General features: G+C 41.7%; 3 long non-coding RNA genes across 3 annotated transcripts; all 3 read right to left on the bottom strand.

Moving 5' to 3' along the window:
• On the bottom strand, positions 39,496-45,354 carry LOC110400595. The gene is made up of 2 exons (XR_002439953.1): positions 40,846-45,354; positions 39,496-39,687 (listed from the first exon to the last, which is right to left on the bottom strand). It is a non-coding gene; the product is annotated as an uncharacterized LOC110400595 (long non-coding RNA).
• LOC110400588 lies at positions 46,407-119,192 on the bottom strand. The gene is made up of 10 exons (XR_002439950.1): positions 118,918-119,192; positions 118,690-118,786; positions 101,892-101,973; positions 85,327-85,575; positions 84,330-84,486; positions 71,245-71,356; positions 67,992-68,108; positions 53,645-53,822; positions 52,512-52,674; positions 46,407-52,076 (listed from the first exon to the last, which is right to left on the bottom strand). It is a non-coding gene; the product is annotated as an uncharacterized LOC110400588 (long non-coding RNA).
• Positions 97,604-101,293, bottom strand: LOC110400593. The gene is made up of 3 exons (XR_002439952.1): positions 101,120-101,293; positions 99,189-99,279; positions 97,604-98,866 (listed from the first exon to the last, which is right to left on the bottom strand). It is a non-coding gene; the product is annotated as an uncharacterized LOC110400593 (long non-coding RNA).

The following is a 143,572-nucleotide window of genomic DNA, read 5'->3' as shown; positions in this document are numbered from 1 at the left end:
CGGCGCGCGGCGGAGCCCCTCCGCCTCGGCGCCCGCGGAACGCGGCTCCACACAGAGCCATGCAACCCGGGCAGCGCCACAACACTCCCCGGGATATAAGGCGGCCCGCCATTGGCCGGCGCGCTGAGGGACGGGCTCGGCAGCCATACAGCGCCGCCGTTACACCCGCGGCCCGCCGGGGAGCCGCCGGCGCACAGACACACACACACACACACACACACTCACACTCACACTCACGCACACACACTCACGCACACACACACACACACACACACACATACATACGCCCCGCACACACTCACACAAAGATCGCCGCGCGGGGCTTGGGGCGGCCGAGCGGGGCAGGTAGCGGGGCCTCCGTGCCCCCGCCATCAGGGCGACGCGGGGCGCTGCCGCTGTCCGCTGTCCGCTGTCCGCCGGCAGCGCGGGGATGGCTGTGAGAGGGAGCTACGCGTGCCCTGAGCAGAGCCGCGGGGCAACGGGGTGCGGGCACGGCCCGTTCCGGCCCCGCACGGCCGCCCTCGCCATCCCGGCGGGCCCCCGCGCCCCCGCCCGTAACTTCCTCTGTCAAGTTGGGAGCGGAGAAGTTGGGGCGGGCGTTGGTGCTCGGCACCGAGGCGCGGAGCCGGGGCCCGGGCGGCGCGGGGACGGGTGATGGTGCCCGGGTGCTGCGGGGCGCGGCTGGGCGCTGAGGGCCTCGCCCCGGCGGGCTGCGGGCTTCGAAACCTCCGAGTGCAGCAGGGGCTGCCGCTGCGGGCGCGGGCGGACGGCAGCAGCGTCAGAGGAACGCTGCGGGGTCCGGAGCGACCTGCGTGGAAAAGCTCCGTCCCCCGCACGAGGCACGCACCGCACGAGGTGCTCAGATGGGCGCGTGTGGGGATGCGTACAGCGTGAGACCTCGATGCTTCCAGCGTGGTGGTTGTTCACGCAGGTGGGAAGCAGCTTTTCCTCCAGGTGGGACTTGGGCTCTCGGGCAGCAACCGGCATAGAACGAAGGGTCAGAAATAACAATGTCAACGGAGACTGGAGTGTACCTGTTTGTTTTCACTACGAAGGAGCAAGATCTGTGCCTCATGCTTTTACGCATCCAACACCGAGGACGTTACAGAATTTTTCCATACATTATCTGTCGTGAGCTCTTTCTGTTGGACATGTTTGACCCCATCCCATTGTTTTGGACCCCCTTCAATTGTTTCCCTATTCTTTTTTATTCTTCCAGTTTTTCTGTGCAGCAGAACTATATTAAAAAACTGTGAAATAATATTTCTTATGTCTGAATAAAGTGGTGGCATAAAGCACAAAGCTGATGCCAGAAAATGAAATTGTGTTGGTGTTTCTGAGAAGTCATTCTAACTCAGCACGCACTTTTTTTTTCTTTTTTTTTCTTTTCTTTTTTTTTTTTTGTGAAGATGTGAGAAAAGTATTTTAAAATGTTGTAAGGAGACGTGGAATCATCAGCGCTTGAATAATACCGAACTAACAGGATAAGTGTATCCAGTGATGAATGCGTGCCACCCTGTTTTCTTCATGCCCAGCACTGGGACGGCAGAGCTGGAGTCAGGTGCACGTCATGTGTCCGGCTGTCGCTGGCAAGGCAAGGCCTACAGCATCCGCTGGTGACACAAGAAAAGGCTGGCCTGTTTTTTGAGCACATCTTCCACCTATCATTTGCAGGCTGTGAAGTGCTTTGCCGTTGCGGGTAAGCAGCACGTTTTCGGTAGGCACAAGCTGTTGCCAGGAAGAAGGAGAGGCCCAAGCAACCTAAGGACGCCTTGCATGCAACATAGTTAACAGCTATACGGAATGGATATATGTGCTGCTAACCAGAGCCATCACTGTGTGCAGTTAGTTACACGTGGCTTCAGGAGTTGCAGGGCAGACAGCCACCTACGGGGCCTGCAGCAGCAGAGTATTTTGTCACCCTGTACGAGAGATGAGTAAGCCAAGGCACCAGTGTGGTCAGAAAATAAAGGGCCTGAATTTCTGCTGCCTGCTATTTACTGTGTCTGCAGTGAGAGAGGGGACTTTATTTCCCTGGGCTGTCAATCAGGGCCTTCTGCACACACCGAGGTCATGATGGGGAGAAGGAGAGAATGGGAGAATAGTGAATATTTCTGGCTTCCCATTTCTCTATCCATGATTTTAGGCAAATTAGTCTCTTTGCATGCCCACTTGGAGGTATTTCTGGCACCAGTCATCCACCACTACCAAGAGTTGTAGGGTGCTAGCCAGAGCCTGTGAGGAATATTTCAGGAGACAGTCAGCATGTGCTGAAATTTTTCGAATTGTTTGCAGATTACTCATTGTTTTAAAACTTCACGAGTTTCACTTTTGGTCTTTTCAGCAGAAACTCACATCATTAAATGTCACTTTCCTGGCACTTCCATGGAATTGGAGTTAAAAGTGTGGTGCTTCCACCTTCTGCCCACATGCTCGCCTGTTTGGGGTCAGCACCCGGCTGCACAAGTGTCCTTCAGCAGAGGTGAAGCAGTCTGCTCAGCTGCACACACAGCAGGGTCTGTGACTCCAGCCCCCTGCATCTGGGACATCAGCTGGAGTTTCTTAGAGTTTGCCTCTCTTGCACTCAGATGACAGCGGAACTCCTCTTGCCACACAAACTCGTGTCCTCTCTTAATTAATCCGTGGCGCAACGAGCGGCCCATGGGTGGAAGATCTGTGCTCCCACAGCCTTTGTGGATGTGCTCAGCTCTGAGCAGGGAGCTTGGACTCAGCTGCAGCCTGGGTCTGCAGGCCCCAGTTCCTCCAAGCACTACGTGGCCAACTGCGAGCAGTGGTTCTCATGTGAGTGGGCAGGAAGGCCATAAGGCAACTCTGACAGAACGTGCTTCATCTGCACCAAGCTTTGGCACAGCCTGGGGAAGAAAGGCTGAGGCAGATGAGGCCTCGCCAAGCCGGTCCCACTGCTGCTCCTTTTTTTCCTGTGGCTCGTGCTCACCCATGGTCCAAAGAGCAGTGTGGCATCCTTCAGGTTAAAAAACAGTGGAGCAGGACAATGCATTAGTCGGCCTATTTTCCTCCCCAGTGCACTTGTATAACATGGTAACATTAATAGCAATTTATGTGCAAGTGCTGAAGGGAGGAGGCGTTTTATCTGGCCTAAAGCTGCAGGATATCCACCTCAGAGCAGGAGCAGAGGTGCAGGATCGGTGCAGAAGCACCATTCTTCAAGAACCACACTTTCAGGAAGTTGCCGTTCCCACCTCAGCCCCTTTTAGGAATGCTTTCAGTTTCTTGAGAACTCAACAGAAGTTTGTAGAAGTCAAAGAAGAGGCCAACTTCTGTTGGCTTATCCACAGGACACTGTATTTCTTTGCTCCTATCCCTTACTTCTGTTCTTTTAGAACATTAAAATTGTCGGGATGTTTTCTTCTGTGTAATTTCTAGAAGCTGGTCCTAAAAGTTCTCTAGCTGTGAACCTACTTCCCACTGCTTCCTATTAACTCTTTTTCTCATTTCTATGCCTCTTTTTACTAGCAGAGCAGCAATAACTGCAACCCTCTGACAAAGCCAGCTACCAAGAGGTTGGTTTTTGTGAACTATCTCCGGCCTAAGCTGCAAGCAGTTTATCTAACAAGTAAGATAAGAGGGCAGGAGGGGGAACGGGCAGGTGAATTGGATTGACAGGAATCTCACAGTATGGTAGCAGCGAAGTCAGGAGTGAAATCTGGGCTTCTAAGATTCAGCGCATTGCTTTGTAAATTTGTTTCTCTGGTGCTCTGAGATTTCTTTTTCATAGGGCTGCCCTTTTTCAGAAAAATATTGCTACACTTTCTTGAGCTACTTCTATTTTTTTTTCCTGCTTCAGAATTGAGCAATAGGTTAGCCAGAGCATCAAGGTCCATACTAGCCTATCACCTCAGTGAGGATTGCTTCTGATTCTGCAAGACGTTTAGGTGTACATTAAATGAACGTATGATAGCTACTTACAAGTGTAGGTGAAATATGCAACTGCTAGCACAACTCTAAACTCAATAGATTTCCTTTAAACAAGTTAAACAAGTACTCTGCACTACAGAAAATACATAAATCAGAACAGGCCTGCTCACCTGAGCTCGTGTAGCCCCTTGCGTTAGTCCAGTGTGGGCAAATCAGTTTCCGCAGCTGGCAACAAGAGAGCAGCCGAGTTCACTCTCCATAAAGTGTGATTCTCTCAGACTCACTGAAAAAGTCCCTGTGAAAAGCTGAGCCAGAGGACTGCAGCCTTCCCTCAGCTCTTTGCTTTTGATTCTTACAGTTACAACCTTAAGCCTCATGTAAAGTGCTGTGTTATTTAACTGTTTTAAGCACAGAATGTAATTAGAATGCTTTTTTCATTTCAGAGCTGTTGAGAAGCTTTCTCCTTCCTCTACCCAGTGGCCTCTTTTTCCTTGCTATGTTTCATGTGTTATTCAAACATTTGTTTGTTTGCTCATTTTCCCTTTTTTATAAATGTTCGTGGTGCTTTAAAGAAACTACAACTCCAGCCTCCAGGATACCAGCAGAGACTTCAGACTGCCTCAAAAAGATATATTTGCTTCTGTCTAGAGGAACAAGGACAACCAAGGAGCAAAACATTTTTAGGCTGATAAGCCCACTGCTTAACTGAAGAGGATGTCATTGAGCCTGTGTTCGGCCAGTGCCAAGTCCCTGCAGCTACTCAAATGAGAGAGCAGCACCTATTAGGTGTGAGCATGAATTCTTACAGCTTGGTGGGCCTGACAGATGCACGTCTCATTGCCCTACTGCCAGGCCTGCAGTTCCCCTGGGTCTGAGACCGCAGCACACTTCTTTGGCAGCACAGTGCTGCTACCATTTATAAAGTAAACATTGCAAGTGACCATTTGACCCTAAATAACAAGAGCATGCATCAGTCACTTAACCACTCAAAGACACGGTATTTGGCTCTTAACTTGTTATATATTGCAGATCTACTGTTAGTGATCTTGCTTGTTCATCTCTACAAGTGAGAGGCCTCAAGGAGGCAGGGATCAGCATCTTATTCCCACAGGTGGTGGCCATGAGGGATGCGGTGCAAGAGTCTTGGCTCGTATCCTGGCAGAGGGAAGAAGCATCCCATCCCTTAGAGTCAAGATAGGAGACCATACCTAGCTATCCCTTTTTGAGGAATTGCTTTTGCAATGAAAATTACTAGCTTTGAAGAATGGTATAGAGAGAGGAACAAACCTGGATGGATTTTGAGGCCTTCCAGGAGGTATGAAAAAAAAAGGGAGAGAGAAAAAAAAAAAAGGAAACAATTCATGCCTTCAACAAGTGTAGCCCACTATAAATATTCTTGCAGCAGCAAGGCTATTCACTGCTTTGGTGCATCCAGGTGAGACGCCTCACGAGAGGAAATTAAATCAGAACATGGTGTTTTTTCTGTCCCACTGGGTTAAAATGGGGAAGGTGAAACTTAAGAAGGGCACTTTGCTCTGCCCCTCTCTGCTCCAACACAAGGACCACTGGCAGTAAGAATGAGCCCTTTTGGAAATATATAGGGTGCCTTGCTGTATGCCTCTTAATGCAGCTTTTACTTGAAGTTGGCAGGTTGTCATAGGTTTTCCAAGTGACAGTGCTACAGCGAGGAAGATATTTTACTCTACGAAGCAGACAAATTCCATACTGTCTGCTAGCCCCACTTGTCTAAGCCCATTGGCGGTATATACCCTTACTGAGACTCTTTGCAGCTCTCGCTGAAGCATTTATTTGTCTGGAGCTGATCAATATTTTAAGTTTTGACTTTATCAGCAAAAAAATTCGGTCTGATAATGTTGGGCCATTCTTTTCAAATGGTGGGTTTTTCAGTGGCTGGTTTGAGGAATTGTGTTGGGGAATATTATTAGTACCTTTATCTGCATGAAAATCTGAATTGTTCAAAAGCTTTCAAAATTAGACTTTTTAAAATATTTCATCTTAAACTAAACAAACAGACAAAAAACCCAAAAACCCTTAAAAATACTTAAACCAGAAATGTAGTATTTTGTAGGGCACTTTCCTGGTTCTCAGTGTCAACTGTTTGCTTCAGTGTAGGTTTTGGAAAAATAATCAGTTTAGGTTAACACAAGTAGTTTTGTTGTCCTCCCGTTACCCCCTCTTTTTTTTCCCCCTGAACTTGCAGCAATTTGAAAAATTGGTGGTTTGCATAGTTTTGCCTGCGTTTTGCTTTTCAAATGGAAGTTGTGGGAAGGCATGCAGAAATCTTAGGTGAGATTTATGGTCTGTGATGGATGTTCATAAAGAAACCTGTGACTTTGTTGAAGTTCTGCTGAGATGAATTCAAGTTGTGCACGCTCCACTGAGCTCAGATTAAGTTAATAATTATTTTACCTTTATTCTTAAATTTCCAGGCTGACTTGTTGCTTCCACTCCACTTTTCCTGCCCATATAAAAACATTATTTTTGAAAGTACCTGAGCACCTTACTTTCAAACTTAGGTCCCAGTCAAAGGAAGTTTTATACACAAATCTATTGACTTGGAGGGAACTGTTCATGCTTGTAAGTTAAACCTTGGCATGATCTTGGCTATTCCAGAAGATCTATCCAGAAACAAGAGACTCTATGTCCCCGAAGGTTCCTCCTGCTCTGTCTTCCCTATGAAGCCTGAGCCTTGTGTCAGGCACATTCCTTGCTCCAAAACTTTGCAATTAGTGAGGGAAATCCCGACTGTGTGAACAGCAATGACAAGAGCTCTTTTGCACTACAATGGGGTGTTTTCCTGCTGTCACCAGTTTGTAAGTACTCATCAGAATCTCTTATTTTGGAATAGAGATGACAACAGCTAGACTGGAGACCCACTCTCAGATTTCTCAGTCAGCCAGGGCCACATCCTAAATTTTTGTTACTGGAAAGAATTGAAGGAATTTGTTGGTACAAACACATTTGCTCATATAGCTTTGAAGTTTATTTTTATTTCTTCATTTTCTTCATTGTGATTCTGAGTGGATGAGCAAAGTACTGAAAGCCAAACAAGAATTGCCCCTCGCTGACCCATCTGCATGAAAGCCTGTCTGCACATACTTCAGTAACTTCAGTAACAAGCAAATACCTCTGGTATTCATACTTTGGGGGTACAAAGCCATTTTTATCCAGGGTTGAAACATTGTGTACGATGTTTGCTGGTGTGGGTGGAGCTAATATTCCCTTTAGGGGAAAAACCACCCTATCAGCGCTGATGGAAAGCTCTAGGAGGCAGAGCACGAACAGTGGCCAAGCAGGAGAGCAGCAAGAGGAGGTCACACAGCACAATGGGCCTAGAGCTGGGCAACCAGCAGCGAGTCACTCACCCAGGTGCTTGTTGCAGTAAAAAGGGACTGTAGGAGCAGATGAGGAAGCAGACAAACTAATCAGGGTCCTCATCCCTTGCAGAATTTGGCCCGAAGTGCTTTGAGGTTCTGCCTCTGAGCTGCAGTCATTGTCTGTTCATCACAGCTCCAAGTGGTGAGAAAATAGGTATTATAATGTCTCTTTTACAAGAAAACTGAGGCACGGGAAAGAAAAATGACTTTCCAAGCTACATTAGGAGGTGGTGCTCCAACTGAACATTATATTCAGTTTTCTCCAATTCTAAGTTACAGACATAAACCCAAAAGCATCTCTGTCTTCTATGGATGCTCTGTGAACTGGCTCAGGGATTCCCCAGTGCCGGTCAGCATGGTGGAATGAGTTCAGTATTTCTAATATTCACCATGCTATCAGTTTTCTACTTATGTTGTTGCCATACACTTGCACCTGTTCACAAACTGGCATTCAGCCTTGCATGTTCACTCTCTTGGTTTGGTCCCGCACCAGTGCAACTCCTCATTCGGTTGGAAACAGCTTTCTAAAATGTGTATTTACAACACTGTGCATGCATTATTTCATGAAAAATTGTGAAAAAAGAAGTTAACTTGTCAAAAAAAAAAAAAAATTGAAGCACTCTCTGCCTTCCCTCACAAACTGATGTACATAGTTAACAGTGCTGTGTAAGGGTCCAGTATTGAAGTCTGTTGAAATTATTGGAAAGGATCACATAAGTGTCAGTCCACAGGAGGTAGCTGAAAAGCCTTTGCCATGTGAATGAGATTGGTATCATTTAGATCTCAATGTCTTTGCATCCAACACATGCAGGTGGCACAGGCGTGCATAGAGGAGTGGAGATGAAACTGTGGATGTGTACCCTCTCCTGTTTCCTTTTCTAACCGTATAGAGCATTAACTGATGTGGAAAGTGTTATTTCCTTAAGGACAAACCATCATAGTCCTTCACGTTATGGTTGACAGGAATCCCCTTACCTTCCAAATGCAAATGAATCAATTTCCTTAGGATTTTTTCATATTTCTTGGGCAACATAAGCAAGCAGAATGTCTGCCTTCACTGAACTGTTTGCAATTAGTATCAAAATAAAAAGTTTAATTGTAAATGACATTCTCCCATGGACATTCTCTGAAAAACAAACAAACAAGAACAATGAACAAACAAGGAAAAAGTGTCCGAGCAGCTTCCTGGCAAGAAGAAAATGGTAAGGGTAAAAATATCAGCTTTGCTTGATTCCACATGCAGCTCTCCTTTTCAGGAAAATAGCAGTGCTTTTTGTGGGGTCTCTAACCACACACAGGCAGAACCCAATTGTGTGTGGCCAGTTTGTGGAGCTGTAATATGTGTTGGCAAGCTCTTTCTCAGCAGTTACAATGAGCTAAGTAAATGCCCACCAGTGCAAGCAAGGTCTCCACAGTGCCACCTGCCTGTTAGGATACTTAGAGAATTAATACTGGGCTGAGCATCATTATATGCATGACACAAGTTTATAAGCAGAAACAGCTAAATAAATGGAGATGGGGTAAGCATGAAAGTCTGAATACAGGTTATTGCCAGAGTGTTACACAAGATGTACTTTCTCCAGTATGTTTGTGAGAGTCTTCCCGTGCACGCAGGGATGAATGCGCCCAAAATACAGCGGTTTTTCTGAGATTATCTTTCAGCATAAGAAGAAGCATAAGTGTTACAACATATATCCCTTATGAATTTGAACATTTAATTGGTGAGCTTGTTTCCAGAATGTTTTATCTTGTTTCCAAAATAGGACAGGAAAAACAATCAAACAAAAAATTAGAATGTGAAATATACTAACAAGAAATGTAGACTGAATTGCGATATGCATTGTGATTGCAAAAAGATACCGGAAGCCATGAGAAGAATCACTTTAGCTATCTGCTAGTTCAGTAACTCCAGATGTTTTACAATTATTAATTCTCCAAGGGAAACATTGTCAATCCAAACGAACTGGCAGCAGTGGCCTCAGAGTGGTATGAGATGGACCAGCCTTGTTTCACAGGTGGCTGGCTGAGCTGCTTTGAACATCAGTGCCTCTAAATCATTCAACAGTTGGACACAGCGTGTGCCTGGGAGGCTTCAAACCTGCACAGCTCCTAACAGCAGGGTGGCTGGAGAGCAAGCACCTCACCTTTCAAATTCAGGGTAGGGCCCATCTGTCCATAGTCCTGTAGGAGAATAACTTCTAGGAAAATGAGAGTGCAGGGATCCATACACTGAATATACACTGAAACTCTGCTACTGAGGTAGGTGGTTCTAAGCTAGTGATTTTTTTGTACTTCTTTTGTCACTGTAGCCTTTATATAAACTTGGTTTGATTTCTGATTATAAGCATTGTCCATGTGGGGGAAATAGTCTTGGTGACTATTTGTGTGTTTGATTTCTGGTGAGATGTTCCACCATCTTCTGAAAGGCTGGAGTACCCCTGGTCCTCCAAGGGTCATCCAAATAGGAATGTGAGGCACACTTTTATTTTTATCTCCACCATCTTTGCTTCTCTTTTTATCTTTTTTTTCTGTTTTTTTTTTTTTTTCCATTCTGTTTGCACTCTGATGGTTGCTGCCCCCATTTATTCTCCCATTAGATTATTTTATTGCTTTCCTCATTTCAGAATTTCTCCTTACGCTAAATGCAACCTCAGTAGCACTTTAATATGAAAGAAAAATGAATTCATTCACATCCCTAGTCCTTTATGGTTTAGAGCCAGTAATAGGTATAGATTCCTTCCTCAAAAGTAGATTTTCTAAAATAAACTTCAGTGGTTTAATGAAAGGACCCAAATACTTCTGGGCATTTTCTTGCTACTGTGAATAATAATGCACTTTCTCCAAGGATTGTGTTGCGGTTTTACTCTTCTGTGACACCAAGAAAATTGTGTCGTTGCTACCTTCCCTGTTAAGACCATTCAACATCTTCCCAAGACAAGACCCAGCTGGTGAAATCTTGGTGCTGTTTTTGTTAGCATACCAAACCTTATTTAAAATGCTTTGATCTCTTCTAATCTCCTGCTTTACTCAGAGCTTTTACAGTGACACTAAAGGAAGTACAAGGTGTGATTTTGTCAGACTGTCATCCCCATGCTGGGGTCTGTGGGGATCGTCTGATTTCGATCTCATGGCAGTAACTGAGTACATATGCTGCCACTGGAACTCACTGCCTTATTCTGCAGAACTTTTGTGCTATTGGAGAACTTTTGTAAGTTTTCATTCCGAGTAAATGTGTGTGTGTGTGGAATGAAGAGGAGAATAACAGCCTACAAAATTCAAGTGTTTCCATATCATGATGTCTCAGTATCAAGAGGTATACCAGCTGTCCTAGTCCACTTCCATATATATGGTGAAATCATATTTTAGCATAATAATCAGATAAACGTCAAATTCCTCAGGTGAGGAATTCCTCATTTTCACTGTCTGGGTGCTGAGATAACACAGCAAGGATCCTAACACTGTGTCAGCATTTACCCTTTCTCAGTGCATGGTGCTTGATACACACATCCTGTTGATCTTTGTCCTCTGCACTGAGCTCTGTGGAAGGCTGTTAGGAAATGGCTGTGGTGCTGGGGGATGCCGAAGCCCTATAATGCTGCTGTAACTTCAATTCAACCAAAGATTTTACAAAAATATTAGAGTTATTTCTCATGTCTGGCTAAATCCAAGGTCCTATTCCCCAGTACCATCTAACTAACACCTTTTGTTAGTATAATGCATACATGCCTTTAAAATATTTTGAAAACACTCGTCCATCACATGCTGTATTAGAAAACTAACCATTAAGAGGCAGACTTCCTTGCTCATTCTCCAAGGGTGGAATTCAATTATGCAGAGGAACAAAACAGGGTTTATGTACCTTCCAAGTCTCTCATAGTCCTATTTATACTGACTCTTTACACAGGGGTAAATTCTACCACAAAGGACCAATTTTGGGGTGATGCCTGAGTTCCACAATCAATTACATTTTGTCTGTAGGACCCCTGTCAGTATTGTATGTAGAAGATGGAAGAGATGCCAAGTGGAGTTTTATGCCCGGTGGGCCTGGCTCCTACCCAGCTGAAGTCAGTGGAACTTCTGCCACTCTTTCCAAAATCAACAGGATAGCTCCTCTGCTCGCTCTCTATTTCTCCTGCTAAACCACAGATTTCTGATATTTTCAGGCACCCGTGCTCATCAGCTTGGAATCCACACAAGGCTGGGTTTCATAACAACAAGCAGCCCAGATTCTTTCAAATTCGAGCAGACAGAAGAGAATAAGGTGAGTCATTTTTTTTTTTTTTTTTGCCTTGCTAATCTTGACTGAATGCTGCAGGTTTGCCAAAGATTACTTGAGTTTTCCCTAACTAAGGTGTGAGTGAAGACTGCAGCAGTTTGAACCAAATAGGGCTGTTGGTTTCATTGGTTTTATTCTTCAGTCACTAGAAAGGAAAACAAATATCTGTAGAAAACTATTTTTGTGACACCCCCTCACCTGTTTGCAACTATCAGTGTTATCTACTTGAAAATATCTTGTATTATCCTCAGTAACTGTCTCTCCTGGTCCAAAGCAATTTCTTGTTCCAGAAAGGTTCCCATCTCCTCGCAGAGAGCTCCCAGCACCTTGCAGGCCTGGTGTGGAGCCTTTGAACTGAATGGAAAGTCTCTTAATGGCCTCTGGGGCTTGGGTAGCAAGCCCCATGGAAGGCAGGAGACAGCTAGCACCATCAAAAGCATCCAGTAACCACTGACTGCCAGTGGGCTTCCAAATCATTCAGATGACTCTGAAAATATTTGTCCCAGGGCTGGCTATGAATTCTCAGCAGTACAGAGCACATGAATGGAAGTCAATAAATAATATAAAAATTCAAAGTACAAAAATCTCTGTGCTCAGGAAAGTGATAATTTTATGCTTTGCTATTTCTTTTGTGTCAATCTCTTTGTAAGCATCCCTTTGGCTATAGTGTTTGCTTATGGTACAAATGTGTACTGTGTGTCAAAATAGAATATTTATTGAATACATTTACTTTGTGCCTGTTTAGCTATGAGCTGATTGGAGATGCTGCTTACTGCACCTGTTGGGGCCATTTTATTTTCTCTGTTGGCTGGAGAAAAAGAAAACTCGATGCCTCACAGTTTTGAAAAAACAAATGGTGGAAAAGAATTTGAATTAAAATTTAATGCAAACATTGTCTTTTCCTGGCACTCTGGGACCAAACAAAGGACCGCTTAAATCTTCAGGATAGGAATAGTCGCCTCCACCGTCTGAGGTAGAGGAGTCTGAGCCTCCAAAGATGCAAGTGGGCTAAGACTAAACAGTACATGAGACATGACCAAGGGTGCTTGGAGTGAATTATAGCCTGCCTGATGTCTCAGAAGGGGAGAAAGCTCAGGAAAGCTCAGGACTTGTCTCTTTCTTGCAAGAATCTGAGAAAAAGTGTAAGCCAGCAGAGGACCGAGTCTACCACACCGCGGCCTGTGTCACCTGGACACCAAAATGGGTTTTGTAGATGACATTGACATTACTGAAGGAATGTGCCACTGTGATCTCTGAGAAGAAAAGAGAATGTACCTTTCCCTGCCTCCAGGGAGTCTGCAAGATAGCTAAGAAATTGAAGAGATTGCTGGCACTAGCAGAAGATCAAAAAACAGCCCTGGTCCTTCTTGTCAGAAAATTTAACTCCTAGCTGGAAGAGAAAGCAGTATTCATACGCTGAGCATGGCAGCTACTCAAACTCGGCTACCTGATGGGAAGTGATACTGTTGGTGACAGCTCATCAGGAAATAGGAGCGTGCCTCCTCAGGATGTTAATGCTCAGGTAAACATCACACAGGTGGAGATAAGCACTGGAAGCTCAGGCCTCAGCTTTGTGTTAAACTTCCCTGAGCTAGCAGGCACTGCTTTCCTGGCCCTTTTCTGTGGCTGCTTCACAAGGTGTCCTGCAGCCCTCATTCCTTTCTTTCTCCAATAAAAGAGGAGAGGCTGCCTATTCTGTTAGAAGGCATATTTGGCCTCTTGCAAGAGAAGAAGAACAAAGACAAAGACAGTGTTATCCAGCTATGTACTTTGATTCAGAGACAAAAACAAAATTTTGGACACATTTTTCAAGGAGAAGCTCATTGGACCTGTGCACAGGCTTGTAACCAAGGAGTTTGTGAATAGGGTGATTAAGTTCTGTTGTAGCTTTTTGCTAAGTGATTAGACCCTTTGAATGTAGATAAATAATAGATTATGAAATGTAGAACAAGTAAAATTAGGTGGGGATTCAGTGTAGACTAAGTTACTTTAGGTTCCTCCAGTGGCTGATGAAGAGACACACAGGCTCCTCTTGAACCTAGATGCAGTCTGGATTTCTCTTTGTGGTTGCACAGCTCCCCATCTGTAAGCAGCATCTGAAGAGGTTGTCTAATGGTAGAGGTACTTAGGTGCCTGAAGTAATGTGGTATGACAACTCCCCTTTGTTTTCCCACATGAGTATTTAGAACAACAAAGAACCCCAAAAGTGCTATCACTTGTTTTCCTCTCCATGAGATTTAATTTAAGCATCCAGGGATCCCACTCTCAAACAATCTCAAGTCTGTACACATTGAACATATTCTTCAATCCAGGCTAAAGACCAAATTCAACAACTATTTTATTTCTTCAACCCTATTAAAATCATTGCAACTATCAGACCGATGATATTATTTTTTCCCCAATGTGGGAAACCAATTATTTTTACCGATTAACTCTTGACCTCCACTAGGACATTGACTGCTAGGGAATGGAAAGAAAAGTATTGTCAAACCAAAGAGAAAAAATGCTGACCAATCCTTCAAATGATGATTCTAATTTCTTAAAGAGCACAAAAATCTCAACCCTTCTTTTATCTTTCATACAGAAAGAGGTCTTAACACTCCTTGGAAGCAACTCAGAGGGTTTCAAATGAGGCATGCATGAAGAGCTGCAGTCAACATGTAAGAAACCTTTCAAAAAATTCTGTAGCTGTGGCTAGATCCACTGGGATCAAATAAGGTAATGTTTTAAATTGTATGTCCACTTAAAAGCTCTGCACATGCAGAGTGTTTCTAGGGTTTGGCTACACCTTTAGAGCTGTTTGTGAAGGCAGCCCTTGCCCATGATGGAAATGAGATTTAGCCAAGTTGCAGGAGTTCGTGGTTGCCTATGTGATCACAACCAAAGATCTGATCTTGAAACTACTTAACATCTGTGCTTATTCTTCAGGCAGAGATCCGTCCTACTGAAGTAAATGCATCTCTGTGAAAAGTTAAGCATGTCCAGGTGCTTCTGCAAGATGGACAAGAGTTTGTGAATATTTATTGTGTAATACCTCCTTCGTTTACTTAAAAAAAATAAAACGTGATAAAGAAATTATTTGTACTTCTGTAGAGTTACATGGCTAGCTGTATTAAAAATAACATTTTCTTGCATTTTTTTCTGGTTGTTTTAGCAGATTTTGTTCTTTGATGGAAAATGTATTGATCTAATCCTGGGAAAGTGACTGTAGCGCTCAATAGAACAGTTTCTGCCATATAATTTTGATGTTCAGAAGGTTGTGTAATATTTCATATGAAAAGCCTCTGTCAACTTCCACTGACTGTTGAATCCTAAAGTGATTCATCCACACAAATATATTTTTCAGGAAATCTTCTGAAGCTGGAGGCGACCTCGTCACAAAATACAATTTAATTGAACATATGTTGATTTTAAAAGTATATATACATCTATATACATTTCTTTTTTCTGATTTATTTTTGTGACTCACATTGAAAACCAGCATTTAGAAATACATGAAAAAAGAAATTAATTAAATGCAATACACTTTGAAAAGTAAACTTGCAAAGTATCTGCTTCTATCTTGTAACGTTTGATGTTTATGTATAAGAAGTAATAAAAGTTAATTTGTGAAATAGTTAACAATTTTCAACATTTCTCAATTGTGAATTAAGTAAACTGTACTTCCAATAATCTCAGTCCAAGTTTGTATCTTCAGATTTTCATGTCATTATATTTGAATGTTTATGCCAGTTGGCTTCCCACGTCATTAATAGAAAATCTGATTTCTTTTCCTACCTTCTACAATTCCTCTTGCTCTTAATTCCACAGAAAGAGACATCCATTATAAACCAGGAGGGGAGTGACTGTTTCCACTGATAGCAAATTAAGTTTTTCCAGTTCATTGAAATCAGGTCTTTTAATCTCAAGACATAATGACACACTGAAATCAGCAGTTAGCCACTGCTTCAAAAGGGACACATTTCATCTCAAATGTTTCATTTCAGTAATTTTTAAAAATATTTGTGTGATTGGATGTATATAAACACAGACAGCAAAAAGATTCCTTTCATGATTAGAACGGGAAAAAACTAGGATCAGCTCAAAGTGCTCAAAGTTTTTTTAATTGATTTTTTTTGTTTTGTTTTGTTTTAAATACAGAAATAACTTGCAATGGTTGATTTCTTTTTTCTTTCTTTCTTTCTTTCTTTTTTTTTTCTTTTTTTTTTCTCTTACTGGGTTGGAAAGGATTTCTTTTCCATGAAAGAAAGAGGAGTTTTATCAGTTTGTCTCTGAGTGTATAGTCACAATCACTGTCTCAGTCATGTGTAATGTTATGTTTTCCCATAAACCACTACTGGGAGCGAAATGTGGAAACTTCAAATAATTTCTTGGTCCTACAGCAGTATTTAGCAAACCTATAGCCAAGTGTCATTGTCTTACAAAGATAAGTGTGTTGCATTAAGCCACAATTTCTCAAGCATAAATACATCACTATTTAAAAATCTCCCAACCTCTAACCTAAGCTTAAAATTTTGCGACCGGTTGCATGCTCATGTTACAGTATCCAGCTTGAAAGCTGAGCTGACTGGAGGTGAGTGCAATCTAAATGTGGCAATCCAAGTAGGACCAACTTGGAAAATTGCATCTAAGAAGTCAAAATGTTGGTATTTTTAATACCTGCACTCAAAGAATAAAAGAGGGCTCCACACAAGTATTGTTTGTCTTCATCATTTAACTTAACTCACTCAAAATGTGATTAAGTTGGATTTAACATGGTGTAAAGGTCTTGAGGTGATATGACTGACTCTACCTTTGTTGACACTGAGGACTGATCAATGGATCTTCGATGTGAAACACCATAAACCTCTGAAAACCACAAAGAATTGGGAATATTAACAGATGTCTTCCATGAAATGGCAGCAGATGGAGACATGAAAATCACCCAGATACCAGTCAATGCTTTATCAATATACAGTCCATATACCTTTGCAGTACTGGGTGAAAGCAATAACACTACCACAACCTTGGTCAACACCTGATATGGATTTTAAGCAATAATCACATAGAGAGAAGAAATATATCCCAATGTTTACCAAGCACTGTATAATTTTCATTGCCATTTAGAGCCTACAAGAAAGAATTTCACTTCGCAGATGCAGAACCCTTTCAAAAGAATGTTGCTAGAAATTAGAGACCTCAGAAGCACTGACCTAAATAGAAGCTACTCCTTACACAAATGTAACTTTTGAGGTTTCTTTTTGATTTAAGGCTATTTCTCCTTCTCCCCATTCTAGTCAGTGCCAAGGAAAAGTGCTGAGCTGCCCAAGAGAAGGCTGTAGGTTTTTGCTGAGTCCGGTTGTTCCATTGAAAGAGCAGTCCGTAGACATCTACTGTCCTGTTAAGTAGTTGTACATAGCCTCTGTAGAGTTTTTTTGTCCTTGATGTTGCTTTACTCTTTTATTTTAAATTGCTAAGTCACTTAAAAAAAGGAATGATATAATTCTATCCTAAGACGACTATTCCAAGTGAGCAATTGCTGTAGTTGCCATAGGGATACTGAATGAATGCAGATGAGGTGGGAGACATCCAGAGGGCTCTATGAGTATGAATTTCTCTTCAGCAGCTCAGCGTGACCAAAAAGGGGACATGTTGCCTAGCCCATGCTGAAATGGCAGCCTGGCTGCCTGGGAGCTGCTTTGGCTGGAGCCTCAGCCCCTTGCTCGCTGTTGAAAGTGGAACTTGGGCTCTTAGGTGATTTTGAAAATGTTACCACAAGTTCCCCAGGAGCAATACTTAGAAACAGCCACTTACTGTTTTTGTAATAAATGCACCAAGGAAAACTGTGGAAGTTACATATGAATGAGACCTAGTGTTGTACTGGGGGCTCTGTAGAGTCTAATTAAAAACAACTAATATTTGGAAGAGGAATAGCTTCTCCACAGAGGAAGGAGCAATCTGTTTTATTATATAGAAGGTTTATTACAATGACAGAGGCAAACAATCACTCCATAGATGAGGGTTGATAAGTGTTTTCTCTCAGCAATACTTCTGTTCTATTATTAAACTTTGGTTTAATTATTTAACTTATTGATGACATGGAGGTGAAAGTGGTCAGCTGCCCAGAGAATGACGGTCATTTTTAGTTTGTCTGTGCTCTTGCAACTTTTCCAAACATTTCTAATTTCAGCTTGTATTCATTACAGATATAACTGAAAATATAGTGACATAATTACCTTAATGTCCTCAGAAAACACAAACAAACTTAAATGATAACTTGGCAATTAACACCAGCACTCAAAATTCTGCCTTTGGAACACTGTTTGGTCCCAACTCACTCATGGAAAGAGCTAGATATTGTAGCCTAAAGGTCTTCAGATCTGTGTTTTCCACAAGAAGCTACAGAGAAACACTGATGACATTCATGATAGAAGGTATCAAATGTCCCCCCAAGTACTTGTTCACAGTTGTACAAAGGACTGGATTTTTTTTGTTTAAAGTACACAAATAAGTATGGGTTCAGACTGCTTTTCTTGACATTGACACATTTTTTAATTATGACAGGGTTAGAGCCTCAGCTGTTCTGGACTGATATATCTCAGTTATCTTCAGATAAATTGTAGTGATTTACACTGGATTTACTTTCAGCACCACTAGTGTAACCTCTTGCTACCTATGGAAAAATAGTCATGCTGGCTGGCGCAGGCTGTAAATCTAGTGCTCTTGTGAGAGGTGGTATGATCCTAAGCGCTCACTGTGTCTTGGGTGCATTAAGAATATAAGATACTCCTTAAAGAACTGACTTTGGAAGACATACCCAGGCTTGAGACAGTCTATCTAATTTGAAATAGTGAGAGATACGAATAGAAATTTATAAGAGCAGTTGTAAACATTCCCCAACTAACTGGAATGAATTAGAAGGCAAGAAGAAATTAGAAGATGCAAGGTTCACTGATAAATAAATACACAAATTCTAGCTTGTCTTGGTCAAAAATAGACTCAGCAGGTTCTCTGTTGCCACTCATAGAGCCCCTCCCTCCCATTTACACTGTCTTTTAACTTAAATCTTTTAAGACCTCCCCACTCCTTATTTTTTAGGATTATTGTAGTATTATTAACACTATGCATTATTACCATTCTAGGTTGTTTGATGGAAGTTAATTAATCCCTTTTAAGCCACTTGAGACTTAATTGAAATAAACAAACATTATCATATCCACCTTCTAGCTGAAAGAGATGAATCACAGAAAAGTTAAATTGCTTCTTAAGTCATAAAACAAGTCAGTAGGCAAATCAGGGATAGCACTAAGCAGCCTTGAACTTCTAGACTCCTTCCGTAATCATAACATTAGCCTGGCTTCCTAGAACCGGTATGTCTGAATGAGATAATTTTATTCAAAAGAGTTCTCAATTATGCTCACATTTAGGCTAATTCCATTATTACTGTAGCCAGTAGGAAAAAAGCAGCCAAAGATTTTGGTGCTAATATATCATTTTCGGTGAAAGGAAAGACAACTGCAAAAGAGTATGAATAAAATCATTTTGCTAATGGGGTATTTTTTTAACATGAGCAGGTGACAGTATTATAAACATGCAAGAAATGTCAGATGCTGTGTGTCGGTATGATCTCACCTTCCTTTGTAAATGAGCATTTAATAAGTCTCTAATTTCCTTGGTTAGGCACACCTCTTCTCACCTACTCTTCTGGACTATTCTACCTCACTATATCTACAGATGGCAGGACACAGGGACAATACCTCTGGCATAGTTTTCTCCCATCAGAAGGGTCACTTGGCCAGCCGTTGCCTTTCAGTGGGACCTGTTCCTCTGTTCTTCTGTATTTAATAACAGTGTACAAAGCTGGGAAGAAGGAGGGTATTGAGGAGGATGGAGATGCAGCCTGTGTGTGTGGACAGCTAGGCCCCTGAGACACAGTTGTTGTTGCAGGTGGGTCCTACCACTGGGAAGCAGGCAAGACCGTGGGTTCTTTGGGCACAGTGGCTTCTGCAGGACTCATGCAGAAGTACCTAGCCTTGAACTGAGTCTGTCTCACATGAGAGCTCCATAGGACACCAACATAAGAAGGGCAGCAGCTTTCTGAAGCAGTCCAGTACTCTCCAACACCCTGAGGAACAAAACTATATCGGGGAAGGTCTACCAGACCTTCCTCCTGCTCCCTGCCTGAGGCAATAGGATAGCCATCTGTATACCGCTCTGATAAGTCAGCACCAGACACCCGGACTGTACATTGCATGCTGTATCTGTCATTCTGTGTGCAGCCTACAGACACATGACAGTGGTAGCAGGACCTCAGTGATTTTCCTGATTTCTCCTTTTTATTCCTGATTTCCACTGGCACAAGAGAAGCAGATCATCACCAGGCAGCTTTTCACAGAGTAGCTGGACCAACAGTTTCAATTTCGGCTTGAAAATATCAGTGATGAAAAGGCCTTATGCTGCAGTGTTACAATTTTCACCTGGCTGAGAGTAGTTTATACCACACAATTGAACAATCCTTACTATTAAAGCATATTTAAAATATCTTAATCAATGCAATCATACACACAAAAATGTACGTGTAGTTGTAAACCTCATCAGCACCTGACAGTATGCTCAATTTCACATGCAATTACCTGGAGAGACCATGTAATTATGCCACATAATTACTCATGCATTTTTTGAATGAAGTTGCACGTCTGCAGCTTAAGATGATATATCCCTTTCCCATCAACCAAAGTCCTCTGGCACATTTTCCACCATGTGCACCTTCTCTTTTTTAAGAGAATGGGACAGAAATTGAAACAGGTTCTCTAGGAGCTCAGTTAAAATACAAACATCATGTTTTAGGCAGTGAATTTTGTTTTAGGGACTGAAGACCAGTTGATGACATTTATTGCTGTTAACCTGTTATTGCTGATACCTACTAAAACTCCGCTGATGGCTCTCCCTGAGGGCAAAAGATAACAAATAGGAAATTCCTATACAGGAAATAATGGCAGGCCGTGTTCTTCGCTGTACCTAAATCTATTCGCTGCAGCAAATAACAGGAATTAAAGTGATGGCAGTTATAATTCCCAGGTACTCTGCTATAATCTGTTTCGGCCTCAGCATAGACTTTATCCCAGTTTATGCTGAAGAATACTACCTCTAGTGGCCACCTATGTCACCTCTAGCTGCTGGGCTCCTGCTGAAACCATGTAGGAGGTGCACAGGTATGATGCTTACAGGCAAAAGGCTGATACGCCATTGCCTGGTACCTCACTTTGCCCTTTAATTGTATTTGTTCAAACAGAAGCGGGATGAAATGTCACAGTTTGATATCATTGGCCTGCAGGGCTGTGCAGGGAGCGCTAGAGGTCTTACAGCTGACCACTGCTGGGCTTCTTTGTCATTCAAACTATAAGATAAATATTAAAAAATGGAGAAAACTATAGTAAAAGTGTATGTCATATGAGCTCACTCAAAATGTTTTATTCTGGAATTGAGGGTTTCTTCCATTATGCCATCACTTCTTTAACATAAAGAAAGAATCTTACAACAAAAGAAACTGGTTAAAATAAGATAAGAATGTGTTTTCTACCAAAAAGTAATGCAGTCATTCAATAACTCATTGAAACAATGTCAAATTCACACTATCTTTTGCTTGTTCCAAATCTGCAGGTATGTGCCAAAATAAGTTTTGTTGATTAATATGCCAATCATTAGTGTCAGAACAGCTTTATTTCCAGTAATACAGCCACCACATTCCTGCAAAACAAGGCCCTATGTAGTGAGCGCAATCTGATCCCTAAGCACATGGGAAAAAAGGTAAGGTAAATGGCAAGGAAAGACAGATAAAGAGCAATAATCCCGAGCGCTAACACAGCCTTGGCAAAATCAGTCATTTTAATGGGTCCACTTTCTGTATATGAGGTGTGATTACCCCTGCTGCTCCTTTTGTGAGAGTACCTGACCGCTGGTGAGCAGATCCAGCTTGTGCTCTGACTAGGGAGAAAGTACGGGGAGAAGATAAGGAGAGAAAATGCATAAAGGAAATGCCCAGAGATAGAAATTGCAGTACGTCATCTATATAGCGTAGCACTTAATGTCAGGCCAGAAATCTTAGCATTTGGCTTTGCAGTCAGTTCCATTCTCTAGGCAGCCCACCATGCAAAAATGAAGTAAGTTGGATGGCCATCACGAGCTTTCTGATGGGCGCTACATCAGACCACTGTGTCAGCTGGAAATGAAGCTACCTTCATTCAGAGGACACCATGGCTCTTAACAACAGCGCTGCCCAGAAACATCCTCAAAGCTATTTGTTGCAACTTTGTCGCAATCTAAAAATCAAAACTGGGCTATTTTGATATTTCTGTTGAATATTTATTTACTCTTCAACTTGAGAATTCCAGAGCAATTCCACTCTAATTTAGATTACAGTTTCCTTACATTTTTTTTTTTAGATTGCTGAGGTGTACATTTGAAAAGGTGCATTAAGCATTTTCAAAAACATACACAAGGTCCTGCTGTCCATGTAGAAATAAGCATACATAGTATTGTACTGGATAAAGTTTACAGTAACTCCTGTTGTTGTATTTCTGGCAAAGTAATATTACCTGTTTCATACAGTAATTTAAATGTGTACATCTCAAAGCCCTTGAGAAAGGGGGTTGTAATCTTCAACAATAGCAATTGCTGCTGATGGGGAACCTCAGGAATGGGGAGATAATAGATTCAGTGAAGGTCATCCAGGATGCCAAGACCAGAACTGAATCCTGTTCTCCTTGGAGCTAGGCCAATTCTTTCCCCTCACCCACATCTTTTCCTCTCCTCCAATGTTTAATATGTTTGAGCTAGTTTTTTGTTTGTTTGTTTGTTTGTTTGTTTGTTTAGCAAGGATTTGCTGGAAGCAGAAATAGATGAAGGGAAAGTACTCTGAAGGTTGTAACAAACAAAAATCATTTGGGTTTCATAAATGTGTTCAGCATCTTGCTTTGTGTAAATATCTGTGTCCAACTCACTTCTTTTACAGGCCAACATGTCTTACAACCCCTTTTATAAATGTGTAGATTAAATATAGACAGATTTCCTTCCCCGCCTTCCTTCTGGAAGGTTGCTCCAGATCCTCTCTGATGCACCAGATGGAAATTGTCTGTAGTCAGCTTATTCATAGCTACTTTTTGGACCATCTATTTCCATACCAGCATTGTTCTCTAGGTTAAACCCTCCTATAAGTTTAACATATTTCTGAGCCTGTACCCCAAAAGCCTACACTTGCTATACTAAGTAAGCTAAGCTATAAAATACATTAGTCTAACGAACACAGTTGAAAAGTGAACTTCCTTTTACTTCTCTTATCTATATCTAAATAGTATTTAGATTGCCTAAGTGAGATTTAAACTATGTAATGACTCCTGGTCAAATTTAATTTCATTCAAATTTGTATCACATTTATAAAAAATACTCCTGGTTAGGACCATCTAAATGTAGGGTCTGGATTTTGAGTGATCCTCTGTGGAGCCAGGAGCTGGATTCAAAGATCCTTGTGTGTCTCTTCCAAACCAGGATATTTTATGATTTGTTGTATTACTGAGCTCTCTTCTTACCTTCATTGCAGGGTCTTCGGTCTCCATCATCAGCATAGTTTAGATTTTGTGAAATACAATATTGAGCTATGATGCATTTACGTCCATGAGTATACAAATTTTGCTCTAACACATATTGCTATATTAGGATGCATCTCTTTAAGTAAGAAATTCAGTATTCAGAAAAATGGAGAACCATAAGAAAACACGGATAGCCCCGTCCCCTTATTCTCAAAAGGCTAGGAATTATTAAAGAGCAATTGTATTTTAGAACAGAAAGCCAAAACTCCAGCACAAATTCCTTACACCTAATATAGTGCAAACAGACCAGCAGCTCTCTGACTTTATTGCAGTTCTTCACTCAACCCTTGGTTGAAGATGAAGATTTCCTTTTACCCTTTCTTTTCAGTGTATATTATCAGCAGCATTGCTAAAAAGAAGAAAGAAGAGGGTAATAAGGCAAAGCATATCTAAGAAGCAATTTCACAGAAAAAAGACAGTCACCTTCCTTTTAACACCGAATACTATTTGGGGATGAAGAAGAGTCTAGAATATCAATAAAGGCCAGCTTCAACAAAATCGTAGAATCGTAGAATTAGCTAGGTTGGAAAAGACCTACAAGATCATCCAGTCCAACCATCCACCTACCACCAATAACCCCACCGAACCACATCTCTCAACACAGCATCTAAACATTTCTTGAACACCTCCAGGGACGGTGACTCCACCACCTCCCTGGGCAGCCCATTCCAGCGCCTGACCACTCTTTCAGAAAAGTAGTATTTTCTAATGTCCATCCTGACTCTCCCCAACTTGAGGCCATTCCCCCTCTTCCTTTCACTAGTTACACGAGAGAAGAGGCCGACCCCCAGCTCACTTCAACCTCCCTTCAAGTAGTTACAGAGAGCGATAAGTTATAGAGAGGGATAAAATGAATGCCTTCACCAAATAGTAAGAGCTATGCTTCTGGAAAGCTAAGATGCTGTTACAGCAAGGCTTTCAGTCAAAGATAGGATTCATATGACATTATGTAGATATCTATGATGTAGGCATCTAGACTGCAGATACCCAGAGCAGAACAAGTCACTCCAGGCTTCAAGTCCATGGAAGGAAAAATAGACGCATCTAGGTTGTGATTCATTCCATCTAGAGTAGGTCTAAAATAGGTCATATGAATCACATCCTATAAGTGCTTGTTTTCCTCCACTGAAAGTAAGGAGAAATTTGTAGATAGATGTAGATACCTATGACTTGTAGGCCTCTGAAGTTATGAGAGATGAATCTCGCTTCAAACTGGCATTCTTTTTCTGGTACAAGAAATTTCAGACAGAAAATCTAGTGCGAAGAAAACCAACCAAATATAGGAAAGAGAAGTAGTAGGGCAGTTAACCAAAGACATTAGCAAGATGCTCAGAAATTAGTCTGAACAACAAAAAAGTAAGTTGAAAGTATTAGAACTTATACCATTTAATTTCCAGAAAGGATTGTGCTTCCCTTAGTGTGGCGACACCAGACACTCTGTAAGGAAGACCAGAAACTCTTGATGTGCTCATTATATTACCAAAAACTTCACCACTGAATTTGGCCCAGTATCCAGAAAAAGAAATAGGTTACTTGTTACGGAACTGTCCTGCAATTTACTGTCTCGGAGAAAATTACCTCAGCGGTATTTTTAAAGTATTAATGCAAAATACTGAATTGCTTTTTAAATGTCTTCAGATAACCTGCACAGATGTCATATAACATACATGTACAAGGGAGCTTAAATTTGTCTCAGGCGACTTTACTCCTTTCTGCCCGAGAATTACACTGTACTCTTAATAGATTTCCTATCAGAGAGTAATTAACTCAGTCTTAACTCGACTTACTGATAGGATTTATGGCTGTTTGCTATGTGTTCTCTTTTACAAAACCACTTGAGGAATTTCACAATTTCAGAACAGCCTTTCTATTGAGACCTACTTGCTCAGAGCACTCTTTTTGTCATGATTTAGCTAATGCTTGATTATGTTTATTGACAGTGAGACTAGTCCAATTGATTGACTTTCTAAAACATTAACTTCTACAACTTTCATTTAAACTGCCAAGATTTCCTCATTTACACTTGAAATCATCCCATTTACCTCTCTAGGAAAAGAGAAGTCAGACCTCACATTTCTTTCTCTCAAGGAGAAAAAGAGGAGAAATGTTAGAACCATCTCATTGGCCTTGCTTTCCTGACTTACAGCTGTCATTTTTGAGGACTCTGGGAAGACAGGTGAGGGCAGCCACCCTCCATGTTACCGTCCAAAAAGTTCTTTCAAAAAGCGATGCCATACCCTTTAATAAAAAACTATTTCTTAGCGATTCTCCCTCTGATTCACCACTGAACGACAGCAGAATGCTGTCAGACTTAGGGCATCTCCTATAGCATTTGTTAATCAAAGATTTCCAGTGGCAAAATGGAAAAGCTGGACTTATGGAGGAGGTGGGATAAGCAGGCAGTGACAATAGCCGGGACAGACTGTGATTGTAGTGGATGGGATTTGGTGTCCAAAGTGGTCCTACATTCTCTTTACCCACCATCTCTAATCTCAAGCAAATAGCTAGAAAACTGGATGTGACTCTATAAGGATGGAGGAAGAATAGCTTTACAAAACAAATTATGTTTACCAACTGAAGGTACAGTGACATTTTTTTGTATTTTTCAGTGTCCTGGTTCAAGCAAGTTCTTACTGGACACAGACCAAAGGGCACAGAACAGTTAATTGAGAGTATCAGAAAGTTCACCTCATCTCATATTAAGATCACTCTGGTCACCTCACATAGACTTCTCCAGAGAAAAATCTGTAAATTACTAAAGGTGAATGAAACAGTTGAATTATGAAGCTTTACCATTAGGAATTAGATTGTTATTTTTCAAGGATACATTTTTCCATAGTGAAAAGTTCCTGAAATATCAGTTGGTTTGTGTTGCTCAGAAACTTCTATCATGAGAATTATTTCTTGCAGTTAAGGTATCAATTACTGGATGACTTCTGCCCCGTCAACTGATAAGCCCTTAGATGTTGAATCTGAGAGACCTTTAAAGATATGATCTAGATCCTATGCACCTGTGCCTAATCCAAACTGAGAAAATAAAAAATAATCCCAAGGAAACTGTAGAAACCACTAGAAATAAGATCAGTGTTTCAGGTCTTTGTAATCATGACTAATACTCAGTTTCAGAGATTAGGTCTCTCCTGTGTTTTCTGTACTTAATTTCTACTGCTGTCTGAGAAGAAAGCACTAGAGATCCAAGGCTAGACCTACAACTGATATAAACTAACACAACTCCACTGAAATCAGCAGAGCTAGAATGCTTTAAAACTGCTAAGGATCTTTTCCTACATCTTTTTTAGAATGGATATATTTATTTATATTAAAGTGCAGTGCTCAACACAGCAGTAATCTCTAAGATACAGGCCTGCCTATGTTTTATGATAAAGGAATTGCATTTCTTTCAGATGTGATGATAAAAATCTACTATTTCTTGGAAGATGACTTGCTGGAACCTGGATAAATTGAACATACCTTACTCTGTGCTAGGAGTTGAAGAGACGTGGTTGCTGACCTAACTAGGGAAGGAGGTTTCTGGCATTAATGCAGTTAAATTAGCAAGATTTTGTTTGTGTCATTCAGGAGTGGATCATGTTGCTATTTTTTTACATATTGCTAGAGAAATACAAGTTTGTAACTACTACTGTGGCCATACAAAATGCATGGATCCAGTGCAGGGTATCAGAAAATTGTCACGTTAGTATATTGCAAAAAATGTAATAATTTCCAGTAGGCCAAGTCCAGCTCTGTCACAAGATCTAATCCAGTCCACTGCTTGTTTCTTGATTTATTTTTTTTTTTCTGAAGCCTTTTAGATTTGGAGAGGGAGAAAATAATGTTCCCAGCTCAGAGGCTGAGTATCTCTGGGCTGGTGTCTTGCTATCCTCTTTCTTAGGGAACTCACACCATTTGACTGCACTAGCTGCGCAGTGACTGAAACAGAGGTGTCCCCTTAATCATGTGGTGACTGTGGTTACGTGTGTAGCTGTATAATGGAGCTGCATGTCATACTCCTTGGGTGTAAGGAAAGCATGGGATCAGGAACACGAGACACAACTTTCTGCTCATTTGAAGGATGAGGAAAGTATAGTCAGGTAGAGTCAAAATGTTGGACAGTGTTGCAAAGAAGTTCTCAGCCAGTGGCTTGCAGAAACCATTGTGCTCTAAAACTAAGGCTAAGAGCAAAGTATAAACTGTCTTCAGCACATCACCTACTCAGCAGCTTTGCCTATGGCTCAGCCAAGTCATGGGTTGTTGGCTTAACCAGCAAATCTTCAGCCTTTCTTGAAGAGACATTTATTCAATAGCCAGTTTTTATGTAAATATTTATTTTCAGACCCTGAGTGCATTTGCTCTTGTTATTGATGTCACTTCACGTGTCTGGATGCTGGAAATATTTACAGTTGTAATTATGTAGCAGAATATTTCTTCTTTGTTTTTGTTTGGATTTTATGGTCTGAATAATATTTAGTCTTGGTGAATGCCTGCCATTTCTATTCATTCCTTATGGTTTGTATTTAACAGGATGGTGTGAAAATTGGCCGGTTAATGCATCACATGATTATGCTGAAAGTGCAGGTGTAAATCCCTGCTGCAGAGCATTACTGAGGTCTTCTCCAAGTCAGCACCACCAGGAGAAAAGCCCCAATGCCCATGTGCACAGTGCATGCGCTGACATGGTTAGAGCCACATGGTTGAATAGAGGTGACAGTGCTGAAATCTGAGTGGCCATTTGACTGCTACCGTGTGGCATGATCCAGCAGGCAAAAGTTCAACTGCGTGACCACAAGGGGGAAGAAGAACGGGTCTAAAAGAATTTGGACTTTCTGACTGAACTTTGAGAAACAGTCAGAAACATTGTTTTGCTCTATGGGACAATCCTAAGAGAGATCCATAGAGAATGGGCCCAGAGAAAACAACACTAGCAAAATTGTTTGCCTGGTATGAACCTTTATTTGGCATTAGAACTAAGAACACAACATAGCTCTCCAGCTTCCCACGTCAGCACTGTGACTAGTCAATGATGGTTATGTCCTATTTGATCAGCTTTCCAAAATGGCTGCTCTCACCCTCCCATCTCCCAACCCCCCCATGAAGTAGCAAGCCACCTACAATTTTTTTCTGCCCTAGTTTCTTTTTTAAAACAAATCACAACACCGCCAACTTCTTTTACACGGCAGTCTCAGTCGTCTTTCACTACACTGGTCCATCTAGCCTGTTATTTAAATTCTGCCTGAAAAAAAAATTCTTCCACAGTGCCCACACAAAGTGAGTCAACGTTCCTTTCCATTCATCTCAGAGAGGCCAGGATATTGGATTGCATCCAATATGTTTTCTTAAAAAAAAAAAAAAAAAAGAAAATGAAAAATAGAGAAAGAAGCCTGGGTAAAAACATTGGGACATGCATACAAATCAGCTGAAAAGTTGTCCAACTGTGTTTCTACAACCCCTAATCTTCCTCATTCACACCTTCCCTACTACCTAATGCATCATGTGGGCCTAGCTGGTTAACTGTTAACTTACTTTGTGCATAACAGAATATTAAAAATATATATATAATAATAACGTTTTTTTCCAGGTGATCATGCTTTTTTTCTTTTCTTTTTTCCTAAGATAGATTTTTTGAGTTAGACATTTTGCATGCTCCTGTGTTTCACCCCTGCTATCTTAAGGCTTGTTTCATTTGGCCATCGTACACTTCAAAGCTTGGTGTAACTGTGCGGACCATCAAATTCTGTCTCAGCTTCTTATCATATAATCACAAAGGTTGGAAAAGACCTCCAAGATCATAGAGTCCGAGACCAAACCATAACCACCATGTCCACTAACCTTGTCCCTCAATGCCATACCTACATGGCTCTTGAGCACTTTCAGGGACAATGACTCCACCACCTCCTGGGACAGCCCGTTCCAGTGCCTCACCTCTCTTTCTGAGAGGAAATTTTTCTTCATACTCAACCTGATGTTTGGTGCCATTACTGGTTTGGAGCAAGGTCTGATGGATGAGGAGTGACAAATCACCAGCAGGTTTAAAAGGTAGTATCAGACATACTTAAGTTTTTTTTTTCCATCAGTTTTCCCTGCATTTCACCTAGAATCATCGTGGAGAGCTTCACTTCCTATCGCCGAGATCAGTGAGGCCAGGCTAGCTTGCCAGGCAGTAAGACCCTGCTGGGGTACTCAGAAAATGGCCTATTGCCCAGATACAGGCTGTCCTGCCATGTCAGGCCATCTGCCTCCTTCCAGTGGTGGCTTGGGAGTGCACTGTGCTGGGTTTGGATACAGCAAGAGCTTTGCTGCTGGTGGCAGCTTGCATAGGTAGAGCAGCAAGGGCTGAGCTGCGGTACATGGATTTCTGCTGCCCTTGGAAAAAGCCCCATTGCTTGCTCAGCTGAAAAAATCATGCATTTCTCATCTATGAATTTAATGAATAGATTTGATAAACACTGATTAGTACTGACAAAACAGTGAAGTGTCTTTAGATGTGAAGAACTCTTTACAAACAGGTTCACCATGCTTTTACACTGATATATGTGTTGAGGTCAAGTATCATCTTAGGATGTAGATTTTAAGGTTGTTACACTGATAAATAACAAAGTGGGCCAGTAAAGGCAAGGTTTCATCTAGAAGTTCTTCCCTTTTCCTCTGAAAAACCATACTAAAATACTATTATGCCAAGCTGAGGGTTCCTAGTTTATAGAGCTTCTTTACTTCAATCAAAATAGCTATCAAGATAGCACAACTGAATAAACACCATAGCTTCTGGATATCTCAGAATCACAGGTTTGTAGGGGTTGGAAGGGGCCTCTGGAGATCACCTAGTCCCATCCCCTGCTAAAACAGGTTTCTTACACCGGAAAGTCCAGATGGGTCTTGAATATCTCTGGAGAAGGAGACTTCACTCCCTCCCTGGGCAGTCTGTGCCACTGTTCAGTATTTTACAGAAAACACTTTCACACCCATCATCTGCAGTCTCTTTTCGTAAACTATGAACTAATAGTAATATAACCTAAGAGACTAATTTTGCACAGAGCTGTGGGAACCCAGCTCATTTTGCTAGATATATTTGGGTAAAGGTGAATGGCAATTCAAACATGGAGATGTAAATACAGCACATTTCCCATCAAGTTTTTTTGGAAACCTTACATTCAGTTAAATTCTGCAAAACCCAGGTGTGATGCTTTCTGTAGAAAGCCTCTGTGAAGGTAGCACATATAGATTCTGAGTAATTCACGATAAACTCATAATTCCCTGAAATCAAAAAATGATTGCACAACTGATTTCCATATGATAAGAATTTCCACTCATGGTCTCGAAGTTGTGACAGATGTAACTTTCCTGGTATCCAAGAAATGTGCAAAAGTTGAAGGCTTTCACAATTTGGAATAATATAATTTCAATTGCATTTCAAAACAAAAAGGAAAGTTTTAAGATGAAAACACCTTATATTTTAAAAGTACACTCACCAGCTTGCCTCTGTACTGTCACAATTATTAATTATTAAAGTATTAAAAATAAATTAACAACTGAAATAAATAGATAAATGTGGTATGGACAAGACAGGCATGTGAAAAGAGAGTCAACTCCACTGAATGCAAAAATGTTTTGTTAACATTTCCTGGAAGTAAGGAGAACTGATTGCTGCATTTTCAGAGAAGAGGTGCATGTGCTAAAGGAATCAACATGACACCGCTCTGCAAAATTCAACTCTGTGCAGAGGGCCGTATGCAACACTTCTAAAGAGTGTTCGAGGGTAAAGTTTTGCAGATGTCATCTACTGAGCTGGAGGAAGGGTTTCACCCCCTCCAAGCAGAGACTTTAAGAGTGATCACCAATGAAAGAATGAGAAAACTCCCTTTACATTACATCTAGCCTGCCAGCAAGCCAAGAAAGACAAGATTTGATCTTAAAAGTAGTTTTGATTAGAGTTTTCGTTCCTCTGAAATGCCAGCTGTTTTCTCTGGATAACCCAGCAGAGCCTTGTGTCTGTGCCTATGTTTTGCACTGATTCTGTACGTTGGCTTTAACAATGAAGTGTGAATGTATCACAGGGAAATGATAGGTCACAATTTAAAAAAAAAAAAAGGAAGAACTCCTGCCAAACATGAATAATTGGCTTCATACATATGAGCCTTCCTCAGTCTCCAGTCCATTCATTTCTGCAGAACAGCTTGACAAAAGCATCAACATAAATGTGACATACTTATGGAAAGCCACCTCTAGGTGGAAGTATTGACCCTGCAGATAGAGATGAGCTCATAAATATCTGTGTGGCAGAAGAGATGGCAATGTTTTTTAAAGCTACTTCCTCCAATATTTTGCTCTTGAAACTGTAATTAGATGAGGTGCCTTGAGATTTATATATCTGAAGGCAGGTTGCAAAGCTCGCCTGAGCCAGGAATTTTCTTCTCTCGTGGCCCAGATCCAGTGGACACGGTTCAAAGTAGCACTTCAAACATGCTGGACATTTGCCTTTGGTGAACGCAGCAATGAAAGGTGCACTCCTGGTTTTAAGTATGTGCTTACGTGCAGTCCCCAGCCTCAGGGCTTGCCATGTTGGCCATTATTGATCAACATTGAGACCTCCATCAATGTATGGATTATTTGGTGTAAAGAAATTTTTTCAGTTCAACTGGAAAAAAAAACAAGAAAATTGCTGCTACTTCCATTCCCTTCCTTTGAGAATAAATTGTGAACTCTTGACTCCATATTTGAGTGGGTCACACTAAGGATTACTCCTGTACTTAGTAAAGTACTTGGAGTGCTGTAGATTGTAAATGATCTGTAAGACTAGGCACTGTCGTTATTTCTGCTTTGTAGAGTAAAGGTGTTATTCACAAGGGACCCGAAACCAGCCTTCTCAGGCTAATTTATGCAGAGCTGCTGAAGTAAGATGGACCATTTAGTTCACTTATCCAGATGATCGTGACACTTCTTTTCTCACTGTCTAAGCTCTTAGTTACAAATTGTGAGGGAAATTTTCAAAAGGCACAGAAATGCTGAGTTTCACTGAAAATCTCCAAGAGTTACATACCCCACCTATATTTTGTGCTCTAAAAAGAAATAATAAATCATCATTATGCTTTTGGAGGGGGGTCGTCTTCTTTATTTACAACCTGATGAGGGGCTCTGTTTGGTTAGATGAAGAGTTTCATAAATGGCTAAGTGATGTGGGAGTAATGCTGGCCATTGTTTTTCCTGTAAGTAGGTTTTATTTACCACCAAAAATGTTCACGTTGACTGAACATCTTTCACTGACTATTTGTTGTGCAAGGATGAGCCTGAGAGGAAGGTGGAACAGTTGTTGGTACATCATAGGGCTCTTCGGTCATAGCTCATATACACCTACAGGGATCATGATTGAACTCCTCTTCATATCTGAGCAAACTTACTTGTGTCTCCCACAATGATGAATGTAGTAAGCATGGTGCTACCTTCGAGCGCCCCGTATAGTTGTTGATAACTACCAGAAGCCATGTTCTGCTGCGAATTAGAAACCAAAGTAAAGCTGAAAGCAGCATATTGATAGAGTAACTGTGGATCTGAATTCATGACGTGGTGGAAAAGCTTGTGTCTAATATATATCTTGAGTCTCTAGGAAGGGCTCTGCCATTTGTGCAGCACCTAGGCAGTGTTCCCACCTGTGCAGTTACTCCTCAATAGGCTTAAGTGAGGAACTGTTTTGTTTCTTCAGGCCCAGAAATGACATCGCCATTGGGTCCAGTCTTTCCTCTGTAGCACTGAAATGCATCCTGGAAAGGTGTGTGTGTGTGAGCTACCAAATCAATGACAGAATCAATTTCCACCCACAACTGGCGTGCAACACTAATTAAGTCAGATGGGCACAGTGGGGTAAGTTGTTTGTTCATTGGAAGGAGATGGCCAAGAGAGAAGCAGAGTGAGGGCAAGCCCAGCAAGCAGAGGCCAGTAGAGACTGGTCAGCTCTCCAAAGGGAGAAAGGAATCGCTGGACACTGTGTATTTTTATACATGGATACCTGTGTATGTCTCAGTATATGCCCATTGGTATAGTTAGGTGGACTCAAAAGGTTGGCTTTTCCCTGTGCACTTCTGACTGAGGCTAACCATTGGTCCTATCAGAGACAAATGTAGGCACCTTGTGCAAGGCCATAGCTAGGAAGTAACTTTTATTACTCACACCAGATGCACAACCAATGCACTGTTTTCCAGGTGCTCTTATTCTTGATTGAAGAACTAGATGCCAGGAGAAAAATAAAGTTCCTATTAATAATGTGTTGAATGTAACCTTTCCTTCAAGCTACAGTGGCACCAGCCTGTGCACTATGTTCTATACAAAACATAACATTTACTCATAATGTCCTCAAGTATCAAGTACAAGGAAATGGCTTCTTTTTCACAGTGTAGCTCACCAATTGGTTAAATGCTCATACAGGGGTCAAAGTCTGATCTTATTTATGCCACTATAAACTGCAATATTTGCTACATTCCTTATAGAGGAATATCACTTTAATGCTAATATTTGTTACCATTTAGCTATTTGGATTAATGATCACGGACTGCTTGAAATTAGTCTGAAAACCAGAGCCTTACCTTCTGCCTTTTTATCTGGTTATCTAAAAAATCATTTGCACACTTGAGCTCGTGCTTGGAATTCTGGCATCTTTCTTGCAACCGTTCTTTATTAGGGGAAAAAATCTAAATGGCAGAGCATACATCCTCCAAGCATTTCACTACACCCACACAGTTCTTTTTCTTTAAAACAGTGGCTTATTCCGAACTGGAAAGGCAGCAGTCTCGCTAGAAGACAGGTTATGTTCAAGAGAGAAAGGAAGGAGGTGGCTGAATCATAGCAATTTAACTCTGGCTGGGTGGATATAAATCCAGCCACTGGTTGCTGCTATCACAAGCTTAGTATGATTTCAGATACAGGGAACAGCATATTGTTCTAGGTAATGAAGGCTAGAGGTCAGAGCAGGCTATTCATTTGCCTTTATTGCTTGCACTCCAACAGGTGCAATATTCATTGCCTCTGCTACGAGCAGTCATCTCTGGCATTACTAATGAAATATCAAATCATATTTTATTTACTTCCTTTCCTCAGCACCTGCCAATAACCACGCCAATAAACCCCAAACTGATCATTTGGAGGTTTCTGAGAATGCTCTCAGTAAAAGCCAGTCATCAGTAAAGAACTTAACATTCTGGAATTAAAAGGTTCCTTTGGGCTTTTTCTTAAACCAAATGTTGCAACACAATCAATTTGTCCAGCAAAAGACATAGTCCTTTCTGCATGTTAAGGCTGCTTCTTCTGGAAGAAACTAGATTTATTTACTTACTTATTTATTTCGGAAAATATCCTTGCTATGCTCAGTATTCACAGAGGGCAGAAAAGACACACATCTGAGTGTGTCCTATTAACACGCTTCACTGTCCTGCATGGCCAAGTCATAAAGGATGGCTCTGGTCACAGATCAGTTGTTATCGTTTTCCCAAGAGCAGATACTTACACCTGCTGTCTTGTCTTCACCACAACAGGCAGGAGGATGGCTCTTCAATTTTTTAAAATTGATTTGTCTCAGAACCAGGTAGCTTCTGAGGAACGTCAGCATTTGGCCAGAGTGTACTTTGCAGCAAAAGCCTTCCAAATTAGTGAGTTCCGTTTCCAAAATTTCATTTCCTTCATATTTCCTTGTGAAGGAGTTTCCTCCAGGCTCACCCCCTCATCCTCGTTCCTTCCTTCAATATTTTGTTTATCTGCTTTTTATATGGAGACGTTTTTAAGGAAGGAGGTGTTTTGATCTCAGAGGGTTGCTTGGGAGGCAGATATTGCTGTCTTAGGGCCAGTGTTGTTCATCACTCCTGGGGAGCACTAGGTTGGTGCTGCCCACAGATGGCAGGGGACTCGCCACGACTCATCTCCAGTAGTTCAGAGATGGGTGTCTTCTCCACACCTGGATGGCCCAGCTGGAAGCAGAGACCAGGATGGGAGATTACATAGAGCTCTTGGATGGGATATGCTGCTGCCTTTCCCATCCTTTAGCCCCAGAACGTAAATTTTCCAACAGAACGACGACGAAAACAGGGTGGTGTTTTGGGGCTCATTTCATTTGCAGATATTGAACATGAGAAAGGCAGTGTTTTCTCCAAGGAGGTTAGCAATCTGTCTGTACCTACAGATCTCTCTTTGATTACAATTAATTAATTACTAGTACATGTCAGAAATGTTCCAAGTACTCTCTGATCAGAGAAGCTCCTAGACAAAGGACAAACATGTACAGATAGGAAAGGAAAGCTAGACAACATTTTGTCCTTTGTGGAGTAGCTGCTGCAAGAGCAAATGTGTAGTAGTTTGATCTTTTGGGGAGGGATGTTTTAGGAAGACAACAGATAATGTACACTGGGATTAGAAAAGGAAACTTCATTAGGATGTTTTGCCTCCCAGCTTTTTCTTCAATAAGTTTTGCTTTTCCAGCCTATTCCAATCCAGCTTCTGATCAGAACTAATGCAGTAGGTAGGAGAGAAGCAACAACTTTCCTTCAAGGTGCGATGAGGATCATTCACCTGAGTTACATTTCAAAATGTCTCAGGCTTTTGAATCAAATACCAGTTTCTTAGTGGATTTAGACCCGTCTCAGACATCTTCGTTCTGTCTGAGAACTTGCAGAAGATGGGATATGCTGGACACTTACATTTATCTGGTCTTTCAGTTTCTCTGCCCTGGAAAAAGCCTAAAAGGCTGTTAGGTGGACACTTAAGAAAGGGGGATAAAAGCTTTGGTTAGTGATCAGCTTCATTGTGACTGGCTGGAAAGAGATGATCTGAGGCTTGCCTACAGCTTCTCTCAGAAGCAGTGTGCTCTCTTCTTTGGCAGGAAAGCATTAGCCCAATATTAGATAATTTTAAATTTAATCCTGCGAGGGCTTTAAAGATTTATGTAGATTATCTGTATGTACTTTTGGGTGCAGAATTTCGTAATCGTTGACCCAAACTGCCTTCAAAATCCCTGTGCTATTCCTCAGCATGACAGAGACATTTCATCAGCTCTTATTTGTCCTCTCATTGGCATACCACAGGTTCAATTCACATGAGACTTAACTACAGTAGAGACTTAAGTACTTACACCTAAGTCCAGGTTCATAACCACTAGCCTATGCTTTGAGCACTCCTGTAAAGCTGTTTGCAATAGCAAAGCTCCTCACAAATTCTGTGGGATTCTTGTTTCTGCTCGGGGAAGCTCTTAGAATGCATGCATTTGGAAAAGATCTTGGCGTGCTTATGGGAGAGAAAATGAATGTTAATAACATGATATGTAGCAAACAGAAATTTCTATGGAGATACGATAACTAGAACACCTTCAGTGGTACTTTTTACAGTTTTCTTTCAATGATTTTAGTCTTCAGTAGACAACTAAATAATTTTCAGAATTTGGGTCCTAGCAAGTTGCTGAATTAGTATTTTCAAGGAGAAACATAATAAGAAACAGTAATGGAAATGTCAAAATGTTACTTATCGTGGCAGCTTCTGCTTATGTGTGCTCAGACTTATCCAAGCCGAGGTTCCTCTTTGCAGGGACCTCAAGGCCTGCTTATATTTAATTAATTGACTGCAGCTGACCTGTTAACTTACAATGACAATCAACATCGGTGACTACAATATGCTTCCTCCCCTTTGAGAGCTGTCTTGCCTAAAGCTTAATAAATTGAACTAGTGACTTAAAATGACCTTAATTTCTCCAAATTAGAAGTTTCAAGTCCTACATGTCCCACAGATGGAAAATGAAATAGACTGATAAATTATGAGACTGATGACCTTCTTGTGACAGAAATATCAAATTTAAAGTGGCTTTTTTCTTTTTCAATAATCAGAAGACCAGAATTAATTTTAAAATCTCAGCTTAAAAGGAACTGATGTGTTTTGATGTGTTGGAAACCAGACTTAACAAAAACACTGACCTTTTGGCGATCTCAGAAAGAAAGCTCAAAGATTAAATTTGCTTCTTCTCTAGTTGCTTGCATGCAACTCTATGCCTATATGCATGAGTATACCAAACTCCTACAGCTTAGCACCATGAGTATGTGGAACCAACTGTCAGTCATTCACCCTGATAGATATATCTCTATTATCTTGGACTGAGGTTCTGCAGTGACCACATTCTGGTTCCTCGGAGGACTGCTTGTTGTATGGGAGAGATCATGAAAATCAATGTTATATTTATAGTTCAGTACTTCCTTTAATACTGAGGACTCCATTACAGAGTTACAGAGAGTGTCTCTCTCAGGACAGAAAAAAAATTCACAACACTTTTATTTTGTGCTTTCCCTTGGGAGAGTCAGTTTGGTGGGAACAGATGCTAAAATTGTTAATCCACCAACTGACTGGTCCTATGACTTCACAGAGACCTGCTATTATTCATATGCAATGTGCTCTTGCTTTCTTTCTCCATGCTCTGGGTTATGCACATCTGACATCAGAGCTGCAGCTGTTTTATACTGCTTGCTTTTTATTCTGAGGCCTCACTTCTAATTACTGAAGAAGAAAAGAGATCTCTGCCACATATGCTAGAGAGGGCGAAAGGCTGCAGTCCTACACCAGCTCCACTGAGGTTATACAAAAGCTCAGTTACTTTTTGTTCATGCTCTCTGTGCACCAGTTAAGAGCAGGATGCTCTCATGTTAGACAGTCTATATTGTTGCTCGTCAAATCAGCACAATCTTTTATTTCTGTTCTTGAGCCTTTCCACAGCATAGCCATGACTGGACACATCAGCTTTCTGGCTGCCTGTCTTGGATGGACCTGAGATGTTCAGCAGCTTGAGAGACAAAGAGCAATGGCTAGGGTGAAGTGCTCTGGATGTAGGGTGGTACTTCCTCCTTGGGCATCATGAAGTACACTCAGCCATGGTTCTGTCAGGACACGGAGGCAGACAAGGCACTGGCATGCCAGCTGCTCAAGAAGAGGGACAAGGAAAGACCTTCAGATCACCAAGGGGAAATGGCTGCACATTACATTGGCAGTACTGCCAGGCATGAGAATTTTGGTGCTTTTGACTAGCACCTCTAGGAAATTCAAGAAGTAGCCTCAGCTTGTGCGAAGGTACAGATCCACACAGGAGGAAAAGGAGGAAAACTGATATTTGCTAGAACTTTTTCTATCCTGGTCTGTACAGGGGTCATTAATCCTCTGTCTTGACGTGACTGACAGAGGAGGTCAGGAATGCATAGCTTGTCCATACAGTGTAACACTGACCACTTGGCGGGCTGAATCATGAGGGGATGTCTGCTGTTTCCTCTGAAGCACACTGCAGGGGCCACCGCTTGCGATGCACACAGGGTGGGATGCATCAGCGCTCCGTTCTACTTGGGCGCTCTGTGCTTGTGTGCAGCCATTTGCTGTCCCTTCCTCCTGTCTGCTGGGAACAGCTTCACAGCCTGTCACAAGTGTGACCAAGGGAAAAGAAGATGAAACACTAAATAAAGATCTCTGACTTCTTGAAAAAGATGTGGGTTTTAAAAATGTGGAGCCATTAATCATTCAACTTTACACATTCAAAGCCAGGTTCAGCTATTAACAATTCAAGATCCCCCTTCAAGGCATACATACCACTGCTTCCTCCCTGCTTCCCAAGTCAGGAAACTGCAGCCTAAGCAGCATGGCTAAGTTTCAAGCTAGGTGAGTATCAGAGAAGGAATTAGCATTCATACTCCTTAACTACCAAAACGGGTGTTTGCTCTTCAACGCAACAATACCTCCAAGGTCTTGTTGTTGAAGACTGAACAAAGCTAATGCAAATTTAATAATGTATATGTATATTTTATGTCTCCACTGTAAGGACATGGATTCCTTAGGCTATATGATTTTGACATAGTTGAGAGCAGCCCAGATGTGATGCAAAGAGATGGTCAGGTTGTAAAATCTGCAGCAGGAGAGTTTTGCCCTCACCGTGCGCCTGATTCCTTTTCTGGTTTTAACAGGGGAGTGTGAGTATTTCTAAGCTACCTGGATCCCCGTTCTTTGAGCTAAGCAAGTGTTGATTTTTTTGTGCCAAGCTGTTTTATTCCATTTTTTATATTGGAGGTCCTCACTCTTGAAAAATTACATTTCTTGTCTGAAGTATGACAGTCCTTCCTGCCTCTTCTACATATGTACAGCATCATAGAACCATAAGGTTGAAAAAGACCTCTAAGATCATCTAGTCCAACCCCCAACCCACCACCACCATATGCCCACTAATGCATGCTTACGCTGAGCTGCATTTTCCTGTCCTGACTGGAGCACAAGGAGGAACTTATTCCTATTTTCACAGATTAACGTAGCTGGAGAATACTTTTTGTGACTGCATGTGTTTATTTCTTCTTCCGTGCAAGGAAGGTGTTAGGCACCTAAGCATTTGCATACATCTAAAGAGAACGAATGCCCTCTGCTTTCTGTTGGGCGGCGTGTCAGCTCTGCTGCACAGCTGCCTCTGCACAGTGGCAGGAGCAAAACAGCGATGCGTGGGTGGGATATCCATGCGCTGTAAAAACAGGAGAGTCACAGAATATGAGTTTCCAAATGCATTTTCCTATGAAAACAAAACAAAACAAAACAGAAAAACAAAAAAACACCCTCCGGTCTGGCACTGCCTCTCCGGCGGATAGCTGCACGTGAAAGGACACGCAGCGAGGGGTGAAGGGGCAGAAGGCGGAGGACGGCTTTCCAGCCCGCAGCCCTCGGTGATGCCCAGCAGCGGAGCGCGCTGCGCGGCGGACGCGGTGCGGGAGGAACGGCAGCCCGGCCCGGGGGGCCCCGCGCCATCTCGTGGGGAGAGGAGGTAAGCTCCGGCTCCGAGCCGCCGCTCCCCGCCCGCCGGGAGAAGAGCTCGCCCCGGATTCGGGTCGGAACAGGAAAAGGCGACTCGGTGTCGGGCGTCCAGCAGGCCTCGCGGCGGTGGCATTCAGACCGCGCTGTCATCGGGAGACCTTTGCAGAAGTAATGAACCCGTTGTTTTTTCTTTTTTTTCCCTTTGCTTCGAACAAAGTGCCCTGCCGATGTGAAAATGAAGCCAGGTTGTTATGCGTGCCCTCTCTCCGTCTTCTGTGACGCGTTACTTCCGTAAACCGTTCCACTGCGTTTTGCCTCTGCCCTACAGAGTCAGCTTGGCTTACAGGGCCTGCTTCGTAAGGCCACTCGGTCGGGCTGTCTATAGCAGCCACAGGGAGCTGACACACACCCCCCACTGAGGTTATTTGTGCTTACTGAAGCCCAGTTCCTCACTTTTATCTCTGGTTTTTAAATCCCATAAGACTGCTCTAAGCTAAATATCGTCAGTTCGGTTTTGATTCCTAAAACAGACCACCCGTTTGAAATTTGATGGGTGCTCTTATAATAAATACATTCGAACACTGTTCCGAAAGGCAGTGCTTTCACAGGAACAGCACTCAATCTCACGTAACAAAGGTCTATATTAAGATCCATAGATTGAATCTAGATGAAATGCAGTCTCTGTTGCTGCTGTTGGCAGGAAGATCCCCCAGTGCTGCTGTGCTGAGACACCCACTGCAGAGGGATCCGCCACCCAACCGCATTGCCTGGAGAGCAGCTGTGGGGAGGGGTGTTGATGCTGAGAAGGTAGGAAGGAGAGAAGACTCTCCTGTTTTCAGGGCTGTATGGAAAAAAGAATATCAAATATTACTTGTCTGGGTCCTGCTTTTGGAGTACTGGACTGGCTTTGGCTGCTTGACATCCATAGTGCTGCAGGAATCTGGGGTGTTGCCTCAAAGCTGTGGGCACTGTCAAACCAGCCCCACAATGTGCATCATTCCATCTCCCCTCTGCTCGTCAGCAGGAGGCTAGGCAGTACATCAAGGCTGACTCCTTCCAAAAGTTGGCACTGCCTGGAGACCATTGTCCAGAGAAGGCAATCTCAGTGGTGGGCCTGCTGGGGCCCAGGAGGAGCCTTCCTTGCACTGCAAGGAGAATAAACCACCAACACAGGGTGCTGGAAGCCATCAGAGTTGGTCTCATCATACCATACAGGGGCAAAATCAGTTTTGTTGGTGTTGCTGAGGATCTCCTAGGACACATAGGCTTTCTCTGTGTAATGGATGGGCATCCTCCTGGAGCAGGTCTGATGCTCCAGCCGGCGATGGGTGTGTCCTGTAGCAGAACAGGGACTGATCTCCTGAGAGAAGCAGACAGAGCGGGATGGAAGAGGACATTTACTGACAGCTGAATGCATGAATGCATCATGCTATGATCCCGTTTCCAATAAAAGGCTTCTTCCAACTCATTTTTCAACAAAAACTGCAGTCAAACAGGATGTGAATCTGACCCTTGAGCATTATCCTGCTGGCACTATCCCACCACTACTCCCACCACCAACCAGCTGGTTACTTTTGAGAAGAGACTTGATTAAGCATACCTAACCCACCTCGACACAGCTAATTGCAAATATTAGTGATTTCCTCACTACAGTATTTGATTCTTGGGTCAGTTAATACTGGCAATTATGTGGCAATTGTATGATGTAAATATATGATTGTAAATATTAGTCTTTCAGGCACTGTTTTCTCATCCATTTTACTGTTTGTGAGGGGGTGGAATATAGCGACAACCTTACTCCCTCCCTGATACTCACCTAGCTGTATTTGTAGCTCTGTTGTTCTGCAGCATTTTGCAGTTTTGAAGCAATCTTAGACCATTTAGATCAGTGATCTCTGCTGTGTGGGCATTTCCCTGTGAATTGATTCCTTCCCAGGCTGTTTTGCGTTAGTGGATTTGCATGATCCCAGAGAATATCAGCCCTGGCTAAATGGTCATATATTCAGAAAATCTCCAAGTGAGTTTCTGGAAAGTCTGCACTAGATGTGCAGTTCCCCCATGCACAGTAGAATTAACCCTATTTCTTGCTTCTGATGTCACAATATATATAAAGAAAATCAAATCATGCAAAGTGCTGCAAATAAAAACAAACTACAATCTCTAGTTACACAAATTCCTTAAGCACCTGCATAATTCAAAACGCATGAGTCATCCCACTGGCTACCATGCATTTGCCTGGATTTCAGTTCATTTTGCTCCACTGTGTGTTTCTGGAAGCTAAGCATCCCTTTAAGTATTTGACAGAGTGATTTTCTGCTATGGTGAGGCTCCTGTCATACTGACCACCCAGGCTTTAAATGCAACACTTGCTTTGCTGCTGCCTCCAAGAGAATAGCACCTCTGATGGACTAACATCTTTTTTTTGGAAGGTGGACCACGTGCCTGAGTTATTCATGCAGGAGTTCCTGTGAAAAACAAACACCTTTTCCCTCCTGGCTGCATTGGGCATTGCTATGCTTCAGAGCGCTTTGTGCCACGTGTTACTCTCTGCCCATCCCTGCCATCACCTGTCAGGGATGCCCTAGGTCTTGCTGCTGGTGAGTAGGAGCTGGTGTGGGGCTCTGCGGCAGGGATGCCCTCCTTGCTCCTGTCCTCAGGGACAGCTTTCCTGAAGCACAACCAGCCATGAGCAGCAAGCAGGCACATCTCCTTTGGGACCTCCAGTCTGTGCACACGCTGCCTGGTGCTCAGGAAGCTTCCAATAGAATTTCCTTCAAACCAGCAGAAATTAAGCTGAATATACTCCTTCACCTTCTCTGTCTCTTCCCAAAACATCACTGTGTAATAAGGCTACAGGTAGTGCAGCATTACCTCCCAAACAGAGACAAAAAGACAGTTGCAAAGCCACAGCTACAGAGCCAAAAATAAGAACACCTGTAGGCAATGTAGGTGTCTCATTGCAGGATAGGGGTGACGCACTTGCTTGACACCTGCTGGTGGAGGTGCCCTCTGAGCAGTCCCCGGGGAGGACAGCTTCACAGGCAGGGCAGAGCGGAGCCAAGCTGTCTGCATATCACGAGTGAGTGAATGGAGCAAGTGCATTGCTGCCCCCATTTCTGGCATTGCTCGAGAATCAACATGCTTCTGCTGCTCTGGTCCAGCCAGGAAAGCTGAACCTCTTTGCATCCCCAAGGAAAGGATAGCAAGAGAAAGGAGTTTATGGCTCCAGTTGGTTAGAGGTGTAGGTATGAACTGTTCACATGACAAGGTATTGGTAGCAAGGGGCTGCAGGGCTGGTCTGTGTGAGCAGAGCCCAGCATCTGCCCCATGTCAGAGCCATGAGCATGCTGGGTGTTTCTGGGAAAGTAGATTGAAGAAAGAGACTGCAGCCCAGGAGAGGCCCACAGAGGAGCAGGCTGTCCCCCTGCAGCCCAGAGGGACTACACAGGGCACATCTCCATATGCAGCCACAGAGGAGCCAGTGGTGAGGTGGTGGATGGGGCCTGGAGGAGGCCAATGCCCATGGAGAGCCGCCGCAGCTGCACCTTGGCCTGGAGCTGCAGTACGTAGAGAGCAGCTTGTGGTGGGGCAGGAGGGCTGGAGGAGCTGCTGCATGTGGGGACCTGTGTGGAGCAGTGCTTGACAGTTGGGTCGTGTGGTACAGAGCCGCGTTGGGCAATGCTGGGAGAGCTGCAGCCTGTGGGAAGCCCACTGGGATCGGTTCGGGAAGGATGGCATCCTGTGAGAGGGATCCACGTGGAGCAGGGGCAGAGAGAGGCCATGAAGGAGTGGCAGAGTCAAAGCATTCCCTGTTCCCCTGCACTCCTCGGAGGGAGGAGGGTGAAGGGTCAGGAATAAAGTCAAGCCTGGGAAGAAAGGTGATGGGGAAAAGGTATTTTTATCTTTGTTTTTGGTTTTCACTGTCCAACTCTGTTACTAGTTGGCAATAAATTCAATAAATCCTCCAAAAGCTGAGTCTGTTTTGCCTGTGGTGGTAAGTCGTGAGAGATCTCCCTGTCCTTATCATAACTTTTTCTCCCCACCTTGCTGAGGAGAAGGAGCAGCGTGGTGGGCACCTGACATCCCTCCAAGGCCAACCCACCTCAGCAGCACTGTCAGACTGCTGATGTGGATGACTGAGCAGCTGGGGTAGCTCAGAGCTTTTTGCTGAGGGTGGCCTGGCATCTGTCCTTTCTGACGCAACACGCTGCTTTTGTGGGTCACGCTTAAATGACCTTGGGAAAAGCGTCTCTGGGACATGGCTGGGACGTGGTGGAGGAACCAGGCCTGGGCAGTGCTGGCAACCTAGCACAGCAGGCCCAGCCACCCTGACAGATCTGCTTTTCCCAAAATGCCCTGGGGAATGGGGATACCAGTGGGACACCTCCCATCCCCAAGGCGCAGCACTGTGCCAGCCACCAGGCAGCCTGGCCATGGCTCACAAACTCTGTTGCCATGTCTGTGTTGAGGGGCTTGAATACGACAATTGTTTCCCCTGTGCAACGGCATTTGTCCAGTAAGGAAGGCCTGGTGGAAGTTTCCTTTTTATAACTCCTGTTGCTATTTTTTATGAGCGCTTATAACACTCACTGGAAAGCCATCTCTGGGGTTTACGTAAAAACCAGCACTTCCCACTCACGATTCTTAAAGAAATTTCATGTTTTTAAGCATTGGGCCTGTATGCTGTCGCCAGCATCAGAGTGATATTGCCACTGTTTGTATCAAGCTGCTGTGATGCCACGCTAAGACACCAGCCCGCTAAACTTGGGGGGTGATTCTAATTATGCTGGCACAAGGATAATTCAATTCAGATTGCTATAACAACAAACAGTGTCCATGCCCGCTGTAATCACGTTAAGGCCTATACATGAAACAATTAGCATCTTTATATTTGGTAAATAGAGGTCCATGGCAGGTCAGCTTCAATGAGGACACCGCATTGTTAGAAGATGGGGCCTTTTGAAGCTTTTGCGGAATGGGTATTTGGAAATAAAACTCCTCTACAAAACACAAAAGGAGGACTTCATTACCAAGGAAGCACCCCTGCTTGGCTCTTCATCAGTTTTTGTTCCTTCTTCTGAAGAAAAATAATGATTCATTTCTTCAAGCACAGGGAATCAAATGAAACTATACACACCAGAAAAGTTATTTGCTCCATTTCTTTGTATGCTCAAGTGTCACCTGACAGACTTCCCAAATCCAAGGATGCCTTCTTGGCATCTGACAAGACACAGGCAGACTGTTTAATTATCAGCCATCTCTGTGGTCCCTGGGCCCAAGGCAGGCCTGCCCATTATTCAAGACCAAGCAGTTAAGAGAAATAGGAGCACACTTCGAAAAGTCAGTCAATAGCCGACAGCCCTTTGCTCTGCAAGGGGCTTTGCTACTTACACTAAAAAAGGGGGAAAAAAGATAGCAGCCACATATTTTAATTCCTATAGAAATTTTTCAATTTTTTTTTTGTTGTGCCTTTTGACAGAGCTATGTACGCTGCTCAATGCTATGGGGAAATCGAAGGGGTGTCTGCTTTTTATTCAGAAGCAATTGATGCTTTCCAGGGAAAAATAACCCCTCTTCATAATTGCAGGACTTCTCACAAAAAAAGTCATTGCATTTGACATTTTCTGTATTTTGTAACAGTGCCAGAAAAATCAGTATCCCTGTAGATTTGTGCTAAAATTGAGATACCATCTGAAACATTTTTACCTTGTGATTTTGATAAGCAGAAAATGCTGGTTAGTGATTTTAATAAAGTGTCATCAATTAAATTGCTTGAAATTCTCTGGAAAATCTCACACAAACCTACGTTTAGGCCCACTAGACACCACAATGACACTTCAGCTGTTTCTTGTCAGCCTGCTACGTATATCTGCTTCAGTGCAACAAGGTGGGTCTGATCCATCAAGTTGAAGTGACAGCTCACACAGTCATAGGGAATGGTATACATTAACATCAGCAACCTGTAGATCAGCCTGTCAAAGTCCAGAGCTCAGGAGAGTTCAAAAGCAATTATTGTACGAGGGCTGCTCCAAAAGTAATGCCTACTATTTTATTATATTGGCCCACAACATGAGAGGCAGATGTTGGTGGTATAGCAGTAGAGATGGAACCTTCCCACCAATATTCCCTTAAATTTTGTTGTTGTGTGACAGATGGAGGAAGAGGGGCAGTCTGACAGAATGGCATCTGACATGAAAGTGCTGATGAAGTAAAGGTGTGTCACTGAATTCCTCCATGCAGAAAAATGGCACCCACTGGCATTCATCGACACTTGTGAATGTTTCTGGAGACCAAACAGTGGATGCGAGCACAGTGAGGCATTTCATCAGTGATGACAGTGGGTCACCTCCACTGGTGCAGGTTTTCATGAGTGCAGCATGCAGGCTGTTGCTCACTGATGGTGAAAATACATATGAAAATGACTATGTTGAAAAATAGTGTTTCGTAGCTGAACGTTTTCTCTATCAAATAGTGTTATCGTGCTCTTTGTTGTAGGTTTCATGGAAATAAATAGGAGGCATTACTTTTGGAGCAACCGACGTACATTTGTCTACATGATGGAGGGAACTCTTTCCTTTAGGAAGGACAAATACCTGAGCGAGGGGGAGCCCTGAGGTCCAGCACCCCTAGGCAGGCAACTGCTCCCGAAGCCATCCTGAAGCAGTGCAGAAGCCCTGGGAAAGATTGGCAGCAGCTAGCTTTCCTGGGGGAGAAAACAGCCAAAGCGTTCACTATTGTGACCCAGGTTAGAATTTGCTCAAATATTTAATAATGTTAATTATTTTTTTAGTTACTTTCAGTTTGGGGGGACAAAAGCCATATGAGGGGCTGTAGGTTGTCCTACACTTCTCCCAAAGATGTTCTCCCTCACCAGCACTGTGCTCCTGAAGCATCTGAGTTTCTCAAGAAATTTCAAGCATGTTCTCCTTATCCTTTGATCTTTGTACTCTTCTTCCTTTTCTTTTTCTTTCTTCTTCATCTTCTTCTTCTTCTTCTTTTTTTAATTTACTTAATCATCGTCCTATTAATAGTTTTACTCCCAATGTAATATTGAACCACAACCCATCATGAAACATGATGGCCAGGCAGAACTTGCTTCTGGCACTGCTTTCTCCCATGGAAGAACACTAATAAACCCCACTGCAGAACCTTGCTTGCCCGACCAGCACTTGCTTAGTTAAAGAGCGTTAGTTGGGCTGTTCCCGGAAAGCTGCAGAGTTTTTTGACAGCGGTCATTTTTTTGGAAAGTGTATGTAACAGAAGCACGTAGGGCATTTCTAGGTAAGATCAGCCACTAGTTCCTCAACGAAACTAGAAAAAAACTCAGTGTATTCTTTCAAATACTTGCCTGTATATTTTACTTTTTGAACAAATTGAGATGATATAATTTTGGCTACACTCACGTCGATGCTGGTGGATTTTTTTTCTGTTCCTTTAACAACAAGTAGCCAGAAAAGCTCTGTAGTTGCCCACTGCTGCCACCAGAGGTCAGAAGACGGGCGTAGGTAAGGGGGAAAAACACCGCGTTTGCTGTTCGGTCAGAATTAGGCCTCAACACGCGCCCAGCCAGAAAATTCCTTCCGTGAATTAACTGAAGCTCCAAGTCATAAGCGTGATTGGGACTTTCTCAGGTCCTGCACACAGTGGACGCATCAAAACAGCAGCCAGCATGTTGCGGGCCTGCTGAGCAAAATGCACGGTGCTGGATGGAGCGGGTTATGTGACAAGATGCTCCCATAGCCACCCTGCCAGGTTTGGGCACCTGGGCTGCGTGGAAGAGCTGGGATAGGGATCAGGCCTGGCAGAATGACGTTCACCCTGCCCAAACTCATTGCTCGCCACTTTCTTCAAAAATCCTGATCTGCATATTTGGTGATTTACGTGCTTCGTCTGGAGGCCTGGATTGAGCCGGATCTGAAAAGCAGATGTTGTGGAAGAGATGGTCTCCCAGGGCTATTGATATAAAGCTTCCTGTAGACACTGCTCTGCAATTGTTCAGCAGTACAGTGAAATCTCCCTGTTGGGCGCTCTCTGGTGTGGTCAAGACTCCTGTTATTAACTTGTACACTCGTGCCGTCCTTTCTCCTGTCTGTTGTACGGTGATCGGGCGTGCTCCTGTCCTACTTGTTTGTGCAGTGCAGTGCCTGAGCTCACAGCTCAGCTTAGAGTCACTTTGGTGAAATGAAAACCTCTCCCAGCTTGCAGTTGACATGAGGCCAAAGCCTTCTGTGGGTACAGCATGCTGCAGTGTCACCCAAGGCTTGGGAAGGGATGAGGGTCCCCTGGCAGCTCCCCTGGGGGAAGAGGAGGAGCATGAGGGACAGCACCCAGCCTTGTGCCGGGAAGAGGAGTTGTTCCTTCTGAAAACAGCCCTGCTGGAAATCATCTGCTTCACAAACACACTCCTGGAAGGCTTGGTTGGACTCCAAGTGAGATGGAAGCAGGTCTGGAGAGACGCTGGCCCCCAGGGCCTGCCGCACCCACTGAAGTGCAGAGCAACCCAAGGAGGCAGGCGGGAGGGTGGCAGACACCATTGGTATTCCCGCTGAGTGCCCGCAGGCTCACTACCCATCAAAATGACAAGATTTCTGCAACTGCACACCTCAGCGTGCTGCTATGAAAAACTATTAGCAGCTGTACTTCAAGAAAAAATTGGGGAGAAGTCCACGGGAGGATCCCCTTCTTCTTTCAGCAGAAAAAAAAGCATCTCTCTTCCTGTAACTTCAAAACTGCCTGCAGCAGTGACTGAAGTAGTTCATCATCCTCCTCCTGCAAAAGGCAGGAATGCAAATTACACATACATGTCTCACCAGAAAACAGCAGCCTGGCTCGTACTTCAGAGAATGTGTTTTGTACCATTCATTGAAGTTCTGCTTTCAGAAATGTCCGAAACAGTTATATTATCATACTGACTCTTACTGCCCCTCTATTAGGGGCTGCCCCTTTTCCAACAATAACTAAAATAAGCATTTCATAAAAAATGATGTCAAAATCTATTGTGGAGAGTTTTTCCTTTTGTTAAAGTTGCCTTTTGAAGAAGTTTCTGTTTGATTCCTAAAAGTTACTGGCACATATGCAACCTAAAGAGGGATTTGCCTTTTTTATGTATATATTTTTTTCTTTTCTTATACAGCAAGAGGTTTCTAAAGCAGTACTGAAATACTTGATTTCATCCTCTCTCCTCTTCTCATTATGTTCTGTAGGCAACTTGAGAAAAATCTGGACAGCAAACTTGGTTAAGCTTATTTCACAGACATCCTCTTGCTTTTCCGCTACAAGAATTCAAGAAAAACCACTCCCTCTACTTAATCATCCACCGTTTTCCACAGCTGCCATCTTTTTCCCAGCCCAACAGTCTGTTGTCACCCCTGTCCCCATGCAGGAAATCTGTACCCATGCTTGACTTGTTTTCACAGCCTTCCGACCCCAACCGGTAGGAAGATGACAGGCTGCTTGTGGAGGCAGCCCCATGCATGCCACCCATGCGATGCCCAGTGTGGAGGCTGCTTGCTGGTGCCCTGGGCGATGCAGTGGAGCCTGCAGGAAGGCAGAGCTATGTTTTGGGCTTGTGTTCCTTCTCTCACCTGTCCCATGCTCCTGCAAGTAGGGCTCATTTTCTGTAAAATGAGGGGGGTCGTTTTCTGCTAGGGAAATCATGCATGGGGACACGGTGGATGCACGTGTTTTTTGCCCTCCCTCGTTTAAGTCTGGAGCTGTCATCTCCCCTGTAATTAGGTTAAGTAGCTGTTGCAAAATGAGCTGAGATGAGATACAGGGCTGGAGTGCAGAGACACCTAAGGTCAGCTGAGGTGATCAGGGTCCAGCAGCATTGTTGCAGGAGGAATGCTTCCCGCACGTTTTCACCTTTTTAGCAAATCCTTGTGGGGAATGGCTTGTCTTTAAAGACAGAAAATTCCGTGTTAGTAGAGAAAGAGCCAGAAAGCTGCTTTCAGCAGTTGGCAGGCTCCTTCTTACTCAAATGAGAGAGCGATGCTTCCCTGCAGGTCTCTCAGTGCTGACACTCCTGGTTAATATAGCTCCTTGCCTTTAATATACGTGTTGGCTAACGTGCCTTACTGTGGCTTCAAAACAAATTCTCCTTCTGATGCATATACATGTGTATGTGTATGTGCACATACACACATGCACTTTAGCAACTCATTGCTTGCCCCTAGTTTGTATATATGGAAAAGAACAGCTTTGAAAGACAGGCATTCCTCTCTCTGGAAAAAGACGTTTGAAAAGCATGTTTTAGTGGGTATTGATCTCAGGTTTTAATTGAGGAGACATTGGGGAGCTCTGAGCAGACATGCAGCCAGCAATGGTCCTGGTGCAGCTTTCCTTGGCAACCAGGAGACTCTGTCAGCTGAAGAGGGCAGCTGTGGGGTGACTGCTGTGGGGAATCTCGTTCCATGGTGATCCCAGTTCCCTGGCAATTCCATGGGCAGGAGGATGAGTGCTTCACCTTTCCTGCAGCAGCCCTCTTTGAGCCCTGGCACACACCTGTGTGAGGAGATTCCCATGTCAGTAGTTCCGAGGGAATTCACACAGACCTGCAGCCGTCTGAAGGTTAGGTGTTTGCTTTGAGTTGCTGTACTGGGAGCACAATCTCTGCTAGTTCAGAACATCAGGAGCTCACAGAGGGCACAATCCTGCAGTAGAAAAGGGACACCTCAAAATATACATGAACACTTCCTACAGCTGAGCGATAGGTAGCCTTGTACCAGGACTTACCAATTTCCATGCTGACACCTCTTGCCCTCCCATTTTGACCACTAAACGAGATTAAAAGTTCACTTGCGTATTTCAGTGATGAAGCTAACCACCTGGTTTCGAGGAGACTGCAGTAAATTTGATTAGTAGAAGGGCAAAGTAACGCGAAAAGAGAGGCATGCAGTCTGTTAAGTGAACTAGGAACTTACAAAAGGAAGGTTGTAATAGGCCGTGTCTACTGCTGTGGCACCACATTTAAGGCTTTACGTTCAAGAGAGTCAACCTGTGCTGGCACTGCTTGTGTGACCAGATCAAGCTTACCTGTTTTCCTGAACCTGCAGCCTGCCTGGCCAAGGGTATTTTATAGTGGGCATGCAAAGGAGCTGGCAGAAGGAATGCTGAACTTTGTGATGAGGGAGCTTGGTGGAGGGCGGTAGTTTTGCAAAGACTGCCAGTGCTCAAGTGGTAGCTGCAGGAAGGTGTTTTCTGGGCTGCAGATATAGGGTAAAAATGTCATGCTGGTGCAGCTGGGTGTCTATATAGATTTATCTAATTTTTAGCTGTATAAGCATGTATTTATCACTGAAGAGAGGATAGAATAGGTACAACAGGCTATTCTGTGAAAAGTGAAGCACCTGCATTTTATTGGAAGTCACAGCCTGTAAACGCCTGGGTTGTTTTCATATTCAAGGCTTTTCAAAAACAGTATCTATAAAATCTCTGAATGTCTTAGAAATGAGCATATCGTGAGAAATCTCTGCACATTTGAAATTAAAACTCATCAAGGTGAAGGCATATGGGCAAGCAAGAAGATAAACCACAAGAAGTGGGCAGTGGAAGAGAAAGGGCTAGATAAAAGTGTAAAGGATATATCAAGTGCTGGAGCTGGTTCCGTATGAAACTCCAGTTTTTGTTATAACCATCTTATACTCAGATATTCTCACCTTGGGAGCTTCTGTTTCTCTGTGTTTGGAAACATTCACATAGCTGTGTCATAGTCATGAAAATGTTTATAAATCCAAAGCTTCATGAATCTGCAGGAGCTGTAAATCATTTGTCATCTGCTATTTGCTACTCTTATAAAAATGCCAATCATCCAAAGCGGTGTTTGGCTAGACTAGCCAAATTCAGACAGAAAAATACTGAATAAGGGCTAAATCAGGACTGACAGACAAGATAATCTGCTTCCTCTGAACACATGCTTTTCCTTAAGAGAGGCCATGGTGACCTAATGTCTGGGCATTATAGATCTCAGTGGTACAGGCAAGAAGCCTCCCTTCACTTAAGGCAGCTTTGCCATACCTTGCAGTCTGGAGCTGATGCCTTGGCTTGCTGCTTCTTCTGCCTCTCCCTCTTTCCTTGAAGTGCACCCGGTAATGGTGAAATGTACTGCAGGGAGAAAAAAGGCAAAACAGCAGTTTTGTAATCTTATGGGTGCAAATAGGATAATGCAACATGTGTCTGTCCCCCATCCTGTCCCAGCCCTTGTCTCATTACATCATGATTTTTGCAGCAGTTTTTTGTAAAAGAAAACAAGTGAAAAAAATGGTTTTTTTCCTGGGGAAAAGAAGACTGAGAGGGGATCTGATAAGTGTTCATAAATATCTAAAGGGAGGTGGGAGGCAAATGGATGAGGCCAGGCTCTTATCGGTGGTGTGTAGTGATAGGACAAGGAGTAATGGCCTAAAACTCAAACATAAGAAGTTTCATACAAACATGCGGGAGAACTTCTTTAAGGTAAGAGTGACGGAGCAGTGGCACAGGCTGCCCAGAGAGGTGGTGGAGTCTCCTGTGAAGATATTCAAGATTCATCTGAACACCTACCTGTGTGACCTATTGTAGGGAACTGCCTTAGCAGGGCGCTTGGACTCGATGATCTCTTGAAGACCCTTCCAACCCCTGCAATTCTGTGATTCTGTGTGATTCTTTTTGGGAGGCCCAGGTTGCAAGAGTCAGTGTGAGGACAGGTGGAAAGAAACTCCATTAACTTTAGAAAAAAAGACACAAAGATCATAGAAAACAGGAGATCAGCATGGCAGTTGCTGGACTCCAGCACTTTCTCTCTACACAAGAGACCTTTCTGACAAAAAAGCAGGTGTGTCTCCCATGGTTCTACCACTGTTTGGCAGCAGAAATTAAATTTTCAACATGTAGTTTACTCCACTTTTGCGATACTGGTCATGGCTGGACGGTAAGGTGCCAGGTCTCGAGAGTGTCTTTTCTCCATTATAGACAAACTGTAGGTTCTTACTTTCACAGCTTAATGCAGATTCCCACAGCAACACTTGCAAATGAAATCCTTGCACCAATGCAGTCAAGCTAGATGAACATTAAAACAAAGAAAACAGTTCTGTCCCAGCTGAAACTGAGACACATGCCATGGAGGTAGATTAACAGTAACTGCTGTTAAAGGAGGCAGGAACATTTTAAAATAATTTGTGTGCAGGAAAAGAAATAACAAAAAAAATCCCCTAAGTGGTGGAAAAACCTATCTAGTACAGAAAAATGTTCTCAGTAATAGATGACAGGTCCACCTGTGACAGAGCTATCCTCTGTTCCCCTGCTGCACAGCCCTGGGTGTTTAAGACTGTGACGAGCAGCATCACTTACCAAGGGCTGCCCAATGCTCTCGGAGCAAGGATCCATCATTGATACACTCTCATAAAGTATTGTGATAAAAAATACAGTAGACCAAACAGACTTACTGAAAGCTTCCTATCCTCCCATATCCTCCCGTGGATACTTCTGAGAACTTTTAATGACAGAAAAATTCCAGGTTTTTTTGTTTGTTTAAATTTTGATTTTGCACTGATGTATTTGCTCTATTTATTTGAAAAAAAAAAAAAAACAACAACAAAACATCAAGTTCTTTTTCTTTCAAGATCATGATTGGTTGTTTTACCAATAGACAGTTACACTCATATTCCACGACCCCAACACACTAGGTCTGGGTTTACCTCACTCCATCTGAATGGTCCAAGCTACAAAGAGCCATGGATGGTAAGAGTGCTGCAGGAGCTAAGCTCCGTCATCCATACCAGCTTGGTGGAGAAGTCCAGTATATTCTGGATGGGCATCGTGGACAGAATGACAATTGCCATTCATCTTTTGGATGGCCAATTGGACAATTTGCACCTGTAGTCAGTGGGAAAGACCAAAAACACAAAACAAAAAAAAAGCACTCAGATGGGCACCAATATTCCTGAGCTATTCCTTTGTTGTAGTGCTGCATAATACTGTGAAAAATAACCCTTGAGTTTGTTTGTATGAGGTACAATGAAATAAATGTGGTATTTCTTGAAAAGTAACTTTTTAAAGAGTTTCTTTATAATTAAAAGCAAAACAGTCCACCTGTTGGTGTTCATAAATCCCCTTTGCCATTTTTGAGTGATCAGATCATAGAATCATAGGATCATAGAATGGCTTGGGTTGGCAGGGACCTCAGAGCCCACCCAGTTCCAAACCACTGCCATGGGCAGGGCTGCCACCCACCAGCTCAGACTGTCCAGGGCCCCATCCAACCTGGCCTTGAATGCCTTCAGGGATGGGGCACCCACAGCTTCTCTGGGCAGCCTGTGCCCACCACCTCTGTGGTGGCCAGAACATTAGATACACAGCAATGTAAGCCATATGGACATTGGAATTAAGACAACCTTGCCTCTACTTCACATAGGTTACAAAGTCATTCCTTAAAAACCCTGAAGGTGAGACATTGCGGCTTTTTCAGGCAACCTTCTCTTCTCAAATGCTTTGTTACAGCTCCTTCAGCAGTCAGAGGGGAAGTGACACTCTCTCCTTGTGCCACACGTGCTATATGTGGAGGTGGAGAGGGCTGGCCCCAGCCAGCAGCCCAACACACACCCATCCACTGGCTCACCTTCTCAGCAGGAAGGGGAGAGAACAGAAGAATAAGAGTGAGGGAACTTGTGGGTTGAGATAAAGACAGGTGGATCACTCGCTGTTGCCTGCAAGTACCGTTCTGGGCAAAACAGTGAACTTGGAGAATTATCTTAATTTATTGCCAATTAGCATAAACATTTAATTACTCATTCAGAGAAACAAGGAAGAAAAACGTTTAAACACTTAAGGGAAACACCTTTCTCCACCCTTCCCTGGCTCAGCTTCACTCCAGGCACTTCTTTTCCCCTCTTCCTCATCTCCCCTGTTATCACTGCAGGTTACACACATTTGCTTCGGTGAGGTGACACAGAGGGTTGGGGTCAGGGTGCAATGTTTTCTTGCTGCCACTACTTGTTTCTCAGCCTTTTCCTTTGCTGCTCTTTCCTTTTAACTCTTTTCCTGTGCTCCAGCATGAGTCCTCCACAGGTTGCAGTCTCTGTGGGGGAGAACCTGTTGCAGTATGGCTTTTCCACAGGCCACAGACCTTTTGGGGGTGTAACCAGCTCTTAGTGCCACAGAGCAGAGATGTCCATCTTAGTGTCTCAGTTCTTAAGACCTGTCTTAATTTGTGAACTCCCTACACTTGGGTGGCTGGGGAGTGGGGAGATGGGGGAGACTGACTGTTTTTCTTCTTTTGACTGAGGGTCACCAATGCTAAAATATCTACATGTCTGTTATGGTTTTGTGATTTTTTGTTGTCGGTATTCCACATCATTACATCATGTAAGGTACGGGCAGTTAAAGAGTTAATTCCCCGGTTACTGTAAACTGCCTTTTTTGGTGTGGCCCTCTGAGGGGGAGGGGAGGAGGTGCACTCCCCAGGGGTCTTTGCGGGAGAGGGGGTGGTGAAGCCACGTGGGAGACGGGGGGTCTGTTCTTCCCAGCCTGGCGGAGAAAGCACGTGGTCCTCCTGCATTCTACTGTGTAAGATTTTCAGCCTGTAAACCCTCTATCATAATTCTACTAGCCTCATTTTGATATATTTAGTAAAATTAGTTGTTCCTCCTCAGATCGGTGCCGCTGTTTTTTGTGTTAGATCCGTCTACGGGTCCCCCTCTTACCAGGTTGCGGCTCCGCGGCTTCTCTGCCGCTTTAGCCGCCGGACCGCCCGGGGGCTGGCTCTTATCGCCGGCGATTTTTTTTTTTCTTTCCTTCCTCTTTTCTCGTTTTTTTTCTTTTGGGCCTGTCCCCCCTTGTCACGGACGCAGACCCTTAGACAATACCGTGACAATGTCTTTCTAAAGAAAAACAGCTTTGTTGAAAAAATCCTGATCCATTTTACAACCAAGCACTTTTTCTGGAGGAATCCCATATCAAGAAGGGAAGGCTGTCAATTTACCTCCACCATTGAAGGATAGGGCAGGGGAGGACTATCATGAAGTGAAGAGAGTGTCTCTTCAATCTCAGGATCTGCCTACAAGAAACACTGATGATAGCAGTCATTTTGTTAAGGCTCCTCAAGGAGATTAAATGATTTTGATTTGTATTTCTTTGCTGGAAGGGTGAAGAAAAGTCCTTACCCTGTGATAGTGCATGTTCCTTATGACATATTCCACTCAAGTCGTTTTTTGCCAGTTTCAAAGACATGTATTCTGATCTTTAGCTACGTAAATGGTTGAAGGTCCATTGCAGCCAACACATCTCTATGAAAAGTTGAATTTTGGATATATGTGTAAAGAGTAGGAATAATACTAAAATAAAATTGTTTCAGTGGTTCTGATTATCTTCTAAACCCATGTGGATTTTGTTCAGCATAACTACTGTGATTTTGCTAGAGTCGGTAGGGGATCTCTGAGTTGAGTATCTTGTACTGGCAGGCAGAAGTGGCAGTACGTTGCACTCATTGTAACAATGGATATAGGAAATACACATCCCTACAGCTTTCAGTCTCGAAGGTAAAAAATTTCTCTTGGGAAAGCAATGGAACATGAGGAAAGTATGATATTTGTAAGCCTATAATTACATTTTTACACAGTTCTATTTCCCCAGGGTTGAATTCACATTTATTGGATTACCAAAGTAATCCTTAGCTAAGTCACAGTGTTACATGATTTATTCCAGGTGGCCAAGGATACTCCAGAAAAGGAAATTGTTTGATCATGTGCTTTCCTTGAATCCCTGGGAATTTTAGAAGACTCAGAAGTCAAAGTACCAACTTTTCCATTTTCTTCTACTTGAGTGTACCCTCACTGTAATAGCGTAAGCAGACTACAAGAAATTTGCTAATTTGTGAAAGAAAATATCCAAAGTGTCAGAAGTTTGACATTGTGTCCTTTATGACTTAAAAAGTCTTCACAAAATTCTAGGAAGTATGGGATCAGTATTTTTATCTTCTCATTTTAGTTCTTCCAGCACTTGCATGAGTTGGTCTCAGCTTCTGATGCACTTTACATTGCTTTACTTACTTCAAATCTCTTTCTTATCTAGGTCTGTGGTTTAACTATCAGTTTAGAAAATTAAATGCAGGGAAGACATTTAAAAACTTACAAAATGTCAAATCACCACAATATTCCAGTATTTGTGAAATAATGTCTTCATACTGGAAAGCTGAATCACTCAGCAGCACACTCATGTTCAGGATGTTGTGAAGAAATAAACCTGCATCTCTAGAGTGCATAAAACACAACTCTATCCTTACCACCATACATTTCTTTGAAATTTGAGTTGAATTTCTTTGAAAATTGAGTCTTTCATAGAATACCACACTGATTGAAATTAATTTCTGTATAGATCAGTGGTAGAACTGCAGCAGTGATAGTCTACAATTGCAAGCAAGAGCAAGTCTGGGGGCTGATAGACAGGGAGGTCTCATGTCTGATTGCTTGCCAATTTTTACTCCATCTGCATTAGTCTAAAAAAATATATATTTACCTATGATCTACACAAAATCTTTGTCTTTTTGTACAAGATCTGTGCTCTGGTGCCCATCAATATGAAGATCAGGGCCTGCATGAGTATGCTCAGAATCACACAGCAAAACCACGTCATACCAAATCCAGTGCCTGGCTGCTTTTGCTGCATCAATATGCTCGTACAGTACCGTGCAAGCACTCCCCTGACACATTTCTTCACCTCAGCTGAGTTTAGTCCCAAGAGCTCATGGTGGAAATTGTGCTGACTTAACATCAAGGATGACTTTCAAGTGAGGAAGTTCTCTTTTCGGAGTGATAATTTTGTATTTCTACCTGAAAACTCAGTTTGAACTCAAACACTTAGATCTCACAGATGTCCACTCAGATGTGATTTTAATAGAAAGGCACACAGATTTCTTTTAAGTATTTAGAGTATTATTATCTCTTACACTATTTTCTTCCATTCCAAGTTATGAAGGGTGGCAGTGGAGGCAGATCAACTCTAGAAAAGAGGAGATAGAGAACACCGAACACCCCCATTTAAAGACGTTGGCCAATAGAAAGTTATTTCAGAACTGAAGCCAACAGCAGGGGTGTGAGGAGAAGCAGGGGAAGGGAAACCAAGGGAAGGTGTGGCAAAGGAACAGTTTATGAGCAGTCATTTACCATCAGGAAAATCCTGCAGAAGTGGCTCTGCACCTTGGGTTTGAGACTCTGGTGAGACAGGCAGTGGAAGCACAGAACTGGGGTCATGAAACTGGGCCAGGTGTCTTCAGACTACCAGAAATGCTGAGGGTGGAGGTGTCATGGGGATCTACCTTCCACCAAAGGCTTGAAAGTACCGAGAACCCAACATCCAGAGTGAAACCAGGAGTAATGTAACTGGCAGTCTTTACATATAACAGTATGTGCAATCAGTTATTTGGTGTGTTGGATTTGCTTAAGTATCAGTGTTGCATCATATGCCAAGATGCTGGGAGAGCACAGGCTTTCGCTGCCTATTCTGTCTTTAAGTTGGGAAATTGAGCCAGTAAAACACCATTGGTTTGTACTAGCCTGAAAGATGAAACTTGAACCACCAGCATTCTCCTCCAGCAACACCTTTCGGTGTTACTTAACCTTTCTTTTCTGAACAGAAAGTCTAAAGGACGGCTATTAGTTTCATTTGACAGCTCCAATGAGAGAGGGAGCAGTAACAAAGTGAGGAATGGTCTTCAGATGTTCTTTCCTTTAACCACTGGCTCTGAAACTCAAATGAAATTGAGCTGTGTATCACAGAAGTTCAAGTTTACATAAGTCTAGTAGAAATGAAATGAATGTGATAACAGGAAGACAAATTTCTATGCTGTAGTCACAAGTATGTGAATAAAACACATACGGTGGTTAAAAGATGTTTCCCATTACTTCCTTTGTTCTACAAACTGCATGTGGCCAAAATTACACACATTAATTTGATTTACTTTCAAGAAGAAAGGTGTTGCATTAGCTTGTTGGGCTGAAGATCAAAAAGTCCTTGCTTAGCCATTTGGTAGGCTGCTAATTGAGAACACACATAAAACATAGTTGAGGCCCACTGGGTGGATCCTGAACCTACAAAGCAAAGCCACAAGCTGTGGGCTCTGTCACTGCCCTGCTGGGGCTTTGACAAGGGCTGCTTATAGAGGATCTCTGCCAGCTCATATCTCTGAGGTTCTCTAAACTGGAGGTGGACAGTGGGGCTTTCTATTTGAAAACTGGCTTCCCAGTGGCATTTTTGGGAAGGCTATGATACAAGAACAGTGTACTGTGGAGCCATTATCATTCTTCTGGAAAAGCATTACCTCCACTGAAGTCCCACCCATATCTGGCTGATTCCAGGCAGTGAAGGTTTTCCTGTGCAGACTCCTGCGTGGTACAAAGGGGGACAAAATCTTGTCTCAGTTACTGCCTGGCTGCTTGATTAGGTTCACAGCTGAGCTGATTTTTCTGACTACAGCAGACTGTCCCCTTGTCTCCTGCCCCTGCTGCTAAGCAGCAAGCACTGAGGAGCCGAGGGTTAGGCTTTAGCCTGGGCATGCCACAGGGAAGAAATTTGGCACCACTGTCCTAGCACACACGCCTCAGTCTTTTTTCCTGATGCCTTTAGGGCTGTGTCCTGCAGGGTACTTCAAGTCTCCATGTGCACAGGCAGTGCTGGCCAGCAGAACAGAGTGTTTCTGTCATTGGGAAAGTGGCTCCAGTGCTCGATGCGGTTCAGCACACAAAATGAGATGCCTCATAGAGCCTGTAGATCGAAATAAAAAGGAAGCAGCTGAGAAAGCTGGAAGGACTGTTTTTTTTTTTTTTTAATTGATGTTATTAACTTGTCTCTTGAAGGAATCACAGTAAGGATGAGTCATCAGCACAGGGGAATGGTGCAGTGGAGAAATGTGTCTTACCTCTCTGCCTGTGACAGCATGAGGCAAGCCATGGGGACTGCCAGGAGGGGGTGAATGAGGCCAGAGAAGCAAAGGTTGCAGGCACAAAGGGATGACAGCTGTGGTGCCTCGAGGACTCTGCCTTGCCAGGAGAGGCTAAAAGATTGGAAGCAATATTAAGAGATTTCCCTAGAAAGGGAGTGAAGAGCAGAGGGATGGATTTAGAGCAGTCCACAGCCCTTAGTGAAAGGCAGGGAGTGTGAGTGTGGTGATGGCAGCAAGAGAAAGCACAGGAGGTACAAGGCTGTGATAACTACATGGGGCTGTTAGCAGTGCTACAACATCCATGTAGCTGAGCACAAGCATGTTAAATGATGTTGTAAGTTTCTGCAAATTTCTGCTTCATAAGAAGGAGAAAAAAACCCAACACATTATATCAAAACATTCCAGAGTAAATCAACAACAAAGATCACAAGCAGTAAGCACAATTTGACCTTGAAACTGCTACTACACCCTCTGACTATCCCAACACTATTTCTGTCCTTTCAGTATCTAAAGGGACTAGATAGTCTTTACGGGTCCCTTCCAACTCAAATGATTCTATGATTCTGTGATTCTATGACAACAGCATAGTCCTGGAGGTTAGCTAAAGTAGGACATGAAGATTAGCTGAAGTGGAACCCGCATCTTAGTGATGTTTCAGATACATAACATAGTGGTGCATCTTATTATCTCTGAAGGGTCAACAGAGATGCATGTGTTCATCTTGCCACAAAGGATGCTCTGCTGCGTTCCTTATCACTCATATAAATGACTGCAGTTGCATTCTAAGATGCAAACCTGCTGTCAGGTTGTAAAAAGTCAGCTGCCTTTGGAATAAAAGGAGAGTGACAGTTTGCATTACTGTCATTATTAAAGCAAGGATACAGGTAGAACTGCAGTTTGGAAGGGAAGTTAAGCCCTTCCCCACTGCAGTGGTAAATGGCCTTGAAGAAAGATAAAACAAATCTTATAAAAGGTTCCTTTAAGCCAGTGCGTGTATACAACAGAAGAGGAAAACTGAGATAGATCCAGCCTCATAATGCCAACCCATGACATTCCCATGAACAAGTGACCCAAGAATCTCCAGATTAATTGGTGCAAAGCTGTGTGTGAAGCACTCAGTGATGTAAAGTAGCTTTATGTTTTGTGAGATTTTTCCTTTTGAGCCAGGAAAGTCAAAGCTGAATGAATCATGAACAAAACCTGGAAATTCCCCAAGTATAAGCAATCATCACCAGGCCCAGTCACAAACCATCTGGATACTGTTGATGATTAACTGTCTCTGGTCAGGAAGCACTGTCCTCCAGTCAGCAGCAGGTGTGCCTCTGATAAGCCCTTGCGGCTCTGAAACACAAAATCTTAGGAAAGCTGGAACCAAAATATCATTTACAGTTGTTGCCTCAGGATAGAACAATGATACATACTTTACAGGTGTGAGGAGGGATGGAAGGATTTGACCACTTCAGGAAAGTAAGGGTGCAGAGTGAGTATGATTGCTGTCTGTAACATATAGAGGCAGGAGAAAGGAAAAGAGCCATTTAAGATGAAGTGCAATGCTAGCATGAGGAAAACAGGCATCTGTCCTCCATAGCTGTGCCTGGACCAGGAACTGGAGATACCAAACTCTGTTCTCTCCACTGCTATCTACTGTGAAGATACAATTAGATGTTCAGGGAAGGGCATCACAGGTTTGCTGCCCATAAGTGCGTGGGGCTGTGCTGCACAACTTGGGTCCTTCACTACTAGTTTTCTGTGGCATGTCAAAACATTGTGGCACTCACATTTAAAAAGTCGCTGATTGAAAAAAATGGCAGAGAATGCTCTGCTCCTACAAGGAAATTGGGACTTTCTGAGGGATGGTCAAGTCTTACAAGACAGAAAGGCAGTCTGGGGTGAAAAGGAGAGAAGCACTAACGTGATGCACTGTGTGTAGATAGTGGTTAAGTGGTTAAGTGGTTAAGTGGTTAAGTTAAGACTGTGGTCTTAACCAGTAGAATCTGCTGTTGAAGGGAACCAACATATAGAGAAACTGGAAGGTTGTTGAGGAAAGTCAAGGAAGGTGTCAAATAATGACACCCCAAGGTGTGGTCAGCATACTGTTTTGCACAACTTCTCATGGGCTAGCAGGACAAACGCTCATCCTCTCAGACAGACCAGGGTTGCTGAACCTTGCTCCTAGGCATGTTTTGAGCAGGGACAGAATCACTAGCTCTAAATGTCACTTGTATGGGTAAAGGGCAATCAGTGAATTCAAGCCTGAGAAACTTGAGTAAAGTTGTTTCTGAGCTACAACTCTGATTAAAAGTGAGGGGTTGTTTCAGCTGTAGTTTCTTGGTCTGAAAATATCTGTAAACCACAGATTCCGGTGTTCCAGGATTACAATGAGGATGCAAAAACACCCTAACAAGAAATTCTGGCAATTTTAGGGGAAAACATTTAATGGGCCAAGCCTAGACAATTTTGCTGACTGATGAGCAGCATGCGTGCAGCAACAGGCATTGGTGCCTGCCGTGACTGCAACCCATTACCTCCTACTGTCAAACCAAGGTATAAATGTCACCTCCTGTCCCTACTTCTTGTCCTTACCAGACTACATGAGAAACAGATCTCTAAGGAACATTGCTGTTCACCTAAGCACAGGGTCACAAGCAAAACGCTGCCTTGTTCATGAGTGCCATTGCCAGTTGGTGTTGCTCTTACCTAATAGCCATGCACGTGCAGCAAGTGAGGAAGACTAGTTATGTGTTGCTTTGCCAGAGTCAGCTGGCAGGCTCAGGAGGCTTCAGAAGCAGCATGTTCTCACAGGAAACTTTATTTTGCTTTCCACAGGCTGTCTGGACAAAAATAGAACCAACTTCTGGCCTCTAATCTTTCCCCACAGCTAGCAGAAGCAGTGGTAGGCTTCTAGAGGACCTTGCTGTTTGTATGTGTAGTCACCAAATGTCATGACTCCTAGCAAGAAACAGGGAGGCTGCTTTTGCAGTTCTTCCCTCTCTTGCCACATGCCTTTATTAATGTTAAGAGGAGACACATTCAGCATGTTGGCCTGGAGAAGTAGTGTTCCTAAACCAGATTACACTAATGTGCAGAGCTTCTTTTCAAAAGCTTATTACGGCCATATAGTTCAGTTCAAAGAATGTTGTTGACTTTGAAGATCATTGAGTGGAAGCCATAAAAGAAGAATTACACAATTTCTTCAAATAAAAATATCCAGTTGTCATATTTTAGTATTGGATGGCATTTAAGCACCTTCCCTCCCTTTTCTCAGTCAGTTTAATAAATCTGAAGAAGTTTGTGCATCAGTGTGCAAAAAGTAAAACCAACTTCCTGGTAATACAAATCCACATCCAAATGGATGACAACGTTACTGGTGTAAAACTTTAACAGTGGATATTCAGAAAATTCAAAAGGCAGGAAAATATAACCACAACTTTAAATCCTTCCTTCATGAGGGGAACCCAAGCTGAATAGCGGATGAAGGTCAAAGGCTTGAAGTTACCTTCAGGCCTTGCAACGAGCAATACTGGTTGAGGGGCAGAGCTCACGGTCTGGATAACAGCTTTAGGAGGTGTATGTGTCCATGCTGAGTTGAGTAAGGCATGCAGTGAAGGTGAAGAGCTGCAGGAATATCTCAAATAAGCTGGAGAAACTCAGGAGCCCCTACTTTCCACAGAAGGAAAGCAGAAGGTCTCCATGCAAGTTAGACCAATGGTAGTAGTGATGGTGCAGCATTAATGGCACAGAAAATAGATGTCTTTTAAAAAGATGTGGTCCTGTACTGGTTTTGCCTGGGACAGAGTTAATTTTCTCCGCAGCAGCCTGTGTGGCCCTGTGATGAAAACAGTGTTGACAACATGCTGGTGTTTCAGCTGTTGCTGAGCAGTGCTTGCACAGCATCAAGGACTTCTGCGTTAGTCAAACTGCCCTGCCAGCAAAGAGCTGGGGGTGCCCAGCAGCTGGGAGAAGACACAGCCAGGACAGCTGACCCAGAGTGCCCAAAGGGATGTCCCATGCCACAGGGCATTGTGCTCAACAATAAAAGCTGGGGGAAAGGACAAGGAGGGGGCTGATGTTTGGAGAGACAATGTTTGACTTACCAAGAAATGTGATGGCTGAATTGCTTGATGATGGGAAGCAGTGAATGAACTCCTTGTTTAGCTTTGCTTGTGCGTGCAGCTTTGCTTTACCTAGCAAATCATCTGTATCTCAATCCACGAGTTCTTGGATTATTTCCCATCCCACTGCAGGGAGTGAGTGAGCAGCAGCGTAGTGTGAAGCTGCTTGCCAAGGTTAAACCACAGCAGGTGCATACATGACTCCTCCCATAGTGCAAGTAAAGGAAAGCTATGCTTACAGACCCCCTGTATGGAATAGAAGTACCTGTGAGCCCAAAAGGCTGTCTGCATTTCCAGTTTTAAGAGCTAATCCTCTAGAGCTTATTACCTCTCCCTAACAACCTTGTCTTCTAAATGCTCAGACTTTTATCACAGCTAGGAATCATTAGTTACCTTTAAGCAACACAGGCCTTTAATAGTTTGGGCTCCCTGTGTAGAGAGTGCTCTTTTTCTGTGCTATCAGTAATACATGCAATTCGGCACAATTTAATTTCCTTTTTCAGTCACCCACTCAGGAAATAAGAACAAGCAATGTATATGATTAATACGAGATTCCACGTCCTTGAAGTAAAACATATGTAAAAGTGTAATAAATGGGTAATTATTCTCTCTGTCAATACTGAGGTCTGGAAAGGTCCAGGTAGCACCCTCCGCCCTTGCCCTTATCTCCCTGAACTTTCCCCCCAAGTCCTTGCATATTATTTTCCTAAACGAAGTCGCAGCAGACAACGGGCCGTGTCCATGAAAATTCCCATTCACGGATCCCCAAAAGCCTCGCTTCGGACCAAAACAAACAAACAAAAATCTTCATTCTCCTTCCCAAACTTGCAGGCGCAAAAGGGCTTTCCCGAGCATAGCACAGCGTGGAGGGGAACCCCCTTCCCAAAGCCTCCCTCGCAGCAGCAGCAGCCCCGCTCCCGCCTCCCCGTGTCGGTGCCCGCAGCAGCAGGCAGCGCCGGAGCGCAGCAGCAGGGATTTCTGGAGCGCTCCTGCCCCCTGCTGCCCAACGCGGGTCCCGCCGGCCCCGCACGCCCAGCGTGCATTCCCCGAAGGGTTCGCCCCTAAACGCCACCGGCTGAAGAAGCGGCAAAAGCGCTGTGGGAGCGAAGGGCCCGAGCGTCCTCAGCCAGCCCAAACCGCTAAGAACGCCGTTAACTAACGAGGAGCGACCAGCTGCATGAGCCGCTTTGCCTAACGCTGCGTTCCTAGGGAGCTGATGTCTTCACGGCAGAAGTCTTCTGCATTTGAAAAACGAATTCCCAACGTAATGTCACTTCAGGAATGAGCGTGCGGCATCAGTGTTGTCACTCTCTTTTTAGAGGAAGGTGCACAACTTTGTGACAACCTTGTAAAGGGAATAATGAGGCTCATATCATCAAAAAAAGAATCAGGGAAAGTAAAACAAAAATCTGCTGACATCTTCATTTCCTTCTTATTACAGATGGAAACATATTTATACATCGGATAACAGATGTTCAGAACATAGTTCAGTGGTTCACCTAGCTCCGCTTTTGCTAATGCAGTTGGCATTGTGCATTAGCCCTCATTCCACCAGCACCCTGCAGGGCTCCCGCCTGCTAAGGACAAGGACGCAGGCATGAGGACCAGCACTACTGCTGCTGCTCTACACAGTGCCAAGCCACCACTGTCCCGTGCATTTCCTGGAACAGAAAGCAAAGATGGCATATGATACAGCTTTGCTTTCCTAGCTGTGTTTGATTTTTATCTAACTAGCTCATGTAGCTGACATTTTTCCTTAGGAACATCTCCAGAAGAAAAACTTTGGTTTCTCCAGACTGCACACCATATTGTCCCATGCTCTTTCAAGGCAAAGCAGAGTTCACACATTTCTCAGCATACACCAAGCTTGATTTTTTTTCCCCCCTACTACTGTTCTTTCTGAGGCTGTGCAGAGGCTTTGGGCTAACCCACAATGAACTGAACTTGAGCCAGCAGAAATAAGTTTTGCTGACAAGGAGGTGCAGTGGGTGCCTGGGGCAGTGGGGGGCTGGAGCTGCAGTATGCTGTGTGGCTCATGTAGAACATTTGTAAATGCCAGAGGCAGGAAGAGTGGAGGGAAGCGAAAAGGAAATGGGAAGTGGCTACTCGATATGCCAAAGATGTTGAACAGCAATGAAATGATTTATAAATCTTCTGCATGTATGTGATGCATACGGATGGTGTTGGGGAGGTACTCCCAACCTTGGGAAAACAGTGTTCTGATGCTTTCCAGACTCATCTAAGTGTACTTGTGCAAGTCACCTAATTACCTTGCTTTAATGCAGCTTTACTCTGAGGCTGAAGGAAAATTGTTCTGCAGCTCTTTGGCTTTACACTTATTTTCCATAACTACCAAATCTTTATGAGCTTTGGCTACTTTTTCTCTCTTTTCCATGAATGATCTGTGTGGACACAAAGCTGAACCTGTCAAGCATTAACAGGAGTTTAGTTTAAATCTAGTTTAGAGACCACAGGCTGAGCTTTCAGAAAATGAGTGTATGGATGCTGAGAGGATGAAATAAAACTGTGCTGAATCACCTCTGAGCAAGCTCATCTTGTCATGGTCCCCTGAAGCTTACTGAGTTCCTAATGATGGATGCATTGCTTATCGTATGGTCTGGATACACACCACATCACTCGTGGCCTCCCCTGACTCCCCGACTTGGTTGTACAGATAACAGTGAGTCTTTGATGGCTTTGTACTGCAATAACATGAAGATATCAGTGTAGAGAAGATCAACAGAAGGGAGAGACAGGTGCATGCATGGGGCAGGGGAGCAGTTACCTGGTGTGATGGATGTCCCAGGGAGATGCATGGAAGGACTGGATAGCCAGAAAATTTACATTTTAGAAAAAATCCTGCAAAGCATTTACATGCTCAAGAAAGGAAAGCAGCAACAACAGAAGCACGAGTGTCAGAAAATGAAAATATACGTAAATGCCATTTTCACTGATGTTATCTTCTCACTGATATGATCCTCAAATACAAGGGGACATTACAATACAACAATACAGATTGTTTCACTGGAGAGTACAGTGATATCTGAGGGATCCTTCTAAGGGAGAATCTCATGAGAAAAATACAGCATGAATTCTTCACCACACTGTTAAACACGGCAGACATCGAAGGGAGAAAAGCTACAAACAAACAAAAAGAACTCAGGCACTGGGATTTTTTTCTTTTTTTTTTCCTCTAAACCTGTGATGCTACTCTTTAGAACAGCAAAGAAACCAGAACATACAGAAAGCAGAGACATGACTAAATCTGCTGAGAAGCACTAACAGTGAGACTTAGTTGCTCTGGAGACTAAGGTAAATTGGAAACACGGACCCAATGGCCCAAATGATGCAGAAGCTACCGAAGGTGAACAGATGAGCAAAGGGAGTAGCGCTGGTGCATCAGATGCTTTCCTATCAAAAGCATGATCACCAACCATAGGCAGAAAGCAGTGAGCCCAGAATACACCAGCACAGTCTCCTCATGGGCTCAGCAGTGAGCGTGCACTGGAAACCACAGGTACAGGCACTGACAGCTGTGTGGAACTAGTAGCAAATGGGCAGGTTTGAAAACTGAGATTTAAGTCTCTCTTTGCTACTTGCGAACATTCCTGAATAAATCACTGAATAGCAAAAGTTGGAAGGAATTCAGGTGGATCTTCAAGTCCAGCTCCAGGTTCCACACAGCACCACCCAAAATCCAAACTCTGTGTCTGAGAGCGGTGTCCAAGCACTCCTTGAACTCTGGCAGCTTGGGGCCATGCCCACTGCCCTGGGCAGCCTGTTCCAGGGCCCCACAGCCCTCTGGTGCAGAACCTGTTCCTAACATTCACCTGACCCTCCCCGACACAGCTCCATGTTTCTGCTACCAGTTAAAAGTGAGAACAGACCTTGAAAAGATAATAGTGAGAGGACATCGCTTCTAAAGGTAAGGAGGGGAACCTGGCTACAGAGTTTGTAATCAGCACATTTGAAAAATGTGCCGCAGCATCAGAAACTTACATCAGCAAATAACTGCAGAGTCTGCTCTGGATCTTCAGATGCACAGACGGAGACAGAGTGGACGGTCTTCCTTCCTTCCTTAAATTGCTTACTCTCCACTGAAGCAGCTGAGTCAGCCTGTCCAGAAACATGACAGAAACTGATCACTTCAAACCACTGTTAGCAAACAGACTAAAATAAGTGCAACTGAAAATCTCTGCTCAAAAATGAAACATTAAAAGGTTAATGGACTATATACATAATTCTTCATATAAAGAACCAGTTTTACTTCTGCCATGTCTCTCTGCTAAGTAAAAATCCAAAAATGTTCTACCTCCATATACTGAGGGATGCTTCTCATGATTATTGAACAGGTTTTGATACACGTGAGTAAAACTAACTAGTCGTTCAGGTCTGCCAATGAATAGTCACCTTAAAAGAAGCATTTGTGTGCGAACTGCCTGTTACCTTTCAAAGAACGACTACTTGGGAGACCAAATTACTGGTAAGAGTTGCTACAGAGCTTTCAAGAAGCCTTTGTTCCTTTCTTAGTGGCATTATTACTTTGAGGAAGAAAGAGAAAAATATTTTTTTTCCTCCAAAGCTAGGACTTGCATTCACTGCCATAAGTGATGCTCAGTATTTTGTCTCTGCTTGCACACCATGGAGCGTGCTGCGCCTTTCCCAGCAGGCAGCTGCAGTGTTGCTGGCTGTAGGCTGGGTCCCTAGGGTGCAGACACTCAGGGGCTCTCACAGCAGTGAACCAAGTCTTTGAGTACAGTCTCCAGTCCTCAATGAAATAAGATTGAAATGCCTAAAGGCCTTGTGAAGGAAGGATCACACAGCAGCACCTGAACAAACCCTGTACTGGGGTGGAGATTTGAGCTTCAGGATGGCTCGGCCCTGAGAAGTTGAGCATCATGTTGGTGAGGTGCCAGATTGCCATAATGTGCTGTTTTTAAAAGATGTCGGCTGTTTCTGTGGATTCACCTTGCAGCTGAGAAGATGTCTCTACCCGCAGATCAATAAATCTTTATAGGTACACAATGTAGGCAGGCAAGTAAGTCAAAAAGAAAAGAATGTGAATTGAAGTCCAAAAGAAAATTAAAAACTAGATCAAGAGCTTGTAAACTTACCAAGGACAATATTTCAATACAATATTCTTACAAACTTACAATATTCCAACGTACAATTCCCTTATTCCTCTTTGTAGCTTACCTACCTTCTAGAAAACACTCACCTCAGGTAACACCTGCTAGTTAGTAGTGCTATCTTTTCAAAGAAAAAGGGGAAAGATGAAATTGAGGAGAGGGACTGAAGACTGCACTTTTCTTTGTAAACCAGCTGACGCCTCAATCATGGCACAGCCAAATAGCCATAACATGGCCTTGGTTTTACAGCAGTCAATGTACTTAATTTGCCATGCAGCGTACCTTATTTCTGATGGACATCAGCTCTGGCAATGTTTTTCCTCAGTACCTTCAGTGCCAAAAAACATTAGAGATATTCTTCCTTGCCTTTTGCAGGAAACCTTTCACAGCTTAGTAGAATGGCTCTTCAACTTTTCACCTCAAGGTGCAAAGCAGAAATAGCCCATTTTATAAGCCTCATGACCAATAAAATGTAGGTTCAGTCTAAGCTTTTCAGACTACCTTGTCCTTTCACACAGAATCTCTTTCTTGTTTGTAAATTACCCTTTTTAAAATGTGCAGTTGATAGCAAAGCTATGGCCTCTCCAGAGCAGAGGGCTCTGATGGAGCAGTTGTTTATTTACTTTTTTTTTTTATTTTATATCAGCTTTTCATTAAGCTGAACAGTATTTTTCATTTTATTGGGATAGCTCATACGTTACATGCACTTTCATGCAAATATTTACATTTCTAGGTGTAAAATGTCAAGTAGAAATGTGTGCTCTCATTTCCTTTAGTAAGTGTTTTTGATAAAGGGCATATTCCTCTCACTAGAGACAGGGTCACTAAAGAACAACGGTCTCTAGTTTCTTTTTCTTCAGTATCTTTGAAGACTTTTGTCCTGCCTTTACTGGCTTAAGCATCTCCTCATCCGGGGATCATAGGGAGCCAACTGAAGCCATTAAGTCAGTTCTGCACTGAAGCCATAAATTCATATCCGACTTCTGTGGTAGTCTCAAAGTTCACAGGAGCCCAGCAGGTTATCTTGATACAGCACAGGCCACTGGTATAGGCAAGCAATTTTCTTTATATCCTGCAACATCTTTCCTGTGCTGGTGTGAGAAGCTGGTGTCAGGTGGCCAATACAAAAACCAAAGGTCACTATATCCTGCTAATGCTGTGTTATCCTCCCACGCTGTTTGGGGTGACAAAGCCAACCCCTGCCTTGTGAAGCAGAGAGCTCTTGTTCAGTAAATGGGCAGCCGTATCACTTGAAGGGAAATGCACCACCCATACCCTGTTCAGTGCAGGACCTAGCACACAGACTTGATTACCAAAGAAAATGAAGCTCACATGGTTTCTGTTTAATTTCTGGATTTGAAGATCAGTGCAAGAAGGTAAAAATTTAAAAAGGACTTAAGAGGGAGAAAGAAACAAGACTTGTCATTCTTAAGACACCATTATTGCACTCAGAAAGGAGAAACCATATATTTTTAATGACATAGAAGATTCTCAGAAGATAACATTATAGTTGAACTAGGCTAGCTCAGTCTTTAGTGATGTAAAAATTCTCTTTAAACTAAAACTACTATCTATAAGCAGTTTTGTAGTTCATGGAAAGGAGATGGTGGTGCACAGTGAGTTCGATGAGCTGAAGGTTTCAGCTTGACAGGTAGAATAGCCAGATAAACTAAAGGAAGGGAGGAAATCCCTAGATTCAGGAGCCCAGAGGTAATACTCCCATATGGGCTGTGCTACAGTTTTTGAAGCAACAAAGAAAAGACTTAAGTGAAAATAGTGACTGCAATCAGACAGCTTCTTCCCACTGCCCAGATAGCCTGATGTTTTGCCATACTACTTACCTGTGATTTTAGAACTCTTTTCTGTGTAAGGACTCCTTTCCCCAGTTTATCTACTACTTCTGCTGTCAAGGTATATTCCCTGAACACTAACCTACTGTACGGTCTCCAGTTGCCTCAAATGCACTGCATTAACTACATAAAAGAATTTAAGGAAAATAGAGAAGAAAACAAAATTCTTTTTAGTGATATTTTACTATGCTTGTTGCTATACTTTTACCCCATCTTAGAAAGCACTTAAACCATCTTCACTCTGTTTATTCCAACTTCTCTTTTATCAGTTACCTGGGCCAACTCAGCTGGGCTTCAGTCCTGATTGTGTGGTGTGAGCATAGGTTTAACTCATTTCCTTGATAGACCAGACGCTCCCCTTGAGCAAATTCCTTGATAAATCAGACTGTTAAAGAAAGAACAAATACGCTCTCTGTTATAACTCTGTTTGAATATCAGTGTGTGAGTTTGGGAGTTGTTAAGTTACAGGCAGTAGGACTAGTTTAGGATTCCCTCACTCTTTCAAGAGGCAGTTGTGAAGATAGTGGTGGAAGAAAGTTTATGGGTCCACCTGTGTATGAGAATTCCAAGCTTTATGGGAGATGAAGCCCAAGAAGGATTGTGATGTTACACTCTGTTGACAGTTGTGTGACCTAGCTTCCAGGAATGGCTTGTGTGTTTATTTGAAATTTGCACTGCGCAAATTACAGAGACAGTTTTGGAAGAAAAACCAAGTAGGCAGCCCTCTCCCTGTTCATATGAACATTCTGTAAGGTTGGAAAATCACATTTCAGTTTGTGGTGGTTTTTTTTTCTTCTTTTATTTCTGTCTCCACCCAGGATGTTCTAGGGTACAAAGAGGATCCTTTTCAACAACACAGTGAAACAACAAGCTATCTCACATCATTTGTGCATCAGCATAATAACCAGGAAAAGGCTACAGAGTTCTAAAGAACCTTAAAAGCATGATTTTTTTTGAAAGGTTGTTCAGCATCTGATGATGCAGCTCAGAACAACTTAGCTATGTTTCTTAATACCTTGACTGGTTCTGGAGCACCATATAATATACAGTATAGGAAAAGAGGGTGCAGTGGAAAAGCCAAGAACTAGATATGTGCTACATTTGAGAGGTTTTACAATTCTCTGCTCTGCAAGGATATTGTCTATGTGTATGCTCAGTGATGTTTGTAGTCATCTGTTAGGGCTGCCTATCTCTGTTAAGCTAGTGCTATGGCTATCTTTGCAGTAGTACTTGCCATCTAGATGCCTAATAGGCTAGGTGGGTAGCTCATATGGATCTCTTCAGATTTATGTACAGGAATGATTTTGAATACATGCAACTATGAAAATCCAGAACAAGCAATGAGGTAAAGTAGGAGAAAGGGAGATAAGTGTGTCTGAGATGGCCTCATAGCTGATAATCCATTAAAACAGGATGGCTCCGAGCAAAAAAATTCCCCCACTAAGCCTAGTACTTTATGAGTTTGCCCCAACTGAGAGCCTATCTAGAGTGCTCTTTAAATCCATGAAGATTTGCTATCATTTACATCAAGAAGAAGCAGCAGATTTCTAAAGTTTCTAATCCTCAAAGACTGCCAACTACATCTACAAATTGTCCTGGCATCTGGAGAAAGGTTTTCAAAAGCAGCAGTGTATTTCTTCTCAATATGCTCATTGTAAGGGGCCTGGTCACACCAACTGACCTCTATCACCATTCAGCGCTATTTTCTTGCTGCTAATCATCATTGAGGTGTGGGCTGGGAGGGGAGAGAGGAGGAGGTGAATTCACCTCTACATGTAGAAAAGTTGAGATTTTTCTCCTTCTAATCCCAGTTTTCTCTTCTTTCCCATGTCTTGCAATGAACTTTCAATGCTGGACTTGCATCATCTTCATCCTTCCACTTGCAGTGAATCACCACCTTGCCATGACAGCAGATGTTGACTCTAATTAATTGTTTAGGAAAAATGCCGTGCTCAGAGACTGAAAGCTTATCCCAAAAGCTGCACAAACACAACTTGGGTGTCTGCTGGAATCACCTTGGTGCTTAGATCACAGATGTGGCTGTTTCCATGGGCTCTGGTCCCCTTCTCATGCTGAATGGTGCTGTTGTCCGCAGACAGTCTCGCTGCTGTGGTAGAGTGAAGGGTTGTGGGATGGAATAGAACTGGTCCTTCCTGCAAGTGTCTGGAGCTATCCTGTGGTAGGGATTTGGGCCATTCAAGTTACAGGGAGTTAAAATTTCAGAGTTTTACTGTCCCTTATGGATGCCCCTATTTGCATGTACCAATTTGATGTAACACATCAGAATCTGGTTTATTCAGACAGCTGAACTGTGTGGCCATGACTCACACCTGAGGTAAATACAGGATGTGCAAGTAAAAGTTCTGCATACATCTAGCTTTGAAATTCATTTAAAAGCATTTACAGGAGCTGGCTGTCTCAAAGTGTAATTGCTTTTTTGGGGGGGTATAAATTCTTCTTAACCTCTATGCCCTGAAAACACAGCAGCACAAGTGGTTTCTGGGACTGTTGTTTTTCCTTGATGGTCCCCAGGGTATGTACAAGAACTTGTGTGTTATTTTTCCCCAAGCTAGTGGCAGACATTAGAAAATTGAATTTAATGTTCAAATATGCCAGGCATAAATATGCGTTGCATATCTCACAGTAAACCTAAATGAAAGGAAGTTCTGAGAAGGCAGATAGCCATTTTTCAATTATATGTGACAAATGTGCCATTTCTGATAGCCTTGTCAGTAAAAAGCAAGAGCTGGAAATGCCAGGCTGTTCAGCGAAGCAGGATCAACATTCCTAATACTGGGCGAGATCACTAATAGCTTCCACATCTTCCAAAACAATCAGCCTTGATTGTTCCTCTGAATGCATTCCTCCAAACTTCATCTCATTAATTGCATATATTTTAGTGTGGACAAATGTTAAAAATAAGATGACTGCAAGCATGAGGACTGTGAAAAGAATGTCCAGTTGCCTTAATGTTGTGAGGCTGTTTGTGGCAAAGCTGTTAACAAAATATGCAAGCTAAAATTCAAAGGAAAGTACTGTGCTCTTATTTTATTCATGCAACTTAGCACGGAAAAGATGAAATTAGGTTTGTGAGACGTATTATTCAAGGTAATGAGCTAATGTGGGTGATGGTGACTCTTCTAGGGAGAATTTATTGCATCTCTGAGAATAAAATATCACAACATACAGGTTTTAAGAAGTCTGAGAGTCATATTCCTCCTTCAGAGACTTAGACATGCCTATACCTGAAATAAAAGCAGAGGTTGTCCATTGCAGATGTGTCTTAGAATGTATAAAGAAAGACACTGTGTACACAGAATTTTCTTCATGTATTTAACTTTCCCTTCAGTGATTTAACATAGCAAACAAAGACAGTTAAAGAGCTTTCATAAGCATAGTCACTGTTCTCATTTAAAAGAACCGAGCGAGAACCAGCACTATAACAAAGCTGTCTCTCTTAAGAATTAAACAGTGAGAATGCTCAGGTAAAACTTTAAAAGTAACTGATCATTAAAAATTCTTCTTCTTGCATTTACTTAATTTAACAGCTGGGAAGAGCCATAATCTAAAGAAGATGTGTATCCAATTCTTCAAAAAAACATGTGTCAAACTTAGTACTAAGAACTGGAGAGGTACAATGGGATTTTAAATGGTATCCTTAAAGTATGCAGGATACTTTGTACTTTATTCTCATTGGGAAGCGATGGAGTCTTTTAAATCATGATTTTTCTTTACTTAGAAGCAAAATGAATACAGTAAAAAAATGAAGCAGTAGTTTGTATTTCTGCCTCAGTTTTCTCACCACCTTGAAGTGGTTGCTGGGCTAATAATTCATTACTTTTGGGTGGTCTGGGATCCTTCTGAGGTATCCTGGTCTCTGGAGACCTTTCACCATAGCTATGGGCTTGAAGGTTGGCCAGTAGCATCTCTGCTGAAAAGGAAAGTCTAAGGCATCTTTGCTAGTATCTTCTTCCTCTCTTCCACTAAGTGTTTGCTGTTTCTTTGTGTGAAGCTATATATTGCCTTCCCAACATTTTTTTTTTTTTTTGCCAGCTCTCTAATCTCTAGATGGGAAAGAGAAAGAGATTTTGCTGCAACTGAATACAATTATAAAGACAAATGGTGTTGCATCTGGAAGAGACAGAGCACATCTTCGTTAGCATCTACATTAAATAATACAGCAATTTCCTTACTTACCAGCCACATCTGTGCATTCGACTTCCACAGACTTGCAAAGACTCCCAGTAGATTACTTCTGATGAAAGCTTCTATTCCAAACACATTTAACATGAACCACAGCACATAATCTGACTAGGGTGTTAGGAGAAATAGTTCAGCGTATACCATGTCTGTTATGATGGCTTCATTAAAAAAACAGTTTTGCAATATCTTTTAGGCTTTGTACAATAAGAAACCTTGCCACTGCAGAGGGCTGTTGTATATGGATCTCAAGCATCTTGCAAACACCAAATTTCACAACTTTTTGAAGAACCTTTCCTTGTAGAAAGGACACAGATAAATGAGAAAGCCAAGTGGCAAGCTGGTGATGGAAGGAAGAGCCAGCAGTTCAGGAGTCCTGTCAATTCAGTTGTGTGCAGAAACTGCTGGCTAGTGTGCCCATCGTACCCAACATGAATACTCTAAGAGCAACTTTCCCAGTGCCATTTTGCCCCTGAAGTACGTCACTTTGTACTGCACTGACTGGAAGCTGTAGTGCAGCTCTTGATAACTTCTGCATGTGGCAGACAAGTTTTTGGAAATTTGTGGGGGGAACTATGCCTTGTGAAGATATGACTGGCTGGTGAGCATACCCAGCACTCCCCTAAGAACCCACCACTCTTCCCAGCCCGCCTAACCTTCCTGCTTCTCCTTGTAACCCCTGAGCTGGCCTTCCAGGCCTCCCATTTCCCCACTAGTTCACTGGGTTCAGGCAGGACCCGGCCCTGGTGTGTTGTGTGGCATGTAAAAATACGGCCCTGAATAATCATTAGTTTAACTTAAAAAAAAATCAACTTTTATTCACAGACTTTGCAAAAAAAAGTTACAACTAATATAAGCATTGTTCCATGTCACCTATATTTACGGTAAGGTGCAATTACTTCATATTCATTCTTGGTATCTGAACAACAGCTAGAATCACTGGCTCTCCTCAATTTACTCCTACAGAAAATGTCAGCAGGATCTAATTATCTGAATGAAATGAACTTTCACTGAAGCGCTCTTTCTTATCTGCACAAGAGTTGAGCTAGGCATTCTATTTACTGGAGCTATGAGTTTGCATATTTCATTCTCTTCCTGGAAAAGGTGCTCAGATATATGTACCCCACGCATGATCAAGCCTCAGGTGAAATGGCTGAGAAACTGTGTTGGACTGGGTGAAGGATTTCTTGCAGTGCCTCAGCTGGTTTTAAGGATTTGGATGATGAGTTCTGGCTTTACAGCTCTTCAACCTGGGACCCAATGACCCGTCAAGCTGCAGATGGTCCTGTGCATTTCTACAGGGAACTGCTTATTTCTTTTCACTCTGAAAGAAATATGTTTGCCTGTCTATGCTGCAAGTCTTGCGGAACACAGACTACAAAAGCAAGAAACACACAGTACATTTCCCTACCCTTGGGAAGGGTCAACTCTATCTACTGAAAAGGTCCAGAAGATAGGCAATAACTTTTAAATATTAAAGACAAATTGTGTCCTCTGTTAATGCCAGCACTGAGCAATGAGTCTGAGCAGTGATTGTAGGAAAGTTATCTACAAAGAGTTCACAAATGCTGCTGAGATTAAGTCACCCAGAGAAACAAAAGGTATACAAGGAAGAAAATGTGAGAAAATTTCATCCTAAAACATTTGCAAATGAATTGATCAGGCACTCATTTCTAACAGGAGCATTGGCAGCAGCATGGCCTGCTTTGCAGAGCTGTCCTGCTGTTTCTACCAGTGCTTATAGCATTTTTAGCACTCAGAGATTTTAAACTGGAAGTGGGCATGTGTCATTGTGATAATTTGTTCTTTATAAGTCAGGTCTGAGAGCTTCCCTTTTCCAACAGCGGTGGCAATGCTGAAGAGCTTGGGTGTGCCTCTACTGACTCAGACTAGGGACTGGAATGTAAAAGACTCCTCATCTCCATTTATCTGATGCTCTCAGACTTTTAGTTGAATGAGAAGTGACTCTTTTTCTAGCCCTTAGAAAAGACAGTGTTTGTAACCTCCTTTGGAGCAGGCAGCTCTGTCTCTCTTGATGGGTAGAAACTCCTTGTGTTTGTACTCCTTGTGTTAGCTTAGTTATATTGCAGAACACGAGCACTGGGCTTGTGTCACCTACCCCAGTTTTTCATTAGTGTCTCTCATTCCTTTCTGCAGACTTGTCCTGGCACAGGCTGCAGAACGAGACATGAATTCTCCAAATACCCTTGCTCATATTTAACTCCCTTTGGTTCATGCATGCATATAACTGCTGAACGTGAGAGTGAGTCTGTGATCCATCTGTATCTCGGCCCTAGACCAAAGTGAGGAATATAGAAATTGTCTTAGTCCAAGAAATGCCCTGGAAAATACATATGTTGATTATCACTTGGAAAAGAGCAAGCAGAAGTACATAAATAGCCTGACAATTCAGGTATCTTTTTCCTCTAAATCTGTATTTGCCATGAAAGCAGATTTCACTCTAACTAATTTGATAAAAGCACAGACTTGCAGAGTTTACTTAGATGAGAGCATTGTAGATCTGTCCTTTGTTTTTTAATTTTAACACACATAGCAAATGCACAGAAGATTCCTCTGTTTAATATAATGACTTAGCAGATTCACCTTGAATAGATCATCAGTGGTAAGTGCCTGGAATCTGAAAATTAAACAGCTGCTGTGCTGAGTGTAGTTACATTATTTTATTTGAGGTTTTTTTCTCTAGCACTTCATTCAGTCACAGCATTACCAATTGATCCTTTCCACCTAGCGTTCCTTTGGACAGAAAAGGTGCTTCTGAAAATCTGACAATTCCTTTGGTACTCCAAATATCAAAGATCAAGGATTTATATATTACATCAAGTGATTAAATACTGCAGATGGGAGACAAAGTTAAATGTCAATTTTTCCCCTATCCTTGATTGCCCATGACCTCTCTCAGCTGTAGCAGTTTCCCTAGCACCGGCGCCACTGTTTTATATCCAATATTAAACCGCTTAACATAATATGCAGTCCTTGAGCTTTGATGCTTCTTCTGAGAAGTACCAGTGGATGTGCCGGTGATTTTGATGAGGTAAGACGTTTTACAGTCAGTTGCCAAGAAGGATTGTTCGTTAAAGAAATTTTGGTGCACAGGGGTGTAAGCCTGATAACTGAAATGTAATCACTTGCCATGTACAGTATTCTACCTATCAGCTTAAAGTGACTTCTTAATTTGTCTTCCAGTTGTAAAAATGTTGAGCAGTGTTGTATTGCTCTTCCTCCCCTGACAACTGAGAGATTATAAAATTGTCATTTGTTCCACTGAGCAATTACTCTCTGTCATTTAAAAATTCCAAACCGAAAACAGCAAATAAGTCAAATGTTTGTCTCAATTTTTCCTAGGTGTAGAAGATCCCTAGCAAAAGTTCAGCTGCTGCTGTGGACAGTATGGGAACAATACAGCTATTTTAGCAACCAGTAGTTAATGTCGGACTGTCTGTTTGCCCTGGCCTCTCATCCAGACGGAGCACTCAACCACTTGCTAAGTTTCAGCACATGCTAACACCATGTTGAAGCCTTCCTCCCTTTTACTATATGCTTCTCTAAGCCAGCACTCTGTCCCCTGGTGCGTCTAGGGTGCCTCAGTGCAGTACAAAGGCTCCATGGGCCCTGCAGGCCTGCGTTCCTGAGCAGTCTCCAGCAAACAGCTGGCCTCCAAGACTGGCTCCCAATCCTAGCACCCAGAACAACTCCCAGCACCACGGTCAGGATCCACATCCCTGATGTGTGGCCACGACAGAGTGACTGCTGGGGACCTATCTGCCTCGCCATGCTGCTTTAGAGACACTGGAGAGGGTGGGTGCCTTGCCTTGCAGCAACCAGCAGCCAGAGTGATTTGCTTGGATTGCTGCATTCCTCCTGGAGTCCAGCAGATGGTAACATCATCATGCATATTGGCTCAGCTCTTATTTAGGGGGCCTGAAACAAGAGCTTGAGCTTATTCAAATGCACTGCAACGTCCTACACAGAGTTAAAAGAAAATTTAAAGGAAATTCTAGCTTTTGGTACCTCACAACTGTTCTGAATCTGATCAGGACTCCTTTGAAGTTGCACAGAGCAGTTTTCTTTTGAATGTCCATTTATTAGTTTTATCATTTGTTAAGGTATTAATCTATAGTCTGAGCTACAGCTTTAGTTTTCAACCAGAAAGTCTGGCATTACACAGGGTTCGCAACCATTTAAAGACATACGTGATTCTTATTGCCACAAATGGCAACCAGATAACTGAACAGGATAGGAAACGGGCTTGGGAGAAATGTTTGTTTACTCCCCTACCCACTTACTCCCCTTCATTTTCTTCAAAATTTATGAAACTGCCTGTGCACTTCTAATGTTTTTGTATATTTATCTACTTCTTAAAAAAAAAGGTATTTTCAAGCATTCAGGTTTTTCTGATGAGAACAAGTTCTTACTAGAATGAGAGAGACAGAATCAGGAAAATTATTACAAAACAAGGATGGAACCTGGTGCTTTTCATTTCTTCTCCCCCTTCTGCTCTTCCTCCTTTCAGCACATTACAGAAGAGCTGAGAGGACTCTTTGGAGACAGCATGCCCTTGCAATAGTGGGGGACTAATTGCTAGTGGAGTGGCTGCGAAGTGTCAAGTTGTCAGAGGCACAGAGAGGCTGCATGAACTTTAGGCCAGGCTCAATGGGATGCTCTTGAGTATCTATCTGGTTGTACCTAAAACTGTTAACAATTTAGAATATGTGCCCTTGAGTATGTGACTTGAAAGCATTAGCAGAACTGTAGGATGCATGCATGTTTTTAATATAAGGTTTATTCACTAAGCACTAAATGAATTCTCAGTCAAAGCTGCTTTCTATGCACTGCAATCTTGTCACTGAGACATGCATGTGTGCATTCCTCACATGCAAAATAATGTGCGAAGTGATTTTACTTCTCGTAGTGCATGTGCTATGTACCAAGGAGATCATTTTGGTAAAATTGCCATTTTATGCCTAGAAGAAATGAATTAACAAGTTTGACTATCTCTTCTTGATAAAATTTTAAACTGTACATGTTAAATCCTGGGATTTAATGCTATTAGTATAATGTAACTCTCCTTTATATTTTACTTTCTGTAGCTTCTTATCTATCAGTGTAATTTATTTAACAGAGCTTGTAAGTTCGGCAGTAATATCAACTCTGTCTTTAGCTAAATAAGAAGGCATCCTTTAGAAATATGAGGAATCTAATATGCTTCAGTTTTGGCCTGATTTTGCTGGTTCTTTTTGTCTTGTGCCCTGTAGTAGGATGAGTTTCGTTTTATTTTCCTACACCACATATACTCTGCCTTACAGTGTGACCTGTCATGGGAGAGCAGGGACCTCACTGCCATTTGGCTGGACAAGGTCACATGAACATTTGATTAGGAGTAGATGGTTTCTTATTTCCTCAAAATTTCCAAGCCTACCACAAACAAGTCTGCAGTTGACTGTGGGTTGTGCCTTGCCCATGGGACTCCCTTCTGAGTTTCTCAGGACACAGTGGCTGAGATTCCCACTGGCCTACACACTGCAAAACCCACCGGTTTTTGCACAACTCTCTGGCCAGGAGAAATTGAAAAAAGGTGAAGTAAATATCAATTAATACAACCATACCACAGTTAGATCTTGATAGTGATAACTTAAAATGCTGGTAGCAAAGATGAAAGCAAACTTCATTCAGGTGTGTGAAAGAACTCAAAGTGTTCATTGCTGGCATGAAGACTGCATTCTTATTTAAATGTTTGATCTTGCAAACTTCTATAATGCTGCACACAAATCTTTGCTGATGAATGATGACAGAGCTTTTCACTTGCCATTTGATAATTCATTTCAATTGTAGCAGAAAATAATTGCTCTGTTCAAGCATATCGGGATGCACTTTCTCTGTCCCTATTGACTACATTAGAACAGGCAACTCATCCACATCTGATTTTAGCACAGGCCACAAACGTTATGACTGACTCATTATTCAGCCACTTCTTAGTCCTAAAGAATAAGCCTCCAATGAGTTGCAATGGTTTAATAACAGTGTCTTCCTGTTTTATAAATCACTCGGGTATTCACTGGTTTCTTGGAAGAATCTAGGAATCTCTAGGAATGCTGTTGTTGGAACTCACATTGCAGTCACTCTATTTTGCTCAAAAGGATTAAAAATTGAGATATAAGATTTTGATTGTGGAACAGATTGAGTAAAGAAAAATAAATGAGTTTATATTTTGTCTGCATTCAAGATATGTCCTAAATAAATGGTTCAAGTGTAGGCAGAATTTTCAAAGAAAAGTTGATGACTCAGAAAAACATGTCATACCAGTTCTCTGCTTGTCTACAAGGTTGCAGAGACCATCTAGCTCTGCTTTTAAGGAGTCCTGAGTCAAAAGACATGCATCACTTGGGCAAAAAATTTCCTGCTTCATAGGTGATCCTTGGGTCACTCAGAGAAAGTAAATGCTATTTGCCTTCTAGAATGTCCTTTTGTTTTTGCATTGACTAGGAAAGATATAAATGAATCCTTCATGTTACCCAGTTTGTTGGGAACATAAGGGTGCAATGACAGTTCAGACCAGCCCTTCCTAAAATAGTCAGGGTTCAGAAAATTGTCTGATCCGTTTCTAAATCCTGCAAAATAGCAGAGAAAAATTTAGTAGGTGTACTGTACTGCATGAAGCTTTTCTAAATTCTCACTGGGGCAGTTTTTTTGTCTTCAGGGAAAGTGAATGAACACACCGAAATATCTCTATAGTAATGAAAGAAATCTCATTGTGCCACTGGAGATTGAAGCTGCATGGCCCTGTGGGTAATAAATTGCTACTATTCAGACTCATGAGAGCATCAAGGAAAGCTGATGCAGAGTACTCTAATGACCATTATAACTGAGTGTAGTGAAAAAGACTGTTATTTAAGTACATTTCAAAATGTTCTGTAAATTGGGCAAAGGTACAGCTGTGCTTATGCTCTGAGACAGCCTCTGGTTTTATTCAGTCTGGCAGACTTTGCTCTTTGAATTCAGGATTTATCTCTGTGAGATAAATGCTCTTAGTATTTATGGCCTCTGTTTGTCAGGGAAGATGCAAAACCAGGGAGAAGCGGTTGCATTCATACAGGCTCCAGCTGGATAGCACAGGCTTTGGGGGGCTTTGGGGGATGAAGGCAGAGACAACTGAGGGGAGAGTCCTGCCACCATTCAACACTGCACTAAGTTATCGTCCCAAAAGCACCTACTTGTATCTTGAAGCAAATGTGACCCCTGTGAAGCCAGTGTTTCTGACTGGACTTTTAAGAAGAATCTTTGAGGCTGAGTTATAATTCCTCATGGGCAATTAGACGGCCAAGAGCCATGTTTATTGCTTATATGACCTTCTGGACCAGAGAGTCCAGACTCTCCACCCCATTGCAAGTAACTCAAGTTTGTTCTGGATATACTCCTATCCCAGTTTATAGGCTACTTTGTTTACAGAATCATTTGAGAGTTCATACAAACCTATTTGACAGAAAGTAAGGAAAGGAAAGCACAAAGTTTCCTTGCTCTGTCATATGGGCAGTGAAATTTATGGCACACTGTCAGCCAGTCATTACAATATGTCCTTGCCTTGGGATTTCCAGCTTGAGGTAGGTCAACAGCACTTACACTTTTTTGGCTGTGTCCTTAATGGTTGATTTTGCCTTTAGACTACCTGTGGCTTTTGGGTCTAATTGAGTCTTTTTATTGAGTACAGTATTCCACGTATTAGTCTGAAGAGAACATTGCAGATAATGCAGAGCCATGCATTACACCTACTCAGATTGGTTTAGCACCTGACAGGTAGGTTGTGATCAAGTAACTGAGTCAAACAACTTGCAATAAGCAAGCAACCAGCAACATTTGGGAAGCCAACAGTGCAACAAATCATCTGTATGAGCCTCATGTTCAGCACATGGGGTCAGACCTACGTTATCTAGGAACCATCTAATCACAGTTTGTTTGAGGTGTAGTAAATAAATGCGGCCATCTTAGCTAATGAATTAGCCACGGGGAAAATAAAGCACATGAAATACAATCAATTGCTTACTTTAGTGACTTTCCTAGAGAATAAAATGACTGAGTCAGGAGTCACAAATTTATCATAACAACATCACAGCTACCTGTCAGAGATGTCTGAGGGGACACTTCACTGGACTTGAGGTAGAATATTGCTGCAAAGACCAATGTCCTGGTTATTACATAGCTGTTTGCTAACATACTTTCCTGAATAAATTTTCAGCAATTGGTGGTAATCCATCCTGCCTTTGTCAGGCAAAATGGAGATTTTTTTCTTGAATGAAGCCCACAAAAGCTAACAGAAAGACAAGTGTTTTTCTGCAGAGGGGTTCTATGTTCCAAATACTGGTCATGTTCAGAGCATCACCAAGTAATTATAAAGAGAAAAGAATGAACTGAACTTTCACTCCCAGTCACCACTCTGAGTTTTCAGTTCTAATTGATTATTGAGAAGCTGCACAGAATAACTCATTGCTTTTTTACTTTTACATATCTGTGAATAACAACTTCACTAAAGCTAACAGTGAAATGACTAAATAAAGCTGTTTGACATTTATTAATAAGTCATTTTCCTTGTTAAAGTTGAAGCTGATGTCAACAACAAAATTTTTCATGATTCCAAACCTTCTTGGCTATTTACTTCTCATGATATTATCATCTGTGTATAACTCGTGAATCCAGAAGTAACTGAAGGAAGCAGCTGAGGATAGGCTGAACATGCAGCAGGTCAAATAATGTTCTGACCAAGCATTTCTCTTCCTAGGTTAGTGCTCTGCTGTGCTTGTTTGATTCCTTGTGTAGTTATGACCATTTGAAATGATTCAAAATCATGAGAGCTTGAAGTAACAGAATAATTATGTTTAGATATGACAACATAAGTCAGAAGTTTTGATGAATGACAACTGTAGAGGAAGTATGTGCTAAATGCTGTCACCTGCCCAGATGAAGCTTTTTCAGGCAATTTGCAAGCTGGAGATCTAGCACATTGGTATGAAAAAATTGCTTGGTTTTTGCACCAAACAAAATATCTCATCTCTACTGATTTCCACCTTAAAAAAGTGCAAAATAAAATCTCTGTCATTCTAAGGCTTTTCCTTCACGTATTTGGAATGTTCAGTCCATGTTTTACCTACCTTGTCAAGTGGTCACTCACTCTTCTGGAGTCTTTTATTGGCCCACACTGCTCAAAAAATGTCTGGTTTTCCGACTTCCTACATTAGTTTCAGGCAGGCTAAAGCCAATTTGTCGTGTGTTTTGACATTTCATTTGTGAACATGCTTAGTGACTACGCTGGTAGGGAAAGAGCATGACAAAATAAAAGACACAAGTAAACGGAAAGATTAAATATTGTTAAAAGTATTGTCAATATTCTGCGGAATTAAGATTTCAGAGCTGTGGAGAGTTCGTTTCAATGCATACTGTTTTATAAACTGTATTGGTTTTACATACTCTGTGGTGATTCCGTAGGAAATCTATTAATTAACTTCCTACTTATCTGACAATGAAGTTCAAAGGAATAAAAAAATACTTAAAAATATAGAATTACAAATAACTTGATTTCTGAAATATCTTATACTTGTTAAATATACATATTCTAGCTACATTTATTTGCATATTCTTTTTAAAAATTCAGAATTTAAATGCATCCAAATTAGTTCTGCTTGTTTTAAGAAAGGAGCTCAACTTCTGCTTTATACAGGCTTGAATAATTCTGCTGAAACCAATGAGACTCCAAGGGTTTTAGTTTACTGCTGCTGAAGTAACTGGAAATTGGATCTAGGTTTGAAGGACTAGAAATTCAGGCATCACTAGCACTGAGTGAAAGCTAAAAAGCCCTTAGTGTGGAAGTCTTCAATGCCATCTACCAAACAGTGTCTTGCACATTTCACTTTGATGCTCCATGTTGGCAGTGCACACTTCCTTCTTTAGGGTGTATAGAGAACTGGGCCACCAACACCTGGGTTCAGTATCTAAATGCGCCTAATGACAACAGCATTAATAAACCTCCAATCTTTTCCATATCTGCCCTAGGAAAATGAAGGCACGCAGCTAGGAGTATGACACCTTGATGTATAAGACACATGTACTGGCCAGGTTCCCAGGTAAAAGAAACAACAAAGTAATACTCACAGTCAGAACTAGAGCTGTCTTGGACTGCCTCTGAAATCAGGCAGTCTCACCAGAAGTGCAGGAGTACATTGGCACAAGGCTGACTTCCATGCTGAGCATCTGAGGTGGAAACAACTATCGCTGGCTGCCAATGAGCTGAAAGGTCCAGAAGGCTAAGGTGACAGTCACCCAGCAGTAAGTTATGTACCAAGACTATTTATTCAATTTTTCCAAGCGCAGACAGCAGGATTTGATGAAGACTGCAGAAGTCTGAAAAATAACATACCAGTTGGCAGGTGCTGGAGATGAAAGAAAGATGGGATAAGGTAACGTATTCCTGAAATTGTCATGGCTCATGTTTTGACGGTGTTACAAAGGAAATCATTTGCCCAGTTTTGAAATATGAATTCAAACTTCTGTTCTATTAAACACACATCAGTATGTTGCCACCTGTTCCAGTCATGCTTGATAATGAACAGTATGCAGAGATAATACACCCGTCTGGCCTTGTAAATGTGTTGCAGGGGAAAATCAAAATTAGGTAATGCAAGTCAAATTTGGATGGATAGTCTTATTACAGTCAATGTTAAATCCTGTGCCCTTAATTACTTTGTTGCCTGAATTGGAAACCCTTCAAATAACTGCTGGGGGGGTGGGAGGAGAAGGCAAAATAGAACTTCTTGACAATTAAGAGCTAAAGAATATAATTTTGTCACAAGATCTATCAGTTAGCCACCAACGACAGTAAATCCCCACGTAGATCAATCAGAGAGGTAGTAGAAAATGAAAGTAAGGGTTGGCACATACACTAAAGATTTAAACCTAACAGTGCCATGACTAAAGGATAAAGCAAGCAAGATACCACTGAGATCCCACTGAAATCGGCAGGAGCCTCCAATTTATCATGCAGGAGTACAGAGTAGGCCTTGATATAGCTTTTAATAATTATGAAGGTAAAGGCACCAATTACGGCGAGGAAAGGGGCTGACTTTAAGCATGTACTAATGCCTTTGACGTATATGCTTAAGTGCTTTGAACACAAGCTTATTTTCTGTCTGAAAGCTGGAATTCTTCTAATAGCTTCCAAAATCCTTTGACTGAGGGAACTTCACTTCCATGTCTCTGTGCCCTAAACTTTAGGGTGGAAATTTCTACTTAAGAAGTTCTCCTGTCTAAGTATTTAAGAAATTGAAGCTGTAGGTGTCTCTGCTAGAATGACTGTGAAATGCTGTAAATCAGCAAGATATGAGAGAATAATATGCACATCTCACACTCTGATTTCTGCCTGTTGGGCCCTTACTTGGTTGACTCTGTAAGGAATCTCTGCCAAATGAGTTTGCTCCAAACAGGCTCTCAGGCTGTTATCTTACCATGGCATTTCATTACCAATCATGTTAGAAGAGAGATGAATCATTGTAAGGGCTCATTGTGCTTACAGATTTCCCAGTTTATCAAGATTCCATATGGCTCTCCTAGGTAGGAGTAATGTGAAACTCAGAAATGCCTCTTCTTTCTTCCAGTATTGCTCTTTTGAGAAGCAAGAACTTACAGCCATGCTATCTGAGAGGCAGTTAGCTGTCGGTCTGTAATCATCTTGCAGCTACAAAGAGTCCCATTCATCTCAAAATAGGTGCATGCTATATAACAAATAGATCAAATGCTTTTTATATCACGTTTATACATCAGATAACCCAGGCACATGAGAAATAGCAGGTGCTAGTGAATCAAGGCTGGATTAAAATAATCCAGTTTTATAACTAGTTTATATTGCTCTTGCTCTCCCCTGAGCAAACTGTCATTGAACAGTGAAGTACTAAGATCATGTTTCCAGATGCTTCAGCTGGTAGTAGTGCTGATCTGACCAGAAACTGGCTGCAAGCCACGTTACTGAAATCCAACTACTGATGCAATTTTCTCTGAAGATCAATGATCATCAGTTCTGGATTCAGGGAATCATTGCTCATCAGTTGGGATGTTAAACACAGCACAGCAGTCAAGTACCAGGATAATTACACAGGGAGGTTCTCGTATCATATAACTTAGGAGCTAAGTTAGGTAACCACGTCATTTAGAGAGTTTGCAAAGAAGGGGTAATTCTCTCACCAGATAATTCAAAACCCTAAAAGTAAATAAATAGAGAAGCTTAAAATGGCTGATGAGAACATATCAGTGGCCCTCCATGATTGTAATTCCCCTTGTACTTTAACTGGTTATGATATTTCTCTCAGCCTCCTTGTACAAAGATGTTGTGTGATCTTGCAGAAGTCTGCTAGATTTCTATTACACCCCAGAGTACTGCAGGCTTCTTTTGCCTAGTTCCCACTGGGAGGTTCAACCTTTGATAGCAGAGGAATTCTACAAAAGCATATAACGTGATATTCAGAAAATACAATTACATCTTTGTTCCCTGATTTTGCCAACAAGGGATAGGGTACGGAGTTAATATAAAAAGTACCTGATATAAAAATACTTGAAATGTTGCATATTCATGAACTGCTTGCAACATTATTAATATTTTTTCTTATCCAAGACTTCAGTTTGCAATGCCACTACTCTATCTACCACTCATCATTCACCCATAGTATTATCCCATGGGTTTAAGCAAGACTTAACACGTATGAAGAAGAAAAGACATTCGAAATACTTATTCGTATGCCCCCATTGGTACTCACTTCTTGAAAGAATCATAGAATCGTTTGAGCTAGAAGGGACCCTTAAAGGCCATCTAGTCCAACTCCCCTGCAATGAACAGAGACACCAACAGCTAGATCAGGTTGCTCAGGGTCCCATCCAGCTTCACCTTGAATGTCATTAAGAATGGGGCATCCACCACTTCTCTGGGCAACATGTTCCAGTGCTTCGTTACCCTTATAATAAAAAACTTCTTCCTTATATCCAGTTTAAATCTCCCCTCTTTCAGTTTGAAGCCATTTGCCATTGTCCTATCACAAGAGACTCTGCCAAAGAGTCTGTCTCCTTCTTTCTTACAGCCCCAACCTTTAGATACTGAAATGCCACTACCAGGTTCTCCACAGAGTTTTCTCTTCTTCAGTCAGAACAGACCCAGCTCTCTCAGCCTGCCCTCATAGCAGAGGTGTTCTATCCCTTGGATCATTTTTGTGGCCCTCCTCTAGATGCACTCCAACAGGTCTGTGACTCTCCTGTACTGAGGACTCCACATCTGCATGCAGTACTCCAGGTGATGCTTCACCAGCGCAGAGTAGAGGGGCAGGATCACCTCCCTTGACCTGTTGGCTGCATGTAAGGGCCCAATCCTTTCCTGACAGATGCCAAAGACAGAACTGCCATTAACTGCAATTTTGTGAGACAGGAGTTCTTCTACTACAGAAACATAGCCTTCATGAACGAAGGTGAAAATTAGAAAAGGGATCTGGAAGACACTACAAAATGTCACCTACAGCAGGCCAGACAAACCACTGGACATTCATCTAAACTCTTACTTAAGAACTCTCTTGATGGATCTTTCTCAAGCAGAGTATTCCATCGCTTTACTGTCCTTAACTGAGCTACCCAATGTCTTGCCAGAATCTATTTTTGCTACAAAGCCCACTGTTCTTTGTCTTATCCACTACGGATGTAGAAAACAAAGTGCCGCCTTCTTCTCTGCAGCAGCCTTTTATGTATTTGAAAACTATTACCATGTCTCTGCTTCATTTTCTCTTCCACAGATTGCACAGAGCCAATTAGTTCAATCTTTCATTGCAGGTCATGTTTTCTAGTTCTCTGATCATTCTCACACTGAATAATAAGAGCTCTGTGAAAGGGAAAAAGCATCAGAATTATTGTACTGGTTATAATTATTATTAAAATTAATGATTCAATCACAATGCATTTTATTTGGGCTATTGCTAATCTAACTTTTCTTTTAATGTTTAATAATGTGTACACAGATATATCCTTACAGGCTGTGCTTCTGTGCTAGGATGGCTCACTGCCTTTGCGAATTATATTTCAGGAAATAAAAGAAAGCCTTGCAAGCTAAAAATACGTGCTCCCAAGGCTGAGAAATGCAGACATCCTCTCTTTCTTACTATATCATTGCTAGTGCTCCTCTGATAAGAACAGATACTTGTCTGAAGCTCTGTATCTCCTACCAATGCATAAGTTCACAGCAGAGATGCAACCACCTTCAGCCAGCCCATCCTTACCCATCCTGTTGGCAGCAGCCCCAGTCTCTGGGTGCCTTCCAGCTTCTGCCTCACATCCCCAGAAACTACACTGCCCCTCTGGCTCCTGCTTATTCCCTCAGCCCCATGGGTCACCATGGACTTTAGTGATTGAAGTATAATGCATAGGAGGGTTGAATTTAGGTTACATCACCAGCCTTTATTTTCTGATGGAGCTGCCATCTGAATAGCCTTCCTCTGAGTGGAGGTTTCACATACAGCACATGATATGAAAGACCACATGGAACACCACTTCTGAAGCGTTTCTGTATGTAGAACTGGCAGAAGTTTGCTTTGACTAGAAGCTTAAGTGGTTATCTTACATTATTACCAAATGTAAATACAAGGGCAGTCCTGAGGGGTTGTTTTCAGAAAGAAGCCTCAGTTATTGCATCTTCCAGTTGAGTAGCACCTAACAATAAAAGTATTAAGCACAATACTTCCACAGATGCATCATGTAGAAGATACTCTGTCTGCAATGAATGCAAAAAGAAACTTCAGTGTGTTTACCAAAGCACATGGTCCTAAGCAAAGGTGAAGACAATTTGTGATGCTTATTACCCCAAGAGATATAGATAGGGATATCTGACAAAGAGTTAATTCAATTTCCAGATGAAAACTTTACATGCAGCCTGCTCCCTTAAGAGGTGCGTGATTCTCTTTCACTCAAAAACTCAAAGAAAAGAAAGGGAGGATAAAAGCTGCTAGAAAGCTGTGCAATTTAGGGGAGAAAAGAGAGGAACAAAACCAGGGAAGAAAAAGGAGGAACAAAAGAAACTCACTCCAAAAAGGAGAGTAAAGCACATCCACTAAAGTGGAAAGAAAAGCTGGCATCAAAAGAGGTTTTCAGCCACAGCCAGCATCCAGCAGCCAGGCACTGCAGGTGATATCAGCACCAAATACTCTCTGTAGAGAGAGAGATTCTTGCAGGACATGCTACTGGTGTAGGGGTTAGGAGACAAAGTGTGATTTTACGAGACTGAATTTCAGAGAGATTCTTTGAGGACCAGGATTCAAGCTGTTTTCCAGTTGCTGAATGAAGCTTGGTGACCTGTTATGCCTTTTGGGTCACTCCCTCCCTCTCTGATTTACCTGTTATTTTTGGACTCATGCTTCAGTAAGTTATAATAATTAAAAAAGAACTAGCTATTAATATTAGGCACAGTGACTTTGAGTTTTGCACACAGGAAAGAATGCTTCCTGTAGAAAGTTCATATCTTTATGTAAGAACTCAAGACCACTTGAATGGCCTTCTAGGGGAGACATAAGAGAAGTGAAATATGATCAGAATTGTATGGACTTCTCTAGTTTCTTATTTCCCTCATACAATAAATTATGAATTAACATCTTTGAGTTCACTGGGTAATGTGACTCGTAACATCCCCCAAGGGGTGCTTAGCATCTTAATGTGCCCAATGGTGATGTCACATCTGTGGGTCGCTGTCATCAGGATCAATTACTCACAGTCTGTCACGCAGACACTTGCTTTCCCTGAACCATGGCCCTACCTCTCCAAGGGGTTCTGTTTGGAGGAGGGCTCGTTTCCTCCAGGGGCACTGTGTGCCTTTGTCTTTGCAGTACACCAGGGCTTCCCTAGCTCCCTGCATTCTCAGGGCAGCCCCAGACACTTGTTCTTTTCCTGCAGCACGGGGCCCGCTGGTCAATGGCCTTCAAAAAGGAAGAGCCAAGCCACAGTGCAAAGCCAGGGGAGAGGAGATCACACTTCCTAAGACCGCTCACAGTGCAGGAGCTCCCCATTTCCAAGTGCAAGACATCAGGCTGTTTAAAAGGCTGCTGCTAGCTTGATGTGCTGTAATGTTAACAAAGCCAAGGAGCAATATGAGCTGAAGAAGTAATGAAACAGAATTTCCAGTGGATTTGTTTCAGTTGCTTGAACGACAGAACTACAAGACTGTAGTCCTCCTCCTGATAGGTGCTCCAGTAGTTATAAAATCACTACTGCCCTCCCTTGCAGCCCTCCTCCCATGGGGTGCCTTGGTGCTGGCACACACGGTGCTGGACACAATTTCAAAGTTACCTGAGAGTATCAAAATTAATTGGGAAAACAGTGCGACTGCTGGAGCCTGGTCCCATAGCCCTGCGAGGGGCTATTTTGTAAAAAGGGGAGACAGGGAACTATTTTGTAAACTTCCATCCCTCTCTTATGCTTGACTGAAATCTGCCAGCTGGTTTGAAAACCATGGTGGAATGGGGAATGGAAAAGCAAACAGACAGTCGTGCACAGACTGGCTGATCAGATGGGCTTTGTTTTCTTAAAAACCAAACTAGAAAATGTGCTTAAGGTATCTTCAGGTACTGCACTGACCTTGAGCTTGCTCACTTCATTAATTTCATGATTTTATCACTGCATTTTCCAATTAAAAAAATTCTCCTCCCCCTTCCTGGGCAAAAATTCTTTTCCCTCCCTCTTCCACCCTTCACATATCTCCCCTTTTCTTTCAATTCTCTTAATCCTTGGTGTGATAATAGGTAAGGAAACATTCCCAGACAAAAGTCTGATATTTTAATTTTGATAACCTCTCTGAACAGAGAGGTTTGTGTAGGATGGAGATTAATGAAAGAAATGAACAATTCACTCATGTCACCAGGTAAAGTTAAGAAGCAGATAACCCTCAGGGAAGGAAATGGTTGAAAAGGGGAATAAGTAATAACACATTTTAATTTTTCATGCATCCCTTCCCACAGAATCCTCTCTTTAATGGAAGGAGAACCCAAACTGTGAGCAAAGAGAAGATGAAAAAGAAACAGCTGCCTTATCCTTTGACTGGGTGCACACAGAAGAGGGGCCCTGGAGGCTGGCCTGTGGCAGGCTGCAGCCAAGGGCTTGTTTTTTCTCCACGTTTTTGCCATCCTTTCCAGGGAGGCCAGTAAGCTGCACAGCCTCCTAGTCACAGTATACTTACCATGCATTTTATTACTGGAATTATTTTTAACTCTTTGGATATAGCTGGCGGCCTTTACTGATCTCCTCCCACCACCTTGCTCAAATTGCATTACAATGAAGACTTACTGAAATGACTGAAGGAGTCACAGATAAGTAGCTTGCTCCTTGGCTTTTCGTCTAGTGAAATAAGCTTCTAAAATTGTTTCTGAAGTGTTTCCTGAGTGATAACAATGCTTTGTCAAATGGTTTGAGAACCCACTCTCAATACTTTCTGAATGAGCATGTAGGCCAAGAGGGCTGCTAGAGAAAGGAGAAAAAGGCTCCCTGGAAGCATGGAGGAGGCAGGGTGAATGATTAAAGACATGCAACTACAGTACGTATACTACATAATAAAAATGCTAAACTGCAATAAAAAACTGAAATGTCTTCACGTGGGAGAACGTGAAGTTGTTGCTCATTAGGATGCTTTCCTATCATTGTTTGCATGAGGAAGCTCCAACGATGTACTCACAGAAAGGAAAGTACAGAAATCCCTGTTTCAGCCAGTGGATTTGGGCTCCTGAGACATTGGACAACATTTAGATGGTGATGTTGACCATCACTAAACACAGCAGTAGATAGGAATTAGAATGGCCATTGCTTGTTCAGTAGGTCAGACACTGTGTATTAATCCCAGTTGCCCCTAATTATGAGTCGAGGTATGAGCCTTCCTGTTTCCAGAAAGTCCAGACAGCAAGCAACCCACTTCTCAGTCGTGCCAACTTGTCTGTTTGTTGTTGCCTTCTCAGTAGACCTGCCCTCTGCAATCAACTCCCTACAGGCAGTGCTGGTCACACCAAGGCAGCTCAACCCTGGCAAGGCAGCCTCATGCTGCCTGCAGCTTGGGCAAGTCTCAACATCTCATGCTGTGCTTTCTCATCCGTAACACAGCTGCAGGTACACGCTGACCCCATTTACCTGTTTATTTGCTGTTTTGTTGACTTTGCGCATTTAATTTGCTAACTTTGTGGCTGGGCTTGAGCAATAACAGACTAACCAGAAAGTTCAAGCACCTGCCTGTGTACACTCACGCACTTAAGTAATAATAACAGAAAAAACAATTATTCAACTCATTTTACATTCTAATATACAAAAGCTACACCTGTGCCACCAACCAATATTACATTGACGTCATTTTGCCACAAGCCCTTTTCAGCATCAGAGATTCAGTGGCAGAACAGACATTTGTGCTGGTTAGACTACATCACATTCTGGAAATGCTGCCAGGCTCTGAGTTCCCCTCACGCGTCTTGAAACTCCCCCTCATATCTCAAACATGACATACCATCAAAAAACTTGTCGCACAGCAGCAGATGCTTTCCTGACTGCCTGCATGTTTTTGATATAAACTTCTGATCTGTTCGGCTGTAATTCTTTTCTTGTAGCCAGGTTTGTGGATTCATCTCAATTTTATAACAACATAGGAGTCTGGAAAAGGTCCTGTGCAGAAATTATCTGCTGTGACTGCTGGCTGCCATGACATGTACTGTGTGAAACAATTAGTCTCCATCTGACATACTATACATTTCGCTTCAGTCTTCCTTTTGAAGGCTGTTCCCAAACTTCTCCCTTTTTGCGTTTGGAAATCTTCTGATCTGCAGTGTGAGTTTTTTCAAAGGTAAAGAGCTGCTACTTAATTTTACCAGCTTTGTCCATTTCCTTACACACTTTGTCTGTCTCCCTGGTGCTTAACTACCGGGTGTATTTACAGAAGGCAACAGGATCTCACTCTGGCGTTGTTTTACTCCACTTTCCTGCTTCACTTCCTCTTGTCCTTTGAGAGTCTGCAGTCAACATCTGTTTCTCCTATTTCAAAAAGTTCACCTTTGATCAGCAGAGACTGATGGCACAAAAATCTCTCTCTCTCCAAACTCCTGCCTAAAAGCAAATGAATAGCACAATACAGTCCAAGAAAACCTATAATATTTGCCCTGAAGGTAATGGGATCATCAGGTGTGAAACTAGTTAGTGCCTGTGTGAGGGCTTGACCACTGGGGTCTCGCATTCCTGCAGCCCAAAGCTAGGGCTTAACAGCAGAGAGGGACGGAGGGAGGGCAAGGTGCCAAAAGAAACATCAGAGCCCTGGAGATATCCCCAGCCATGATGCCAGCTTTGAAGCCCCCAAAGTAGAACAGATGATCGGGGAGTTACCCCCCCCCACAGCTCCCATGGTTCTCTGCGTTGGTGCCGCTTGTTGTCTGTGCCAGACTCACTGGGAGTAGGACATGAGGGTGGGTTAGTGTCCTGCATGCTGTCCTTGTCAAGATCTTAGCTCAATTTGCATTTGCCGTGGAGAAAGTGACAATCGAGATACAGCCGCTGTTTCCAGTTGAGGCCGCTCTGTGCACCCAAAGTCCACCTCTGTCTGGCAAAAGAGGACTTTAGCTTGCTTTATCATCCCTTCTTCATGCAGAAGGAAAGGATTGTGCTTGATACTAAATCTGAGGGATGACTTTGTGAGGAGATTCATAATGCAGACTCACACCTCTCCATCCTCTTGAAACATAAAGGTGCTTCCAAATGTTGAAGAATTACAGTTGTGATTCCACAACCTGGGTCACAGGCCAGTGATCCAAAGACTACTTTTCAGGGTCCATGAAAGGTGACTAAAGCCAGCAGACTGACTGCTGGTGGGCTTAGATCTAATCTATCCATGCAAGCATCCACTGGAAAATAGATAGAGCTCCTCAAACACGAGAAAGATTGCAAGCAGCTCTCTTTAAGCATTAACACAAACTGAAGATTATTTAGGTTTCAGTCAAATATCTACGTTTGTCTAGAAACGGTTTGTGAGACAAATACCCCTTTCTTCTCTCTGGGCGGTATTGAGAAAGTATTTGCTTATACGTACAACAACCACTCTAACTGCCCCACCATTACACAGACTAGTCAAAAGTCAGTACTATTCCTGTAGAAAAACATGCTGTTAGAAACCATACAGTAATAATAACTACATCTTATTGCAAGACTGCAGCGTTAAGCCCTGGACTGGCAAAATCTTGCTCTGTCAATGTTTCGCGCTGTGGGTTGTCTGATGGAAGCTCAATAGTGCTGCAAGAAGCTAAGCAGACAGAAGAGGCTTCGTGGGACCAGGGGTCACACAGAACACGATGGACTATAGCTGTGCTCCCTCAAGGACAAGTAAGAGAACAGCTAATAACTTTGCCTCTGCGATAAGGTTTTATTTGTCTAAGGATGTGTCTAGAATGCTCTTTGGAGCTGATATTTTATCTGTATGGAGTCCAAGAGAGCTGAAGGGCAGCTACCTCTCAGCATCTGGGTACGTGTATTAGCATGGCACTTGCCAGAATGAATATACTCTGCCACATGGCCATTTTTTGCTTTCAGTGTGCTGTGTGAGTTTGCTCCGATAAGAAGAGAAGAAAGGCCACAGGAGGTCAGACTAGAGCTTCATCTAGACTAGAGCATCCCAGCTTTGCTGCTGTCCAATTACACACTGGGAAAGCATGCAAAGAAATTACCACTCTAAAATGAATCACATCTGACAATGAACATCTGATAATATTCAGGCACTTTCTGAAAAGACACTTACATCCAAACCATCATATTTAATAATGATTGAATGTGAATTAATGAGTCTAAATATTTGTGATCAAATATATACCATGGATTTCTACATCCTGTAGCAGTGAGTTGTTCAGTTTTTCTCAGCAACAAGTCATTCTTTGACTGCTATTCTTTTTTTTTTTTCCCCACAAAGGTAAAAATATATTGCTATTTCTTCCTTGAAGCTTTTGAAGTCAGCCTATGTGAGACCGGAAACAAGATTTCCCCATCTGCAATCCTACAAACCAATTGCCTTCGTGGCTACTGCCTGTCCTGCCTTCCATCTGGTCTGTGACTGAATGAATCAGTGGCCCACTCTGCCCACTTGCCTCTATGCAACTGTTTGGTTCATAAACATCTTTGTCTTGGTAGGTGTTGGAATGTGATAGTATCAGACAGAAGTTGAACCATGTCCAATAACAGCATCACTGTATGGTATTCCTCTGGGAATAAATGGTTCTTTTAATGTTGCCAGATTTTATGCACGTTATTGATTCATTCTTCCCTTTCTTTTCCTTCAAGTGACAAAACGTTCTAGCTCTTAGGAAGAAGCCATCATACATATACCAACACCCACAATAAACCCATATACAGGGATTTCACAGTTTTCCTTTATGGCTGTCACTGTTCAGATATAGTTTCTCTGCATACTGTTGAGCTGATTGGACAGGAGTGGAAGAATGCTTCTACAGCAGTCTGGAGATAGCAAGTCACAGAAAAGGAATCTCTGCTAGGCTCAGCTGTTAAAGGAGACTCAAAAAACAGGTCAAAAGGCAACCCACCAGTTCTGGGGCTTCCTTTATTACATTTATTTCATAGAATCATAGAATGTCCTGGGTTGAAAAGGACCTCAAAGATCATCAAGTCTCAACCCCCCTGCTAAGTGCAGGGCCGCCAACCACTAGACCAGGCTGCCCAGAGCCACATCCAGTCTGGCCTTGAACGCCTCCAGGAATGGGGCACCCACAACCTCCCTGGGCAACCTGTTCCAGTGCGTCACCACCCTCTGTGTGAAAAAATTCCTCCAATTCCTTCCAATTTCCTTTGTCCCTTCCTTCCTTCCTTTTCCTTTCCAACTGTCCACCTACTATCAATGCTGCCTACCAAGTCTCATGAGGAACAGCTTAAGGAACTGGGACTGTTTAGTCCAGAGAAGAGAAAGCTCAGGGGTGACCCTGCTGCCCTGTACAACTGCCTGAAAGGAAGCTGTAGCAAGGTGGGTGGGGGGTGGGTTCAGCCTCCTCCCTCATGTAACTAGCAATAGGATGAGAAGGAATGGCCTCAAGTTGCACCAGAGGAGCTTCAGTTTGGTTATTAGAAAAAAAATATTCTCTGAAAGAGTGGTCAGGCATTGAAACAGGCTGTCCAGGAAGGTGATAGAGTCACCATCCCCTTCCCTTCCTTCTTATGCCCCAGTAGACTTCACTGTTCTTCACCTTGATGCAAATGAGCTTTAAAGATACAAAGTGACCCAGTCTACCTCCCTGGTCAATATACAGGGTGTTTATTTGTCTTCATGACAAATGTGCATCAGCAGCTTCATTATTAGAAAAGAGAAAAGGTGTGCTTCGCCCTTCTGGGGCATTCACATTATATATAATTCTCTTATTACTGCTGGCCTTAAAACACCTTAGTATGACAAGATCTGAGCCAATGTCATCCTTTTTTGTTTAAATTTAATTTACACAAAATAATGTTCTTCTTGCTCCATTTCTTCCAATTCCCTTTATTTTCCTCTCTTGTTCATTTTTCTGTATCACTTCAAAGTTAGTTCCTTTACCAATGTCACTCCTTCCACAGTCCCACACTTCACCTCTATAAAGCACACAAAAAAATTATCCATTCATTCTACATACATGCATGTCTTTTTCGCTCTTTGTTCCAGTTAGAATTAAGGCTTTGCAAATTGAGTAGCACTGTCATTTAGCAGATGTCATTTAAGGCTTTTAGAGGCATGCAAAAAGTTGTTGGTCCCTTCTGTTTATTTTCTTTCCGCTTCACTGTTACATCACCTAGTGCTGTATCCTTCTAGCATAAACATTTCAAGTATGCATCATAAGACTTCCCCTCTCCCCCCCAGTTCCCTATTTTTGGTGTCAATTTTTCGTATACACTAATGTCTTCTCTTCAGCTGGCTCTTAAGATATTAGAGTCACAACTTGCTCTCACATGTAGGACAGTGAGATGCGGTTTAATTCCTGTAGGCCCATACTTGAGCACCACAGTCTGTGATAGTGAAGGGCTGGTAGAACTTGGAAAGCTATGTTAAATTTTACACATCCTCAAAGAGTGAAGCTGCCCTGCCTCAACACAGCTGAGCAGCTGCCTCTCTGGGCTTTTAATTTTTGTGAAGATGAATTGGCTTACTAAAACATACAAACAAAAATACAGCAACAACAACATAATATGTTCTTTCTCACTCAATAGCTGCCTTCCTGTGCTTGGAGAATAACATGTGCTCTCACAGATCGAACAGGTACTCTCAAGAAGATGTCACAACAAAATCTTCATCAGGCTCTAGCCACTTTGAAGCAAGGCTGTTTTCTTGAAGCCCTGAGCACAAACAGCTGGAGGTGAAGACAGTGATAATTTTAGGTGCCCTTAAATTCCCCTCAGTGTTGAGCAGGCCAGAAATTTGCCCTTTACCAGCCACATTAAATGAGCTGTTCGCAGTACCGCTTGGACCTCTAAAATAATCTCACTGCACAGAAGTTCTAGACTTCACAATAAAAAGCCACAGATTTCTGACAGAAACATGATCATCTCTTATTATAAAAATAACATACACCCCCCAAAACGTAATAGAAAGAAATTCACATCTTGAAGTTCAGGTGATGAGGCAGCCAATCATGACTGTTGTTAGCTGTAAAAAAAAAAAAAAGTTGGTGTTGAAGCTATGCAGCTAATATATTAATGCATGTGTATATGGCTGATTATGTATTATTACTACAATTAAGGAATATTGCCAATGGAGTACAATGTTATGATAGTGTAATGTTCTCTGAACTGCTCTCTTGGCAGATATAAAAAAAGTAAATGAAAAATCTGGAGGAAGAAAGAACATGAATTGCACAATGGATGAATTTGGGCCACCTTCCTCTCAATCATAAGACAGTTGGCTCTGGATTGCAATACCACCATATCATCTGTTTAATATGTCTGCAGTCCTAGTTGCCACAGCTTACAGTGTCATAGTCCAAAAATGCAAAACTTGGACTCTGCTGAGGTTAACATGGATGGTTACTTCTTTCCTCCTCTGCAAGATCTCTCGGCTCCCTAGAACAGTAATTCAAAGCAACAGAAACACCTCAATGTGGGTTTTGTCACAGCCCCTCCTGAATTATCATGCCTAAAAATGAATCACATTTGTCAACTGCTGAACTAGCTTATATGACCAGAGCTCCAAAACGCACTTAATACCATGTGAAACTCCCATTGTGACTCAGTAGAGTCCCTCAAGGATCTGACAATACTTGGCAAGTACAAGAACTACTCCTACAAGGAAAGGCTGAGTCTGAGCTACTGAAGGTAAGTAGGCACAGCTGGACAAAGTTGGTTTTTTTTTTTTTTTGCAAGTCTGTGCCCAGATGTTTGAGAGGATGGCAGCTTTGAAGATCCTGCTGGAAAAGGTAAAAGGAAATAAAGAATAATTGCCTTGCAGACTTTCTAATCCCAACATGCCCTTATCTAAAGTAAATCAATCACTGCTGGAAAAACTCCATGGCTCAGAGCTATGCTCATTTACACTAAGTACAAATCTGCCTGTTAAAATCTCTGCATTCTGAAAATTGCCTTCTCTTAACCAGAAGAATTTATGCAGACAGGTGACTACATCAGGGTAGAAAGTGGCTGTAGGAGAGTAGCAACGAACCCCTACTGGCTTCTAACAACAGCATTATGTTAATAGTTATTGAATGAGGTGAAAATAAGCTAAGAGGAAGCAAGTGAGGAAAATTTAGGGGAAAGCAGCTGAGCTTAGTGAGTCACATCATTAAGATGCTGCAAGCGATAGAGAACTTCTCCAGGTCACAAACACATTTTGCTAAACTCCAAGCCGCAAAGAAGTTAGTCAGTTTCCCACCTCTTCTGTGCTCAAACACACAAGAGGAATGTCTTTAAAAGAAAAGCAGAAAAATCCTTTTGAGAAAGTGCAAGCTAGAAATCTTACCCAAGGCCCTGCTTGCTACAGTTATATTTTGTAGCAACTCAACAATGATATAGTCTTCTGGATAATTATTTTATTTGCATAAGGATATCTTAAGGTCTAAAGAAACCTTAAAAAACGCAGAAAAATCCAATTTTCAGGATTGTCAATTGCAGAGAATATGTAGTTTTTCCAAATATGATTTCCTCCCTATTCTTGTTTCATTCATAGCATATAATTCTAGAAGTCTTTATGAGACAGCACAGCATAGCTGGCAGAGAGCATTGCTGCTAAAGTCAGTGCTGTTGCTGTCCAATGGATGTAAGTGATACTTTCAGTCCAGAAGTGGTTGTGGTGATAGACATTCAGACAAGCTGGAGACAACAGATGTGAGAAGAAAGGACAGAAAAATGATTCAGACCTGCCCACTATGGAAGACTGCATCAGGCACGTACATAGTTCCTTCCCCTGTTGGCTTATCTAGCAGCATGTTGCTGAGCAGCATAAGTTACAGGTTACAGAGATCTCTGCACACAGCTGGCCCTCCCACATTTTTCACGTCTAGTTTGTAGGCTTCTACAAGGCTCCAAAGCCAATGGAAAGATGTCCCTTTGTTGCCTGTCCAAATGCTGCACCATAGTCTCTTTGGCTATAGGCCACAAAACTATGGAGTGAGGGTATTATATACATAATTTAAATAATGTGCAAAAGTTTTTATCAAATAAAAGTTTTATCCTGCTTCATCTTTTAGACAGACAGCAGTGGGATCCTGAGTAGGTTAAGCTGCCTCTCATTTCTACAATTGGGCCAGTAAGAACGCTACCATTAGTTCAAATCATTTATCCCACAGCATTCATAACACAATGGAAATCACAATAACAGCAGAGCAGCAAGATCCCAGGCCACAGCAAGTGAGGATCTGCTCAAACTCAACAGCAGTGGGTGCAGAAATAAAGAAAAGACACTGCTTACCTTTAGAAAGCCCACAAGACCCACAGGTGTACAGAGATCTCTCAATGAGATACCTTCACCCCCACTGCCAACTCTTAAATGAAAACTGGGAAGTGGTGTGTCCTGGCCCCCACCCCTTCCAGTCACTCAGGTGCATTGCATACACCTGAGCTCCCCTGGGTTGGCTCTGCCTTCCTACCAGGTGCTCAGTCACTGTTTCAAGCCATGACTCAGCATTTCCACTACAGCATTTTAGGGAAAATCCCCTTCAGAAGTTTTTTCTTTCTTTCTTTCTTTCTTTTTTTCTTTCTTTCTTTCTCTTTTTTCTTTCCTCTTCTTTTTTCTGGTCTCCATAAAAGGCTTTCATCTTCCTTACAAGTTCTGCAGATTGTTCTAAGATAATGGTTCACATTTTGCTTTATGAGTGTGCGTGTACAGCAGCTCATCAAGATTTATGGTGTGGTCCTTGTCGACCTTTCCCACAGCTCTCTACTATGTCAGATCAATACATTCATAGAGGAAACTAATAACCTATTCTTTTTGGACAGGAACTCCACCTCGGTGATCAGGTTTCTATCACACTAGTTATTTGCACATTAAATACACACCGGTGCCTCTTTTGCTTCAGTGCAAGAATCATTTCAAGAATGTACAGATTTCTGTGGTAGTCTCAAGAAGCTGGAGGGAGGTGAGCCTGCAGCATGAACCCAAACATGACTTAAGGTGTTTTACTGGTTGGAGTTTCTTGCCTTTAAACACAGCCTCACCTGTCCAGAGAAGCCATTTCACATACCTGATAAAGCAGATATGGAAGAAGAGAGGTAGACTCTGACATCTCTTAAACAGTCCTCCCTCTTTCACTCTGGATAGCAAACCTGAAAGAATGACAAAGAAATCCTAAGTTCTGACCATTCTTAGACCATTCTGTTGTCTTCAAATAGAAAGCCCTCCCAGAAGGCAATGTGGCGACTGACCACAGAGTATCCCTTGTGCTAGCACAGAGAAAGCATAGAAGGCACATGAGACTCGCACTCTGGCTGGTTATGCTGGGAAAGCACAGCTCAGGATACAACTAGTGGCCATTCTGCAGCTTGTAGAAGACAGGAGGGGCATGTTCTCAAAAGTTGTCTTCAACTGTAGGGATCCCAACTCTGGGGAAAGCCTGAAGCATATCTTGGAATCTGTGTCTGCCTTTTTTTAAATGGTGTCCAAAGACATCATTGCTGAACACGAAGACTTTGCCTATATATTCATAACTGAGTTGGACTCGCTACAGTCTCTTGTACAGGATCGAGTTTTCTACCATCTCCACGATCGCTGGGGCTGGATTTCAGCTGGTAAGGTGCCACAATCCAAACTTTAGGTCATGATGAAATCACATTGGACTCTATGGGGCACATCTGTACTACTCTGTGGTACAGAGACTCAGGCTTCCTGCTGAAAAGTTGTCAATATGCTATGGAAAACTAAGTAATTCAACTTTCTAAAACAGAACTATTACCTCTGCCTGGGACAGCTGCATACTGTGCTTCAGATAAAAGGCAACAGAGAGATTTCCCATGTTATTTGATGAGCTTCTTGAAACGTTTTGGGAAAGTATCACTGGGATATAGCACTCCATGGAGTGGGCTGCTTACAGACCAAAGTGCTGACAAGAGGAAGCTGACATTGCTGAAGAGCTGCTTCACAAAATGATGGGAGGAAATACAGAGCAATACAAGTAAATGGTTGCAAACATTCAGAATCTGGCTAGGCGAAACTAGTTATTTAACAAAGCCAGTGTTGGGCTGATAGCCATGGGAACAAGACATTTTCCTGGATCGCACATTGTGTGTCAATGGCAACAACAATAAAAGGATCCTGTCATAGCCAAGCACCTGCCACAGATTAAAAATATGGTTTTCAATCATTTTCAGGAAATTAACATCCAAAATGAGGTAGCTGGACTACACACACTATTGAAAACCCAAATGCAGTGATGAACCAAATGAAAAAATGTGTGAGCATGAAAGCAATAAGGAGGGGGAGAAATCTGACATGGTGACATGTGTCAGAACCTCCTGATGTTCTAATGATGGATCTGAATGGCTCTGGAGAAAGGGATTACTTTGATGACCAAAGTTTGTTTTTCTATTTTGGACATTCTGAAAAGAAAACATGATTTTAAACCTTAGTTTTGTATTATAAATATGAACTGAAGTCTGCTAAAGCCAGGGAGAGCGTTTCCAGGATTTACATACCATAGAGATTAGCTCTGGGAGCCAGGGAAGAGAGGGAAGGAAGAGTTATTCGTAGATGACATCTTTCTTCTCATTGTGCTAGGGAGAAGAAAATGCAGTCAGGGAATGTCCTACACCAAACTCTTTATGTGACTTTCCATGCTTGTTCTAGCAAAGAGAGTTTTCGCAAAGGCCCTGCAAATGTTCCCTTTTTGGAGTAGCTGATGATACGATATCAAGAACTGACTGGGGAGAATCAGTGCACCGTGCAGCAGAGCTGAGATTGTTACTCAAGAAAAACATTAGCTTTCTCCTTTATGACAGAATTATTTACAGCTGAAGAGCTCATTTTACTTGTATTTTTCTGTAAAGCAGATAATATTCAATCACCTGCTGAGTTATAGTTTAAAATACGGTTCAGTCTTCATTATGCAGGGTGGTGAACTCAATTCTCTCGTGTAAAGGAGTTGAACGCCCATTGACTACAGTGAGCACAGTTCAGACAATACTGGAAAATGTTTTTGTTTAATAAGAATTGAAAAGTGATTAAATACTTGACTATTATAGTGTGTTCACATGAGTTCATACCATGCTGCATTCTCCCATTGCAAATACTTGTTTTGTAAATTATCTCAACTGGAATAACACATGAACAGCTCAGATGTGGCATACGAGGTTAAGTTTTCATATGTATTTTCAGAACGCTTTTAACCAGCCTACTCATTTTGCTTCAGAAATTACAGGTAGGATATGTGCTTTCTCAATAAGCATTTCATAAAGACCTTTACTCTCAGGGTTTTAGTGAATATTATTTTAGTGGGGAACAGTGAGATATGAATGCAGCTCACTGCTATGGAAAGATTATGACATTTTTCCTTCACATGGAATCCATCTCTTCCAGTGAGCCTTCATACCATCAATATTGATGACTGATATGTGGATTTAGAAAAAATATATATCTAAAGACTTAGATCCCTTACTATCTGTTATGGATCCAGTATTGTGCAAGGTGAATAACTGAATGTTATATTTCAATTTATTAGGCTAGCTCCTGGCAGGGTAAGATGTCTAGTGTAAGATTTAGCTCTATTTGGTATTGGACTAGCTGAGATGCTTCAATTTGCAAACCAGTGCTGACAGGTCAGATACCAGCTCTAGGTTTCCCCACCTGTCATTTGGATTGCTCTTCAGAACTATTCCATTACAAATGAGGAGAAGTTTCAGACACTGAGGTCTACTGGAGCAAAATGTTATTTTGCTTGTTCCTGAATCCATGTTTCTTTACTTTCTATTTGAATTGCGTCAGAGCTTCCTGCACTTGCTCTATACCTTAGAGGATCCCTGTAGCATACAGAAGAACTGCTTGAGCCTGTACGACATTTGCAGAAGTCTCTACACCACCTTCTAAGGGTGAAGGCATGGCAAACGAAGCCTGGTGAACAAAGTGTAGAGTTGGTTGAGCAGCAAAAAGAAAGAAAACAGAACTTACCTGTATGTAGATTGTTAGAAACAAATGTGGAATAAAATGTTAGTATTATCTGAATAACTCAGCTCTGCAGAAATTCTATCTGAACTGAGAAAACTTTGGAGGAAGGAGACTTTAACACCTGGTCTGATTGGAAGGGCACAGATAAAATGAGCAGCTGGTCCTGGTGATTTTATTTGTAATTTCATGGATAGCATTAGCCAGAGAATGTCAGAGGAAGTTGCATATTATTTCATCTGTGTATTTTGCCTCAGGCTCCATCTATGGAAGTGATCACTAGTGTATATGCAATTAATTTTTTAAGGTTCAACAATTTGCAATAGCAGGGAGAAAAACCTGTGCTCTCACAGAGGCACTAGGATAGTAGAAAAATGACTGACAGAAAGACAACTCTTGTCCTGGTAGTGCAATACAACAGCTAGCAGTCTCTACATAGGGAACTTCTTGTCAACAAAATGCCAAAGCAATGTCTTCTGGGACAAAAACACATTATTCATGCAGCCAAAAATCTATTTTCTGTTAATTTGCAAGCATGGATAACCAAAACAGAGCTCTGTTGGTTATCCTGTTTTGAAAGAGAAAAGTACAGACTGGAACTACCCAATCATGTATGAAATCATTAACTGAAATAGAACGAAGTTATTTGTACTTTATCTTAGCTTTGATCAGGCAGAACAAGTGAAGTGATGGTACATGCGTGTCCACATGATCTCTACATCTTCAAGGGAGGCATAAATTAGTTTGGCTTGTGGTCTTGGCTAGAATATTTCCTGGTGAACTAGGTATGTCTGATTCCAATTATCAAGAGTCACTTGGATATCTGAAAACTTCAATCTCTCTGAACTTTGGATATGGAGCCAGAGGTACCAAGGGTAGCTGGTTAAGATAGGCCTTTCTCAGTTGGCATCACTGATATCTGGGCTCTAGTTGAGTTAGACTAGCATGTAAACTACTGCTATTTTAAATGGTGTTTTTAGCAATATTTTCCTCCTGCTATACGAAAAATAAATACTGTTTCAGTAATTTTGGCTGGCCACTATATAACATTGGTTGCTGATTCTCAAAGGGAAACTGCCAAACTTGCCAAGGGGTGAGAGCAGTTGGCATACATGGAAAGTTGTAATTGGATTCTCACTGAAGAGGAAAAGAACTATGCAATTAGGCATGGATAACATAAACACAAGGATATTCCTAAGAGTGCACATGCAACAACAGAAGAAAGGGCAACTAATCTTACAGCTGTGATGTGGAGGGACATTAATTCCTGTAAGAAATAAAGCATACTTCTGACAACTTGATCACTCCCCTGACCCTTTCCAGGGTATAGCTGGGCCCTTTGGGCTGCTAGGGCACATTGCTGGCTCACATTCAACTCGCTGACAGCCAAAACCCCAGATCCCTATCTGTGGGGCTGCTCTCCAGCCTCTCATCCCCGAGTCTGTACATATAGCCAGAATTGTCCCATTCAAGATGCAGAATCTGGCATTTCCTCTTGCTGAACTTCATGTGGTTGGTGATTGTCCAGTCCTCTAATTTGTCAAGATCTCTCTGCAAGGCCTTTCTGCCCTCAGGGGAACCAGCAGCTCCTCCTGTACATAAGGAGAGCCATTTTGTTAGTGCTCAAGCTTTTAAAAAGTCTTAATACTCCAAATAAATAATAAAATATTTAGAAAGCTCTGGCTGAAAACTAGGGGTGAGGGAAAAGAGAAAGAGAAGAATATCAGCATGATAGGACTTGAAAGACTTTTTTCAAGTTAAGAAATACAATTTCCTTCTGGGACCCAGAAGGTGCAAACACAAGAGAAAAAAGAGATACTTTTGCTTCAGATTATGCAGGCACTGGGGATAATGATAATTAGTTCATCTACTGCAGAAATGTAAAATCTCCTAGCTGGAACCCAGACATACTGTCTCACAACTTAAGGGAGATTAAGCATTGTTTTAATTTGAAGCCCAACAGAGAAGCCAGGTGGACAGAATATAATTACTTATAGGATATCAAGGATAGTTATCTACATCTGAAAAACATTATGATGCTCTCTTTAATAGCTATGAACAGATAAGATCTTGTTTTTCATCTGCAACTTGGATTTCAAATATATTCATAACTTTTTCCAGTGTGCTGTATACACTTGGTAAGGGCAATTTTTGGAATGAAGATTGAAATTTCAGGGATAGCTCTTGCTGTCATGTTAAAAAGTAATTTCTAAACTGTGGAGGAGATCATCCTTTAATATCTCAAGACAGGAGCCCCCAAAACTTGATGCATAAATCTTGCTCTCAGTTTGTTTGAAGGGATCTATACTGGATTGTCTTATGCATGCCTCCTACATCAGTACAAGACTGAATGTTGTTGTACCTAAATTATCCCTAAAGAGTTTTATTTGTTCTGATTTATTACTGAAATGGCTTTTCCTGGAGCAGAAAGTACGATAAAAGCACAGTGAAAAAAAAATGAGCAGGCAAGATAAGCTTATCAGTCATATTGCTGATTTGTTGATCAGATCATACATGTCTCTCATCTTTCAATGAGTGTGATGACAGACTTTCAGGATTGTGATTATTAGGTGAAAATGTGCGTAGACCCCACCTTGGCTTGGCACAATCACATGAAATGAGACACAGCCCAAAAGCAATCCTTTTCCCCAAATTTCAAAATCTGAAAAGGAAATATCTTTAGTGACCTTTATCTGCTTCTCAGGTCTCCATTTCACATTACTGAGAATAGTGCACATGGTTGAAAAGCATTGTCCAGCCAAGAGACCTGAACTGAACTTAAAAATTACTCAGATGGCCATGTGCCTGTACAGGCACCCACACAAGTACTTTGGACAGCGAAGTAAGTGGTGACTGGGATACTTATGGAAGAATAGGAGAAGTGGGAGCAGGCAAGGAGGGCCTGAAAAGATGACCTGTTCTGAAATTGTGGAAACAGGATTCCACCTCCACAAGTCTAAGTACAAACTAGTGAGGCATCTAATTAGAAAAAACTTGGTAGCATCTGAGGATGAGAAGAACAGGGCTCTGTGAAATCCAGTAGGAGTTTAGCATTGTGAATTCTGCAATAAAATTATTGATGGAGATACAAATATTTAAAGTAGAAAGATGCTTCGTATTGGAGTATATGGAAAATTGGAACTGCATTTTAAAGTCATTCATTCATTGTTATTTTGTTTATATACATTTACCGCTTAAAAACTTTCTTGTGAGAAAACTCCACCTATAACTTCAAAAGTGGACAAAAAACTTCCATGCCTATGCTGATCCTTATAGAAGATCCCATTCCATGCGGCATTTAAGTATATCTGTAACTGTTTAGCTAGATAAGGACTACAGCTTTCCTGTTCTTTGCAAATATCATATTCTAAGCATGAGCTTACTTTTTGTGATTCATTCCCTCTGTAAAAATAAATTACAAACCTTCAGATGGGATTTATTCTGGATTTCAGAGATAAATCTGTGCACATATTTATAGATTAAGTTTGTATATGTCTCTGCATTTATATATTTATATTTTTGATCAAACCCTATTGTTTGTTGTCTGTTGACAATTCCATTCAAATGCAAGAGTTTGGTTTTGTCCAGAAATCTTTTGAGCATAAGTGATACTATATGTGCCCCAATTGAAAAAAAATGCATAACAGAAGAAATCCTTTCTATCAGCTTTGTGATCTCCCTATTGTTTAATGAAGGACAGGACATTAAATTATTTTCTTAACAGCCTCGGGACTGTTTTTCGTAAGTGGTCTTCATTTTGCAAAGGTTTTCTTTCTCTGACTACAAAATTATCATTTGGTTTGTGGAAGAAATGCATAACGTGTATAAAATGTTGCAATGGAATTCTTGAAAAGCCACTCTCGAGTTGTTTTTATCCCTTCATCTGGAGGTAAGGCATGAACTAATTTTGCTTCCCTTCCTTGACCAATGAGGTCAGTATCCTTCGATCTTAAGAGAAAACCAATAAATTGTGCTTACTTGAAGTTCATGGTTGACGAGATGCAGTGATGTGGAGTCAAATAAATATACCCTGCAGGTTTTCCTGCTGCAGATGTATCTGCCATTTAGCTGTTCTGGGTCGGGCAGAGTGACCTGGAGTAACAACCGTGTATCAGAAAGTTGCAGGTCCTCTTTTGCTCCGTTTAGTTTCGTGCTTATCCTTTTCTGTGTGTGGAAGTAGACTGCTATATTCTCTGCTGTCCTACATAAGCTCATTTCCCCTTAGTGATGTGGGATTTAAGGCATGTTTTTTTTTTTTTTTTTTTTTAAAGCAATGGATGAAATGACCCTGCTTGTTTATACAGAGCTAATTGCTAAGTACTAAATATCCTGTTTGCACCTAGCTGAAGGACAGGTACTGATCCAGGGGCCAGCACAGCTTCATTGTAGCAATCATGCCAGAGAGCCTGCTTGCAGCCCTCTCAGCCTCTCTGCACAGGCAGCAGAGATGGATCTTGTTCCTGGTTCATACGCATATCATCTGGGAAGCAGCCCATGGCTCTCCCCTCCACACCAACACCCTTGACTTCAGCAGGTTTAAAAATGAAGCTGAGTGGGGTGCTTGGTCCAGAGAGAGCCCCTAAAAACAAATATGGGTGTGCAGAACATACAGACAAGGCATTAAGCTGAAGATGAGTTGCAACAGGTGCTGTTTCAAACATCAAAAGCTAAGTATTTAGCTTAAGTTAGTTGTAACGATAACAATCAACACAGTGCTGTGGAATATAATTAATTCCACCATTCTCTTACACGTCTAAAAGAGACCTTTCCAAATACAAGTTACCACACTTACTTCTTCATGGCTTTAGCAGAACCCAGAACATGATTCTAGGTGGTGTAGAAAGATGAATGTGTTGTCTGTAGCCTCAAAGCACCTATCTAGTAGATAGATAAGTAACATTTTCCACTGTCCATTATGGTACATTAAGTATTTTAAGAGAGAGCTGAAGGACATGAGGTGGCAATGGTAGGTTTTTGACTGAAAACAGTAAGAGAGTCATAACTGGTTAAGATATCTATGTTGAGCATAGATAAGGAAGATGCCACCATAGATGGTAGTGGCAGAGCAATGTGGCTGCAGGGCAGGTGTGAACTAACACAATCACATGTAGCAGAGAAAAGCTGGGCAGACTTTAAAAGCTCCTCCTCAGTAATTATATTTGAAGAGTGAGGACCAATGCGAGGACAAACTCATCACAGGAGAGAGTCCTAGTATAGCCTTAACAGATTGTTAAGTGAACCTCAGGGAACAGCAAAGTTTTGGTACTAAAGCATTGGTGGCATGTGAAAGGGAGACGGGTTAGTTACAAAAATGAACATATAGAACCAGAAAAATCCAGACTCCACCTGGATGTACAGATCAAAGGCGGGAGCTGGGTTAAAGATGAAACAGAGTAAAAGCTTGAATCGATCATTTAAACACACGCTTGAGTATGAAACCTGAGATGTGATATGTATATGTCACATGTATGTGACATATATAACAAACACTTTAATTGAGAGAGGAGAGAGAACTGGCAACAAAGAAGTGAATGACATCCCCAAATATGAGTGAAGTACATTCCCATAGCTGGGTGGATATTTCATAAATTAGAGGCCAGCCCTGGTGCTATTATTCCAAGCAAAGCCTTTTGATCCAACAGAAGGCAAATCTTCCTCCCTGTCAGTGGGAGCAGGTTGAGGACGTATGTTGAGTGACAAAAACCCAGGTGAGTGACTTGATAGCCTCGTCCACTTGTAGTAAGAGCAATATACAGGACTAGACTCATATGGTAATGTTTCTCACCTAGCTGCTACAAGTACAAACACTGAGCAGTGGAGAGTCTGTGATCCCAAGTGAAACAGTTGTTTCATATAAGTGCCCTAACAGAACAATAACAGGAGATAGAAATGTTTAAAAACAAAATCTACATCATTAAGTCTAAACAACATATTCTTAGGCTTAACCAGGCTCTACTCATTCATTTACAGGCATAAATGTTGTACATCTGTCACTACTTTTGCACTGCAGCAGGCATAGGGTCATGAGTCCTAAGCAGTATATGTTCTTCCCCTGGTAAGATCACTCTTGCATTGGAAGGACAGTGCAGCAAAGTCACAGGATGAGTTCTTATCTAAAAATATGTCTTGTGCTCTCAATTTAGTCAGGACACAAGCAAAGACAAGTGAGTCAAATATACAGTGTATGAAAAACCAGTTCAATTGCCAAGTGTAAAACTGTGAGTAATGTCCTATCTGTTATCAGTTGATTCACTCAGAGAACTTTCTCTTTGTTTAAAAACCACTGTGACTGTCCCAGCGAATATCAGAGCAATGCCATTTCTCCTGATGACCTTAGATTTGGTTTGATAAGCTCTTCCATCACAGATAGCAACTGTGGAACAGCAGCCAAACTTGGGCACAGCTTTATGAAAAAGCAGACGTCAACATCAATATTCCGATCTTGTTTCACTTGCTCACAGTAGGATCCATAAATTGATCTTAATCATCTTTCACTGCAAAATACAATTTGACAGTGGCTTGTGTCCAACTTTGGAAGCGACTCAATTTCTGCCATTTTTGAATCTATCACTTAGACATCTTATCCTGAATTTTGATAGCCGAGAAAAGACCTCTGCTAAAGGAAAGACAGATAATTGATCCAAATAAGTCTTAGCAGGAGCAAAGATGTCTTCATGGTATATGACTTGTGTGTGTGGCACAGGCAGTGAGGACAGGTTGGGAAATTGTATGCATCTGCCTCAACTAAGAGACAAACTGCCTCACCAAGTGTGACTCTGTATAGAGCTGCTCAGATTGTGTGCATGTTTGTACAGAGCAGACAGCCAGCCCGAAGAGAGCTAGCTCTCACTGACTGGTGTGTCAGAGGACTCTGCTTCAAGGTGAGGGCCAGGGAAACCCTCCAAACCTTTGGGGAGATGTTGCACGATGAAGAAAATTGCGGCCAGGGAGCAGAGGCAGCAGAAATGTGAGGAATGCCTCACAGCTACAGGGCTGCATGAGAGTCTTAAAATGACCTGAATTTGCCCGCACCATCCCTAGGCTCCAACTGCTGCACTGCATTTTACCTGGACTACGTGCAGAGCTCAGGGTTGACATGCTGCGAGGGTTCCCACATGGAGAAGAGACAGAAGAGAGAGAAGTGCAATATATTTACTGTGGAACATTGAAAGAGAAAAGCAAGGGAGTTTGATGTTGATGTCTCCAGGCAAGGGCAATAGATAATTTTGATAAGCGGTTGTAACCGCACAGCAAAACTAAACTGTGATCAGTAATTTGATGGTACGGTGAAACGTTTTGTCTGTAGAGGAGAACTGGTGCCTGCAATCAATTGTTTCACAAATAGAGACAAGCCTGGAAACCACTCAGGACTTTTTGCAAATAGGCTGAGATTTAACCAAAGACAAGGATGGATCCTGGATTCATGCAGTGTGATTAAATGCAGGTTCGTGTATTATCTGTTGCAAAGAATATCTGTGACTGTGAAAGATCATTGGTAGAGAGGGACATGAAATGCCAGCTGCTGCTTTCAGGGAGTTGAGCAAGATCTATTGCCTGGTGATAATTAACTATCTATCAATAAATGATAAGAACTCTGGGAAATCAACATGAGGAAGAAGTTGTTCAAAGGAGAAAAGTAAGTCATTAGAAGGAGCAAATGTACTGGAACATTTACAGGAAATAGATAGCACACATGAAGGTGGTGGAGGGTGGGTAAGAAGATGTCAGAGCTGCAAGCATCTAGCTAGAGGCTAAAAAATGAAAAAATCCTGAAAAGAAAACTTCCAAAACAGGCCAAGTTCAGTGCACTGCACTGATAGAACTTGACACAGAATTTGTCTCTATTGCATTTAATTGACTGGCAGCAGGAATTTAAAAATATTTAAAGATAAGTTTGCCAACAGAAAAAAAAAAAAGAAGAAAGCAAAAAAAAGTAAACAAGTCAGTTTTCTACAGATAGGTCAAACAGCTCTAGTAGTTCTAATCTCAGCCCCTGCCATACACCCACACATCAGGCTTCTCCAGGTGAGCAGGAGCATTTACTAGCAGATGTACCTCCCCAGACAAGCTGCTGCTCTTCCAAGTGACTAGGCCTCTACTACTTGTGGGGAAACTCAGTGTTTCAGTGGGCTTTCTGCTTACATTGCTTTGAAATATCCCATGGCTGCTTCTTATCTTCTGTATGATTCCCTAAGTGCCTTCAGTGAGCATATTTTAGGACCAATTACAGGGAATTACATTGAATTACAATGCTGGATCAGAACACTACTTAGTGAGAAAAGTGAAAAAAAACCCTACTGCTTTTCCCTAAAACAAATTGATGGTATGGGGAGAGTGGTATCCTTGTCTGCAATGACTTCTCTCTCTTCGTGCTGCTAAGTTTAGATTATGTGATCTGAGTTTTAGGCCCTCAGTTCAGCAGTAGCAGAGCTGTTTGCTGGTAGAGATGTGACAGCAAAGATAGGAGAGCAGGAAGGAGAGAATGCTTGGGGTGCCCCGGCTGACAAGCCCTTCTTTTACTTGAAAAAACAGCTCAAATGCAGGATGTCTAAGTTTTGCAGGTATTTCCTGATTCTTTTGATTTTGTAGTCATTAGAAGCTGGTAGAAGTGGCTAGAAAGTCATCAGAAGCAGTGGAATCACAGCTCTGATGTTTGTTAAGGATAAATTTCTAATGACAGTGAGGATGAAGAAATGGCTGAAATAAGATACGTATGCTGTCTGGCATAGAAATTGAAATGGAGCCTCACATCCAGACAGCAAGGTGTCTACTCTCAGCTGTCCAGTTAGCTAATGACTGTAGGCTTTTCCTTGTGTGAAGGTAATCATGTAAGGGACATGGAGGAACCATAATTGTTGAAACACAGAATCACAGAGACGTTTGAAAGTGGAAGGGACCCTTAAAGTTCATCTAGTCCAATTCTCCTGCAATGAATGGGGACATCTGCAGCTAGATCAGGTTGCTCAGAGCCTGGTCCAGCCTGATCTTGAGTGCCTCCAGGGATGAGGCATCCACCACCTCTCTGGATGGAAGCAAAATTATTACTAATGAAGCAAATGGATGGAACATTATGGATGGACAAAAAAATCTTAAGGGGAAACAAGACAAATCCTCAGAGAACTACACTTTATTAATCCCACTTTTCGTAGTAAAACTCATTTCCTATTTCATTTTTTATGATATTTGGATTTTTCTAAGACAGTCCGTTTTTTGATGGCTTTGAGATGAGTCAGCGTTTTTAGACCTGGCAAAAGTGGGAAGCAGCTCTCTGTATTGTTTTAAAGACAAAGCATGGAAGAGCACAGCAGAGACTATGAACGTGAAGAAAGAGGGAAAAAGTCTTTAACACGATCTACATGATGGCACTTTACTAACATTTCAACACGTCAGCAGAACCAGAGTTTAAGCATAGCATTTGTGCTTGTGCCAGCTACACAGATTATGTTGTCAGAAATCACCACGTTCCCTGGTACTTTTGTAATTCTCAAGTATCAAAAGTGTAAGGAAGGCTAGTGCTTAAGGAAAAAAATGTAATACACATCATATGTTTCCTGTGAGTGATAGCTTACCTAGGGCTTTCCCCAGGGCTAGATTAGATTAAATCTTTTGCTTTCACCTTCCGTGGAAGCTCACTCGGTGGCTGAACACTGGCAGTTACAGCACAGGGCGTCTACCAGCCCAGCTCTGTGGGGGAGCCAGCAAAAGAGCTCTGCAGCCTTCCTGCGGCCTGGCTCTGGGCCTGCCACCATTTCCTGTGTGCAGCTTTACGCTCATCTCGCCTTGCTTCCTCTCATGCAATTTTATTGAAATAGGTCCGATAACGCTAATAGTACTGCAAAACCTCGTTCTTGCTCTTCCTCATGTCCTCTGCCCATGCAAGGCCATCTCACTCACAGAGGTGATGGTTTGGCCTTGTTGCTACAGACCTCTTGGAATTTCCAAGGCAAAAACCACGCTGCCTAATGTCAGCTGAGGCTTCAGGACTGCCTGTGCTTAAAAAGGCCTTGGTATAGAAATGTCTGTAACCTGCAGTTTACATTGTGGTAATGCAAGGTCTTCTGTGGGATTTATTTGCTAACAGGTTTTAACTATGTTAGGTGAGGACACCGTGCAGTTAATTTCTATTCCCCGTACAAAGAGCCAGCTGAGTTCATCCCACACATGTCGATGAGAGACCAGCCTGAATCAAGTTTGTTTTAGCTGTTAAATCACATTTCTCAATTGTTTAAATAGTTCAGACAGGATTTGCACAGTAACATTTTAGCTTTTTATAGCTGTCAAGAAGTAATACAAATAATTACTACGTTCCCTGGTGGGTTTTATCTGATTAAAGTGACATGTCTGCTTATGCAAGATATTTGAAAAGAGACATTCAATAAAGTCCTTAACATTTAATTTCCCCTCCCCTCCTTTTTTTTTTTTTTAAGCTACACTTGGTATTTATTTTAATGTCATGTTTTGAGGTATGGTTTTTTTTTTTTTTAAAGAGCTTACATAATGGAACAATTTAGCAGAATATTTTATAGACTTGCAATGAAATATTTCTTCACAGTATAGCAAGGTACTAACGTACCTTGTCTATGCTAAGTACTACCACGCCTGCCTGCCTAACTGCTGTGGAAATACTGCTCGAGTTGAGGGGAGCCAAGATGGAAGCCACAGTTTTCTCCAGACTGGAACAGGAACTGCTAAAGCAAGTAGGAATTAATTGGGAAGATGCCTGTGGTGCCATGAACTTGGTGACCTTACACAGAAGAAGCTTTTGTAGGATGTTTTACTGGCACAAAATCCCTTATGATTATACATTCCTGATTACAATTTTATACTGTTTCATCTGTTATCCATCTTAACATACAGAAATATTTCTTACAGAAATCTTGATACTGTGCCAGCTTTCAGGGCTTGGCTCATTGGCACATAGATGGCAAAAGCAAAGAGTGTAAATTTTAGTCTTATCTTTGATTCTTAACTCATTTAGACAGTGAATTTTCAGGTTTGTAGTACAGGTTTTGCACCAGACTCCTGCAATAAATACTAATTCATTCATGTCTCTTAATCAGTCTCTTGGGCTTGTGTTCCTTAGAAGGTCAGATCAGGTTGCTACAATGGTATTTTTGATTGCATGACATAGAGATTTTTTCAGGTTATGAACACCAGGAAGAAAAAATGAACCTTTTAAAGTCTCAGTCAAGATAGAGCAGCTAAGGTCTCCTTACTTTCTGTTAGTCCTAGCTGGCATTATATGCATGGCTTAGCAAGAGCTGCCTAATATATCTTGCCTTAAACAAAAATGCAGATGGCAGGCTTTCTGTCTGCCCTGGGGAGCCTAGAGTCACAAATTCCTTTACTGAGGGAAGCTTCGGCAAGGCCAGGCATATAGCAGCCTGCCTGTGGAGCTGGAGGAGAAGTGATGGGTGCATCCCTGCTCTGTGCAGAGGGCAGATGTCTGCAGGACCAGCACCAGTGGTTCTGGATCCCTAGTGCTCTCTCTCTCATGGCAGCTCTCAACAGAGCCTTTGCCTTTTAGTGTGACTCTGCTCCTTTAAACTGATAGAAAATACTGCCTAGTTCTCATCTTCTCTACCCAGCTATTAAAATAGTCAGCAAATCCCTAGCTTCTTTTGTGCTTTATTTCCTCCTTTTTTATGGTTTCAGTTTAGATGTGACTTTTCCCTCGGTTTTGTGAGACTGCTAAAGATATTTTGCTCCATTTTAAAGCTGTCAGTGGTCTGTGTTTAGATTTCTGTGCAGATTATGTGAGACGAGTGAGGTTACATGTTTTATAGTTTCTTTCTTCTCTAGCACTGCCCTGTGTTGTGAATCCTATAAGGCAACACATTGATATCTTGCTTGTAAAAATGATTCTATGAAATGCAGCTTCTTATATTACTTCATCGTTACTAATGTTCATTGATTTCTACTAAAAATTCTTCACATGCCCTAAAACACTGTATGGAAAGACACAAAAATCTACAGCAAAAATGAAAAACAGTATTTCTTTTTATCAACGCTGTATTTCTCTGAATCTGATTCTTGATTACACTGAGGCCATCTTAAGCTGTTCCAGAGAGTAAAAATAGCAAAAAAACCTCAAAGGAATTTTAGATATAATTTGTTACTTCTTTAAGAATGATGTTCCCTGTCAGTGTAATAAGAAATGGTATTGGTTTCAGTGCGAATATCCTCTTCTCTTGCAGATGCTCAGGATATTGAAGAAAGGGCAAACACTGATTTATTTGCTACTGGTTTTAAATCTGTACATCAAAATACAAAATACTTCTCATTGGCCTATCCTAATAATTCTACACAACCAAAGGGAGAACACAGAAGAGCTTCAGTACAGTGATAATAAGCAACTGCAGAAACGTTTATCACTCCTGATGGCAAAGATTAAAAAAACTCACCATTTATTTCAAAGAGATAAGTATGACACCTTAACAATTCTGTCTTTTCCTTATTGCACACATTTTCATTTCAAGCTCTGACAATATTAAGGAAGAAATTTATTGGAGTTCATCACACAGCCTGAATCCTGTGGAGCCAAGGTATTTATAATGATGCCGAAGTGACAGTGTCAACAGTGATTTAAATCATTTAGTCACTATGATAAATGTTGTGTTGTCCTAAAATTTAAGGGATGGACTGGAAACATAAGTCACTCTTAATAAAAAAACAAAGTCAGAGGGAAATAGTTTGCATTCTCAAAACCAGTCATTACCTAAAATAAAAGATTGAATGAGAGGAGCTAACAATGAAGTTGTAATATACATAAGACAGATGCTCATGGTATGTCAAGAGTCTGTGAGATAAAGACAGATGTTCTGTGTGAACATGGTACCTACTATTACACCCAAAGAAGTCAGTACTGCATGTATCGGTGAATAGCTAGAGTAGAACAGGATGAAGAACAGACAGGACATTTTTTGTCTTCCAGATAGCAACTGTTCCGATCATTATTTTTGTTGATTAAGGTTTGATGTAGACTGAATCTTGATCAACTTGCCAGATGTAGCCTAGGATAAGTTGGAAAGAAAGATGTAGAGATGGAGAAAAAAATTCCGATTTCTAACCAGAACTTCTGTACTTTATATACAGGTGGGAAGAGATGCAAGAGGATGGGGAAGGGAGGAGATGTCGCTCAAGATGCCTGAAACAGAATGAGATAATTGAATTGAAAGTAATCAGGGAAACGAACAATGAGGCAACAAAAATGTTAAATAGAAAGGAACCTTGGAGATAGATTTAAATTCAGAAGTCATCTCTGGAGGATTAAATAAAAAAGACACTGGGAAGACAAAGTAGCTAGACCTCCAACTGAGTATATAACATACAAGGGGGTCCTTCCATAGAACATCATATCAGGATCTGAGAGAGCAGGAGAAAAGCACGGAGGTAAAGTGTCCTCAGAAACCTGACAGACCTAATGGATGTACTACGGTATGCTCAGTCTGTGCAGCCTTCCTCTTGTTCTCAAGTACCAAAACTCCCAAATTTCCTTCTTTCCTTGTTTACTAGATACGCTTTTCACTCAACACCATCTGAATCATCTCTCACCAAATCATGTTGCTCAGGCACCTCTCACCTGATCAAAACACACTATACCAAAATCTTCCTGTGTGGAACGTCCTCACTGCTATTATTCTTGTTTCTAATTTATAATTTTTAAAAAGTGTTGATTTTCATACATTTCTGAATTGGTCATTTCTGTTCACCTTTCAAAGATGATCAAAAAAATATTCATGCACTGAAAGAGCTGTAGGAAATTTTGTTACCAAGATGTTTGTCAGAAAATTTCTCATCCTCCTACAAGATCCTTCCAAGCTCTCCAAGGCCAAAGTGTCTTAAGTATTTCCTCCCTTTCATCAAATTAGCAATTAAACTCACCTCACCTTGGAAAGGTAATTTTCCATCAATTTTGTGTGCAGCTGCCCAAAGTGTGATAGAAAATGCCCTTCAGCGATTTTCGTACTTCAGTCAGTTGTGGTTCTGGAAAAAAAAAAAAAAAAAAAGAAAGAAATTACTGGTGACAAGGGTGATATAAAAAGCATTTATAAATGTACTTTTAAAATGGAGCTGGATGTTGTAAGACTGAAAATAAGTAGTTATTTCCACCTAACTTTTTAGGTTGAAAAAGAGCAATTAAATGCAGCTGAAAGGTGTTGGTTGAATTTGGCATGAAGTCAGATTGGACAGAAACAAAAACAAATGGCTGGAGGGAAGTTATTCTGAGTGCATTTTCATTTTGCTTGGGTAGATATACGTGTGCTTGCACAAGCCTGCAGTGTTTGTTCAGTGTCACATGCATGTTTTCATGTAGTCTTGTTGCTGTGGTCTCAGCCTCCCTTGAAGGGAGGGATGACTGCATCAGTGGCACAGAGGAGGTTGAGAAGCAGCTTAGGTATTGTGAGTCAGGCTCAGTGTCTCAACACAAGTTTCTTCAACCTCCTCCAAATAAATAAAAACAAAATCATTTTCTAGACTGCAGCAAATTGGTAGGGTCATTTTTAGAAAAAACATACTAGAAATGGTTCAGCTCAGGAGAGCTGGCTTGGGAACACTACAGAAGAGCATTTTTGTTTTTGCATGACCATAAATATGTCTTTTGCTTTAAAGGTGTAGACCTTTAAAGATTTACCCTATGGGAAGAGCTTTAACAGAGAAGAACAATTCCTTTAAGTGGAACTTTCTGCTACAGTGAGCAAAATAAATATAATGTTGGCTATTTTTAAAACCAAAACCATGGCTTTTGCAAAATTATTTTAATTATTAAGGAATTATTTTAATTATTAAAAATTACTTGCTGTGTTGGGGAAAATGTGGCAGAAGATGATAAAGAGGATTTTGTTTGTATGTTTTTTTTTTTTTTTAACAATGGACCATTCTATTTAAATCTCTCTCAGATGAAACGTAATTTTCATCTTTCAAGATATTGGTTCAAATGTTGAGTGGACAGCCCGCTAGGCATAACATGAAAATTCAGCTGTCAGCAAAAACTCTTGTGGAGGCAGCAGTGAATGACAAAATTGGGCCTAACTCTTGAGCTTTTTTGTCCTACTTTGTGCCTTTCACTGGTATCCAAGAAGAGCAACCAGAAAAATCATAAAGTGAATCATTTAGCAATGTTTGTCTTCCCCCATCAGCAGGTTGTCAGACATGCTGGGGTGGGCAGGGCCCTGCTGTGACAATGAGATGCTCTGTTAGTTATCATCCTCACAGGTGGGAATATTTTTGCTCTCTGGCTGAGGAAGTGCCAGAGTGTGCATGCACAGGCAAAGCCACATGCTGAATGAAACAACCAGGCCTGCCAAGGCACCAAGGGTTTCAGTCTGAATTGGTTGCTTGTGGGCACCTATATGGGTTTCTCTGTGCTGTGTACTTCTTTTTAGGTACTACCAGTGTTTAAAAATCTTACTCATGCAGCTTTATTTGTTGGGGTAGATGGAGAAGGACAGGAAAAAGATTAGTTTTAGAGCTGACTTATCCTGAGATGATAGCTCTTTGAAATGTCAGCACTACTGATGATGGGCCTCCTTCACCCACGTAATTAAACACATCTACTGAAATGTCAGCGCTGCCACCCAATGATCTGATGAATGGCTCTGGCTGGGGGACATTCTGACACAGTACAGTCAAACTGCTGGGATACCGTGGTATCTGTCAGATGTCCCCTTGGTCCATAGGTGATGAAACACTACTGAAGACAAAAAGGGTCAGTCAGCATTATATAAAATGATGAGTCTCTGTGTCTAATTGTGCTAACTTTGCTAATATGTAGTGGATTCACATGATCTTTTCCCACAATTCCCAATTTTTGATCTGTCCTACTGCCTAAACTTTGATTTCTTAGCCATGAGCAAGTGACTGGCAAAGAAGACTGTCTCTTTGTTTTAATTTGGACTTTATTTACTGAAGATATAGAAACCTGTTCACTGACACTCAGCAATCTCTTACTCCTCAAGGACTATAGTAAAATTTCCTCTTGTACTCAAGTTATAGCTTGAGTTATACTTTGCCTTACAGTTCTGCCATAGGAAGACTAACATAAACTGTCCCGAAGAGAAGAACTCCCTCCTGAATATCAGAAGGTATACAAAGCTTGATATACAGTTTGGGAAAAGTAGGTAATGAATCTCTCCAGTCATGTTGTGCATCTATCATAAAAAAAGAAGAAAAAGTAAAAAGTAGGAAAAAAAAAAGTGAAGAAAAAATAGCTTTTAGGTTGGCCTGGCAATAAGTGTTCCAGGAAATGAAAATCTTATAACTGCTGCTGCTTGTCAAAGACCTCATGAAAAAGAAATGGAAGAAAGTCACCAAAGGAAACTTGAGATGAGTTGTGGGACCCACTGCTCATTTTCTTTTTCCTTTGCTCTTCAAGGGAATTGCTTTCACCAAGTAGTGTAAAATATCAGGGAGCTGCAGACAGCTTTCTTCTGGAATTTGCGGCAGACTGTTGTAGAACAGTGTTAGATTCCATTATTATGTAAAAGATCTGTTTTTGGAGATAGCTCATAACATTGTGGGCTTATGCTGCAAGAATGAATGAGCCATTTCATCTGTCAGTCTCAATAATTACTACACCTTCTAGTATTACGGTTTGTTGAGGCCAGCCCATTTTTTCTTAAGCTTTTATTTTTCAAAAATGCAACCCCATGCCAAGGCCCACAAACCCCAGGATGAAATATGTGCAGATTTTTCTTCCCTCAAAAGAAATATACTATTTGAGTTTTGATCTTTTGCAGTTCTGGGTGAAATATTCTCACTTTCATATCAGAAAACCCAGAGGTGTAAGCACAGTTCCTCTCTACTTCTGTTGGACAGCTATAGCTCTCAGACGCTTTCTAGAGCAGATGAGAGAACTATTGTGCTAGACATCACTAAACATACAGCAGGAGACTGTGTCTACCATAAAAAGATTATTTTCTACACAGAGAAGCTGCCTAAAGGGCAGCCAGAGGAAAGTGTTGTTAACTATATTGCATAAACAAGGAAACGAGATACTAACAATAACACCTAAAACTCCTCAGATGCATTGAAATTTAGTGAACATTCCTTGTAAGCAATTGGGCTGATCTTGTTTCGTATGCTGGAAAATGCTTACTGCTAAGGCTGAAGACCCCTAACACAAGTTACTAACTTGGTAGAATAAATGAAGAAAAACGTTAAAGTGATAGTTTTTTTGATCCTTCTCATGGATATTGCTATCACACAGAACCTATTGCCACCAGTTTGGATATATTTCCCTGTCTTGCTACAGTTGCAAAGAGCACTTATTTATCTCTATGCTTCTAACAGTTAGTATTCCAAACACCTGGTTTCTGAAACTGGCAAAAAAGGACCGAAAATTTCCTTCCTTCTCTTTCTTGATTAAAATACTTATCTTACATATTACCTTAATTCTAGCGAAGCAGCTGGGTCTTTCAACCTAGAAAGATCTTATAAGAAGTTTTTATATAAAAAATATCTTGCTGACAGCATTCTATGAATTTGAGTCAATTAATGTTATTAAAAGGTTTTTGAAAAAAAAAACAAACACAATAAGCCAAACCAGAAACCACACAATCCTGTTTTTTAAATTATCAGAACTGTGTTTGTAAATAAATCAGGAATACAAAGGAACAATGGATACGGAAGTGTGACAAAGGCACAGAGGTTTTACTAGATTAGAAAAGCACATTACTTATGCTAAAATTGTATTCCTCTCTGTTTTCACCAATGCTTAATAGATATTCAGGGTCAGATTCATTTGTGCTCTAAATCCTTTAGTTTCACAGAACGGCTGAGGTTGGAAGGGACCTCTGGTTTGATCCCTTGCTCAAGCAGGGTCACCAGAGCAGGCTACAGAGGACCATATCTAGGTTTCTTTTGAAGATCTCCAAGGAGAGAAGCTACACAACCTGGGACATTTTAAGCTGTAGGAGTGTTTATTGCAAATAAGCCAAGTATCTTTAACTTTTCTAAAAGCACTTCATAACCACAGATATTAAAAAAAACACAGATGCACACATACAATTCTGATTAGACTCCAGCAAAACAAATTATAAAATAGTATAAACAAAGGAGTTGCTATAAAGCTAGGTATGAATAAACCCTCTTTCATTGTAACTAAGGTATTGACACATGGTTTATAGGTAAGCCTAAATGGCTCTTTGAGCATATTTTTGTAACTTCTATTACTTTTTTCTGCCAGTCTTCCAGTAACATAACTTTGAACCACTGCTTAACAACAAAACTGCGTTGTCCACACAAGAGGAGCAGACACAAGTGAAAAGACTGAAAAGCATCTGCTTGGGGAAAATGTGCAGAAGGTGAGATAGAGAAAAAGAGGAAGATTATACTAATAGGAATGATAGACACGGTGAATGAGTAGGCATGGTACTGATATGTTCAAGGAACCATAAGAATGTCCAGCTCCTCAGCTGGAAATTATAAGCACATTTGAACACTGAAGAAAGTACTAATGTACTGGTTGCCCTCTGTCTTCCTCTGAAACAGAACAGGAACCATTCTTTCTCTTCAGTCAGAAGGCAACTCTCTGAGTGATTTTCTCTGGCACCAGAGATCACAAATCATTATTGGACTTCTGTGCTTTTGGTATTTTATTTCTGTGTTTCAGGGAAATTCAGCTAGCAATTTCTTTATCCATGCCTTTATTTAACTTGTAGCTGGTGTTTCCTGTTGCCTGAAGTAGAGATCTAACTCATCAAATCATATATTTGTTATCATTTGTGAACATAAGAAAGAATAATTTATGGCATTTGTGTATAAACCTACACTTAACAGTTCCTTGAGGCTTTGAGGCTTTTCTTTCTATTGCTTTAAAGAGAAAAAAATCTCATAGGCTCAGGTCATAATTGAAAACACTCTACTTTCAATATAGATTAAAGCACATGCAGGAATGAATGCCTTTAATTCATGTAAACCCAGCCCTTTTTCACTGTTACCATCCGTTAGCCACCAAAACTGAAAACAGTAGAGAAATAATTTGATTTCATAATCAAGTATCTGTGCAAAAACCATTTCCTCTAGCATCACTTTTACATTTATATTTAAATGAACTGCCCGTGGCTGGGAAATTCTGCCTCATTTAGAGACAGGTTAAAAAGACCTACTGTGAGATACAGGGCAATGCAAAATTAAGAGATCTGGGTGAACTTCAGGTGTTTCATAGCAAGATGAAAGTATACCACTTGTGCATGTGTGCCGAGACTGAGTCCAGGGACAGGTTAGCCCACTGTAAGTCTGGTCTCATGTGTGCAGTCCGGTCACTGCAGGGTGTCCACAGCAAGCTCTCATCTGAAGGGCCTCAAGGAAGAGACTAGGCTTCGGTGTAGCCTGGTGTCATCTCTCTGGTGGAGTGATACCAGCTTACACCATCTCCAGTTGACACTGGTGAACATGGTCTGTTGGAATCTTTGGAGAATGGTGGGAAATAACTGAGAGCTCATTCAGCAATTAAAGGAGTAATCAACTAACTTTGGATTCAGAGATGGAGACCTTTTTCTTTTCTTTCCTTGGTAGAGCTACAGTGAGGAAAGAGCTATTAGGCTAAACACCAATTTAGTAACATTAGTGTATCGCACTTGGTCCTCCCAGAAAAAGAATTAAAAAATCAGCTTTTCTAACTGCTATACATGAAGGAGCTAATTAATCCTTATAACACACTTCTCCAAGGGAGAGTATATGAATCTCACCTCTCTTTACAGTCAGGGAAATTCAGGTGTTGGAGTAATTTGTCCACTGCCTGTCAGGATACCAACTTGAGAGGAATGGAATGAGCTAGCAGCGAGTGGTGATCTTATCCAACTGAGGACAGAAATGACCTCCTCCCTGGGAGGATCGGCTGCCTAGTGTCATTCTTTTTTTCCTGTGAGGATGCTGTTACTCTCACTACCTGACAAGTCACTGTAACTTCACAGGAATGAGAACGACAATATATAACTAAAGTGTAAAACAGGAAGAAAAGGTCAGCATGGGGCAGAACCCCTCTGAGACATGTCTTTCAATAACTCACTCTTTTCTTTTGCATGTGCTCTATCTTCAGGTGTTAAAATAAGGAGGTTGCCACTCATACCTTATATTCTCTCCTTCATTCAGGTCTCTGGTTCCCTACTCAATTTTCCCAGTTAAGTGTAAGCAAAAGAAACAAGCACTGAGAGCTCCTGCTGCAGACGAAGTGCTGTTATTCTGCTTCTACAGGCTGCTGCTCAAGCTGAGCTCTGCAGGGGAACAGGCTGCATGGGCACTGAGAGAAAGAGCAAAAGAAAATGCCAAGCAAAATTAACTTAAGCAGGAAAAATGCTGCCTTCTAAGAGTCTCCCTGCTTTATTTTATTGCCCAAAAGAAGAAATTAGCTGTACAACTGTGGAAATTTGCAAGGAACGATAACAATATGAAGACAAAAACTGAGTGGTCACCAAGCTTTCTGCTACAACTTGAAAGAGAAGTGAGACAAAGAGATACCATCCTCTGAAAGGAAAATTTCTCTTGCTGCTAGTAGGTATGTCTTGGAATGGAAAGAAAAGTTACTGCCCTGTGCAGCTGGCTGTACTAGAGAAGTAAAGCCCAGTGGCATCTAAGTGGAAGAGAAGGCAGGAGCAATGGAGTTTGCTGAGAGGGTTGCATATCGGCCAGTGTTTTTGTGAGCCCTCCAGAAAATCTTCATAGTGGTGTCAGTACTTCTAAAAATGTTTGATGGTGGTTTTGGAAAAAGGAAGCTAAAGTTGCTGTCTTTTACTGTCTATTGTCTGATAAGGGAAGAGTCCTTTATCTTCTTTCTGCCTGAGGCAGAAAGACAGGAAAAAGGAGAAAAAATAAAAATAAAATTAATTTGACCTAAAATACATTTCTGAATTTCTTTCTTAATTTCTATTATTTTTTGTCCTTCATCAGTGACTGCTATTGGCACTGTTACTTGAATTACCTAATTCCAGGTAGATTAGGGCAACTCACATTTCTTTTTACTCATCCGGATGTGATACAACTTCAAAGGACTAGAATTACAACAGCTATTTCAACAGCTGAGCTGCAAAAGATCAGAGATAAATTTTCATTTTCTTCCATCAAAATGTCACTAAAGTTTGTCATTTTCTGTGTAATGCTCGCTCTCTGATGGGTCAAAGCAGAGGGCTTGGACTCAAAGATTTTTTCCCTTTATCACTGGGAGTAGGTATTACAGCGGATATTTTCTTTCTAACACTAGCTGGCCAACTTATTTAGGTGGAAGTTAACAACAGGAACAATTGTTAAACAAAATGGATAAACAGCAAAACCTTGACTCTTGGAAACATATTTCAAACTTTAAACAAATCATTAGTCAAGCTGTTTGCAGATATTTTCTTTCATGTTCTAGTACATCTGTCCCTTAAATAATAGTTTGTAAGCCCTTGAGAGCAAGCCTGAACAAGATTTCACTAGAAATCATGCATGTCATTACATCTATTCTTCTTCAGAATAGGTTCACTCTGTTTAAAATGTTGATCACTCTAATACTACTACAGGAGAAGTGATTTCCAGTGAAAAGCTTATGTTAGCATCTAGAAACTGAAAACGAGAAAGAAAATAAATTTTAAAGGCAGTGTATTTTGAAGAAAGCAGTGTGTGACCTCACCTTAAATCTTTCCCTGGCCTATCCTTATTGTCTGTCATAACTTTCTGCAATGATGTAATTACAAGAGAGCCAAGATGGGGAGGAGAGGAGGAGGAGGAGAAGGAAGAGGAAAATCATGAAAGATATTTAAGAAAACTCTGGCCAAAGGGAGAATGGGGATGTCCAGGACATGATATGGAAGTGTGTAGGCTGCTAAAGGGCAGAACCAGTGTTGCTAAAGGACGTTAGTTACCTTGAGCACCTCTAACACTTCTGGGAAGCTGTAATATCACTGACTTTGTACACCCTTTTTTTTTGTTTGATTGATTTTTTTTGTTGTTTGTTTGGTAATCAGCTGGTGTTAGCCTCCTAACAAGCAAGACTTTGGCTATCCCATGCCTTCCACAGGTCTCTTTGCCTTTTGCAGTGCCCTTTCCATGCCTAAGAACTTTGCTCAACAGCTTAAAATCAAGTTTGTTTTACCACAGAGACTCAAAGGTGGTATTTCTTCAAATTTATGTGGACTGAAAAATGTGTCTCATACAAAACGAAATGCCCCATGCATATGCTTCTGTATATACTGAAGAAAGACTGATACCCTTACCATTCACTAGCCATCAGGGATTCAGTTGTTGGGGAGAGATAGTGGAAATTTGACATCACTACTTCCAAATCTAAGTAGCTGCTAGTTAATGGTGGGGACATGCTGTGCTTTGAAGTGGGCTAGGCATATTCCTGCAGAAAGTTGCTTAAATTTGGGATGTTAAAGCCAACAATATATTTTTCAGATGGCATGTGGTGGCTCAGTGTAATAGGCTATTATTTGCTACACTGTTGCTCATGAAATATTGTTAGCAGGGTGCAGATCGTTCATCCATTAACACCCCATGAAGTCACCTTGAATCCCATGTTTCCAGAACAGTGGAAAAGACCTCTATTTCACAGCTGAAAAATATGCCGTTTAGATGCTATTAAAGCGCCAAGTAGTGAATCTAGTTATTTCAACAATGCTCTCCTAGCTACCACAATTTTTCAGCTCTAAGATTTCATCTGGAAGAGATGCAAATATCTTTCCAGTTGATCTAAACATGCGATATGCCAGAAATTAATATGACCCTTTGACTCTTTGGTGGTACTTCACTAAGAAGATATTTTTAAGGTATACATACATTGGTTGCTCCGAAAATAATGTGTCCTATTTATTTCCATGGAAAGTAAAACAGAAACAAAGCGTATATGTCATGGTTTTATGATTTTTGGTTATTGGTACTCCACATCATAACATCATGTAGTGAATGTACCTGGTCCTCAGAAGAGAAGGACTACTACATTCCCTATGGTACTTTGCTCCTCTGTTACCATTTTCCAGCCGGAAGGAAAAGATAAAAGCTCGCAGTATAAAAACTTGCAGATCACGAGACCTTGTCCCCTTTTTCCGCCGTCTCTCATCTTGGCAGCACCTCACTCTCCAGCCGTCTTATCGTCGGTAGTAGAGTAAGGCCTACCTTGATTTTGGGACATTCTCTCTCTCTGTATTGGATTTATCAGCTTAAATTGTAATTATATTGTATTATAGTGTGTTTTGCATTCCGATATCTTATTTAGTAAATTAGTTTGTTTCTCCTCAGATTGTTGCCGCTGTTCTTTGCTCTCAGGGCCATCTCCCTACCCTTTTCCCCTTTCCCCTTTTTCCAGGACGTGGGCCCGTGGGTCCCCCGTCCCCTTTGTCACGGAATCGGGCCTAACGCCCGTAAACCGTTGACACGTATAATAATGCTGTTTGATACAGTACATTCTCAGCTACAAAACACTATTCCTCAGCATAGACACCACCATTAGCTGTGCATTTTCACCAGCAATGAACAAGAGCCTGCAGGCTGCCTTCATAAATATCTGCACCGGTAGAGCTGACCCACTGTTGTTGTCACCACTATTGAAATGCACTGCCCACCACCTCACTGTACTCACATCCACTGTTTGGTCTCCGTAAGTGTTCAGCAAGTATCCATGTATGTCAGTGGGTGCCATTTTTCCTGCATGGAGGAATTCGATTGCACACCTTTGCTTCATACACACTCCCATGTCAGATGCCATTCTGTCGGACTGCCCCTCTGCTGCCATCTGTCACACGGCAACAACATGTAAGGGAATACTGGTGGGAAGTTTCAACCTCTACTGCCATACCACCAACATCTGCCTCTGACATCTTGGGCCAGCATAATAAAATAGGAGTTGTTTCTTTCAGAGTAGCACTCATATATTTTTGTATATATTATAATATATACTCTATTTAATCATAATGGAGTGTGAAGGAAAATCTTTGATTCTCATGATTTGTTGCAGGTAAAACACAACAATCAAGTGCAAGTTCAAGAGAAGCAAATCCTTGATGTTAAATTTTTTCTAAAGCAATCCATTTGGAGAATTTTCTTCTTCATCTAGTTTGGAAACTGATGCCCAGGGGAAGACTGACAGTTTTGAACTCTGTTGACTGCTATGAGAGTTCACGGACAAATAGTGATGGTCCATCAGTTCAGATTTGTCTGTAACTGCAGTACTCCTCCCTCTTCCCTTCTTGCCCCCACCCAGAGGGACTTCTTGACAACATTAACATTTACACAGTATTATCTTGAATTTCAACTTGCTGTGATGGGCAGATTAGAATGAGAGTAGTTCACACATCTCTTTGAGCTACGATGTATGTCTGCTTTTCCATGGATGCAGGAAGACTGTATTAGTTCAGAGAGAGGCTTCCTCTGCAATCAAATGTTTCATTTTCAGACTATGAAAAATTAAAGTTGTCAGAATCTGATGGTCCTCTAGAGGTGAGTGCACCAGCAGTGAGTTGACAGTGCCATCTAATTTCAAGGAGGGAGAGAAGTAACCAATTTTACCACTGCAGTTTTTTACTACGAACTAGATGCAAGGTCAGATAAAAAGAGGCAAATATTGAATGACTGAAAGAAAAAGGAAGATCTTTCTTCAAGCAGAACTACATGAAACTTTGGAAGCCTTCCTTTCTCACTGAAAAAGTTCACAGCTTTTGAAGTCCAAACAATTTCAAGAATGAAATCTGAACTTTCATATCAGCTGTGAGACACAATGTGCAAAAGAATGATCATTAGTCCAGGTTTTTCTGCCTGACTTTTATCTCTTGACCTTTTTTTGCAAATACCCTTTTCTCTTGATGGTAACTGCCCTGTGAAACGCTTGGGACTGCTATCATTAGCCATACAGCTAGTGTTTGGCTGTTCTGATGCCACTCATCCATTTGAGGGAGATACTGGGAGCTAGGACTAGCCTCATATACTTCACAAAAGATTTAGTAAAGAGCAAGACATGCGTCTGAGGAAAGGGGTTCTGCAGTTGGAGAGGTTGGATGAAAGTGCTAAGAGTTAGTGGATTTCTAGAAAACATTACCCAGCAGAAAAAATAAAAACAAGTTAAGAGATCACAACATTGAGAAGATGTCAAAATAAATCACCAAATATTCCACAAATTGCTGCCTTGGGATTAAGAAAAGTGATAATGAGCTTAAACTACAGTAAGGGAGGCTGATAAAAAAATGAGAAAGGCAGTGAGTGTTAGGAATAAAGAGACACTTGAATGACGTGTCTGGGAAGTTGGAGGAATTAGTCTGCACGAATGATGTTTTTTAGGACAGGTGATACAGGTATCTCTTTGAGATCTGATCTTGGTGAGGGGCTGTGAGACAACTGCTTTATTGTTCTGTGTTACTGCATTTTTACTGTCCTAAGGTATTGTATCCCTCATTAGATTACCCACAACACATTTCTTGAAAGCTTGGCTAAGTTAGCTTACTCTTTCTCCTGTCTAGAGCAACACATGATGGAGTTTGCTGTTACCTTTTGTCTGTACATTTTCTGCTGGGGAGAGCTGGTTGCTTTCCCAGCATCTCATAGTGTTTCCAGTACAATAGGAGTCACAGGCAGATATTTGAGGAGAGGCTGAGGAGGCTAAACCAGGGAGTCGGGAACTGTTTTAAGCGGAGGATCTGTTTGTAGACTACCCTGCCTGGCCTCCAGGCAGTCACTTGTAATGGAATGGTCATACCTGACTGCCCTGTACAGGTATCTCAGACACCCAAAGGCACCCCATGCCTTGGCACCTGAATCCCACTTGGCTCTTCGGTAGCAGACAGACTACTAGTTTCTCTAGTGCAGAAGCCACCTGCAGTCTATATTCTGAAATGACTGACTGTGTACACTGCATAACTACAGTCACAGTGGGTTTAAAGGAGTGTACAGTAAAATGCCGTAGGAAACCAGATCTAAACATTTTTGTTATTCATACCCACTCCTGGGCAGCACACTCCTTTATTTGCACATATTAGCTGATGATTTGATAAGTAATCCTGCTGAAATCAATAAGATTGTTATTATTAATTCATACAGAGTCCTAATTACCATGACCAAATTAGACACACATACTTTAGCAAGTGCGGGATGGAATCTCAATATGCCTTTGCAGTAGGTGCTGTGCCAGGGGGGTTCTGCAGCACTAGGTCTGATCCTAGCAGGCTAGCTCACTTGGAGTGAGTGTGAGATCCAGTGCTTCCCCCTTCCATAGCTTCAGGATGCTATTCTTGATGACATCCTAAATTAGATATTCTTTTGTTTTAGCTATTTATTAGCTTTACCTATCCTTGATCTGAGGGTCTATATACATATACTAAATAAATGAGTCACGGGTACCTGAGTTTAAGGCTTCCTGTTGTACTGGTTGCCAATCTATGTCATTATTTAGTTAGACAAGAAAAATAAATAATCTGCACTACATGTACTCTGATCCTACACCACTGAAGTGTTTTCGTCGCTGTCTTTACTGGGAGCATAATTAGAATTCTTATAAAGTGTTTTGTTAAAGCCTCAAATACCTGTGGAAGCCTGTGATAATTAGTTCAATTAAAACTGTATTCTGAAAAGCCGAGTGCAGTAATGAAAGCCTGGCATTTGGTGATTTTGTGTAGTAACTCCAAACTTTGCTTAATTTGCATGCTAAAAGCAGAGGCTACAGGTCCCCTTCCTTAGGAATAGCTGTCATGAATATAAGCTAATGAGCAATCACAGACACTAGCAGGCCTTATGGCCCCACTAAATAGGCTGAGATAGATTTTCAGGATGGGTCTGTGAGCACGGGCAGGTGGATCTGGTGGATCTGGTGGATCTGCTTCAGTCCTTCATCACCTCTTTTGCCCATCACTTTTCCAGGCACTGATGCCCTCGCAGCAGACCCAAGGGAGCAGCTGAACCATACACAAACAGCTTCTGCATCCCTATGACGTGCAGGCAGTAGTACCGCCAAACCTACAGCATAGAGTACACTGTGTTGATGCCCATCTCAGCATCTCTCTCATGACTGAACCAACCTGCTCTTCTCAAGAAGTGGGACTTGCTTATAGCTGAAGGCTTTATTCCTCCACATTTGCCTGGTGTTTCTGGCTCCGTGAACTCTTAAGAGGAACTACTGGAGTGGAAATTTTTGAAGGCTGCCTGATTCTGAAGACTCCTAAAAGAAGATGCAGACAGAGTTGAGTAGAAATGTATAATCCTTACCACTGTTCTACAAAAGTAGTTGGCAGAACAGAGCCTGAGCACCAGTTTCCAACTGCCAGAGATTAACAACAGTAAGACTCTGCCTTTACAGGATGCCTCCATGCAGTCCAATGACTCCCAGAAGAATTTTTCCAATAATAAAGCAACTGTCAATAGAAGCTGTTCTTTCATTTGTTCCAATGGAGGTGGTACAATTTTCTCCTTTTAACATGCTTTAACTTTAATAGCTTTTTCTCCTTATTACTGATTTTAAAGGATGGGTGACTAGCTTCAGAAAAATTCAGCCTGTTTTTGCTGTGGGTTTTGTCCACTAAAAAGAATTTTCAAGTTTGATGTGGAAACTGTGCAAAATCAAGCATCTTATGTTCGAGTCAGAGAAATTTAGTGGAGCCTGCCAAGTTTTGCTATGCAAAATTGGATTATTCCATAGCTACCATGCAGTCAAAATTCACAGTTGAGAACTCACAAAAGAATAGCCAAAGCACGCAATAAAAAGAGCTGTGGGTCTTCTATGTACTAAATTGAAATATTTTGGATTCTTCAGTCTAACATCTGAATGTTTAGTGATTAATGCACATAGTGGTCTGTTGCACTTGATTCTTTTACAAGGCATATAATTTACGTTTGTTTTTTTTTTTTCTTTTTTTTAGCTTAGAATCTAGTTAGAGTACTTAAAAAGATCTTGGTTTTCTAGTTCATATTTCAGTCACTTTTCTTGTGGGTCCTCTAAACTATATATCATACTTCTCAGAGACTTCTGCAAAATGCAGATTCCCTTAGCATTTTGAGAGGGTTAATAATTCACTTTCTTGTCATTTAGTCTATCTCATGTCCATATTGCTGCCAAAACATAAAGAAAACTCAAGTTTAGAGATGTACAATCTCAGAAAAAAAATGGGTCTTAGGAATTAACTGAAAACATACATCTTTGCTAATTTTCAACATATCAAAATCAGAATAATTTAACATGCTGGGACAGGAAATAGAAGCCATTTCTAAATGTGTCCAAAAATACTTGAGAGCAAACAGAACCAGAGTAAAAGTTATTGGATGCAGCCTGTTACAAGGACTTCTCAGGTCATGCACTATCACATAGATCAATGACACTGAGAGGAAAAAGGAAAATTAGGACCCAAGAAAACATGAAAGCAGAACAAATACAAGAAAACAGAAAGAACAAGCATTGAATTCTAACTCCAGATACATGGTAATAAATCCAAAGGTGGGCCACTTGAATGAAAGATGTCCTATCATCTTTTGGTTTTCTTTCTGTAATGCTCATTTGCTCAAGTTTTTCAGCAGTATGAACAGCAGTATTGTCCTATAGCACTGAAACATTTTTTTGTTGCTATATGTAAATGATGGAGAAGTTGTTCGGTACTGCATGTTTATAAGTGGTTCTCTAGTAATAAATCCTTGGGTTGAGGGAATGAAACTAACTTCCTTATCATGTTTGACACTCACTGTTTTTCACTTAGTTTTTTTTTGTTCCTTATGATCTTTCTAAAATGATATATTCTGAGTTCTGCAAGACCAAAGCATAAATTTTTCTCTCTTTAAAATGTTCTGCATTTTTCAACTCAATTATCTGAGTGCTTTCAAAACTTAAAGTAAAAAATCATAGTCGATACTTCCCATGCTGCCTTCTCAAGAGACTTACTGCCCTTGTTTCTGCAGTAAATCTCTAGTAACCTTATGCTGGTTGTTAGTCACAAGTAGTTCCTTCCAGTTTTCTTGAGGAACCTGCAGGTTTTGTCTCCCTTTACTTCAGTAACTGCTTCCTCTTTGCTGGCTGCTTTCTGAGTATCCGCATTAGAATTCAAAGCACAAACAAGACAAAGTCAAGGAGCTTTAATCTTAGTCCATAGTTAGTTCTGGATCCATCACAACTGATACTTGAAGTAATTTGCCATTGAGAAAAGAGTTACTGTAGGCCCCAATTCTCACAGCGCTGCTGAAGCTGAGCAGTAAATAAGGAAATGTACCATTTAATTGAATTAGACATTAGTGCTCAAATAGCACTTGTTGAGAATAAGCATATGAAACTATCAGTGAACAACAACAATCTGGAATTGAATTTCAAGCTGAGTGACCTTGATGCGTTAGCTGGACCCCTCTAGAAACATTTGGCCTTCCTGTAGATCCTACTCGCCTTAGAAAGTGCTCAACATTTTCTTAATTATCTCAGCTTACAGCTACTTAATACGTTTAATTACATAATCAACTAGACATATCCTGTTTGCTGCTCACTGTGACTTTAAAAAAAATAATAAAGGCAGCATAATTTAATAATTGTTAAATAATCTTTTATATTGTTACAACAACAGTACTTTTGTAAGTTACTAATCACAATTATGCAAATGTTAATTAAGGTTATTGCAGCTCAGTTTCTGACGACTGGGGAAAAAACAATTCACAGGCACAATCAGTTGTATCATACTGATATGATACAACTGATTGTGCAAGAAATACAAGAAATGGAGGCTCTTAGGGTACGTGATACTCACTGTACAGAAGGTATATATTTTCTGGTGGATTAGCCTTCCAAACCATTCCCTTCCTTCTTTACCTTCCCTCATTTTATTTCCTAGTGAAGGGTAGGATCCTTCCAAATACACTAATGCAGAAAATGAAGCAAGGGGAATGAAAAAAGCACAGAAGGGGAGAATTTCCATCTAAGCTGAGCAACATTAGCCAGGTTACACTCAGCATTGCTTTAACAGCTTCTCAACTTCAGGATCCATCCAGGCAGTAATAAGCTGAATAGCATGTGCATCTTCCGCATTTTTGAGGGTGCCTCTCAAGTCATTCCCTTACACTAAACTGTTTCTCTTTTTTGCTAGGTTTACTGCACATTTTATGCTCCTAGGAAAGTGTAAAGAGGATGCATGTAGAAAGGAGTTATATGTCCCCAAAAGATCACAAAGAATATGGAATGAATAGTTCACCACATACCATGCAATGTCCACAGGTTAGAAAAGGCAGCAAAAAAGTGCTGATGCTTTGCAAACATTGGCAGATAAATATTTGTAAGTAGAAAAGAAAGAATCTGGTTTAATGGAAGTGGAAGCAAAAAGGTACAAAACTGTCACCTAATTCCCTGCCTCACTGCTGCAGTGACACATACTGCCACCTCGCTGGGGACCTGTGACCAATCAAGTTGCCCAGTAAGTGGATATAGAAGGTCTAAAAATTGCTGCTGCAGGTTGGTGGAGATAAAATGAATTTTTACGGTCCTGGAAAGTGCACACTCATCCTCAAAGACAAGCACAAATCATTCATTGGCATTTCTGGGAGGGAAGCATCAAGCAAATCTACAGTGAAGGGCAAAGCAAAATGCCGCAGCACACGGCCCACTTAAATGATGCTGATTCTGGTGCCAGAAAACACGGGCACCTGTAGCATCATTGGTTGTGTTCTCTTTGGCATTATTCAGCTCCTCTCCCTTCTGCTGCTGAGGCTTTCTCCGTGGACTGCCTCCCTCTTGCGTCTGGGCACCCTTCAGTCTCGGCACTGTCGCAGGAACCATGTCTTTCACAGAAAGCGGATGCTGCACAGCCTGAGCTCATCACAGGCCTCTTGAACTTAGCCTTCCTATCTGAGATCTTTTGGATGTGCTTTTGGGACAGTCACAACAAAGAAATGGGCAGCCATCAAGAGAGAGCAAGAGCCTGCTATTGGTGTCTGTACCACCTGGGGCATGAGTCGATGGGCCACATTCTGATAGCCAAGAAGAGATGGGTGATGAGGTTTTCTTTTCTTTTAACTCTGTATCCACCAGCTGAGTAGAAAAGAATAAATGAATATCAAACTTGGTCACATCTTTCTTCACTCAAACAGCTCTTTTTTGCCCCTTGGACTACACCCATCACAGTCTCCTGTCTGGCACTAGAAAGGTGGAGGCAGAGACATAGCATGTAGCTTGTGCCTTTCCCATTCACTTGCTTCTGGCCATGTAGAGTAAGAAAGCCCCTTCCCAGGATCACAAAATAACCAACTTGACTTTGCAGAAACTACTAAAAATTGTAGAATTAAGAGGCAAAAACAGATTCATGGGCTCTGTCTCCTGATATTGATTTGGTCTCTGAAACAAAGGCTGTTGCCAGAGCTGCACACTGTTCTGGTTTAGATCAGGTCTGCAGCCTCCATTTGTTCTCTGAATTGGATGTCCCTGCAGAGGCTGGGGCAAAACTCAGCCCTTGTCCCTGAGTTCTAGCAACCCTTCCCTCTCATGTTACCTTTGATCTTTATGTATCTGGGCTCACATTTTCAATTAACATCTTCCATTTAGACTCTGCTCATTCAAATTTTCTGATGTCTGCAGTCTTCTCTGTTATCTATTGAATATCTTGAAAAAGTAAGTGGAAAGTAGCAAAATCTATAGATGTCTTAGGGCATTCAATTTGCCTCATTTGTCCAAAGGAAAATGCACACATCAACACAATGCTTGAGCTAAAGAACATCCAGGAGAGTGCTGCAAGGGAACAAGCTCTGGTTTCCACTGAGTAAGCACTGTAATTTCTTTTGAAGAGTCTGTTGATATGAAATAATGGACCAATAAGCTTTGGACTAAATTGACTATCCATTTTTGTCTCTCTAGTTAATGTTGCATCCTGTGATTATCTAGTTTCATTCTCTTATTTCAGCCAAAGCAGAGTATTTTTAGTACAAACCACAGCATCTCTTTTCAAAGGCCAGAGAGTTTAATTGTGGCCAGTCAGTAGCAAGTACTTAATTTTGAGAAAAGAAAGACCAGCACCATGTGTACTGCATCAGTGTTGTGCTTTGACAGATTAGTTGGAGTACTGTTTTCACACTCAGTCCATTCATAGAGAAAACATACTTCTTCATCCTCTCTCCCGGCCCTTTTAGCCCCTCAGTTTACACTAAACACAAATGGGAAAGGGCAAGTGTTACTTAGAGGCACATCTGCAATACTGTCATTGCAGGCAGCAGAGAGCAGTACCTTTCATCTCCCTGAAGTGGGTGAAACACAAATGAGTGATGTTAGAGTGACAGCTCTGGAACTGCAATCCATCTTTCTCCCACCTGTGCCAGGTACACAGCAAAAATGGAATGCAAAACAGTTCTGCAGAATGGCACTAACCTAACTCAGCTCAGAACTACAAGGATCATAGTAAAAGCAGAAGGACAGCTTACTTCTTGGGCTTGTTCAATATTCAGATTATCAAAATGTTCCTTTTCTCCTAACTGGGGTCACTTCAGCCCAACTGTGTAAGATATCTCAGTTGGAGGAAAAGAAAAAACTCTGTCTTCAACTTTTTAAGACTGGCACATATGTAGACCCTTTTTATTGGATAAGCAAGAGAATTTGGCGTGGAATGATCTTCAGGGACTCACGTGTGTTAACAATCTAGGTTAGAAAACTAGTCTTGTAGACTAAGGGTATGGCATGGACTATTTATCAGCTTTCAAATCCTGGCTTGATCAATCATCATTAAATATACAGAGAATGTTTAACTTATTCAGTTAATAAATAAACTAGGAATTCTCTATCATATTTCGAGGATAAACTTTATTAATTTGTGATTTACTAATAATTAAAAACATAGTTGTAATTGCAAGCAAAGAACTGTAACCCCGTGAATACTTAGCATTTTACTGTATACACGCACAATAAATTAGCCTTCGCTTGAAAAGAGGAGTCTGAAAGATGAGACACATGAAGATGAGGATGAAATAACAGTAGGTAAAATAAAAATAACAACAACTCATGCACCTAGGTCCTTCCATGGCAGTAGGAATGATAAAAAAACCAAGCAAACATAAAAAACCTCCAAGTGAAGATTATGAGATGAAAGTGCCTTTACAGAAGCTAAATCCCCACATTCCTTCCCACAGACACACTAAGGTTGCCCAGCACTGCATAAAGAAACAAACTTGAAGGACAGTTCTACAGAGGGACACCTATTTTAATCCACGCGGTTAAAAATAGCAGACTTGGCAGCCATCACCATATTCACAGTATGCTGCCTAGAACTTCATGACTCGACACAGAGTAAAAAACCCATCTTCTGAAGCAGGAGCTCAGGACCCTGTTTTCAGCCAGAAGCTGGCAGTGTAGTTGCGATGACACATGGTTGAAATGCATTTTCCAAACTGGCGAGTTAAAAAGAAAAAACACTCTCAGTGAGCAAATTCAATAGAGCACGAAAGGAAAAGACTGGATCTTTATAAACAGTTTCACCAGCTCATATTACAAAACTAACGAAAAAGCATTTTCCAAATGTAACTGCAACCCTGGGCCTTTTGTCTTTGATCAAGATGTAGCACGCACTGGCTGCAGGCCTGGCCTCGGGCTGGCTCCAGCAGTGGGTGATGTTTCAGGTAGCACTGAGTGAGCTAGTAGCTTGCCTCCCCGCTCTGCCACCCCACCACTCCTTCCCCCATCTCTAATGGGTGATGGTCAGTGGTCTCACTAGCACGTCCCCAGAATATGCTGAGTGAAAGGCTGGAGGACTGCCCACTGTGGTGTGGTCACTTTTACCTACATAAAAGATCTCTGGCAGACATTCTTCCCTGCTAAGAGAGGAGGAAAGTGATGTAGAGTTTATAACAGAGATTTGTACCTTGAATATTTGAGTAAAGTCTCTAAGAGCAGGATGTTAAGATCCTTTACTGTTCCTGTTTGTTTTGTTCCCTCCTTTTCGCCTCCTGTGTTTCCTCAGCCTTTGACTTTCTTTTGTGTCACTACTTTCTTTCAAGTACTACAGGAAATGAATAAAATTCATAACCATTTTTTTTTAATGAGCAAATGTAGCATCCTTCCTATTAACTGATGCATTGAAAAAGCTCTCTGGGTTCGTATCCATCCTCATACCTTCTGTCTTACCTATGAAATTTCTTCTTGCTATCCCCACAGAGCACACACAGGTTTCTGCCCTGTGTTTGTAGTGAGCTGTGCAAAGATGCCCCACTTCAGAGCAGAGAGGCAGAACTGCCATGCCTACAATTTTCATAGCATGCAGCACTTCTTTACCTACAATTCCTACTGGGGCTGTCAGCTGCCAATGATCTTTCAGAAGGAAGGAAGAGTGGAAAGAAACTCAGTTGACTCTTAATCCGATAGCATATGGTGCTGAGGAGAACAAAGAAGCCATAGTGACATTTATCAAATGAAATAGTTAAGTAGGCTGGAACAGACCTGACACTGATGGCAGAATGACAGCAGCAGCCCAATTGGCTCTGCTGTTTGCAGAACATGTGCTGAAGTTTGGACGCTGCTTGCATCAGTGGTGCGGGGAAAAATGAAAGGACAGCAGATGGCAGATTGGCAGTATGAAGGGAGATATGGGCTGGACTGTCTTACCATTTTGATATACCGAGATCAATACTTTATCCTCTCATTCCCAGGATGTTTGGGATGCAATGAAGAAGTTGCTTTAGAGATTTCAGCTGTTGCCCCACTTAGTGGCAGCAACACAGCCTGTGGCAGCAGCAAGCCCTGCCCTCGCCCGACTCCATTACTGGGAAAGCAGTTGTCAACAACTGTGCCCAGCTGCGACTCCTCTGTATCAGCTCTTCTGAAAAACTCTGCAATTTCAAGAGAAACACCACCAGCAGGAAAGAAAAACAGTTGCTAATGTTCATCAGTTTGACATACTGGAAGACAACAGAGCATGCCAGCAGCAGAGAGCACTCCGTGCTGGATGGGGCAGGCCAACTCCAGCTAGTTGGCAGAAGCTTCCTCGAGCCCAGCTCTTCCACTCTCTCTTCCCTCATGCTGAGTCTTTCAGCACCAATATGAGACTCAATATTAGTGAAGCAAAGTCTCCAATCCAGCCATGCTCTGGGTCAACTCTCGTGCTGCAAATTAGTCCCAGGTGCCCCTTTTCATATTGCTGTACTGACCTTGTCTCAGTGTCACTCACATCACTTAGATTTTGTCTTTATTGTCCTCTTGCAGTCCCGCTGTGCTCATCTTTCAAAGACCATGGACGTCTCTAAGGGCCAGTGACCTATCTGAGTACTGTGAGACCTTTCCTTAAAATTATCTTTTGGGTTCATTAAGGCTTTGCAGTTGGAAGAGCAGCTGAATGTCCTGAGCCAAGGGGCAGCAACATAGTTGAAGCTGCTGTTGTGAGCTCAGATGTTTCCCTTTCATTCCTCTGCTTGGGCACAATGCGTTCAAAGCCACAAGTGGAATTACCCTGAAAACCTAAAGCCAGTCAACAGCAGAAGGTAGATTACATCACAAAACAAACCTAAACTATGAAAACACCAATTTTCTCAGCACAGGGATATTTCAGAAAAAGGAAATTCAAGATATTTTCAGATATAAAAACAGTTATTAGAATAATAGCTTGCATGCTGTATAGATAAAACATTAGTATAATAAAAGACAAGAAAAACACATTCAAGTGAATAATGGTTTTGCTGGTTTTGCTGCTAACCTGAGCAACTTCACACTGATTTTGATTTAGCTCAACCTGAAACAGAAATGATGACTGCTTTCTTGAAAAAGAACATAAAAACAAAATAAAACAAAACAACCCAACAACCTGGAAATATACTCTTGGTTTGAATAAAACATCTTGTTTGACTTTCAGCATTGTTTGTTTTGGAGTTGCAATCTGTTTTACTGTTCTTGACACTTTTTGTTTTGGACAAATTGATCCATTACAAGACAGGAACAATTTTACATATTTTTTTAACCTTCAACTGTTTTATTCTCCACCCCAACCCCATATGTTTCTGGCCCAAACTGTTCTCTAATAGATTCAAATGAGTTTTGGTCTCTACAAAATTGAATTTCCTGGTGAATTTTAGATCAAACTCCAGTCATGTTTCTACCGAATCTGATAAAAGTCCCCAGCTAATGCTTGTTCTTCGTAGAACAGTGAAACAGCAAAGACCTACAGGTGATAGCAAATAAACATTTTTGGATTTTTCAAGACATATCTTTAAAACAAAGAGTAGGTGCATTTTTCGGTATGCTTTTTTTTTTTTCCCATTTACTTCTTGTACTTGAGAGTAATACTTCCTTTGTTCATTTTGAGAGATCCGTGGGGAGAATTTCTTACTCAGGAGCCAAGCCTTTGGAACATTAGCTGTAAATCAAAACAGATGCTTTGCTAAAGATAGGCCAATCAAATCAATATGGAGATAGAGGAGCCCCTAACATGATGATTGTTCAGGTCATCGATTTCCTGCTCCTGCCTAGCATTGGTGAAGCTGAAGCCCACTGACCCTCCTGCAGAGCCCAGCGCTGGCCCCCAGCAGGCCAGCAGTCAGCCTGCCACTACAAAAGAAAGGAGCAAAGGAGGGTTTCTACACTGTATGGGATGCGGTTACAGTGGTCTCAGCTCTGTGTTGCAAACAGAGACCATTCCCTCACGTGCAGAGCTCAGTGCCAACACAAACACTGCTGGGGGGAGATACAGGATCACACTCATGCACCCGCTGCTCCGGAGGTGCCTGCTCCACAGTGAGCACTGGCAATAGCCATATGCTGCTTCACTGCAGAGCTGCTCTTGCAGATGCAGGGTTGCAAACCCCAGCAGGGAGAAAGTCTCAGTTGCTCTTTAATTTTCAAGATTGCCAGCATTTGGCCTTTTTTTTCTTAAATTCCCTGCTCCTGGAGTTAGGGGATAGATAATAGGATAACTTTTAATGCAGCTTTCCTTCTTAGAGTGGGTTTCTGACTTCATGTTTGCAGAGAAACTCTGCTATCCCTTCTAGTAGGTAATAAGGAACAAGGTAACAGTATAAAAGAATTAATTCTAAAAAAACCCTCAAACAGACAGCTTTCAAGAGAATTTTATAACTACAGTGATAAAGACAATATTGAAATGATTACAGTGAAAACCAGTCCCACCATTTCAGCTTGTCTATTTTTATTTCTTCCTGGTTTGACTATTTGATTATTTTTGCTGTTCCTTTTCTCCTAACAAGCTATGAATTGAATTGTTTTCCATGGGCTTAGCCTGGCATTTACAGGCTGGCTGTCTCAGTGCTAGACTTTGCAAGCTGTTTATTCTTGACTTTTTAAGCAGAATTTCGATATCTTTCATGAGCAAGCAAATTAAAATAAATAGCAACTCTCCTGCTGCTGAATGAAACATGCTATTTGCACACATTCTGTACAAACCCGCCTTTCTGTTTAATTCATTTCCTTAGGCCTTGAGAGTTTACACTTCCAAGTAGAGATCCTTAATGCTGCTATAATTCATTGCATTTTCAATTCATTGCTATGATTGCAGTGGAGTGTTCTAGAATCTCCTTAAAAATAGTCACTTGCTTAAATGTAAATTCAATTTAATTCTCAAAAAATAATTTCTATTTGAAAAAAGTGTCACTGAGTCACTGTGAACACTGAGACACTATAGAGTTACTGAGGTTTTTCTAGATTTTCCTTTTTTATGAACAAATTCAAGGTTTAAAATTATGATTTTAGCTTTTATAACAATATTTCCAGAAAAAAAGAATAATATTTCCTTTTTTTCACCTTAAACTTTCTTGCTTTTCCTTCCATTCTTCATTTGGTTAAACAACATCCAAATCTAAAGAGTATGCAACTTACTTTATAGTTGAGGTACCTATTTAACTCACAACCTTGGCCAGCTTTCCTTGTGCTGTATTCTGAAAACATAGCCCAGATATGATATTGTATAGACAGCAGCTCACACAGACACCTGTCTCCCCAGAGCAGTTCTCCAACTTGGCACAGGTTCCATATCAACACATACACAATTTAAATCACTGGAGAAAAATATTTATGCACCTTATATCCTACAGTATAACTGTAAGATGGTATGCCCACAGCTGCTGATGGTACAGAGCACATACAGCATTGTGCATTCCCTGTAGTTAGCTAAAGTTTTAGAGGATCTTTATACAAAAAAGAAACAGGGTTAAAAATACAAAATGGAATGGAATGGAATGGAATGGAATGGAATGGAATGGAATGGAATGGAATGGAATAGAATAGAATAGAATAGAATAGAATAGAATAGAATAGAATAGAATAGAATAGAATAGAATAGAAGGGATTAACATTTGCTAAATATGAATGCAACTTATAACAGATTTTTCTATATATAGGAGAATTGTCCTGTACTTTTGTAATGCTGGCCTTAATTCCATCATTTCCCTGCATAATAGCATATAAAAGCAACAACACTATAAAAACTTTACTTGGAATCTAGGCTGTGTTCTTGCATTTTCACTTTTAAACTAAAACTAATGTGTATGTTTTGGGATTTCAGAAATGAATATATCTTTGTTCCTAACATACAGGGTACAGCAACAGACTAGAAAGGAGCTTTACAGAGTTCTGGATGACAGAGAGTAGATCACATGTTCTGCCTGAAGTGAAAGAATCTACTACCACAGCAAAACAAAACAAAACAAAAACAATACCACAGAAAAGAAGAGCTACTCTCACCAAATGAAGATACAGACTGAGCTGAATGATGTATGGTTAATGTGGAAGGAAATGCCCAAAAGAAACAATGTTTGAGGTGGGAATGGGTGGATGTTCATAAAAGTGTCAGAAGACACAGTAATCTGTCCTTTTTGATTATTATCCAAACTATTTACAAATTACACTATTTACCACTTCATGCAAGTGACACTCTTCTAGGTCTT

Source organism: Numida meleagris, chromosome 1 (genome assembly GCF_002078875.1).
Source record: "Numida meleagris isolate 19003 breed g44 Domestic line chromosome 1, NumMel1.0, whole genome shotgun sequence".
NCBI lineage: Eukaryota > Metazoa > Chordata > Aves > Galliformes > Numididae > Numida > Numida meleagris.
Note: the sequence above shows the minus strand (reverse complement) of the source record. Positions and strands in the feature narration are given on the sequence as shown.